Genomic DNA, 117803 nt, shown 5'->3' with positions numbered 1-117803 from the left:
AAAAAAATAAGTAAATTGTTTAGTTATTTCATTATTTGCACACAAATCAGTTTTGCAATTTTATTAGGATATATCCAGCATTATAATACGTATTAGCGCCTAGCGGTGATTATTAAACAATTTATATGCTGTGATGGAAAATTTATAGTACTTTAAAAATGTGTGGTTTATACTGTAAAGCTCGGAAGTTGATTGACTAAAAAATTCAAGCATGACCTAAAATTGTTAAAAATATTCATATACAAGTTAATTAGTAAACATTACATTTTTACGTTTAAAAAGTACGAATATTTTTTAAATTTTAATCAGAATGATTTAAATTTAAATAAATTGTAAAATTCGACAAACATCATAAAATAATAAAAAATATTGTTATTTTTCAATCTTTTAACAGGTAGTGAAAATTGATTTAAAATGAACATAAATTATAAAAAAAATGATAACAATTAAAAATAGAATGGTGTGTTTTAATATGTAATATTATTTAATGTATATCTTAAACCAATGTTAGTATATATACTCGTACATGAATAGGAACTATTTTAATTTGGTTAATAATTGGTTTTTTTGTGATAAATTAGATATAAATGTGTTTAGTTATATAAAAACAAAATAAATTAATAAATTGATAATATATTATATCTTAGTATACTATTATAAAGAGTTCTGTCATTATGTATGATGGGTGGTAAATTAAATAGATGTATATGCTATGACTAATTTGAATTAGGTAATGTCGTATTAAATAATTTAATTAATCAGACCGCTCATATCCCTGTGTTTAAAACTTTTAAATACAATGATTTGGTAATTATTTATAAAACGTAAACTCAATAGATACCTACAGATATGTGTTGATTGTTCAATTTATCCTAATATAGTAAAATTTTAGTATTATGTATAGAATATATTATACATAATATTAATAGGTAATTCTTAAATTAGAGAAAATTGTATACGCTTGATTTCAAATCCAATTTATATTTAATAATAACCAGTTGTAAAGACTTAGTATAATCAGCATTTAAACTAATGTTTTTCTTATGTTAATATAAATAATTGATAATTACTACTGTTCCTAAAATAACATGTTCTATTCGTGTTTATGAGAGTACGTCAGTACCTCTACCTGTATAATATGGTTGTATGTATAATTTTTCTGACATTCCGGTTCCGTGCGTAGAATAAAAAATATAATACGATTTTTTCTTTTTCTTACATGATGGATGTTTTTTTCTTCTGATTTTACGAAGAAACTATTATAATATTAGTTATTTATATCATACATAATATGTATATAAATATTTACATTTACATAACATAAATAATATTTGACTCGATATGGACTGCTATACACAAAATAGAAATTATAAATATTTTAATTTTAAGCCTATACAAATTACACTATAGGCAATTTGTTATTCAAAAGTCATACGCGCATGAAAAATAACGATAATTGATCATTGATAAACCAAATGCAGTTATAGTCGTTGTCGCTAAAATTAACACGAACTACATGCACTTGAGCCGGATACGGTTGAAGTAAAGTCAAGACGTCAGAAATATGAATTTTTTATTAGTAACGTGTCTCAACTACACATTAATCACTTGACCAACATATTTCTATGTCATTGTTTGATAAAATGGTCCTAGATATTAGCTTTGACACTAATTGGTATTAATGTTGTAAGGGTTAAACTTATAAACATAATTTAGTTCGGTATTAACTATTAATGATGAATTGTTGTCTAATATAGTATTATAAATAATAAATTATAATAGGTAACCTTCCCATTGAAATTTCTTAAGAATCGCTATCAAATTTATAGGTACACGAGTGTATAATAGTGTATAATTGTTGTAGCGATTAAATTTACATTACCAAACCTAAGCCGTATCTATACGCTAATTAATTTAATAATTATTATATTATATGTATATTGTAAAATGTATAATTTGTAACTACAACTGTGCGGTAAATGGTAATGGGTATATTGGTGATAGATTTAATTGATTAGGTAAGTATATTATATTTATTATAATAAGATATAAATATTCTATACTGAAATTAATTTAATGCAATATGAATTTAAAAAAGTAAAAATAAAGTAAAATCAAATGTTTCAATTTTAAATTAATAATATATTTATGAAAAAAATGTGTATTTGTCAGCCAACATTTCAGACTGACTGCCAATTCAAAAAATATAACCGTATATTAAAGACGGAAAACCGATATTATTGAATTATATTACTTATAATAGGTATTTGTAAACTGTTACATAGTAGTTATTAGATACATATACGTTATTAATATGTTCAAATAATAAAATATGTCGTAACTATGTTATGTGTTAATTCATAGTTCAGAATCTCGTAGCGGCTGTGAACGATCTTAATGGTTTTATACTACTCAATTTTTTAATAACAATATTCCTCAAAAACTGATGTAAATCTAAAACTATTGAGTATTAAAGACATTTATTACTTAACTTTTTTTCATAACCCTGATGTGTGCATAAAATATAAACAGTATATGTACGTAATAAGTAATAAAATAAAATTATGATGAGAGCAGAGAGGCTAACGGTGTTTTTAAATACTTTTTATGTAAAATGTATTTTCTGTATATTAGACAATACATTTTGAAATGTTTTGGAATCTCTTAAACAAATAATTATATCAAACATGACAAACTGACTGTATCTATTCTTTCAAGGCCCTTGGGCTCTTTATGCGTCTTAATTGTGCATTATATTCACTATAGGTTAGGTAATATACATTAAAATTAATAAATAATGATACGTATACCAACTTTCGCTTTATAAATATTTTAAAACTCAAAGTTAATAAATAAATTGTCACTATTTACCATTATGTTAAAACAACATCATGCATTTGATGGTAACTATACTTATAAGTTATATCTGTTATAATATATGTAATATTATAATAACTAATAATATATATAGTAGGTACATTGTACCTACATACATTGTAATAACTCTGAAACTACTCGTTAAAATTTCGATGTTGTTAAAATAATAATATTCACGTACATCAATATTTTAGAAAAATCTTCTGTTTAAAATGTACTACAATAAAAGTTGATAAATAAAAATGAAGTTTGTATTGCTAAAGGAAACTTTGAATGGTACAAAATATAAGAATTTGAAACAGGGTCCTTTAAAATCTTCAAAAATCAGTATTTGAATAAATGCATTGTAGATTAAAAGTGGAGCGTGTTTGCGACGAATAACCCTGTATATTTATTATTATTGCCTACGACGTTCAATATTAATATTGTATATATAATATATTTTAAAAAGACAATGTACTGTGGTCAAGTCATTGTATTTTTTTATATACATAATTAAATAGTTTGTCTTTTGACGGACATGATGTATAAATGTCTTATGTTAAGAAAGGTATATTAATTTTTTGCAAAATTTCAAAAGAAAATATCGAAAATGTATGTGAATAGGCCGGTTCTTTTAGAGCGGACGAACTCTGGTCAATTTTTAAAGATTCGTGTTATAAATTTATTATATAATATAATATTAAAATTGATATAATGATAAAATTGATGATATAAACGATTTTATTTGCTGCTAACATATTTGGTGGTGGGACATATAAATACATATATATATACATAAAATTTATATAAGATTTGTTTTGATAATAGATAATTTAAGCATAATAATATATTATGTTTGTTGGCTGAAAAGAAATCTACAATTATTTTGTTATTGAATTAAGAATAAACAATATATTATTATAATAGATTTGCATAAAACAGAAAATATATTTAGTAGCGCATTAAAACAAATTGCATATCAAAATGGCACGTTGTCGATCTTTGACCATTAACTATATGTCAACTGATATAGAGATGGTTGAAGTAGTTGATTCACCATCTCGTGACAAAAAAGACAAACACAAATACGTCTGGAACAATAAGGTAGTACGTGAGGCATACAACAGCTTTATGATGGCTAATAGTTAAGACCTCTTAACCTACGATTAAAATATAATATGCAATAAAATATTATAAACTTATAATTTTTAAATTATTATTATTATTACACTCTAAATTATTGAAATTCGTAATTATATTATAAGGTGGATCCCGTTGATCGTTTGATGGTGAAGTTTAGTGTAATGTCGTTAAGCAACAAGAGAAAAATTAAAGAGACTTCAAAAGAGCATTTTGTGAGTATTAATACATTCAATTATTATAATTATTAATATTGTGAATTTGTATAGAAAACTACATTATTTTTACCTTACTTAATACTATAAAACATAGTTTTATTAGCACAAAGTAGAATTAGATAATAATGAATTCATTTTTGAAACATTAATTTTGCAATTTTGCAATTTTGCAATTTTTTTTTATTGATTTTTTTTTAATTTAGGCTTATAATTATTTTACATGTTCTGTAAACACGTCAAATTAAGTTCTTTATTCCACGTATTTTTTAATTTAAAATATTTAACGGTTTTGGAATTTTTATATTTTTTAAATTATTATTCTTTAATACACTATTGTAATTTATTTTATACTGACTATTTTACAATTTGAATGTATTTAAAAGGGGTGCATTTTTCAAAATTTCAAGTGTACTTTAAGGTTTTTTTAATACAATTAATTATTTAATTCAGAGCATTTATATTATATAAATATTATACGTGTTAATGTTTGCCATTAAAATCAGCATACCACGATTAATGGTCATACCTTGAGTATTATACAAACGCATAGGCCTTTGATTTAAATATAAACAATGCACATGAATGTTATAGTGTGTAATGTATATTATATTATAATGTACTTTCTATTATAGTTTATATAGAAACATATTACACGTATAATAGCGATTAATGTAAATTGTAATCGATATTAATGATATTATATTTTTGTTGTTATTAGGAGACTTTCCATAAAGATCGTCCATACGCACGGATCTATTGGAAAAGAATGAAAGCTTAGGTTAGATTAATATTTTTTTTTTTCAAGTTTTTTTGTATTAAATTATACCCTGTATATTTATTATTTATTCAATTATGTATGTTAACATTTATTTATAAATCATTAAAATACGTTGAAGAATCTTTTGTTGAAGGTAATATTTCATTTGCAAATTTGGACTATTTAAACTATTTAGTTTTGTCACAACTGTGATTTATAATATATGACAATAGTCAATAATTAATACAGATTAGGTATATAAAGAGATCGATTCTCCGTCAATGATTCACGCAGTGATGAAACATTCATGCGAATTGCAATGATGTCATGTTACGATTAAAGAATTTTGAAATGTATCTATACTATTTGTAAGTTCATTAATTGAAGTAAAGATTGTATTTTTGTATAAGGAATTTAGTGATTTGATTATCTCGAAAAAATTATAGTTTATATGAATATCTACCCGTGGGTTTAAATTATAAAAATTGTAAGAAAAGATATAAACAACGTGCGATAAAATAGAACGATAACTATCTGTATAATTTGATAATAAGTTAATTGATACTGCATTATTGTATTTATTTAAATTCATGCTATTGCCAATTGTTTTAAGCTGAACTTTGTGTATCTTTCGTTCACTATTATATACCGACATACATATGTATACTAAATAAATACATAATATATATAAATTATACATCTATATTTATATGTATAATATACAAATTATACATATAAGCTGTATAATGTTGAGCGAAGTCTGCAAGTTACAACGATTATACGGTTTTTTTTTGCATCAAATAAATCATGGGTTTGCATTCGTTATTTTAGAATTACTAATCTTTGGAGATACAATGTTACATCATGTCGTTATATGGAAACAAATAAAATGCCGACAACTAGACAGGTATTGTATTCAGTTATTCATTGTAAAACTCCTGTGCAGGTTATATATGTGTCTTGGATCTCTTGTGTGCCATTTGACTTGGCAAAACGCAAACTGATATAATTGATGCATAACAATGTTTCCTCTGATATTTTTGCAAACAATATAAACGATATAATTCTGCAAAGTATACATTAAAATACTCGTATTAGCCGTATGCATTATATTATAAAATCTGGGCAGTTTGCTTTCTCAACATTTGTACGTTTTTATATTGACAAGTTGTATTAACTTATACGAATATAGCAGATACGTAGAATAAACAATGTTTTGTACATTTCACATATATTCATATACAATATAAATATACCTATGTGTATATGTATAGGTAATACCTATTAGGTATTATAGGTATCTAATAGAAGTACTATTTTTTAAGTTGCCAATCATAAACAGTTGTATTAAAAAAGTTGTATAGTTGATCACTTTACTTTGTTTTAGCATATTATACAGTTTACACATACAAGGCAATTGAATGAAGACAAATAGTTATTAAATTATCTTAATTATGGTTTTAGGCTATCTTTTAATAAATCGGGTACGCATTTTTGAAGGATACTAAAAAATAAAAATAAAATAATAAACAACAGAACGCGGATTGTACCAAACAGCATTGTAATACGTAACAATAATAATAATAATAATAGAATATGTAAATAATAGTTATTGTATACATATTTTATTATAAAAATATGATGTAGACAAGTCAGTGCTAAATCGGCATTATTCGTTTTCGTGGTTCAATTGTGATTTTTTTTTTTAATTATAACAATAAAACATCAAAGAGTAGTTTCTAAAATAAATATTTTTGTTTTTTTTTTAATTGACTGACAGCTGGCACAATCAATGAAATAATTAACAAAAAAAAAAAAAAAAATTATTTATGTGTAAAAACGAATTCAATATTTGTTTTCCCATCATGCGGTGAATTTAAAACGTCAATAGCGTACGGTTGTATAATAATACATATATATATTGTGCATATTGTTATCGGCTGATGAAAAACAATCGGATACTGATATCGGGGGCACCTGGTTTCACACAATGGGCGTGTGGCAATAAGGGAACTCTTCTTCTTCGTCGTCGTCGTCTTCACCTGCAGACAATGGCCGTACGATATGACCAATATAAATAATAAATTACTATATCAATATCGTATACCTCTACCTATTCATGCATGGCATATGGATTTATTAATTCCATAAACGTCCGTGCGTGCGTGTGTACAAACATATACGACCAAATAAAACGCGGCGGACTTTCAAGTTTCAGGTGAAAACAGATGTGTACACCGCGATTGAGAGATTTAATCGAAATGTCGTATAATCCCGCACCCGCGCCACGATATACATATACTGTTGTACACGCATGATACGTGACACTATTACATACATAGAGGTATGTCCGCATATTATAAAAACTTTTATATTATATGGTTTTCATACTTTTGAATAAAATAAATTCCCAAGTCTCCGGGTAGGTCCTCCACATAGCCACATATGGACGGCGCGACCTCTATAAATGACTCATAGAAAACTAGCCATTTAATTGTCTATGGGCGTATAATAAACGTACGTATAGGTATACCTAGATATTCTGTTTTACGATTTTTCACACGCGCGCAACCATATATTATATCCAATAATGCCAATCTGAACTCCGACGGCACTTCGGGCGATCAATCATTTTTAGTGGTTTTCTCGTAAACCACGTTCATTTATACAGCAATAATAATAATAATAACAATAATACTATTACTGTTTCTACATTACTAATAATATTATAAGCGCTTTTCCGCTGGCTCGTCTGTCGCCCCTGCTATAGTAACATGCGGCGCTTTGCAGACACGATTATAATTTATGTTCCAGTATAACGACATTATGTCAAGATGACAAATCATATATCATAATTCAACGATTTCAAATTTTCAGAAAAGTTCCATTTACGAGACATCCTGTTGTAATAAGTTCATCCAATCAATGCTGGTGTTGTGTTATAATAATATACTATGTACAGGATGATTCACCAAGTATGCTCATCTTTATTTTTTAATTAAATAATTAACTTATTCAAATTATGGTTTGAAAAATAATACAAATTTATAGAATCGAAGTCGAGCTTACATATACAACTCTAACTATTATACGTTAAATCTTTATTATATTTATATTATTATTAAAATGGCGAGTACGACATAATACTTATATTAATTAGTGAGTATATAAGTATTGTTTCCGCACCGTCGCGGAGCTATTGAACATATATCGCTAGCTGGCCGCACGATACTCGCGGACGTGAAGAAAACGTAATATTGTAAGTATGTGATATGGGGGCACGGGTACTTACAATTACGATAAGAAGAGTAACACCGTATTAGGCGTATTATGAGTGTGCGCTTGGGCACGAAGCAAATTATTATTATATAAAATAAAATATTATACACCAAAATATAAATAGGGGGATATGATCATATCTTAACAATTAATCTACTCGGTTTGGGAATAATAATAGTAATAATATATATAATATGAGACGCAGGCGGCCGAATAGGGTTACGCCGTGCGTATAAAATACAATATTATGAATATAAACAAATAAAATATCTTATCTGGATGGTGACAAAAGCCGATGATCCCTGGATGCCGGTGGCTATGTTACGGCACTGGTACCAACCCGCAGACGGCAACGGACGGCGGACGTAACTCCGGACGGCGAGCGTCAGGTACGTAGTTGGCAGCTTTGGAATTGACGCGGCACTCACAAGTCACGGCGCACCAACGCACCGCAGGGCCACGGATAGGGGGGTCACATGACACACACAAAATTGACGAACGAAAACCACGGCGGGTGGACGAACGGGAAAAACGCAGTCCAAGTCGCGCCGACACGGGACTTCTAAACTACACAGGAGAGCGCGTTAATAACGTACGTGTACGGGTCGGCCGACTCGGGACACAGGGTCCGAGGACGGGCGCTGACGGCTGAGAGTTGAGACCTCGAAATCGACAGTAAACAAGTTAGGGAAACACTGATCGAAGTTGACGACGACGACGACGACAATAATAGTATAATAAAACGCACCGACACGCGCGAAGTCGGACCGTCCGAAATAACGCAGCTACGATGACGAATAACACGTATAGCGTCGTACGGAGCGAAGTAAGGCGGTCGAACAAAAACGAATCCGTACACCGGAAGGGAAAACGAACTCCAGACGAGAGCGCAAGCGTTTTCGACCAGCAAAAACGGCCGTGCGTAGGGAACTGGTTGACGTTGATGACGCGCTCGACGCGGGGGTGGCAACGATGGACCGTGGCGGAAAAACGCTTCACCGGAGCTAACAGTGATGGGAGGAGAGGGGACGGGGTTAAACGTCGCAAATGTTCGACGCCCGTTGCGATGTACGTCGGAGTAACGGCGATGACGCACAAACAAGTATGATTCAAAATTTTTTTAGCTTAATGAAGATACTCGTACAAACAAAATGCTCTTATTATTTTAGTTTTTAAAAACCTATATAAAATAAATACTTCATGAATATTTCAAAATTATGATATATTATATAGGTGATCTTACCAAAATATGTTGATTTCTAAACCAATAATTATAGTCTCGTGTTACAAAAAAAAAAAAAAAAAATTAAGCACATTAGTTCTAAAATGATAATATATATTTTACAATAGGTTTGTAAAATTTGTTTTATTTATACTTAGTTAAATTTAATATTGATAAACTTTATGCCCTTAATAGTTTATTTCCATTAAATTACTTAGTGTGCATAGAAAAAAATGTACATCAAACAAATTGTAAGTTTAATATTATTAATTATATTTATTTTATAAGTAATAACATTAGGTACATTTAATTTATAATGTACTCACTTTACATGGGTTTTTTTCTGTATATGTACAAATAATTGTTATTTTATTATATTCTACCAATGTTTTTAGTTTAAATATTCCAAGTACACATATTATGTGTACCATACAGCATACCAGTAACGGATCTGATGTTTCATTATGAGGATGTCAGCAGCCAGTGGGTTTTTCTTTTTTAGGACTACGAGTATCATAGAGAAGATGCTTTAAGCAAAATTATAAGTTTTGCATGTTATATGTATTACATGTTTTTGTGTAATAAGATTACTCAAAAATCATAAAAAAAGATTTTACATGAATGCGTTTTATCTTTGATTTCAAAACAGAGCTCGAAAATTGACGGGAGAATAGTATGCTAAATATTCGAAAAAAAAAGATGTAAAATGTTGCAAATGTTGCATTTGCTTTTTTTCATTTTATATTGTCATTGTAAAATGTTTAATATTGTTTTCTTATTTTTAAAATATATATTTAAAAAATGTTTTTCAAGTATTACTTTATTTAAATAATAAATATAAATTTAAGTTCTAGTAAATGATAAAAATTATAATAACATTTAACGTAATTTATTTTTGAGTGCATTAAATTAATTCATGTCACTAAAAGGTACTTATGATTATGTAAAAATATAAAAGTTTTACTGAGAATCATCTATGGCTGTATGATGTAGTAATATGTTCTTAATATTATATATACCATATTTTATAAATTTGACGTTAAGCGGATAATAACGTAATAATAATTTAAGTTAACCGATTGTTGGTTAATTTATTATCAAATAAATAATACTTTGGTGGAGATAAAAAAGTTCTGCATTTTATTTTTTCTATTTAAATTTAAATACTTTGTGTCTTATTGATACATCAATATTTATACAGTAGAACTCTAATTATCCGGACTAATTAAATTTCCTTTTAAAAGAGCGGCTGAAGTAAAAAGTCAAAGCACTATTACTACTTCAAAATGTGATGACAGACACAAAAATAAAATAAAAACACACACCATTGTAAAATCAACAAATTTATCACTCTGTTCAGGATCTAAAAGGAATGGCCGACTTGGCACATTATTTATTTTATTTTGAAAAATGATGATATTTTAGTTTGCTTCACATAGTTCTTTTTTCTCGTCCGGTTAATTGGACGTCCGGTTGATATGCGTTCGGATAATCGGAGTTCTAGTGTTCTACTGTATATAATGAAAAATAATTTAGTTGAGAACATTATGTGCACGATCTCGGATATATGTATCCGTTGTACTGTCTAGGAGGATTTTTAGAATTTGTAAAAAAAAAATAAATAATTGAAAAATATTGGCTTATATGGCTTATAAAATATAAGTTATTGGTTGTGACTTGTGAAGTATACAGTCACGGTCGATGCGTTATTCCATGCAGCCGCAAGCGTAGGAATCGGTATATTATATTATGTTCGCAACTGTAAAGACTTGTTATTATAATTATTTTTTTTTGTAGGGGAATATAATTTTATGGGTCAAACAGGCCTGCTGCCTGCGTGGGAATCGCCCCCGATGGTCCAATACACCCACTTCGTCAAAGTTTTTTTCAAAGAACAAACGAAAAGATTAGGATTTATATTTGTCCATCATGTTATTATAATGTTTTTAAATGTTTAATAATATTGTCTATTATAAATATTAAAATATACGTCATGTATATTTAAAATGTACGTTTATCGTTTTATTTTAGTTTTATTAGAATAAAATATGCAGCGGACCGTAATAATTTTTAAAGACCTTTAAATTAAATAGAAAATCACGGGTATATTATTATACATATTATATTATTTGCATATATTATAGTGAATATGCGTATTAGATATAATATACAAATAGTGGTCGAGTGGCGATGACACGATAAACGAGAAACTACAGCTTTTCGAAGTATAGGTAAACTGTTTATTTTAAAATAGATAGGAAAATACTTTTATTAATTGGATTTAACTGTATAATATGTATACTTGCATAGTTTTATAATGTATTTTACTTAAAAATGTAGGATCAAAGTGATTGTAAATATATTGAATGTTCTTGTGATTTAGAACTTGGCTATTATATAATTTTAAAAGTAATACTTAATCGAAATAGTGAACTGCTATGTTTATAGTATTATAATCTATTGTATTACTGACTTACTGTAATGTTGTAATATTTACTGTATTAGTGCGGATAAACCGAGCGTGTCTGAAGTTTTTAATAATGTTTGGCGTAATATACTGTTAAATCATAAAACCGTTCAAGGTAGATATTCAATAACGATAAAAATATTACTTTCTGGGACGTGTAGGTGTCTCTATAATTATTAAAATAATATTACATTTGTTTATATCAACTTATAAAACTCATTTCAAGAAAATTGATTAAACATTTAATAGACAACAATGAGAACGAGAAGAGGTCATAAAAGTACATCTGAGGATATATATATCTATCCTATAAGTTTCCGTTCAAGTGATTAGGAAGTTGAGATCCACTTTAAGAAGAATACATATATGGGTACTGATACGAAGGAACAACATTATATCATCGGTAAACATGATTTGTTTCTAATTTACAGTGTTTTAAGATATTTTTAACACTGTTTACAAAAAAGAGAAGTGGACCGGAGACAAATGTCTGCCTTGTGGGACACCTGACGTTATATTAATATTTTAAAAGGACTTTCAATGTATTTGTATTTATATATACATAAACATTATAATACACATGAGGTTAAAGTGAATTTATTTTACATTTAGCACGTAGTCGTTAGTAAAGTTCTTTGAAAAGAACATACTGGTAGTTAGCGGTTTCCACATGTAGTAGACTTGTAGTTGGTCTTTATAAATAAAAAATTAGTTTGGCAAATTCAATTGAAAAGATTGCGCAAGTACCTACCTTCATTTTTTTCTTATTCTTATTATATCAATGGATTTGATCGATTTTGCCGCCAACTGCAATGGGGTGACGGAATTGCGTCGAGGAATTTGCAACGAGTTGTCAAATAAATTAAGTACAATGTGTGGTACGACGAGACCGGAATTTTGAACAAAACAACAATGGCGGGTTTTGGTGGACATCATACATTGGTGTAACTAAATTGTACATTACAAGATTGTTAGGGATTACATTAAATCCGTATACCTAATGCTGCGGTCACTTTGTTTTTTGCAAAACAAAAAACATATTTTACGTAAAATATACCTACTGCAAATGCTGATGAAAATCGATATTTTTTAAAACAATACAATATGGTATGTAATTGAGTTGTATATTTGTAATAATTATAGGAAAATAATAAAATAAACATAATTAAAAAAAAAAAATATTCATTTATTATATTATATTACCTAAGTATATAATATTATACGTATATGCATAATATATTTTACATATTAGGTATAATGAATTGACATTCAGAATACAAAATAAAAAAGGCGTAAAACGTATTATGTTAGTTCAGTCTGATACACGATAATTTGAGCGTAACATATAATATATAAATGTAGATGTATTATATTATAATATGTATAATTAAAAGAGATATAAAATACTGTTAATATACGCTATGTATGTACAAAATGTATAGTGATGTTTGATTGGATATAAAATAAATAAGTACTTATTATAACATATGTATACTAAACTACGTCACGAGTCGCAATATTTACAAAATACAACATTCTGGCAAAATTATATACGTAACATAAAAAAGAATACAAGTTAATTTTATTGAAACGGTCCAGTATAACTTGTTGAACACTTGTTACGGCCGTGTGCGCACTCCAACTCCTGTATTTAAAAAAACACACACGAGGGTTAGTGGAAAAATATGTTTATTGTATTTCGGTCAATGACTTAAAAAAAAGCACTATAAGCTATATAAACACATTATACTGATTCTTACTACATCGCGACTGCGGCGAATAAACGTATACCAAACATAAAATTAAATCATACCATTTTCATATCGTGTATATTGTGTATACCATATTAATATATTAATACATAAAATATATATAAATAGAATGCAACACCGAAACACTTATTCATGTTGTATTTAGATTTAATGGATAACACGAACCAATAATTTTTCAAAGTGCTTTCGTTTTAATAAACCGTGAGCACCGAATGCACACCTACTCGTATTTTTGCGACCTGCAAACATAGTTAAAAATGTATCTATTGAAATGTATATAATTTGTAATGTCTGACACATTGTCTACACACGCCGAGAGAAAACTTGTGAAACATGCGATGAACAGAGAAACAACTTAATACTATGGCTGCGTACATAATGTATTTATACATAATATTATTAACGTGTAAAAATCGTATTGATACGACGACGTGCAAGCAAAACTACGAACGCTAGAAAAAAGTATCGTTTTTTGGTTACGGGCATTACAGACAAGAAATTTGTTTTTTTTTTGTCCACGCGCATGCTGAATTTTTTTGACCGATACACAAAGTATCTATTTCAAATTTACCCGTTTAAATATTTGTGTGCGAAAGACGTCAAAAAACGGTCAACGACGACGACGCGTGCAAACAGTATTCCTACACATGTACACCATACACGAATACGGAATTATGTAATATCATATACTTATATACATGCATATATGCTATTACCACAATTGTACAGAATACGATGTTTTTTCCTTAATTCTCAATTTTTCAAACCGGTAAATACACCGATGTACCGTTAGCGCACTAGGCGTGAAATATCAGTATACATCATTATAAAGTTCACGGAATAGTGACCCTCTCGCAGCGACGATGGTTATGCATATATACATAATGCGTATATATGCGTATGAACCATGTATGTATATAGAATTTAGTGGACGAGAAATAATAATTGAACACCACGCCGGCGGCAGCGTTAGGACAATATAACATTATTCTTTTTTCAATCTTAATGCTTGCGTGTTTAAAAAAAAAAAAACAAAACATGATAAAATACTTTTATTTTTGGGAGTCTGTTTACTGCCTAAGAGAAAACTACACGCGCTTAAGATCCGTAACGATATGAATATCATTATTTTTTTTCCATTTAAAGGGCTTATGGTTCTATATATAATTACATCGCGTCCGGCACACGTCCATGTTAAACACGCACGATACCTACGTTGGAAGTGCGTCCGTCACAATCATAGGACTATAAATACAAGTATATTCCCATTTATAGTTGTTTAAAATGTGTCAGATATAATATATAATATTAAAATTGAGTGTGAATTTTAGTAACATTTTATAATAATTGATTTTGGGTTGTACACAGTATATTGTTGAAACACACAGCATAGCAGCCTCTTATAAGACGTTCAGTCGGGCGAAAATGAAAATTATTGTCATCTATCGCATAAAAAGATGATTTTAGTTTACTGCGAGCGCGAATAATTATCGAAACCATTGAATTTAATAGTAGGCAAACGATATAATATAATGTAGGTATGCGATATATCAATTTATGTGTATAGTGTTTCAGTTCAATATTGAAATATAGTTATTTCAAAATGTTTGTAGTATTTCGATTCAATACTGATATGTGTATACTTAAGTACTTTTTGTAAATCAATGATACTTGAAAGTTATATTATAGTTAGGTTTACCTTATATAGTAACAAGTGCATTCCAAACTTAAATTTTTTTTAAATTATGTATTCCTATAGTTATGTACTTTAAAATATTAGGTTTTTTAAAACAGTTATTTCTCAATAATAGGTTTTTTTAGAGTTGTAGTTTTGAACTGGGGTGACGATATTTTCTGAATGGCTTATTTCATTGGTGCTGGTTTTAATTTTTTGCCACTTTTTATATAGTAATAGGGGTTTATTACTTTATTAGGACATCAAGAGCTTATTTGAGCTAATTTAACAGTATGATAAAAAATCTATACATATATCTCTGGATTTATGTATTATCATGTATATGGTATATTGTATACGTATATGTACGATATATCTGTCAAAATTAAACGCGTAAAAAACGGTGTCGTTAATATTATATTCTGTTTTTAGGGGATTAGATTCAGGATGCGTATCTACCAATAAAAAACTACATATTAATGTCAATTGTACCATCATTGGGAAAGTCAGTACAATTGATGTCGAATAATTTTTTTGAAAATAATATTAAACTAAAAAATTAATTAAAAAATGTAATAAAATCGATTTTAAATAAACTTCATGATAATTTCAATTAGGTTTTTATAAATGTTACCGGATAATTAGGTTATGGTTAATATAATTAGAAAAAGATTAATATTTAATGACAGAAAAATTATAATAATAATTAATATTCGTATAGCGCATTATTGTCATATTATCCGTATTGCATACACGTGCGGGAGTGCTTCGCTAATTTTTACATTACTGTTACACATCAAGTATCATTTACTATAATACATACATAGATATTAACAGGACGCGCCATTAGAAAATTGCCTATATTTAACTCCTTAAAAAAAGTTGGTATAAAACTCGTAGTGTACGAGAAATCATATAATATTATTACGCCGGCGCTCAGGTCGTTAACCGATTTCGACAGACAGAAATATACTTCCAATTATCCATTAAACATATAGCACGATGTATTTAAATAATAATATAACATATAAATTGCATTGAATAAAAAAACAACGAATACGATTAAACGCAGCTAACCGGTGCAAAACGAAACGTGTTCGTGTTGCTGAAATTCGCCCTCACATTGCACTAGGCATCTTAATTGCCACGCGCGATTCTTGAATAATCGCAAACTACCTATATATATTATTATTATTATTATTATTGAATAAATAATTGAATAATTGACTCGTAATAGACAGCTCGTAATTAACGTAGTTAAGTTTTTGGAGGAAAAATCTATACGTATATTACACTAGCTGGTCCAGCACGCCGTTGCCCACGACAAAATTAAAATATGCCCGTGGATTTATACTTTTTTAAACTCTGTTAAAAAATGTAAGCTGATTTTTAACACAGTTATTTCGGTTATTTTAATCGAATATAAAATATATTTCTAATACAATTATATCCAATCTTAATAACTATTTTAAATTTCGAAAACTAATGTCAACAATATTATATAGATGAAAAAACGATAATTTTTCACGAATCAAATATACTCAACATTTATGTGTTAAAAAGTAAAAAGTAGCCTATGATACTTAGGATTTTTTTGAATTTATTTTTGAAAATTGTATGGAAATCTAACGAAAATTATGGATTTGCATAAGGGTCGTCCGTTTTAGACCTTTGGTTTTATTTAAAAGATATATTTATTATAACTATTGTAGCCGATTCTGCGTTGTTTGTAAAAAATTAAATATTGCTAGTGGATTTATTTGTTAAATTTCATATAAGCTGCAGATATATTTACATATTAATTTGTATGGATTTGGCTAAATATAAGATACAGTTCTAAAATTATATTCAATTTATTTTAATAACTATTTTGTTTTGCGGATCAATAAGCAACCCAATACAAACAAAAACTATTTGTTTTTTATGAGCCAAAAAATCTTTTTGTGAACCTCAAAATTTTTAAAATTTCGCTCTAACCTCTGAGTTGTATATCTTTGGGTATACGACCTTATTTATGTATCATATTTCAAAATCACGAGTATGATAGACTTGGCTGTGGATCACTTATACAATTACAAAAATTGTTTTTTTATTAAATATAAATAATATTATATTATTATATAGTATAGGCAGTATAGTTAACATATTTATAACAGTATAATAATAATAATAATAATAATAATAATAACGATGAGTAATGATGTATAATGTATAAATAATGGTATGATCATTTTTCAAACGTACAGAAACGAAAATCGTTGGTATATTTACATAACCATGGTTTGACGCGGTCGAATGGTTTTCTTTTTAAATGTCATACAGTGTTATATGGAATATCGAAATAATATAACTGGCCAAAGACATAGGTATATATAGAGAAAAAATCAAGGCATAAATACCGACATTGCCGACGTGTCGCCTCTTCATATACGGTATGAATGGTATGATGGACTGCAGCAGAATACTTAACTCGCCGCCGACTAGCTAATACTTTCTGTACCTATACTATCATATATATATATATATATTATCACGTAAATAATTTATAATGCTGCGAAATTGTCATCGTATATCGCACACGATGTCGTCAAGACGTGTTAAACGTGTAAACGTAACGAATAGCGATTCGTCACTGCAATGTCGACGGGTCACTCTGTATATTTAATGTCATAATATTATATTATATTGCAGGTACAAAACGTTTAAACGTGTGGACTGTGGGTGGTGTATAATGCGTCGTGTAAGTACAGCGCGTCTTTAAAACACGCAGCTATACACCCACGTATGATAATTTATGGATTTTTTAATAGTGATGGTGAAAATGTTTTTTTTTTTTTTTGAAAATTGTGTCGTTCAGATGGAAATAAAATATCGTTATTATATTATACTAACATAGGTCACGATCTCGGTAAAAAACGCATAGAAATATTTAGTATGCTGTCGTTGGTAAAGCAGTAAGGTATACACAATACACACGATGATATTATTGGGAGTTGGTAGTTTGGGCGAATGTAATAATTTTGACCAAAATATTAATAGTCCGTTCGGGCGACTGAAAATTATTTTTGCTTGCATGAATGATTTGTTCTTCGATGCACATGTAATATCATTTTATTAATTTTTTACTCAAAATTAATATATTACAATATTACTATATCAATGAATTTTTAAATTAGAGTTTATTATTTATTATAAATTATGTATATGATTTTATTTAATCATTTGATTTGTTTTCAATTGACATTTCACATCACTATACAATACGTAGGTAAACCTACAATATTTTATAGATAACGATATCTATAAACCTATATTCATATTTATTTTATACTCATGTCCAAACAGTATTTTTGGTATAATTAATACTCGCCCGAACTGACCAAAATGTTTATAACTGTTCGCCAAAACAGAACACATTTTCGGTCCATTCGCCCAAACGGCCTATGCTACCCCTCATATATTATTACGGACAACGGTTTGCACAACTCACGCATAGCGATCGATGACTTAGGGGCGACGAGTGGTCGTCGAAAGTCGACTCTGCACGTATTAATCGTCGCCGCTACCGTAGTACGCCTTGATGATCTTGTGGTACTGCGGCACGACTGCGGCCGAGTTCTTGCTGCTTACCACGTAGAACCCGTTGGGCTTACCGTTGTTGACGAACGACTTTTTCACCGGTTTACCGGCCGCCCGAGGCTTGTAGTAGAGTGTGCGGCGCGGCAAGATTTTGGAACTGGCCGCTGACGGCAGTTCAAAGTCGCCGGCTTGGGCGTACTGCAGGTGATGCATTTGCTGTTGCATCTGTTGCTGCTGATGCTGCATCGGGACCAAGTCGTTGACGCCCTTGTAACGGCCGCCACCGCTTAGTGCGTGCTTGATAGTCGGCAAGTTCCAGTGGTACACTTTGGCCGGTTTGCCATTGGACACGAACCCCACAGGCACTGTGTTCATATTCTTGTACGGCGTCTGCTGATGCGGTTGGCCTAGCCTTTGACGGACGGCCGACCCGTCGTCGTAAAAGTGTGAATGCGGCGGCAACTTGACGATGAACATTTGTGAGTCCGAACCGCCTTTGCCGTCTGCTGCGTACTTGCTCCTCGATTGGCTGGCTAATCGTTTTCGATGATGGTTTGCAACGCCGTTATCACCTGCACTACCACTGGTCCGCACCCTCTTCATGCCCAGCTTGTTCAGAAGTTTGGCGTTGTGTAATTTGTTCGAAGGTTGCTTGGTCGACGTCTTGGACAACGCCGCTGCCGGCTCCGGTGTGCTCGCCGTGGACTCATCCGCTACGTACATCACCGGAAACCGTTGGCTATCGTATTCGTTGGCTGTCTCAGCACCGTGGCTGTCGACGTCGTTGCCGTTTTCATCTGTTGATTTTACGCCACCGCGGTCTTCTTTTTGTTTCTTAGCAGCCGTCGGTACGACACCGAAAGCAGCTACCATAGCTGCGGTCACCGCAAACAGCAAAATTATTTTACGCATCTCGCGGATTCCCTGTGCACTTCTGAAAAAAATATACACAAGTGTGTTAGTTATGGTATACACTTTTCATTATAACAATATATATATACTTAAATAGAGTATAGGCCCTTTATGAATACAATATTTTATTTTTCACATTTTTATATTGAACTACAATTAATTTATGCATTTATTACTAGCTTACAATATACATTATAATACTAAATCTATTTATATTCTAAGTGGTTAGTGATTACATTTATATCGTGGCATTAATAACATCGTGAATATACGATTTTTGATCCTAATTGCAGTGTTGACACTTGACAGTTTAATATACTATATAATATATATATAATCTTGATTTAAATTAAGTAATAGTAGGTTTCGTTGTTGTGCTACAAGATGCAGATGTGTTGATGAATCGCAGGAGAGGCTAAAATAGTGGGATGGCCTATCATAGGCCATAGGCGTATAGGACACAGGAAACAAATGCATATTGACAGAAAGACGAGGGCGATAGAAATAATTGGACGATACCAAGCCAAGTTTAATATTGAGTACGGCGGAAGTGTCAAAATTAATATGCGCCTTCCAAATTCATTAAATTATATTTTAATAATATAGAATACAGAATATTATACCGTATAAATATGTATGTATATTGTATACTTATAATGTTATTTTTATGATCAAGTTAAATAAACATGTTTACGTTCGATACATGGTGCAAGATTTTTGGCTATCAGTGTTCCAGAACGAAATGTTCCTATCGAAAGTTCGTCGTTAACCCTGACAATATCCGTTTTATTTTGTATTATATAATTATACCATATAGTATACACATAACTACATAAATACATAATACACATTTTAATCGTAAAGTTTAACTTTATTTGTGGAGAAAAATGCAACACGTAGGTACACCCGTATATAATTTTATTATATAATAACATTTACGCATTGTCACCGCGATCGAGGAGGATGCCTCTTAATTGTGTTGCTGGTGATGACCGGTCCACCGGGCCAACAAACTAATTATGATTATAATAATTTACGTACGTTTATTTTGTACTTTTTCATTCGTCGAACATTTTGCAGCCATATAATAATAACTGTTATACGTTATAAATTATAATGGAGCCCGCGTCAACGTTGTTAGCCAACCGCTCATAATTATAATAATAATAATAAAAATAATAATATATAGATCTACATGCGTTTCAAACGGGAAAAAAACGTTGTTATTTTTCAATTCCGTCGACGATTTGTGTACTGTAGCGAGTTTAAAGAAGGACGTAAAAGTCTGTTTTTACTACGCGCAACTACCCACGCCTTACACATATAATATGTGTGTGTAGGAGGGGGGAGGTTGTGCGATTGCTGTATGCAACAATTCAATTACAGCCGTTTTGTATATGCCACAAAAAATTCTCGCGCTCATATTTGTCTACATAATATTATGATTTATGACACATTGTGGAGTGCGGACAGTAGGTATATGTGTTCGTCATACGTCCGTGTTAGTTATATTCTTAAATTTATCTATCTACGCATACAAGTAAAAATGTAAAATATATAAATGTGAAAATAGAAATCTTTGTCACGTGTGTTCCTTGAAACTACTTATTCAATTATTTTGATTTTTTTTTTTTAATGAAAGAGTACATCGTGGAGCAGATTTTAAGCTTATTTCTGATTCTGTAAGTTAATGAATAATTGAGTTATTATTTTTTTAAATAATCGACAAGTACACACATAAAGATATTTTTTTTCATCCCTGTAATCAATTATTGGTTATTTTAGTAAATTGTTGATGTAGTTATACTACTTAGAGTACAAAACTTTTTTGTTGTCTTTATGTAAAGTTGATATGTCAGAAATATTATCTATACATAAAATCAGAAAATCAAAATATTTTTTTATCCACACGCGTTACACCAAATGCATTAGGTAATCAAATTTAATATAGATGCACTTTGTATGGGTAACGAAGTGAACGAGTATAGCTAATTATAGATAACCCTCCTCCTTCCTCTTAAATTCAATTCGCACCCGACAAAATTTCGATTTTGAACGTGTGCAACCAAAAAACAACAGTACGAATACTGAGTTACTCTGAGATACGCAGTATAACAATTTACAATACGCGTTTCTATTTTTTTTTTTAAATATATTGAGTTCGAATTCCGTTGAACTCATAGGTACACGTACAACACATGCCTATAGTATATCTATGTATGTGTCGTGTTTAGATATAAACTGAATAAATGTTTTCGTAATAACTGTTCGGCTCACTTCCTAATTTATAGATATTTACTATGTGAATACACAATACGTGTTGTCTCTCACCTAGGTCATAATGAAATAAATATGATCTGTCTTCTATGTATGGTAGTAATTCAACGTCTAAGTCAATATGAAAAAAAAATCATAAAGTTATTAATACACCATACACGCATATTTTAATTACGTTCACATAAACAGTTTTTACTTTAAAATAATTGTGTGAGTGTATGTTTGGAATGTTTATTATTAAAATGGCTTGTAGACTTTAATATTTAACTATGGTAACTATGTACAAAAACATAATATGCATAAATACGTATTATATTTAAATAAAATGTGTATGATAAAAATCATTTTTACACCTAAATAAAAATATTATTTCATTTCACAATATTATACGCTTCTATTCAATTTAACGATTGTATGGCGTATAGTATATACCTACACATTATGTAATTTTCAGCATATTAGTTCGTAGTAACTAAATTAATAGATTTTTATAACCTGCGCGTAAAAATCAATTATTTTATAGTTTAAACTGTATCCTGGCACTTGTAACATTTAGGTAGTAAAAAGATTATTAATTACTGATTTATCAATAAAAAAAAATATATTCTACTATCAATTATACTCTTTTTCTTTTAAATTCATAATTTCGATAGTATATAAAAATAGTGAATACAGTTTGATGATCTACTCGTTTATTGTGTACACAATAAAATTAGTCTTCGGGAGGTTTCCGGGAATAAATTATAAAAAAAAGCTTAGTTAATTTACCGTTATAATGAGCGTCACAATGTGTTTAGTATTGTGTTCATAATAATATTATTCCTTATTCCTATGATAGCATATTTTACCTATTCATATTAATTTTATACTCTGGTTATTATATCGTTGTACGTTAATGTAGGTATTTATTGTTAAAGTTATAGGTATATCTAATAGAAAAACATTATCATATTGTAAAAACTATAAAAGAATGACTTAACCGTAATAAGTAATAACTAATAACCGTATGGTTTTCGTGTATTTTTCAACACTTAAATAATATTATAAAGATATATTATATTGTACGTTTAAAAAAATATAAATATTGTAATATTTTACATATTACTCGATGTTGAGCTATGTTTCAGTACATAATTTTAACGAGCGGAAGAAGCAATGACCGGCGCCTGGTAAACATTACGTTATGAATCATGATATCGTTTAAGATATAAAATCACTTAGATTATGTTTTACATTCAACCAATATTGTACATAATCAGAGTTATTATTATCGTTTTATTATAATAATAATAGTAATACATTAGTCGTCAGGCCGGACTACTGTTTTAACAGAAAAATACACGTTGCTGCAATCAGCAGATATCCCTCGGGTGTTATACAAGCGAAACCATAATCAAGTACAATTAGGATCGATATAATATATTTATAATATTTTTATTTTTCAATACACATATAATTATAACGAATGGTTGGTATTTACTATTTTATAGTAAAGAAGAAGAAAAAACCGGTCTCGAGTGAATCAGTCGACCACCCAACTCCTACCAACAGTAATTTGGTATTTATCATCCTTATTATTATTATTATTTGATTTAAAACACAGTCACGCCTACCAGCCTACGTGGTTATGGTCGCAGAACATATTTTAATGAGGTATAAAGAATAATACGATATTATTATTTTTACTCTAAGTATAAATGTGCACCGTCATTCAGTGAAAAAAAACCATCATAACAACATTATTACACTTGCAGTGTCTTAACACGGTGAAGAATGCATGATATAAAAAAAGCGCTGGTACACGTAATAATAATAATAATAACAACAATCATAGCACATGGAGAATTGTAGTGTAAAGCGTAGGTATACCGGTAAAACTCGAATAACTCGGTCAAGATCGAAAACCCGAAGTCTAAAATAATATAAATTATAGAACAAATTATTATGTCACTATCATATTGTAATGATAAATTGTATGATATTGTTATGGTAGTGTTTTGTGTTTAATAATATAAACATTATCTATATCATATCTCGAAGTTAGGGCTTACATACTATAGTGTTTAATAAAATAACTTTTTGAGACTAGAATGATAAAATGTATAAAATAAATATTAAGTTTTAACGGAGGACATTTTTTTGATTCAACTTTGACTTAAGAGTTTCACTGAACTTTTTTTAAGAAAATATTAAATCATACTTCGTTAAAGCGTGGTTATAATTAAGGGGACTAAGTCTCCCCGTGACCAACTACTTTAATTCCTCCTCGCAATCGTACTAGATGTATGGTGTACGGTTCACAGTTCACAACGAAAATTATTTTTTGCATAATATGATAATATACATCATTCGGTCGAGAATCTATTATTTTTTTTTAGTTCTAATACATATAAAAATATAAACAATCTACTAAAAAAAAGTTTTTTTTAAAAAACGATTGAATAGTAAATTATTATTATTATCATCCAATTACTGGCCGTTATCATAGAAGCGTGCGCGTACGTGCAGGTGCATATAAATTGACATACAAAACCACCAATCAATTTGAAACGTTACACACGGTAAGTATTGATTAACACTTCGTTGATCTTTTTCACTTTACAGAATATATAAACAACGGTTGCCTGTATACATTTATAATGTATGAATTATAATTTCACACGTTTACTCATATAATAAACATATTGTATGAATATATAATATGTGAATATTGTGGTCGCTAATCGCTATAGTAAAACTTAACCTAACGCTTATAAAAGTTTATAATTTATACGTATACGAATGTAAGAGTCACTGTGTTGGCATTTCTAGCATAAAACTGTATAATATACAGCCATGGTGCCATTTCAGTTAGTTTAAAAAAATAAATATTTTTTTTTATCAATTTTATCAGTTACAGTTCTTAGTTTTTGGATGGTATAAAAAAAATTACTGATAGGTATGAGTAAAATGATTGTGTTGTGTATGAAAAAGTTTACTTCATGGAAGTCGACCTGTTATAATAAGGGTGACAAATTTTTAGGTTAATTTTACCATCACTGGGGTCACAGAAATGACAGAGAAGTAAATTCAAGAGTGTTGATTGATTTTTGTGTGATGGAACGCAAAATAAATATTTTACTACATTGAAGCTTTAATTAGAGACTTTCGCTTTGTTCGTGAACTTTTTCATATCAATTATGACAGTGGTCTTAACGTTACTTTTTCGTATTTATATATCATATGCTATGCAATTTTTGAACTACTGTCCCATTAATGAATACTTAATAGAATGTTTTTTATTTATTTTGTTATACAATATAATTGCTTTAATTTTGCTATATGGGACATGGGTGCAAGTATGTGACCAATTAAGCAGGGGTAAAATAGGAACGCCAATATATAGATGCTCTGTGGACCTTTAGTACCCAAAATTATAGTTATATTTGATATTAAATCGAATCCTACAATATTTTAATATCAAGCAGGTTATGATGGCAACTTTTCGGACACGTTGGCGATATTTAAGCCTGGAGGTCTACAGACTACAACTGCAATTTATAGTAAAATTTCAGTGCGATGACATGCTGACAAAACGAGTTATCGTCTTAATTAACAATAGTGATAAGTTTATTTTATAGTTAATTAATGCATTGAATACCTCCTACCCCCGGAGGCCGTTATAACTATCGTTTAATTTTTAAATACTTCGTTGTGCGTATTCAAATATTAAATAAATATTATATAAAGCGTGATGTTATTGTTGTTATCAGAGTGTGTTAAATTTTCAATCGTTGGTATACTGTAAAATAATAAACGCTTAGTTTTACTACTTTTGGATATTAATGTTGGTCTTCCACACAGTTCGACGTATGCTTGAATATATATATAAATAATATCGTATTTATCGCGTGCACGACGTCGAGGAGCCTATATATTATCGCGTGCATATGCAGACATCGCACGGGTATAATGATATTATTATATTAAGGACTATAATGCGTATTAGATGTATCGATGGTCTGAGTGAAAAAAAATGTGTTGTGCCCGCGAGGTGGTAATAAAACTGGCTCGCGCCTCATTCACACGGTGGAAAGCGTATATTATATACACGTATGTCTAATAATACGATTATTATTATTATTAATAATAATTGAAGAGTGAAAATGACAAGCGTCGAAAAAAAGAAAATAAAAACAGCGAGATCTCGACTGTACACGTATATAATGTATATAATATGATGTTACAAACCCATTTATGGATAATATACGCGGCGAAAAGAAAATTATTATTATACAATACACACACATGATGTACGTCGTACATAAATATATAATATTATATGTGTCATTATCACAATATCACCTGAAAGACGTGTGTCGATTGCCGACAATGACATCGGTGAAAAACGGCAGTATATTATATACGGAAGCGGGAGGGCCACGCCGTGGCAAGGCGTGTTTCACTTTTAACCGCGAGGAGAATGAAAGTCACGGTCATATTATCTCTAACTCGCGCGATTTTGAAGTTGCCCAAGGAATACAGACTACGCGTGGTAAAGTAATTTGTCGGTTACACACTTACGCGTACCTACTGAAAAACACGTATTTATACTTTGGATATAGGTGGATAAATTATCAAAAGGTTACCATAAGATTATACTTTCTACGCGCAAAATGCGTACTTTACGAGTGCGGAGTGACTGAAGTGAAACATATAGTATTATGTACATATAATAGCATATATTTAAGACGTTATGCGTTAATTCGGTGCTGAAAGTGTAATTTTTATATACGTACAATGGTTTGTTTTATTTTGATTATTTTATTAGTTTCTAATGTTTCTATAGTATTATACCTACGTAAATAATAACACGAAATACAACTTTGACATTAATATAAAGAAATGTAAAATAATAATGCCTAGTGAGATTATACATATTTATAATATGTATAATATGTATTATATTTACATATAATAATACAGATAACCGATTGCGTAGCTGTGGCAGTATGGATTATGATAAAAGCGCAGAGATGTACAAAATAATATTCAATATGGAATTTTAAGTTTTTGTAATACAATATGCAGCTGTAAGAAGAATTAAGAGAGGGTTAATTAGTGAAGTGAACACGGACAGAAATTTTTATAAATAAGTATCGTTAATAGCATTGTTATTGTATATAAGGTGGTTTGGACTGAGTAAATGAATCCATTGGAAGGAGACGAGGCTAATATACGATGATTGTTTTCGTCGTCGCGCACTCGCGCGTTTTGATAATTTGTTTCTCGTTACTCGTGTCATTTTTATTTTTACGTCTACGGTTTTTTAGCTCCTAACATGGATGATGTACTACTACTTGAATTGATAAATTGTACATTCAATTATAGAAATATATAAGTATAGAACACACGTGTAAATCTCGCATTGCACGTTTTACTGTCTCAAACTATGGACGCGTTAAGTATGCTGCACTTTTATTATACTATACGTAGTTTGTTGCTGCCCACAAATGTTTATGTATTTATATTTTTATATGTTTTGACGGAGAAGAGTGGGTTTTTTGTGTACGCACCACCACTACACATGTTTACATCTCATATGCTGGTGATGTTCGCGTGTCTACATAATAACAGTCGCATATTATATATAGGTACGCGATAATAAAAACGTAGGCATGCGAAGTGCTGCCACTCAGTCATTGTACCTATTTAATAGTATGACGACGAAAAAGGTTCTGCAGCTTCTTCGGTCGTTTTACATCTTACGGGGACTTCATATAATTTATTTTGTAATAATAAAACAACGTTCGTGATTATATTATTGACTTGGTACCTATATATAGTCTACAACTATATACGTTCACGGGCCATTTTTATGTCGGGAAATAGTTCGGTATATTGTTAATATTATCAATTAGTAATTAATTCAACAAGACGTATACATACGTTGTCGTCATCGCCGGGGCCATGATTTACCTATCGAATCACGACGAATGCAATATCATAGGTACGTATAATAGTTCAAACACTTCAAAGCCATTATTAAAATAATTGTGTAGTGGATAACATAATATCATGAAACGATGTCCTTTATATTTTATAGTATGCGTTTTAAATTGTAATATACATGCATTCTTTGATGCAGTTTATTTTTATTTTTTGATATCCGAAAGCGGTAGAGTTGAATTATATTATTAAGGTTAATAATAAAAGGAATTTGAATCAGATTAGAAAAATTCAAAATTATTATTTCCATCAAAAACATTATACCTACTAAACGTGGAACGATAATTATACGGTAGATTTAATATTCCAGACGGAATGGTGCAGTTTACACACACACACGACTTGTTGCCGATTACCATAATAAACGTTACCGGTGGTTGGTATATAATATATTATGTATTATGTATACACAATGTAATATTATAATCAATATACCTAATCATTAAATTGATGCATCACGATGCACGGAGCAGGTATAATAATGGAAATTATTTCGCAAGGTTAACTGACTTCGAGGAAATGGTGTACAATTGTAAATGGCGATTTCGTGTTATTTATTCGTGAGACTATACACTCGTACGTACGCCAGAGGACGACAAAATGTCAAATGACGTGTGTGCGCGGACGCACGGTTCGTTGCAGGTTAAACAGTTAAATATGGTCACGGGTGTGACGTGTCTAATGTTCATAAAAAAAAGGCAAACTGATCTAAAAGGGTCGTTAGCAGTGTGCTCGGAGCGTATAGAAGACGCCACTGCCGCCGTTCCCTTGCCGCACGTACCAAACTATTACACGATACCCGATCGGTGTAACGCCGTCGATGGATTTGTAGTAAGACCAACGTGCCTCTAACCTGCCTACCTCAACCTCCGCTGAGCGATGTGCTACGTGCGACAATTCCGCTCTTTCAACGACAATACAAAACGCGCATTACACGATATATATCGCATTATAATAATAGTGTACACCGGAGCGGTGGTATACCTACGGCCGCGCGCGCGCGCTCGCGTTACCGTTACCGGACAAAAACGGATTGTTTTGCGTTGACCTTGTAAGGGGAAACCAGGTGTTTGGTGCGTCTGCTTTACCAGATGAGAACTAGACGTACATATACAATAATAATAATAATAATAATAATAATAAATAATAATAATAACAATAATAGGAACACACGGCACAGGCATAGACGTCGCGGCGGCGGCGCAGGTACGACCCCCGTTAGACCGCCGCGTCTCCGACTCGCGCGCAATACGTCAACGTCGCGCGTCGCGTCGAGAATTCCGAAACGGTGCGCGGCCGATTGTCACGCGTCGTCGTCGTCTCTTGTGACCGGGACGTTTATGCGTATTACCGCGACCGTCCGCGACCGTCCGCCCGGAACGGTATACGCGGCCGCAATAATAATAATATATGCGACGTATACCATACGCACGCGCGTGTAATAAACTATGCCTATAGGTATGTGCCTAATGCGCGTTATGCGCTGCGCCGAGTCGCAGGTACGCGTATATAATGCGCACGATAAACAATAACGACGACGACGATGACGACGATAATAATATAATATAATGTATTATTACGGCGCGCACGCCACACCGTTTGCAGTGCACACACACACACACACACACACACACACACACTGACGGAGTTGCTGGCGCGCGCGGTCGTCAAACGGTCGTCGTCGCGATATACGCAAAATACCTACATAATATACGAGAGCAGCAATAATAATAATAATATAAAACGCGTGAAATAACTCGGCCGTCGACGTCGTCGGGATATTATCGTATCGGATTATTATATTGTCGTCGCACGCCGCCGCCGAGATGGAAAACGCATCACTCGCGATTATATCGGTCCGGTGCAGCGGCGGCGGCGGCATCGTTCGCGCGTCTCCGAACGCGCCGCGGTCGTCGTTTGCCGCATTTGTACAAAAACAGCTATGGAAATATAGCGATACGTTGGGGGCACGCCACTGCGGAGACGCGTAATATAATATAATATATTATTATATCGTACGGAGAACTCGTCGCCGAATCGATTGTTATTTCCCGGCCGACCGACATATCATTATTGTCGTCCGCCGCCGCCGCCGCAGTCGTGGGCATTTGTATTATACTATGTCGTGTGTGTGGAGGAAGATATACCCGAAGACCGAAATGTAAACGCGCGTCACGTCCCGCGCCGGCCGCCGGAAATGTATATTGCTTCGCCGCTGACATTACAATAATATTATCCTGCGCGCATTCGACGTATATTGTATTATAATATTTTGTATTCGGACGGGAAAAGTCGGAAGAATCGGCCGCTTGAAAAACGGTATTGTTTAAAATGGAAAATACCGACTACGCGCGCGAACTACTAACTTTACGTAACAACCCGCACTCTGCGCGCAGACGTTTTAGAATTCTAGAAAATGTCGGTTGGGTCGTCGTATAGTCGTACGCTGATGGATGGATATTGTTCGTAAAATCATGACTACAGTCAATGGCTTATTTTCATTCTTCAGACCATAACTACACGGTTATGTATATATATATATGTATATATATAGACTAGGGACATCATTCGCGGGGTGTAAGAATAGGCACTGCAGTGGCGCGTTTTGCAGGGTGTTGTATTGTGATCTCCGTCAGCCCTATTTATGCAAACATTAGAAGTATATGAATATGCCTTAGACATCTAGCAACTATGTTTCCATATGATTCTATTTCATATTTGATATAGTTATATCATGAAGATTGATTACTACAACGGACTGCGGAGTGTAGGTAAACCCTCCACTCCAAGAAAAGCCCAGGCTACGCGCCTGCGAATATGTGTGTATTTGCAATGATATATTGATTCTGTTTATAATACGCTATGGTAATATTTTAAAACTGTACATGGACCAATTTTAATATTTTCAAATTTCAATTCCCCGGCTATTATAAATACTTTAAAACACAACTCTAATAATATTCTTTAAACCGAGTTTAAACAACATTGATAATAATTATTCATATTTTAGTGTTGTTTAAAAGATATTCATTTTTAAACCAGAAAATATTTTTCGAGTGATCATATTATGCTTGACTATTGGTAAATTCCACCACACAAAATTCTAAATTTGCGCGTCGGGTGTTGTCATCAATAACGTGTCAATGTGTCATACACTCGTATGCGTTAGTTCACATATTTTGAAAAATATAAATTTTTATTTTTATTTATTTATTATTCTTTTTGGGTGAAAGAAAAAGCAAATTAAATCTTAACCTCCTTATAACTAATTTATTATTAAATTATTTTTTAACTTTACTACTTGTGTAAACAAGTTAATAGGTACACACATTCCGCGCTTTAACGAGGTAGAGTAACACTTGGACGTTTAATTTAAATTGTATATTTGTAGCCACTTACTGTGCCAAATATATGATGCGTACATTTGTTATAATATTCATGTATGGCATTTATGTATTTTATAATTGAAAAAAAACTTGTTAAAAATCATCGTAAATAATTTAGTATACATAGATGTTTGTAGATTAAAAATTATTTTTATTTAAAATATACAATTTATAAATACATATTTTTAATACTTAGATATTGTACATTTTGATGTATACATACAATAAATTTGAGCTAATTAAAAGTTATAATTAAAATCATTTATCAAGATTATTTTAATAACTAAATTATTTATATATGTTATGTCCATTATAAAAATGTTGTTAATAATTATGCATATTATGTTATAATTTGAAAGGCTTTTAAGTTAGTTCATTTTTAAAGATTTAATGCGACTGAAATTGACCTCATTAATACTTATTATTATTGATCACAACATTGAATACATGATATTGATTACCTGTTTGTAAGTTACACTATTAATTTAAAATTAATATATTAAGTATATAGTATACCTACCTACTAGCAACTCATATTTTTGAAATCATTTAAATTGATTTTTTTAAATTTATATAGAAATTCGATTTTACAATCTAAGATTAGTTTAAATAAGTAATACTTCTTTAGGTTAATTGTATTACTAAAATCTAATAGTAGTTTAATAGTTCAATAATTTTGCGTTATTATATAAATATATTATATAGTAATAAAATAATTTCCTTATTGTTAATTAATAATTGTAGCATTATTAGTATTTGGACAAATAACATACTCATGCCATCAGTAAATATGTAGATTTTCGGTATATAAAAATGATTTAATTTTTACATTAATGCACTAATATTATGACTGTGAAAATTGATTAGAGAATTAATTAGTATATCGAATATAATATTATAAATTAAATTATATTATTTTTTGGTATTTGAGAGTTTTTAGTAAATATATTATTGGTAGAAAAATACAAAACGAAACCTATAAATATAGCATATAAGTATTCGTATTATTATATTATTATTGATGACATGCATGAATTGGCGGGTAAACTATTCAAAGTGGACCGGATATTATAGGCTTGCGCCTTGCATGTCAAACATGCGTAGAACAATCTACTCGTATTTTATCTGGGACATGGTACAGGAGCTAGTAATTTAAAAAAAAACGTATATTATGTCTCCCCGGGCTATAATATTAAATAATAATTGCATATATAGTGTATTCGTCACCAGAATTCCCGTCGTAGCATAATCGACCAGAAGAGGTGTTTAAACCAGTTTTGTGCTTTTTTTTTCATAAGAAATCCAAATCTAAACAATTTATATTGCATCTGGATAAATAACGTATTGAGCATATTATTATTATTTATATTTTATTGTCACGATAAAAGATTAACATTATTTTAATTATATAGTACCTATTATAGATGTATTTGAAAATTTTTATAGCATAATCACTCTAAGTATGGCTAAAATATTTTAAAGTATATTATAACCCAGTTTAAAAATAAATACATCCAATAAAAATTATTTTTAAGGACGGTCAAAATTTAGTGTTTAAAATACGCATATTTATAGATTGGAAAAATGAATAGTCTTTATTGATATTTTTAATAAGTAATGATAAACATTAATACTTAAACTAAATATTTTTTTTTATTTGTAAAATTAATTTTATTATTACCATAAAATAAAAAACAATGTTAATATTAAAAAAAAAAAATAGTAAAATAATGCCAGGAAATTCTTAAGTAGGGATTACTGATGATAAATTATTATTCAAAATATAATGATTACTACTTAGAATTTTTTATGAGTTGGATTTTTTATATAAAAAAAAAAGCATCTGTTTTATTTTTATACCTACTATAATTTAAAAAAATCATATTATTTATATTGAGTAATAAAAAAAAATGATATTAATTAGGTACTAAAACATGATATATGTGGTCATGTAGGTAATTTGTGTATTTACTACAATACAAATAAAAAGAAGGATTACCTATAATTTTCTTAAGCGTAAAAGATATTTTTTAAGGTAGGATAATTCTTATTAATTGTTAGCTAGCAATATAAGTATATAACGTTAAATTGCCTTATTTTGTAAAGTCATACGGAATACGGATTAAAGTAATAAAAAAAAATTAACAACTGAGTTCTTGGCATATTATTCCTGACAGAGATATTTCTGTCATTTCAAATTAACTTTTAACGATGTTATTAGTCCGATCAAGTTATTGTATTTTACTTTTATCTTTACTTAAGATCGGCCATTTTCCGTTCCTTATTATGATAAGCTTGATCTCTGGGCCATTGATTGTCAATTGTTTACTTATTAATAATTATTTACTTTGCTGTTTATAATAGTATAGTTTCTTTTAATAATATATGAAAGAAATTACCGCATTTTCTTAAAAAGAAAAAAAAATATTTCAAACTACTTCAGTAAAATAATATGGAACTGCATATTTCACCCAACTATTTAAATTAGTGAATTTTTGTGTATTATATAATATATAAATATATAATATAATATATATTATGTATATTATATACCATATAATAAATAACATTTATCTTGTTATCTATAGATTTGATTGTTATTTAGGTGATATTATTTTGCCATGTACTTATTCTGTCAATCATTCCATCAATTTTGTTAACAAAAATGATATGGCTCATACTCAAAGTATTGAACACTTATGGAAAAACGTCAAAATGAAGAAAAATCGACAATGTGGTACTTACAGATAGATTTCTTCTTAAAAATTCCCGTTTCAATATAATTGGGTAGCATGTACACAACCAAACAGTACTAATAATATTAATATTTTTTCAACTAGTAGTTTGTAATCGGTAAACAGTTCTGATTATTAAATTAATAAATTTAAATTTGATTTTTTTATATATACAATATACTACATATTCAATAATAATTTATAATATTAATTTGACTATTATTTAAATAGCTATTTAAAATGACTAAGAATTAGAGATAAAATGAATAAATATTAGAAAGAAATCGAGTTTACGTATTTGTCATACATATTTACGTTTATAGTTTATATACGTTTTATACATATTTTAATGATTAGTAACGAAAACTATTACCAATAAATAATTTCTTTTAAATATTAAAACGTGGAGTGTTTAACCTTATGATGTTTGACCATGATCTTAGAATATGCATGATGTCATGGAAATATTTTTTGGATGTGTATATAAGCAATTTTAGGATACTATTATTGTTATTTTTTTTTAATCAGATAATGGTAATTTAATTACTAATAATTACTAGTTAGTATAATACTATAACAAAATTAGTATTTTGTTATTCATGACTAAACTGTAATTTATAATTTAAACGAATGGCTAGCTCAATAAAAAACTATATATGAATTAAAAATTAAAAATTATGGTTTTTACTCGTACGAGTACGTGGAAAATTACTAACTAAAATCTAATAATAAGCAACTTAATAATTTTATAGATTAAAACAATACGACAGAGTATATATTATTCTTATGTATTCGTAAAATACAAAATAATATATTTGTATATCAGAAAATACTAAATATTTTAGAATTAATAAGTTCGAAATAAAATGTAAAATAGTACGTCATTGTCTATTATTAAATATAAACATATTATATTCTTGCTATATAAATAATATGATATTAATAAAAATCTGAATGTATAAATTGAATATAGCACGTGGTAATCGATAGATCGTTTATATTTTTACCAATAAAATAGTCTGTAATATTGTTATTAAAATTCTGAATGGCTAAGTTTTTTTTGATCGAGCACGTATCGTATATTTTAAAATAAACGTACAGACGTGTTTACAACTGGTCAACTTAAACGTTGTTACTTGTCACCCGTTGACCTAATAAACTAGCCATACTAGCCACCAAAATAAATGCGTCATGTATTGGAATTTATCGTTGTATGCTGCCCCTGCAGTATTCAATAATAATGTAGAATATGAATATTTAAAAACAAAATAATATTATTCTTCCCTATTACGTATAATATGTATGTGCCGTTAAATTATGCTCGAAGACAAAAATTACAAGAAAAAAGGTTCAATATGGGCATGTAAACAAGAAAGGACAAGAAAGGAAATATTATTTATTCATAAGTTAAATAGAAACAAGTAAAATAATATGATAATAATGATGATGTAATGCCTATAGCGGCATAGTGCATCTACTTCCGATACACTGAGAAATGTGTATAGACTCCGGCCACTACAGTGGCGGCGAATGTATTATTTGCAGAGGTCGTGAAGAAAAACGTACGTTTAACCTAAACAAAATGACCTCGGGTCAGGATTTTATTAAAATTATTTTGTTTCATTTTTGCACAACACCGATAATTTTCAATTGATAATTTTTTTTAAATTTATTATTACGTGTCTTATTTAATACCGTCTCGCATATAGTGAACAAAAAAAATATATATTGTTTTATGTTTTTAATTACGGAAGTGCTTTCGGTTTTTATTCGTAAATGTTGCAGACACCCACTCTCAATAGCAGCTTTAGATATTATACACTCCGTAATCACGTTGGCCACAGCTCACAAGTACCACGATAGTTATGATATATTGATATCTAAATATTTTCAATATTAATTCATTCGCTGAACAATGGAAATTGAATCACGTTTATTTTATTTTCTCATATAATATGTACGTTGTACCTACTTTCATGTATAAATGTATACATATAAATATATTTATAATACAATGTATGTACGTATAGCTAGCAGACGAGTGGATTATTATATTATGCAGACAGCAAAAAGACGTATAACTTGTGGCCGAAGTAAGTCCTTGTAATACGCTCTGATCGCGAATATAACAATATTATAATATACCTATATATATTATATGCGTTTCTTCAGATACAACATTGCAAATGTAGCCCACACTCCATAGACGCCTCACGCGGTTGAGGTCTTCAAGTGCCATATTTTATTTTTTGTCACTGACATTTTTCCCAAGGAGTCACTAGAGTTTTTTTATGTTCAAGTTATACCGTATGGCGTATACCATACGTACTAAATTATTATAATACGAATGAATAAAATAATTTATATTAATGGATATTGGATGGTAATGTGGTAGGTACAAAAATAGGTTTACACGATAAAATATATACATACACAATTTATTACTATCCAGAAAGAATTTGAAATGATAATAAGTTAAAAATATCATAATTATTATTTAAATGCTTCCTGGGATACGATTGCGTTTAGTTCCGCTTCGTTTAAAATTTTGCTATGTCAGCGTTGGGATTTATTGTTATATTAATTATCATTTCAAAAAAACTAGTGGATTGTAATAATTAATAATTGCACGCGATTATTCTAAGATTTTTTTATTTTTCTTTCAATCCAGTAAATTTTCTTTTACGTACAGGTAAGTTCACGTTGACCGCGCCAACAATATTTAATCATGTATGATAAATGTACGTGATGCACGCGAGTTATCAAATATAATATATCTAATACTATAATTTATAATAATATTAATATATTATATATATTTATATGTTATACCATCGAGTAGACAACACTGTTGCAGTATTAGGAATACGTTCACCTTCGATTTATAAAGAATAAAAAATGTTCCGAATCTAATGTCATTTATAGTAATATTAATTCAAGTATCTATATAGATTATATATATATCTGTAATAGCTATGATATATAATTTTTTTTTGTAATAAATAAGTGACAGCTTTAAAAAAATATATAATATCTTAACAGATGATACTTTTTTTGTATCTACAGATAAAAAACTATATATTATTATTATTATAGGAAGTAGTTAAATAAAAAGATTAATTTTGAAAATTCAAATTGTTTTTTTTGTTATACACACGTATACTTTTAAAAGGTGTTTAATTAATTTTTTGAATTTGAGTAAATATAAAAATTAAATTTGAAAAGCGAACTTTTAGTAATGATTTTACATTTAAATACACATTGATTTTAAATATTATCAGTAAAACTATAGCTACGACAAAAAATGACTATATTTTAAGAAGGTACACACTAAATTTAAAAATTTTGTTAAACCTATTTTAATATATTCAACTTTTTAATTTCCTATTTTTGTTACAACTTTAGTTCTATTATTCATACTCAGTATACAATAAAAAGTATATCCAAAGATAAAACTTTAACTTTAAAAATGCGATATAAATATAAAAGTGTTATTACTCACTACTTTAATTTGAATATTTATTATATATCTTAAGACAATTACTTGACTAATAATTAATTAAAAAATGATAACTAATAATACCTAACACAACATATTTATTATTTTTAGTTGCATACACGGAGAAGTTGTACAATGAATAATCATAACATCTTGAAATTTTTGAGTTATAATAACCAATTAAAAATATTCTGCTATTTTAAACATTATACGTATTAATAATTTTGGAAGATATGAATAGTTTTAACTATTAAAATAAAGTGAATAAAAATACTAACCTTATTATTTGTCCAAATAAGCTTTGTAAATAAATATATGAATCGGAAAAGTGCAATTGAATTTTCAATTGGTTGTTTCAGTGTTTTACGTAGTGTTTTTCTAAGACAATTTGTGAAACGAAATCTACTGAGACTTCACCATGCCAAACTTCGCAAAGTGGAAGCCGAAGATCAACTGACGACGCGACTGAGGTTAGGAAACGCGGCAAGCGAGGCACTCATCTCTCCATGCCGGTAGGTACATCTTCGTTCGAGTAGGAAATAAAGAGGGCGGGCAATATTGTTAAACACACACATACTCGTACACACATATACACACATACATGCGCGCACGCACCCATACTCGCGCCACACAAATAATGTATATTGCTATTAAAAATCTATTTTAAAAAAATGTGAAAGCATTTTTTCACTATTGCCACTCGATTTTTTTCCTATATATTTGAATGGTATTTAATATGTTGTTTTAAAACTAATTAAACGTACATTAGTGGCGTTAGTAGACCGAAAATAAACGATGACCAAACTCAATTATATCAGAGACATTTTTTTTTTACTTTCCACAATACAGTGCGTAGTTTATACAATTTAGCACCTATACCATATTCAATGTGCATTCGAAAATATAAAATTCTACTATATATTTTATGAGTAAGGTATAAATATATATTAAGTAAAATTGATTAAAAAAAAAACAACGTACCGTATGTCTTAATACTTTGAATGTGTGAAATTTACGTATGCGTACCTTTAACCATTGAACTGAACGGTTTCGTATAGTTGATATACTCTTTACGTTATTTAACGAAAGTGATAAATGTTTGTATAACTATCGTATACATTTTAAAAACATCAACGAATAAAGTAAAAGCTGCGAATGTCCGAGTTTTTGTACAAAGACTATAATAATAATAATAATAATGTGTTCTATCCGCGAATCGATAGTCTGACAAACGAGTGTCGCACGAACACAATCAAATGTATGATTTTTCTTTCAACCGCGCAGTTATGATACTTGTTATTGTTGTTTGCGTGTTTTTGGGGCGCGGCAGAAATGCATTATAGCCACCCCAATTGCGGAGGGTAGCGTACACTTTTCGTCGTAGCGTTCTATAATAAATGAACAAGAATGCACTCTTCCGATCGTTAAAGGTCGTTCGACTGTGCACGCCGTATCCTATATTATATTGTACAGACACGCGTACAACATATTTTATGACAAGAAGGATTATTGTCCCACGCCGGCCAAAAATAACACTTTATAGGATTTGCGATATGGCCGAATCGTCGAACGGGGTCGGACCAAAAATATTATTGATACACCTATGAAAATTGACAGGTATAATGTATAAATTCAGTACGTAGCTTGAAGTAAAACTATATTATATATCATATAAGTTTATCATAAACTAAAGTATACATATTACATATCCATATGATAAATTATGTTTTTCGTTTACAATTAAATTATTCTATATTTATTTTTTTTGGTCGTACCATTATATTATTTTGCATGGAAGATAATAGAATTTTTGGTGGATTAAATATTTGAATACAAAGTAGCTTTCAACCAGTACAATGACACAAATTTGAGTCATATATGTATTGTGTGGGAAATACGCAAGTATTTTGTTTACTATAATTTATAGATGCGAGATTTATAAACGTATGTAATGTAGCAAAGAATAAATTATATACACTTGGCCCAATTTTCTATACAGTATTAAAATATTTACAAGACAATTTTTACTAGTTGGTATTTCCTTAGTACGTATTCGTTGATTGACCAATATGTTTATGCTACATAAATGCATTGATCTTATTATTTTTAACGTGCCCAAGGTGCTTAAAAGTGATTTAATGTCAGACTTTTTAGAAATCTTGAGCCAAAAATAATTTCTCTTTAATTTATTTAAGACTCTGTCAAGCATACACATTTAACATTCAAAAAGTAACTGAAAGTGAAATAAATGTTAATGCTGTAGCAGAGTACATTAAATGGCACTCAACATTTTAAAAAAAGTAGTTACTTAAAAGGTATAGGTAATCATTAAAAATTATTCACAGTCCAATGTTTAAAATATACTATATACTATAGAAGTATAGAGTATAGATGATAGAAATAAAAACTTATTAAGAACTTATAGTTATTTTTTTATTTATCTTTAACATAGATACATTAAAAATAATTTTGAGCTGTCTGTGAACGAAAGCATATCTTAATAGGTACGACTTTGCAGCTTAACAGGCGTGTGAAAGGTGTATGCAATTAATTCGATAAACAAATTAATATTTGCTTACAGTAGTGTATATTGACGGATTTAATTATAATCATGTAATGAATACAATGTATACAGCTATTATACCAATATCAGAGCCAATATTATTTTGTAACGGGTCATGAGACTATGAATAAATATTTAATAACTATACAATATAATATGTAGAGTAATAATATGTATGCAATTAATTTACAAGACAATATATTATACTTACAAGGTGGAAATAATATTATTGTTGTTTGAGTGGGTCATCTCGTCAAATAAACCACATTGGCGCTGTTATATTTGTTGTTAGTGTGTATGTTTTTTTTTTTTTAGTACAAAAGTATAAAGAATTCGCAAGTGCCTTTATAGGTAACTGGTTTCTAACGGTTCCGACCAATACTAATAAACGGCTTAATAAATTTAAAAATATAAAAAAACCTGTTTTTCGAATGCATTCGATGCCCCTTACAATCATCGTACAAAATATAACAAGCATTGAAGCATCTGTATGGATTATGCATGGATCATAAAAATAAGAGTGTCCACTAATTATTAAATAGAAGAATTGGAAATCAACTTATATCATTCAATCATGTTTATCTTAATTCTTAACAGGTATGAACATGGACGTTGAACATGGTTTTTTCAATTAAAATTTTTCTCATTTAAAACTTGTTCACATTTTTTATATTACTGGTATTGTTTATTAATTAATTATTTATTTATGTATCAAAAAAATTTTATATGAGATTTTGTACATTGAGTAGTAGAATGATGGAAAATAAGTTAATGTATTGTCCCTACATAATATATGGGTTATTCTGAGATCTGCAAAACCTTCCACCGGTGATGTAGTATAAGAGCTAAGAAGGATACTATGTCATAAAATATACGATTTATGTTACACCATGCAAACTTTGATTAGCCATAAATTTAAAAACGTTATTATTATATATTTTTCCTTTGGAGTGTATGTACGGGTTGAGGTTATATGTTTGTATATATATCTTCTTAGGTAGTCAGATCTCGGATAATTATATAGTTTCATGTATAGCCACATAGGTAGGAAATCACAATAATTTACATTCTCAATTAAATTAATTATTATTTTAATAGCCGTTAGCTTTAAGCTTAATTATCTTACGAATAATAACAGATTTTATGTTATTTAGAGGGATAACAATAACGAATGACTATGCCAATATATTATTTTTTAACTATAAAAGGTTATTTTTTATTCACATTTAATGATAATGATAATTTATATGTATGTATATAGTATTGTTTGTAGAATCTAGTAAATTATTGTTTCAATATTTTGTATAAAATGTGCTTTATATTTCTTATTTATTTTTTTTTTTAATCTAGACTTTTTCATAATAAAACGTAAGAATTTAAAATCATATGACAAATTATGCATAAAAAAGGGTGCAGGCCAGAAATGTATTGATTATTTCGGACCAACTTATTTCAATTGTATACATAATAATAATTTAAAAAAATATTTAAGAGCAAATAATAATAATAATATTAATAATACTTTAAGCAATTCTTATTTATTTGAAATATGACGAAACACAATTATCTCATCATTGTATTAGTATTATATTATATGTATATTTTATTTTATTTCGTATTTATAATGTATAAGTAAAAATTAACTATATTATGCTTTCAATAGAAGCTTTGTTTAAAACGTATAGAATGTAGATAAATAAATTGTTTATTATTTTGCATATATTTTATATATTTGTATATTGTTTAGTAAATGGTTAATTATTTGGAAAAAAATAATAATTTTATACACTGTTTTCACATTTTTGAAAAATTCAAGAAACATATAATGGTAAACTTTCATTATTGTTAACTGTATGTATTTCGATATTTGATATCCAAACATTGACATTTAAGCATTTAAATTTATCAAATTTATGTGTACAAAATGGAGGTTTCATAGAAGATAAATTATGAGTTATATATTCTATGAAATAAATAATTTAATAATGTAGGTATAGGTATATAAATATGTATAGTCTGCAAATTGTATGAAACTGTGAATGGGTTATCGTCTTGGTGGATAATAAATATTAAAGAAGACATAGTAATACTATTTACATATTATAACATAAGTAATGTAGCAATATAATATTATTTATACCTATATAATATAGGTACTATACAGTAAACCTATTATACATTATAGTTCAGGATGAACAGTAAAAATGTAAATATGTCATATAGTTTACCCCTTGTACCTATATATATTTGTATAAAGGATTAATGGTTTCACGTCGTTACTTAAATCGGCAATAAATTAAACAATTGAAATATAATTAGTCTTTGTAGAATTATACGCATTTGAAATGATATATGTTATTTATGTTTAAAAAAAAAATAACAACAAAATAAAACGTACATTGTTCACCGGCGGAGGAATGTGCACAGAACGCGGGCAACTCACTGCGAGTGGTTTATAATAATATGTAGAAATGTATTGTTTCCGTCCAATACACTCGGATCGATTGAAAAATATAAAATATAATATATTTTTAACTAAACCGCCGCGGCGCGTAGAGAATAAGGATTAATGTCGTTTCGTCGGGTATATAAATTAAATTCTGTTACGTTTATAAGGATCTTTAATTAATTACACATTTCTATTTCCTATAATATATTGCAGACAGAAAATATATAATAATATGTGAGTCGAACGCGTACGTACGTGTGTACACAAATGTATAAAATAAAATGTATTTGAAAGGGTTTTAGTTTAACAATGCCGATAACCGAATGAAAAGTTTAATTAATAATACACGTATATACTTCTCATGTGTGCATCGTGTGGAAAGTATACTGCAACACACATTATAACGCCGTCGCCGTGCATTAACTATAAAGTATATATAATTTATAATATCCGTAAAATACCAGGTAACGGCGGTATAGGTGATCTGTTTAACATGTTAAAGTAATTACGTTATTTTTATTTTTGCTCTGTTTATAATAATTATAACAATTATAACAACGATAAATGTAAAAAGATTTAATTTTATATATTTTTTTTAAGTTGTACTTTTTAACGGTAATCATTGATATATTTAAACTTGACAATCTGATGCAGATTATTTTTCTGAACATTGCGATATTATTTTATAAATTTGAAGACGTGTAAACCACGACAATATCGAGCACAATACCGCATTAAAATAGATAATTGTCGAGTATTATAATCTTTTGAGGGCAAACAGAAGGGAAACAAACGAAATTATTAGCTACTATATAATATATAATATGTACAATATATTATAAAATCGTTACAACAATATAATTTTAAATATAATTCTCGTACAAAATAAAATAATAAATTACAAAAACAAAAATTCGAATAAATATATAATAACAATACAAATGTAAGAAAATAATAATAAATTAATAATTAATTATACGCGCGATGTCATTGGAGTGTGATGCGCATATTATTTGCATCAGCTGTCGCGTTCGTATCTCTTATTATTTTATGTATATATGTTTTTGATTCGTAAGATCACGTGAACGGATAGTCTTTTTAGGCGATCACGACGACGGTCGGCGTCGCGATTAATAATTAATAATAATCGTAATAATAATAATAATAATAATAAAAATAATAAATTACAAAATATTATATAATATAATACGTCTTATATTGTCTACAATAAATCGCGTGACGGCCGTTTACGGGTAAATGTTTTGCAACACTTCGGAGTACAAGTTGTCGTACGCGCTCTGCAACAGGAACACGTCGGTCGGACGGCCGTTGAACACGTACGGGCCTTTGTCCAGATTGTAGATCGGCGAATCCGGTTGGTGTTGCTGTTGGTGCGTCGGCGGCGGTGGCGGAGGCGGCGGCGTGGTCGACGGTTGTGGACGTCTGTTGGGTTTCGGCGGCCTGACCGACAATTGCTGCTGCTGCTGCTGCTGTTGGTGTTGCTGGCTGTGGTGCTGTTGCGGCAGCGTATAGATTCCCACGGGCTTGGCGTTGGACACGTAGCTCAGCGGCAGGTTCAAGAACGGCGAGTGTGGCCGCTGCGTGAACGGCGGCGGTTCCAACCGGGTCGGTTGACTGACGTAACCGTAACCGGGCACGTACATGTACGGTTGCGGCGGTAACCGGATAAAGTACATGGGCGAGTCGGGCTTGGCGGGTCGCGCCCGACTAGACAGCCGCATCATGTCCTGACCGACGGCGTTGTCGTCGCCGTCGCCGTCGATGGTCCTCAGGTCGTCCTCGCCGGTGGGTTCCTGCAAGAATTGTTGCTGCTGCTGGTGCTGTTGGTGTTGCAAGTAATACGGCAAGTCGTTCATCACGTCGTCGTACAGATCGACCGCCCCGCCGGCGTGGAGATGGTACTGATGCGGAGCCTGCGGCGGCGGCGACTGGAACAGCGACCTGGACCTTTTGTCATTGCGGCCGGCCGGTTCGGCGGCGGCGACCTGCAGCGACGGCGGTGACGGGGTAGGCGTAGGAGCAGCGGCGGCAGCGGCGGCGACGGCTGCAGCAGGCAGCGAACTGCACGGCCGCAAGACGCACATTCCGAATACGGCGACGACCAAGTATGTGAGATCCATAATAACCGCGCCGCGACCTGTACAAATATATACACACTCGATTAAAAATCACACATTATATATATATATGTGTGTGTGTAAGGTACCTATATAATATAATATGTATTATATGAGAAGTTCGTATTATAATATTATATATATATATATATATTGTCGCATATATACTCGTCTGTATATAGTTGTGTATACGGAGTGACCCGTTTAACGTGACACACTATATAGTTATTTCTGCAGGTAAAGTTTTTCAAAGTATTTCGATGACACGATTTCGAGTCGTTTTTGGCCTTTTGGGTGAAAATAATTATATTTTTACTATTATTTTTTTTAAGTTTTGAATTCTTCTTTTGAACGACAATATACGTTTTAATTTTCAAAAGCAGAATATCATTCATTTCGATTAATAAAAATCAAATTTTGGATAAGTAATTTATGTGTAGGTACTGGTTGCAATTTTATAAAGTTTAGATGAGTGTATAGTAGTAAACTAACATTCGATATACCACTTCACTCGTCTAAATTTTAAACACACTTGTAGCTCATAAACTTAAAGATTTGATTTGTATACATCAAAGTACTCCGATAAATATTTTGCTTTGGAATGAGAAATTGAAATGCTGTCATTAAAAAAAAAAAAAATAAAATAAAAATGATGTTTTTAACGTTAATAGATTTTGAAATAATGAGTGTGTTCCGTTAAATAGTTCACCCAGTATATATATATAGGTATATGGTATATGATATTATATATAGTATACGTAAGTACACTTTTACGTTTAATATACTCATACGCCGCGCATTACTATTAAATATATATATAACATTATTTATATACGCACATTACATCGTTATATATAATAATATGTCAATACTATGAAGACCACAGAGTTCACTTGAATTTACCGAAAGTCTAGTTTTTAGAGTTTATAAACTATATATGTGGCCTGGATTGTAATCGAATGATCTTCAAAAAGATTAGGTTGTGGGTCATCTGCAGCGTCCCAAACCTGCCATTATATTATATGACGTACGCTGCAGGTTAAGTCTAAATTCTAACCTTTGATGTAGGCATTCATCTAGTATTTAGGTGTCTAATACTGAATTCCCGCATGGACGCGGCGAAAGTAGGTTTTTTTTTATGACACGTGTCAAACGGGTAATTTAATGGAGTGTACATACAGTTCTATGATTCTATAATATAATAGTGATAACAGGTGGGCCGTGATGGGTGTTAAATGACGTCTTTGGTATTTTGTCATGATAATAATATGTGTTTGAGATCACTTCAGTATTGATGTTTATGTGAAAATATACTTGTATAAAATATTCAAAACTATAATTTTTTTCTTGACGTGTTTTCCTTCTATTAGTTTCCTCGTAATTCGTAAATCTAATATAGGTAATATCATTACTATTTAATTCCTACAGGTACACATAGTTATTTATTACTTATAAGTGTTTGAAAATATAATAGCAGATTTTTTTACGTTATCCGTAACGCGTATTGACACTATGACCCGTGGACGAACGCCCTAAAAACTAAATGCGTAAATATTATTTAGTACCCACTACCTATATATATAATATATATATAAACGATTCCTCACAGTGTTAATGTAACCTAACTTTTATATGGCACGTAAAACTATCAACGGGATTTTATTTAGCAATTAACCTTGCCTACCTTATTACCTATTGTGTATGTAACGAAATCAAGAATAACGTTAATAAAATTGTATAAACGCATATAAGAGGCAGTAAAAACTACTTGTTTCTCTTTTTTTTTTGGTCATCGGTGTACAGCTTACCGTGACAGCCCGCGATCAGAGTGATAATGGTAGTTAAATAAACATTTATTTCACGGTAAATATATATATTATGATCGCGAAAATTAGAATGCATATTATTCATAGAAAAGATCATAAAACACATAAATATTTTTAATAACTATATTATTTGCTGAAAACTAATTAAAAATAATGTTCTTGTAGTAGGTCAGTTTCATTATAGGTATTTCCGCTATAATATATACTTAAAAATTAGCAATTTTTAATAAAATTACTTTATTGACTTGAGACTTGCTTTACTACTCGTTATTAAATATGCTGTATACAATCATCACACTCTAATTAATACGTATCAAAACTGTATATTATGATAAAATGAAAAATTGATTAAACTTATAGTATTTAAAAATTATAATACGCAAGTAATAGTAAATAAATATTAAAACATGTGCGTGCGGTGCCTATATCGAACCAATATAATTACAATATTGTATTTTTTTGCATTTATAAATTATAATTCAGTTTATTTTTTTTTCATTCGCTGTTTGTTATCAGGAAATTTATGAAACATATATGTATATAATATTGCTGGGCAATATATTACTTGTGAGTAGTGATTACTGTTAAATGTAATTGTATAGGGATAAATGTATAGATATATGGGTTTTTTTATGTCATACTGCCGATAAAAAATATATATTCTCAGTCTTGTTTTTTTTTTATTTAGTCTTTACACTACTTGTAGATCTGTTTGATTTATTACGGACAAGTTTTATTAAAAAAAAAAGCTTGAAAAAATCTTACAACAAGTCTTATCCTATGCATACATCAATAATAAAATATGTTTTTTAGGATTCAAACAAATGTAAATCTATTTGGTTCACTGCAATAGTTCAGTCATTGTTACGATAGTCGATAGTGTTTATGCTACTGCATGTTATTTTATTATATATTATTATATTAGTGCTCTACTTTTAAGCTATTCTATCGCGTGAAACAGAGGTATAGAGTTCGTTAGAATTGGCAATAACAAACACATATATAAATTAGTACCTATTGGATTAACATCGTCGTGCTTTAGACGTCATGTGCTTTTAGAAAAACGTGTACTCGAACACCACCAGGTACCTAATTCAACGTTCGTAAAACGGTTTTAGTGCGGGACATCGGCGTATCACATAAATGTGGGAATATCCGTGTGTTTTTTTTTTTTTTGATGAATGTCAATACTACCCGCACACGATAGTCACGACGACGACGACCGAGTGATGGCCTGTATTACTGGGGCACGCCATATAAGTGTATTATTACGAGTGATAATGTTACGTGTGTCGAACGTTTATGTAGTACAACAGCAGTACAGGTATAATTGCAGCGTATATTATATTTTTATATACATACATGTATACGTATATCAATATACGAAATTGTCTCTGCGCGGTGAAGGTCCATCACGTGACCAAAGAGGAGAGGGTACAGCACTACGGGCTGGATCGATCACGATCGGAAAACAGACGACAAAATATAAAGAAAACCGTTTCATTATAATAAAATATAATGCTATTGCGAATAACATATTGTATATAATACAAATCGCGTGTAATAAAATATTAATAATCGTGTACAACCGCAACGGTTTATAGCATATCGTCTTTGGACAACGATCGAAGAGACCGCACGCGCGTATCGTGTTTCCTATGCACCTATATTCGTTGTATACTCGCAAACTTGGCCCGAAGGGGGTCCCCCAAATGGGTCATCTGTCTTCGTCGCCTTCAGACGTTTATATAAGAACCCGTTTTCCGCGAGTGTAGGTGCGCGCACAACACATATTCCGTCGTCTCACTCGTCGGTGTATAAAATAAACGGTTGCGGATGTTATTATAATATTATAATAATTTATGTGGACAGTCGTTTCGGATCAGCTGTCGTCACCGGTGCGGATGTCGTGGGCGTGTCACGTTTTTCGTCTAACCGGTCAGTATAAACTAACAAATTTGCGTCCAAATTTCGCGGTACCTGTATCATCCATTACCTATATGTATATAATAATAATATTATATTTCTCTCTTAATCCGGTGCAGAATAATGTAGAAAGACGAACGACTACCGCGTGCGGAAAAGATAAATTGCGTCCATGAAAAAAGGTCATATAGTTATATATTGCGTAAATTATGGTCCGGGTATTTTTAAACGCACCTACGTAAAATTGCGTCGTAATATTTTTAACCGTACAAATATAAATACAATTATTTTGCCAGTCCTAAGTTCGAAAAACGAAAGGAAAATATCGATTTCTTCAAAAATGTCCCTCGACCAAAAAGGATGTAATTATGAAGTATTTTCGGGCTGCGATTTACATAAAAACTTAAGATTGGGGCACAATTTACAGCGATCCGCCACTTTTGTGCCGTATAAACCTAATTATACCACACATAACGCTAGTGCTGCTGAACTTCTATTATAACACAGGGCGACTATCGTACACTATTATTACGGAGGATCGTTTATAATACAATAAAATAATAATATGCGTTTATTGCCGCGGACCGACTATACGCGGTGTCTAATTTTTACGCGATTTACTCTCGTATACGTCGCCGACGGGAGTGCGTGCATTCTTTTGGTGCATTTTTTTTTTTTTTCCGATGCTCGCATATTATACTCTATAATAATAATATTATTCAATATTATATAGTTGCATCGTTGGACAGACCGGCCGGTGCAACGTCGTGTGCACCGCGGTAGTCGCTCGCGGGCCGTTAATTCGTTGGGCGGCGGTGCAATTAACGGTCGTGCGCGCGGGGGCACATTCGACTGCTGCCGTCGAAGAGGTGGATCGGCCGTGTGCCCGGCGTGTTCAGACGGAGTGCGTGTTGTGAATACGCGTATTAGTGTTGTCAGGTATACCTGTACATATTGTATTGAATGTACGGTAGGTAGGCCGGGTCAAACGAGTGCACTGGCCCGGCGGCGGCCTTGCAAGGTCGAATTATTATTTTTTTCCGCTTTCCGAGGAAACTGTCGTCCACAATACATCATGCGAAAAATGATGTCACCGGTTTTTCATCAGTAAAAAACGTACTAATATATTTGTCGTTATTTCCCCGTCACAAAACGCGTATTATAACGTAAATGTATTAAGTGTTTACATTTCTTTTCAGATTTCAATTTGGACGAGTATAATACGTAGAATGGCATATAGAAACGCGAACTACGCCTACCAATCGGAACACCACACAGCTTTCTGCAGTTCGTTTTACAATCTATAGGAACGAAAAAACAATAGGAAAAGGGCATGGATGTAACCGATACGGTATACGGTGTTTGGTGTTTACACGCGGATTTATGATCGCGTCCGACACATCGCGTTGATCTCTCTAAACGGTTGGCTGCTCGTCGCGAATATCATTTATAACTGTCGTCATTGTACGTATACCATCAGCATCAGGTAGGTTCATGAAACCGAGGTGTGTTATTGTATTACGTGGTTGGTATGGGGTAGATGGCAACGAATAAATTAATTAATCCAATTCAAAATGTAAATATGCCTCTTATTAGTCTTATTATATAAACGTCCGAGGGACACAAGACAATGCGCCGTTAATAAAACTATTCAGAAAAAATAAACATATCATATACGTGCGTCCAGTGTATAGGTATAATATTATATATTTATACCTACGTGTCATGAATACATATTATGGTGACTATATATATATATTATATGTGTGTGTGTGTGTGTGTGTGTGTGTTTATTGTAAGGTACACCGCACGCAGCACAACTTGTATTGTTATACAGACGATAAAAAAGTTATTTGTTTTATATTTGTTGTTGTTTTTCTAATATATTTATATAAATTATTTATTTATTCTCAAATCCCAATCAATCTCTACAACGAATTCAAACGTAAATCCAATTTGAATTCACGATATAAAAAAAATATATATTCAAAAGCCCTTAAGTAAAAAATTAGACCGCGCGTCATTATATTATTATTTTAAATTATTTTGTTTTATTTCCGATGAAACGTCAAAATGATAAAATGAAATAAATAAAGTCATTATATTATGTACTCTTCATAATTTTTTTTTTTTTTTAGAACGTGAAAAGTACATTATGTTGTACACATATAGGCACTCGTTTTCTCTTATTTTCTCAACCACATATAGCATGACGCTTGGTCAAAATTTTAATTTTATTATTTGTAGTACGGTCAGTATACGTATACAGTATACCAATCTAACCTATCTACTCGTGTTAATGGTTTAGAAAACTATTACCGCCGCAATACAAAGGAAAATAACGACAGTGAAATATTGTTTAATTTTTGATATTAAATGAGTTTTGGCTGTTGATAATATTATGACTGTTATTTAATTGTAGGTACCTATAAATATGAAGTAGGAATACAACGATATTGTATTGGTTAAATTGTTACAATTAATGTTACAGTATATACCTATAGTATTATACGAGCAGACATAATTTTTATTTTTATTCCGTTTTAAATATAGTATAATATGTTCCATCGACACAACCGTATGAATATTGTTTCTTTTATTATTCGTATAATTTTCGTCTGTCCGTGAATACTAATAATCAAAATAATAGGTAATAAAAAATGTATATTTTTGTTTCGGCTAGCAATATTATTGCGATTTGTCGAATATAATTATATACGTTGCCATTGTTCGTGTAATAATGTAATTTTACCATTAGAATAATTTTTCTTTTTTGTTTTTGTTTAAGGTTCTCTGCCGTTTTTCCACTCGCACACCGTAAAAACGGCTAATGTCGTAATGATGGCGCGTTGTGCAAGCGGTATACACAGCAATATTACAATAACACGTATAAACGCATGGAATACATATTTTTATAATATTTTACACAATTAGGTTCGGTTTGCACGCGGTCACGACGACTGTTGTACACAAAGCTATATATATTAGATATGTACAAGGTGATTCCCCGAGCATGCTTAACCCCCTTTTTTCTTCAATAATGCAGTTATTCAAAATCTATTTTTTTGAATTTTTAAATGTATTTATACAAAGACAATATTATATTAAAATTCCTTAGATGTTTTTTACTACTTAATGAGTATTGAGCATGCAAACTTATTAAAACGAGGACCCTCCTTTTTATAGTAAATTATTAAGTGGATAATTTTTCTGAAAATGTTGACGTATATTAAAATCAAAATTCGAACGAAAACTGAGTTAGCTATTTAATTTTGTATACCAAGTTATATTAGGTCCACGATAATGAGTTGTGGTTTCGTGGAAGATGTGGAAGATATTATGCTGATTTAAGCATTTTAGTAATATTAATATTATGTACCTTTCAACGTTTATAATTTGTAAAAATGGACCAAAGTATAATAAATACTTGTTTCCATGTTACATATTATTATAATTTATATATTTTTTGTTAAATTATTTTTTATCATCTGTAATATAAACATTTTAAAAACTTAGAAACTACTTGTTCGAATTTTGAAGAGGGGCATACAAATGTTTAAAAAAAACCATTTAACATGGTTTTTAACTCACCGTAAAAAAAGGAGGTCCACATTTTAAAAACAAAAGTTTGTTTTACCACAGGACACTCAAGTAGTATAAAATATTTTAAGAATTTAAATTATAAATTTTAGTATATTTAAAAATTCTAAAAATCAGAATTGTATTAAACTCATTATTAAAGAATAATGGTGATGAGCATTCTTGATGAATCACCCTGTATGTATACATTTATTGTAACATTAAAATTCTGAGACGGCGGAAATGACGACGTTTAATGGAGATCACAGAGAGCGCAATTGTATCAAAGTGGGCAAAAATTACTTCTGTTACAGGTATGTTACGCCATGATACGTATAGGAGCATTGGGATGAGTTTCAGACAAAATGGGATACGTGATGCAGGCAAACCAGTAATTATGTTAGAATTCAATAATACGATCTCGGACATTTTTTACAGTATATTATGAGAGTGGTTTTCTCCGCGCGATCACGTGTTTGTGTATAATATGATATATATGTATATATATATATATATATATATATTTAAACATACACATTACAACGAGAATTATACAAGTAAGGTGTATAGAAAATCATAATATGGCATGTGTAAAATCATGTACACAAAATTTGCCGAAGGTAGCGTCTATCCGTTGGCGACGGATATAAATAGATATAAAAATAATATGCTCTCGATTATTTCTGCGTACAGAATTCTCGGGATTAATAAACTAAATACCCAGGAATTAATTTTCAAATTTTCTTTTTCTCACTTTAGATAAAAATTCTGTATTAAAATAAATTAGGTATTATATATATATTAGATTTGCCTATAGTGACGTTATAATTACGATTTGGTGTAAGAGGAGCGTTGTACCCTTGAAATGTATAATGATAGGGAAGTATAATTTCCCTCTAGGTATGTCAACAGTAGACATTTTTAAGTTCCTTAAGATAAAAAAGGAATGAAATACATATTTCACATACTTATTACATTATACATTTATAAAATAAAAATATTTTTTTTTTAAAATTTAATTAATAACTATTACATAATGTTATAAGAACATTATTTCACGTTTATAACTGTTGTACGATATGCTGACATATTGTCAACGTTATTGTACGATTTGAGCTTCAAAAAGAATCCAATAATATTAATATATTATATTATGAATTCTGATATTACAGGATTATTATTACATTATTTAGTATATTTTAAATTTAAGATTTTTTTATGTACTTTTATGTAAGTACTTAATGTTATAATTCAATAAATAATGGGTAGGGTACCCGCGAGTTGCTTCTAAGCAATACAATTAATTTTAAGACTTGTGTAAAAATAAATAAACTATGATTTGATTTTGGTGAATTAATTATTTTGTCCTTCTCCCCTTAGTTTTTTTTTACATTAAGCGCAACAGGACTTGTCTGTTGATAATATAGTTTTTCGAACGGAATACACTCTTTCTGTGTTGTACATTGTCACGCGGAGGGATTGCAACGTTAAAGCGTTTTTACGTAAAACATTATTATCCAGCGGTCGTTGTCCTATTACACACGTCCGTTTTACTGACGTCCCTCACATACAATATTATTATAATATTATGTACTTCAGGCTTGTATTGAAGTAGGTACCGCGTAAACAACGAAAACGGTAAATCGTGTTCGTCCTTTATATTGTGTGATATATATTATTATATTTGCCTTCGACGTTCCACATAATAATAAAATAATAAACTGGTGTAAAATTATAATGTACATATTATATTATACATCACACTCCGCGAAACGTGTATATTATATAATAGTTTGAAAGAATATCCATAACATTGCCTTGCGACATAGTGTGAGCCGATCAGCAAAATCGGATCATTTCACACGTCATATAAAACATTTATCATTTTGATCAATATTATGATTTTCCAATTAGAAATGTTGACGAGTAAACGTATTCATTGTATTTAGAAACGTTATTCATATATGTACAGAGATATGTTATACATTTGAAAATTGAAAATGTCTGTGATAATCAATCTTTAACAATAATGTTATTATAGGTACCCTACTCTGTAAGTTATGTGTATAGCTAGTTAACTATTATGCTAATTACGCTAGTATTTATAATTAATAGCATTATTAGCTTATAGAAACTTCTCATGGTGTAAACTAAAATCCAATTAAAACACAAATGTTTTAAATTTTATTTTTAAAATCACCTACTAATTTTGTCTAATTCTCTTAATTAGCATAAGTTTATGTTATTTAAGTTAATTTTTTAATATTGCATAAACATTAAGTATACGAGTATGAGCATAAGTTATTTAAATGTTTGAAATTAATTTGGAAAATAGTAGGTATTCAAAACATACTCAAAGAACTAAATGGTTATAATTTGCTATATCTTTCTTGAATGGACAATATTTTATAATTTTATTTTAGCACAGTTTTTTTTATCACCTATCATGAAACTGACAATGAGCACGGGCAACGAAGTGGAAAAAATAATATAAATTCATTGTTAAATAAAAATCGCAATGCAATTTTTTTATATTCGATCAATGAACTTATTATTATTTTTTACATTTGTATGATACATATAGCCATATAGGGTTGAAATACGAGAGTTGGAAATATATTTTTGAAAGATTTTTCATTTTTTTAAATGATTTATTTATTTTTTATTCACACTATTTATTATTCATAAAAGTTATATATTTTTTAACTATTGGTAATATGAGAACTACCGGTCTATTGAATAATGAATAACCCGGTTATACTATTATATTATTATATTATAAACTATTTACGTTTTACATCATTTTGGATTCTTGCCAAGAAAGAACAAAATAATTCAATTAAAAATATAAGTACACGTATAACAGTATTTTTAAAAATGAAAAATATACAATTCAAAACTTGGTTCAAGAGTATTATTAATTTAAACTTGTTTTCATTTTAGTTTTCGTCACATATGATTCTAGAGTCTACACACATTATTTCAGTGAAATCACTTTGATTGCCTACACTTAACTCCTTGTTTAATATCACTTTCCAGTGACCTTAATGTGAAATGAAGTAGGTATGTGTTAAAAAGTGTGGGTATATACAATTAATATGAACTCATTGTGATGGGAGAGAGAAATCAACGAAATTAAATTTTGTTGTCATTTAGAAAAATAAACACCAGACGTGATGTTCAGAATGTTAAGAAAATCTTTGGTAAAATATAAACATTTGAGTTAAAAAGATACTTGTATAAACACTATAAACTATTTTATATTGATAACAAACAACATTGAATATTACAAAATATTAATTTAATATTTTAGATTAAAAAAATTAAATAAATTACATAAATAGAATTAGAGTTTTTTCTACATTAAATTGATTATTTTGTCTTTTTTTTTTAATGTCTGTTTTAAATAAGCAGAATAGTTATTGTAATATATTTTTTTTTAATCTCATCATTGTATATTATTATGGTTTGCCAATATTTTTGATACCTATTGCTACTCTTCACATTTATATATTTATTGGTGTACCTAATTAAATTTATATTTAAATATTTTAAATACCTACACAGTCCGTAGATTTCTGAAAGTAATTAGAACAATGTAATAAATATTTAAAAAAAATATAAATATTTAAATAGACATAGGTACTAGAATTATCATTTATTGTGGCCTGACTGGTTTACCGTTTTAAATGTCAGATATAAAAATAATATCAAGTGTAACAGACTTAGGTAATAAACTATTGTGTCAGTATTAAATCTAATAATAGAAAACATTTTAATTTAGAAATCACAACTTGAATGGTTTGATTAAATTATCTCATCATTATTGTATCACAAGTTAAATATTGTTTTAGTTATTAGTAATCATTAATGATGGGTGGTAATATCATTATTAAATATTGTTTGATAAGTTATTCATACTTTTTAATAGGAATATATTTTTTTTTTTTTTTGGGGGGGAGGGTATTAAAAGGGGAGTTTGCTCCAGCTTAAATTTTAAATGCTTACTAAACTGATTTTTAGAATCTATGGAATTAGATGATCTAATTGCATTTTTGCAAAAGAAAAAAAGTTTTGATAAAATAGTGTTATGTATAAAAATATTCTATATTTATGACTAAATATAGTATTGATTATTTTACCTATGTATTATATTTTTACATTATGGTTCGTAAACATATTTATTTTATATTTTTTATTTCATAAACATTTAATTATATAGATTATGAGAAAAACCATATACTTGTGTCGACAATCGTTAGTATTAAAATTTACTATAGGTTAAAATTTAGCATTGGCCAATAAAAACCAAAAAATAACGTTACTGCAAAGAAAACTTATAGTTATCTCACAAAAAAATATTATATTTTAAATAAATCATTTTAATCCCATTTACTATTTAGAGTATTTAGACCAAAATATAAAATGTTTCGTTTGGTGGATAAATAAAAAAAAGTTCATAACTTATGAGTAGTGATAAAAATTCAGTTTTAAGTTAAACTAATTAAAATTTTCTTTTTTTTTTTGTGAGAGAAAAACGATTTTTCATAAAAAAAGACATTAAAATATATTATGAATACGCTTTAATTTAAGTGTATAATAAAATATTTAAAAATAAATTAATAAAAAAAAAACAGTGTTTGGGAAAAATAATCAGTCCATTATTGATAATTTTAGATTTATACATAAATATTGTATAGTATTTTCTATCGCGACAATTTATACTATCTTGACTATGTTATTTTATTTGAGAAAAAAATAGGAGCTCATGAACAAGTATCGGGTCTAAAATTAGTTTTTAACTTTTCTGAAAAATAGTGAACTTGAACATGAATCCTTCTTCAACACTATCTTATTCATCATACAATTTTTTTAATAATTAATATCTCGACATAAACACTTATTTGTGTGGGACATTGACGAATGATGATGAACTAATGAAAATGGTGCATATTATAATATTACATGAAAGCAATACCATTCAATAAATAAACCAACTACGCGCCGTATTTCAACATTATTATAGTATATACAACCGTGTAAGTAAAGTTGCAACACTTTTAGTTGAAGGCGCAAACCACATTTTTTTTTATAAATAATAACATTATCTTAGATTTAAAACATTTTAATCTATAACGTATTAATTGTAATAATTTGTTTGAAACACGATAACGATAATGTATCGATAGATAACGGTATCTCAATTTTTTGAAAGGAGGGACAACTAAAAAATTTATTTTTATGTATTTAATTATACTATTTTAAAATTATGTGTTTTTAGATGATTGCATGTTCATATTAATAAACTAACAGAAAACAATTAAAATTACTTTATATTCACTCGGTTCGTCTATTTCTCAATTTTATGCTTATGTCTAATTACTGTATAGAATTGTAATTTGTAATACTAACGAATAATTAACATACTTGTTAAAACTTGAAAAGTTAACAAATTAAATCATTAAGATGTGTTTATATTTATTAAATATGATTATCTATTACAAATTTACAAATATAATTTTCTTAATAAACTGTAAATTAATATTAAAATTATAAAAAATTCTTTAATGACTAATCAACTGTTTCGTTTTACGAGGTAGCATTTCAATATCGATTATTATTTCGTCAATCAGCTTAGGGCTTATGCAGTTTAGAATAATTCTTCTAATGAACAGATATTATATACATTTATACCATAAACCATTTAGTTGAATATCACCATTAGTATTTCTTGTCCACATTTTTACTTAACTAAGTGTACTAAAAGTTTTTCCTGTAAAACAAGTTACTGGAAGAGCTGAAGTAATAATTTAGTTTCATCTGGTATAATATTTATTTATCCAGTTTGACTGATGTTTCCAGAAACTACGACGATAAACTGTCACTATTCAACTTCTTCCTCCTTTCGGACACTATAATCGATTGATTAATATCTCTTATAATAACATGTTAAGTATAGATAGAATATTGAGACCGGAAATATACAATACCTTGTACTTAGACATTGTCTTTATTATTGCGATTCAAAAATAATAGTTGGTACCTATACTAGATAGTAGGTACAAATGGTTTTTCCACTTTAATCTATAAAGACAATTTTTGAAATATATTTTTTTTTGTTTCCGTAAAAATTATCATTTATATTGAAATGAAATTAGCTGGGTGCAATGAATATCATAATATTATTTAGTAACTACGAAAACAATCATTTGCAACGACCTTAACAAGCAGTAACCGACCAAGAAGTATTAAAATCACATTTAACAAAATCTCCTCGGGTTATGGTAATTTTGAGACTCAATATAACGTAAAAGCAGTATTTTAATCTTTAACGTTGATTGATTTATTTTAACGTAGGTATGTCACGTTACATTGAAAAACTATAGCTAAAAAGTGTTAATTTTAAAATTATACGATTATTTTAAGATTTGTGTAGAATTATTAACTATACTCATACATTTTTAAACAAATAATACTGCATATATAATTCGTTAATGCTTATTAACACGTTTTTCTTATTAAATAATACTTCAAATGTCTTCATTGACAAAATTCAAAATTGTTCGTTCTTTCATTAACCTTACATACATTTGCTTACCTTGATTTACATAATGTTTATAATATAATTTTAATACATTATGTTATTTCTTTCCTTCTCTTCGTACATTTACTCTATTGTTATATAATATGATTAACATTATTATCTATTGTTAACATTGATTATTAATATTAGGTAATTATTTCCGTACCTCGTGCACAAGCCCACAATTAATACACCTACATTTTATATTAATTAAATATTACATACCTACAACTACAATTTTCTCAAAGTGTTTTAGTTTATCATTCGTATCGTTACAGTTTTCCATATAAGGTACCATCATGGTGTGGTGTCGTATGATGGTGAGTGTTAGTAATATATTGTATGCATAATATTTTAAAATAACTATCGTAAGCGTGTGCGATCAAAAGTCCTTTAAACCAACTCGTTTCAATGACCCTATATAGATGGTACGCGTATATAAATTTATTTAAAAATATAATATTGTATACCTATAACCGTTTGAAACGATGTATTCGATAATGAATCAAAATTCTTTATACTAGCTGTTTGCTATCATGGGTTGGAACGCACGCGATGCGATCCAAATCATCAATGATTTATTTGCGTTCGGCTGTTTTAGTGCTAAGTAGCTATTAACGGTAGGTGTATTAATTTGAAATATGATGCCACAACACACATAAGTGATAGGAAAAAAATATCGTAAAAAACGGCCATAAAATAAATATTTAAAAAAGGATTTAAAAATAATGAAAAATAATTTTTTAATACTATATTATATACCTTTTGAACTCTACAGTTCAAATCGTTTTTATATTTAATATTAAATATCAAACATATAATTTTAAACAATATTGCTTTAGTGTTTTCTGTAATAGATTGTATCATACATACGTATTTGTAAATTATTGTGCATTTTAAAACAGTTTAAAATGTTGACATTATTTGTATATATTAAATAATATATACGTTTCGGTGTTGGTAGATTGTAGTAAATCGTGTATAAAATATTATAATATTAAATGTATAGAAGAATTAAATTAAAAACAAAATAATTTATAATTTTTAAAATAATCAAATAAAATTAAAAAATATTATAATATACTCGTGCAAAAACATATAGGTAGTATACATTAGGTACCTATACATTTGACGAGTAAAAACATATACCCAAACATCCTGGTTTCTATACGTAATTTATTCACAACTCTAAAATTAAATATGATCAGTAATTAATATTCCATGTTATAATATGTTGCCTAATCATAGTGTTTTAATGTCTATATATAGGAATACTGTAAGAACGGCAAACATACACATCCGAACGATACATGCTAAATACCGGTTAATTTATAATATCAGTAACGTACATCTTGATATTATAGTGTAAATATAAAAGTATGAAATAATCTTAAGAGGATGTCAGCGTAGTATTTATTATCTCTCTCTAACCCACGCGCAACATAGCAAATTTTACGTTCACAATAATGATTATAACCATATTAATTTCTCAAACTAGAGTGAAATGACCTTTTATACAATTTAAAGTTAAGAACATTATCTAGGGCATCTCTTAAGCGTTTTAGTATATTTTAATTTTAAAGCGAGTTATGAGTATTTTAAAATTGGAAATTGTTTATACATCTTAGTCATTATTGTGAACGTAAAATTTGCTAAGTTGCACGTGAGTCAGATAGAGAAAACAAATAGTACGCTGACATTCTTTTATAATATCATAGATTCATAGACGATTGAACTGGAGAATAATATTATAATCTATGTTATAATTATGATGAGTGTGTGAGTGTGTGTTTGTGTGGGGGGGAAGGGTGAAAATATATATTTTTGCCCGCTCCCAGATATGTTATTAGTAGAAATCTTATAATCTTGTATAAATATGCATAAATAATTTTTTTTTAATGAACTCTTATGTCGGTATTATTTAGCGATACAGACATCTATATTTGTTTCTAAGCCATAAAATATGTCTTTGGATTTTGTAAAAATTAACAATTTAATTTTGGCAAATAACTTATTTTACCTTTTCGAGTTTTTACTTATTTTTAATTGATAATTATTGGGTTAGTACTTGTAACTGCATTAGATTATAGGTATAATGTCTTTAATGTTGACTGTAATATGCTACCTACCAGAAAATATGACAAAAATATGACTTGTTATATTCTTCTGTAATATTTTTATTATATTTTATTATTGGTCATACAATACTATAAGATACTACAATAACATTATGCTAACTGGTAAATATCCACTAAGCCAACGATAACTTACTTTTTCTGAGATGTTGTCCACTTGAACATCAATTAACGATGTTATATTATCATCAGTGACGCGTGATATTTTTTATTATGGCCACAAAACAAAGTGATCAGTTTATTTATTAATATAATAAATAATAATGATTAAACATTCATCAAAAATATTGTAACAACAATTCACTTTAATAAGTACATATACCTATACAAATATAACACGGACATCTCACCGATCATCTTCCCTCAGTTTTTTTCTCTAAGTTTCCGTTAAATTACCATCATTCGGCACTTATGTTCAACACGTCACTGATTATTATGTATTATTATTGTATAGTGTGGTGTGGTAAGCGTCACGACGATGAAAGTCTCGCGACACACACCCACCAAGACGGGCCTAAGAAGTGACTGTATCCCCTGCGAGTAAACATGCCTATATGGTGTATATATACGTCGTTTAAATACCGTTCCGACTGACGGTAAAAAAAAATTCTATGTTTTTTCGATACGCGCGTATAAATGTATGTTTTTATTGATCGCCAGTAATTTATGACGACCGCGGAAATAGGTCGTGTTTATAATGTTTCATTAACTCTACACAGTACACACACAGTTTTACTATCTAAAACGATACTCATGTATAATACGTAAATTTATACATGTTATCTCAGTTGGAAATCTATAACGTGAGACTGTTATTTTTAATTGAACGTTTATGCGCCGCACCATACAGTCGATATATTATTATTGTGTATATCGGCGGCGATGTTTAATATTATTATGTATTTCGAGCGTGTCATCGGTCGACGCGTAAGGTAGGTAGGTAGGTACTCTTATAATACTATTGTACACGACTTACGAATAAGACTTATAAATAAAATCAAACGGTTTATAAGTTTATAACAGTCGAATTAAAAGCGCGCGCGTATCTCGGTTACACATCTCTGCCGCGTCGTATTATAATATTATCATACGACTGGTTTCTACTCGGACAAGAGCATATTACTACGCATGTAGTACTGACCTAACCATACGATCATCGGATGTTACACATTTTTTTTTTTTTTATACAATAAGACATTCCTAGCTTGCGCTGTCTATATCTATAGGGATGAAAAATATGTATATGTTTCGTCTTACTAACTGCAATAAATAAAATTAATTGATTGTAGTAATGGAGCAGTGACCAAGTGATTAGCATAACTATTAATATAATATATAGGTTAAATAGAGTTTAAATAGGTAATTAAGTCATGAGAGCGCCCTCGTTTTGTGCAGCGTTGGAGTGGTGGTTCTCATGTCGAGACGGTAGTGCGTTGAACCTGCTGACTTATTGTAAAATATGGATTTGAAGAAACTTTCATCCAAAATTTTAACGAGGTCTTAAAGTTTTGGATTAATCTTAGTGTATTTATGACAAAGTTTCTCACAAACCGCGGAGAATTTGTTGTTCCATATTCTTGAGTTTTCATTTGAAAATATTTGCAATATTTGTTCCAAATGATGTTACAACATAATATAGTATAATCGTATTAAGTTGTATAATTTATACACGCACAATATACCTCTGACTTCTGTAGTCTGCATTTATGTATAGTGTACACAGTGCCCATACTTAAAATATAATAAATAATAATATACATAAATACAATGTACATTATAGCTATTCCAACTTCAGCAGTCGTCCTACGGTTTCGTTTATTGCGCTGCATGCAGCGCTACCGGCCCCAAGCAGCGTGTCATTTGTCTGTTTTATTTATTTACTGTTTTTATTTCATTTCCCCGACCAGTTTCTACACTAATAATAATATTATGATCTACCTAATGGGACGCGTTAATCGCCCCGGCGTGACGTAACGCGTACCTTTATATTGAAACGGACAATAATGACAATTTACCTATGCGTACGTATGTTGTACACCAATAGGTACATAATAGTAATAATATATATCATTGAGTTTTGTCCGAGTCGCCACCGCGCCATGTCCTTAAACGGTCGGCTACACGTCGTTTTCGCCGATAAATGTTGCCTTTTTACGCTATCGCATTGTCGTCGTATGTAGGTACAATATAATGCGCGCGCACACTCATTTATACTCGTATTATAATAGGTATCGGCGTATAAATAGAGTTCGCGATGGAGACGTTATGTACCGTTAAACGTAAAACCGATTGTTCGCGGACCGGAGGAGAGTTAGTGGGCACGCAGACGATGCCTACTACATTATTACACGAATATTGACAGTTACTTCCGATTCGTTTATTTCGTATACAGTATAATATATACAGGTAATTGTTTTAGTACAGCCAACATTCATCATCTCGAAAAGTATTTTAAATTTTTTTTTTATACATAATTTCAAGTCCTAACATAACGACATATTTTGAAAAATAGAATTGAATTTTTTACAATTTTTTATCGTAGCGGTTTTTGTATAAATGTTCTATTTTTTTCAAAAACACAATTGAATTTTATATTCATAAGCAAAATATCTGTATCTATAAATATTGAATTTTGAGCGAGTACCTAGTTAATTATAGTTATAAAACTAAATATCTAAACTTTAAAGTTTAAATTATAGATGAACTGGTAAAGTGGTGATAAGTATCCCGCAAAATGTTAGTTCACTTATTCACTCATCATTAATTTTTTGAATAATTATATAAGTATAAATTAATTATTTGTTATTTCATTATTTGTAAATAAAAATTCTCAGAAAAATATTCAGCAATAACATCAAAATAGTGAAAAATAATGTAAAAGGAATATTTTTAAAAAAAAGTCAATATTTTTTGAGATAATGAGTGTTTACTATTAAAATAATTACCCTGTTTAATATCATATGTATGATCATTATACCTCGGAGGTAGGTAAAATATAAATAAAAAAAATGATCTGTAATGGATTTGTTTTATTATAATCATAAAATGTTATCAGTATTATGTTGAATTTTGTATCAATATAATTTTTTAATAAACATTATATATATACGCACAAAACAATAGGAAATAGCAGCTGATGCGTGATTGAAAAGGAGAATATTACTATGGCTATAAGTTTAAGAAAAAGAGGAGATATAATTACTTTGATAACAATAGATTTGTTCATGTTGGCATACATATTATTAGTTATGCTATATGAAAAAAAAATATAAAGTTAACAGTAAAAAAAAATGTGTTTTTGAATGTTTTTTGACCTCTCTCTCCTTTCAGAAATTCTGACTACGCTACTGCCGTATACGTTATGTTATATAGGTTTCATTCCAGACAAGTCGTATAATATAGGTATCATACACTCACAATCATGTTCGGACCGCGGTGATTAAATGATAATTATTATTCGGTCAACCGATATCGCGCGCCCGCTGTAGGTATAATATAATGTATAATATATGGAGCACACACGTACTACGACAAATGGAAAAGCGTACATCTTTTCTTATTCGTCGGCTCGTCGCACAATAACAATGATCTACGACACACACACACACAGAAGCACGTGTACACTCACATATTTTGTTTTGGAATTTAATAATAATGTGCGAAAAAAATAGCGTGTAATACATATAATATATATTATTATATACGTTCCTATTGAACCTATATATTATTAAGGCATATAATAATATACATATCAAACCCACAGGCGCCGTCACCGCCACCCAACCTAACCCTAAGTATTCAAACGGAAATATCATTCGTGTAAGCACCTATACATCTATATACCGCAAACCACAACTCGCAGCTAGTATCGATATTTGTAAGTATTAATATTATGCAAGAATATAGGGACAAATCAATGTATTGTTTTTTTGCTGTCTATAATGTCTATAATATTATTATATATAATATATGTTTAGTGCTCGTCGAAAGGTCTAATTATGTATACACGGATGGGTCCTATAATCGATCGAATTTGATTTTGACGGGTTTTCTTTATAGAAATGTATCCATAGGCTATAGTCACATGTTGCTTTAAGGACAATTTAAAGTAAATAATTTTTGTTTATCAACATTTCCTCAAGATATAATTGTTATATTATTTTTATTTTTTTCAGATATTTAAAAATAACTTTATTATATCGAATACTATGTATTATAATATATATATATAATCAAATTACACGGTTGGTATACACCTAAAGAGATGAAAATTGAGCTAATTATATATATATATATATGATTTAATAGTGCAGTCATTATGAGATTATAAAGTAGGATTAAACAGGCGTGGCAACGGGCGGATTTGTTCGAAGTGGTACAAGGTACAATGGGTTTGTTTATTTTTCCGAAGTAAAAGAAAACACGAAAAAAGGCAACGATTAAATTAGTCCAATCGACCAAAAATGATAATTTGTTTTATACTTATATTTTAAATCTACAGCTTTTACACGTAGTAAGTACCTACATTTAAAAGACAATAATTAAAAAATTAATTTAAAAGTATTCTTAAGCTACTGCTTTAAATATTTGGCACATTATAAATCTATTCTTGCGTGGAATTTTTTTCACATAGACATTTACAGAACAATCTATTAATCAATACTAAAGTTCTTTGAACATAACACTATTACTATTTAACATAAGTCATACGTATCAAGAGTAATGTATTTTAGTTTCGTTGTACATTAAAATTATGATGTATACTCGTGAACAAAAAGTTCTAATAATTTTTCTTTTCTTAAATAAACATGTTTATGAAAATAAATAAATAATAAAATTTAATGTTATCAAAATTCGTTAATTCAAACACTAACATTTTAATAATAATTCGTGAGAGTACAATTTTATCATATATAATTATATATACACATACGATTTAACGTAACTTACGGAAGGAGATGCATCATGCATCAATGGCGTTATATATATATTTAAAGTCACTCACTGTGTATAATTTTCTCACTTTTATTAATGGTGTAATAATAATGCCGAGGATTAACGTAATTACATGTGTTTTTCGAACACGCTCGATTGTCCGTCTGCTTTCTTACATTAAAATATTCACGGTGCGTACTCACGATTGCACATAAATCATAACATTCATAAGTCATAACAAACATAATGACAAATAATAGAAAACATACACTTTTATCAATAAAGTTATTATCCGCGGTCAGGTTCGATTTCTGTATACCTACGTGTATATTATATTGTAAAATCGAAAATTATATATTATAATATTGTATAGGTATAAATTCGATTTCAGGATGTGTGTCAGAGTCTTAAGAATCGTCGTTAAAAGGTTGTGTGCACCGGTGCTACCATCATATATCTAACGTTTTGCGGTGAATACGAAGCCTATATTATGCACACTGCACAGTGAAATGGGACCCGAACATTTACACATTTTGTTTACTGTAAACTATAATGCACCGAGTAGGCACAGAGGTCCATATTTTATTATATATGCACGTGTTAGGTATATAGTTTAATCGAATAAACTAGAAGAAAAAAGAAAAACCTATCGCCACACTCGAAAACGCGTCTGGTATTCAAGCGCGTCATATAGGTACGTATTTAGATTACTCGTAGATATATAGGAACATGTTTTGTCGAACATGGTATTACACGTGTGCAGTACAATATGAACGTATAAGTATAGGCATATACCTATGTATCATTATTGAATAGAGGCGTATATAGGGCGTATATATTGCACTGCAGTTCGACTCGACACATCCGACGAAAGTAAAGTGCACACGACGTATAGGTATTATTAAGACGTATAAATATGTACTATATTATAATGAGAGTATGATGTCGAGTCTGTGTGAATGCGTTACGCGTAAAAAAGAAGCGCCACCGGAATGAATATGAAAAGTGCGTTACAGAATTACACTCTCGGTTTTGCAGCGCACAATGATCGCTTACCTATACACGATAATGTTAAAAACCGACCGTTTATAATTTTAATTGGATACGCGTTTTAAAATAATAATTCTTCTCGTTATTCAAAAAAAAAAAAATAATAATAATAATGATAATAATAGCTGTTTGGACGACTATAAACTATATGTATATTTTATAATATATTAAAACCGTATCATTATTTAAAACGGTTCGTATCATAACAATCTGTTACAAAATATATACTTGTATACCTATTCATAGTAGGTATGTTAGGTACAAGTTTAATTTTTGATACATACTTATCACGAGCAGTGCCCATTGGGCACATATAAACTAAAATAATAAAAATAATATCTTCATTTATTTTTACGGTTAATAAAATATACCTAATGGTCACCCCTAGGGTATAAATGTGAACGTTTACAATTATTTGAATACATATTTTTCCAATTGCCAATATATATTATTATAATTAACTACGTTTAATGATGGCATAATATATCGTTAATCGCTTCGATAATAAATTGTTGGTACGTGTCACAAGTCGAACTTGACCAATGACCACGACGACGAATATCTACCGTCGAGTATAATAAACCTACCAAAGATAAATAAATTATTTAGTACGTTTTTTTTTATATAAGAGACACCACATTAGTGGTAATTATTTTTAAAATGAAATTATTTATGAATATACAAATATCGATTAAGTTTTTCATGCAAGTCTTTAAAAATAGATTATTTAATGAAGTATATTTTAAATATATAATTGGGCCGTATTATAAATGTAGATAATTTGATATTTCGATCGTTAACATAAAAATAAATAATATATTTTGATTTAATAGTTGTGAAAAATATACATAATATATGTGATCAATAATTAATCAATTATTCGATTATATATTAGTATATAAATATACAATATATTTATTTTAACTCGACAATAGTATTTAAAAAAAATATTGTTTATTTTTTAAGACATAATAATATACTATGTACCTAATATTATGATATATTAGTAAATATTACATCATCATAATAGTTAAATAGTATAATGTTTAAGTAAATTACTAAATGAAAAATTTAAATTAAACAAATCGTATATTTGTTGTGATCAAATATGAATGAAATTACGTCAGCAGGTCAATTTATGAGGGTGTTGGAAAAAATAATCGATAGACAAATTTTATTAAATCAAAAAAATAATATTTGTTAAGTATAATTACATAAAGAATATATTTTATTTTCAATTTAATTTTGGTTATTTTTCTTCCGGTTTCTTGTTTTCTCTGATATTTCACCTCGAAAATTTTTCCTAAAACCTACTGTAAATATAATTAAATCTCTGTAAATTAATATTATATGTTTTCATCATACCCCATTAGGTTAAATAGAACATTATATTTCAGCAGCTGAACGAAACATTATATTTTATTTTTTGCGATACTATATTTCCATAGTAATAAAACATTTATGTTAGCAATTTCATTTATTTCATTATGGTGTAAAACCTATCAACTATAAAAATTATTCTCAAAATATAAATAACCGATAAATTAATAATATTTAAGGTTTTTTTAGTCTCTCAATAATAACTATAGAAATAAAAACTATTTTTCTTATTGTTTCTCATTTTAAATTGATTTTTTTTTAAGATTGGTTATACAATATAATATTTATGAATATTATAAAGTAACTGGATCTGTTTTTATGACATATTCACCGTAGCCATTGTTGTCTCCAACAATTTGATTTTTAAAAAGTATATCATTTTTATACATTTTTTTTTTATACACCATCGCCACAACTTGATTTATGAGACATGGGACAATTGTTTTTATTTTTCATAACTGTTTTAAACGGAACTTTTATGTGTTTATGTGCTATGTGTATCATATATACATGTGTGTGTGTGTGTGTGACAATTGTTAATATAAAATATATAATATATAATATATATATAAATGTTTTTAATCACATTTTACATTTTAAATGTACGGGTTTAATAAATATTATTTATTAAATAATAATTTACTAATTTTATACATTTATTATAATATAGGTAGTAATATTCCAGAGTGTCTACTTAATAACAGAATATTAATTAATTTATGCAGTGTGTACAACTATATCCAACTGATGACCACGGATGATTTCACTTTCTCGACAGAATCCGAAACATTAATGTATTAAATTGAGCAAATGAGCGGTGGTCCACCGGTGAGTAACAAAATAATGATTCATAAACTATAAATAAAATAAATTATTAGCAAACGTATTGAGAATTTCATTAAAGCCGTAATGCGGTGAATCATATATCGATTTACGAAATTCCATATAATTATTAAATAAATTCGAGAGTTCGAGGATAAAACGTCTGTTGGGCGAAAATTATCATTAACATTTTTTGAAAATATCACGGAGTTACCGGCAAAGGAGAAAAAAACCATCTTCCCGGATGCTGATAATATGTACGTTCATCTGCACATACCTATATACATATTATAGATATTTCTCGTTGCAGAATATAATCGTATTACAGTCGCGGGTTACCTTGTTTCCGACGTGGTAGGATTTTATGACATGAATTCTTATAACTTGTCGTGTATATGTAATAACACATGTACATAATATATTATATCGTAGTTTAATATGTATCGTTAACGTCTAGATGGTCGCTGATTATCATTTATATTATACAAAAAGCGAAGGGTCCCTGCCGCCTGTGAAACAGTCCGCTGCAGTTGAACAGAAAGTGCGCGCGTTTCTAATTATCACGTGGAAAAATGTTCTACAGACCTGGCCGGACCTAAAAACGTATTATCCTTTGTTTATATTTTATTATTATTTTCATTTTTCCCCTTCGTTTCAGTACGCGTTTTATAGTGCATAATAATATACGCATAAATACAATAATAATAACAAAAATAATGCGCGTGCTTTCACTGCTGCAGTCTTATGCTATTCAATTAAGACGGCCGAGCCACCGCCACGCTATCGTACTTGTGGGAAACGCGACGGAAATGCTACCGTTGCGGCCTCCGAATATCTACAGTACACAAGACGTTTAAGTATACACTCATCGAGTAGCTCTGTTTTGTCGGGAGCGCAGGAGCCAGTATAATAATATGTTATATCTACGTATAAATCACAATATTATAATGTTAGAACACTGAATATCGCGGTTTGGACAGAAAAAAACGCGTATGACATACGAAATTATACAATTACACATATGGTGGGAAATACTAATAATTATATACATTATATTATATGTGAGCATGCATGTGCTTAAAAACCATAAAATACATACTTAAATTTGTTTAAAAGATATAATTAATAAATAGCATTTAAAATAAGAAATTACAATTACCTAATTTAAATATATTTCATACTATTCCCAAATATCTAGTGAAATTAAAAAAAAATTTTATTTGAATGAAACTAACTTTTTATTTTTATTGATCAGGATATATTCAATTACATTGATTGATTTGAAAATGTATTTCTTATTTCTTCTTCTATACACGGTGTGCGGATGCCTTTAAATTATATAATAAAGGATTGTCGTTATTGTATTTTTAATAACATTATTAAAAAATATACAAAAAACGGCTAAAAATAAACTCAAATATGTCTCAAAAACGTGCAAAAATATGCAGGTATAAAATATATCTAGTTGGCCTTTTTACAATTACGCACAATAAATATGCAAATGCTAGAAGTCTTTTGCCCTACTAATAATTATACCACTTGTGCAGGTGATTATAATTCGAACCTCCCATCGTAGTTATTGTTAAGATATGAACCGATCGAGTAAAAAATATTATTAGGTATTTGCACGCGGCTGTCGTTCGTCCCGTGTGATCTTTTCTCTAGAAAGCAGCGAAATCCAACGGCTCGGAAAAACGCGCGTGTGTGTGTGTCATAACATGTATGCGTGCATGTATAACATTACTATGACATTATATGTATACTATTTAAAATGTGCACTTTCGATTGACAAAAATTATGTGTACCATTATAATATATTTTGCGCGCAGCACGGGGAATGAGTGTAAAGAAGAAAAATAAGCGAACCGACAACGACTATATATAGTGTATATTATACATACATATTATTATATATATTTTATGTATGAACAGCTGAATGGGTTTATTAAAAACCCCGTGGTGACTCTGGAAACGTGACTGGGAGTGTTTCGTATCGGTTGACCGACCATCAGGTTTATAATATCTCCTATTTATATGTGTATTATCGGCTTGGCGTAATGTTTTTGAAAGTGTATTTAAAATAAAGTACCTAATAATATACCGATCAAACGACGACGACGACGAGGAGGACGTCGTCCAGTTAGAGTGAACATATTTTATAGAGAAAAAAAATATAAATCGTATAGTACTCAAGACGGCGAAATAATATTATATTATATATATATATATATTAATAATATCTTTGTTATTGTTATTAAATTATTATTAATATAATCATAAGATCCTGTTCGGAATGCGACCGCTGTTGTTATATACCTACCCTCTTGCGTACTGCGTACTACCTATAATGTGTTATGAGCTATGGGTTCTGCAGGCCGGAGAACGATAAACATCTCATCGGAGCGCTGTCGCCCCGTCGCCGCCGTTATTTACGCGGATTTTTTTTTCTTTTTGTTTTGTTCCGTCTTTACTAGGTCATTGCGGTTGCACAGTGCAGTTGCGTGTGTAAGACGCGACGGACACGAATGCGGCAGAGCGGTGCGATCTGAAGATAGTAATAAATAAATAAATGAAAAAAAAAAAATAGATAATCGTTTAATTGTGTTTAATTGACTGAAAAGCTCTGCCGGATACTGGTTTTGCCGTGAAATCTCATAATTTTATTTTATACACTTATATATATATATACATGCGACCTCGACCTTTATAATTAAACGTTATATTTTATTGTGTGTATTTGCTGCATCGTCGCCGCTACCACTATATCACGCGGGATAGGATGCGAAACATAATTTAGTCGGACTATAGAAAGCGATGTGCAGGTACATACAATTATATAATAATGGATAACCGTTTTGGAAATCGTTCAAAGGGGCAAATAGTGCGAAGTCGTGTGAAAGGGACGTTTCGCGGATTTCTCTGCTTTTTGAGTAAACATGGTCGATAATAATTGTTATTGACATAGGTCGCGATACTTATAAATCGAAAGAAATTGACTTGAATTGTGGTAGGAACGGTGCCTACTCACATATTATGTACTATATACAGACAAATATATTCGTCATAATTAGCGCGTCATAGCTTGAAAAATAATAAAAATAATTTATGCGTGCGTACTAATCAATAACGTTAAACGGTATCCAATATATCGTTGTCGTTAATATGATATATCATCGTAGAGGCCACTAATTAAGACCAAATGTAACCAACACTCGTGTTGCAGTGTAGTGGACTGCGCGTGGGAGGTCGGCCGTGGCCGATTGTTTCAAAGCGACGAAACCCAACGCGATTAATCGTAACTATATACATATAAAAATATAGTGTTGTATTTTAACAGATAAAAAATGAAATTTCTTTTGTGAACTTATATAAATACTACCCGAGTCTAAAAAAATGTTTGAAAAATTGAATGTTAATTGGCTCAGTACTCAGTAGTTTTCAAGTCTATAAGTTTCATCTAAACGAAAATTAATTGTCATGTAATATATATTATTTTAAAATAAATATTAATTTTCGATATTTGTTCGAATATGCATATTATTGAGATATTAATAAAGCACACTGGCAGGAATATTATAAATTATTATAATTATGACAACAGCGTAAGATGAGTTAAATTCATATTATATAAGTCGACGCACTGGCTATATAATAATTATGAAGGTGGACAAAAAACGAAATGCTGTTTGAGTGGATCGTTTTTAATTCTGATCTTAAAAAGTTTGCATTGAAAAGCACTCAAAAATTAAATAATATGCCTTTAATGATAATTATCAATAATAATAATTTATCACGTGATCATTTTGATCACCCGTCAAACATTATTCTTCGTCATATTTGCATTGTATGTTTAGTATAATACCATGGTTGAGTGTCCACAATCATCATTTAATTACTACAATTCACAATTATTCTCAATATCATGTAAAAATCTACAGTCAATATATTATATTGTAGGTTATGGAAAATTAAGTGTTATTATTTACATATATATATTATTGAAAAAATACTTCCATGACGTAATAAATAATTATACATATTATTATATATTAGGTATATCAAATTTATAATAAAAATTTAAGATATACTACGTTATTCATTCAAATTTTCCACACTATCAATTTACCCAAATGTAATAAATGTAGGTATGCTACCTTTAACCTTTAGCTTAAAACATTATATAATATACATTTACTCGTCAAGGTTCAAATGTAACCAATGTTTCCCATTTGAGGGTTAACGTGCGGTCTGCATGCACTAAGTTTTAGTAATTAAATTAAACGTTCTACATAGAAGTCATATAAAGATTAAACATAAATAAATATAGTTCATTCACTTTTATATAGATAAATGGAAACACGTGTGCCTTTCAAAATATATTTTTAACTGATATAGGTATTAATATTTTTTTTTATTCGATACGGATAAACATATTTCTGCGAATAGCGCGAACAAACGTGTTACATATCTACGTGACATTAGTTTGTGAAATCGAACCAATGGTATTTTTTTATAATATTATATGTATTATCATTGTATCATATATTTTTGAAAGTTTCGAAAAAAAATATTGTTGGCGTCTACTCTCGCGAACCGTAGTAGATACGTTTATCAAATCGTTGTCAAAATTGGATACACACGCGTGTAAACCATATAACAACTTTAACCTCCTACACACACGGTAGAAAAAAACATGTATTAGAAAATCTACAGTCTGAAGTGTCAATTATGTCAGAAATTTTGCACTCAAATAGAATCAGTTATTCATTTAAAATTTAACACTTCGTGACATTATACTGTCAACGATGTCTCGTCCGTGTCGTTTTATTTATGTCTCTTGCAGTACAATGGTTCTCAACGCATCTTATAATGTAGTAGCTATAGCGCGTTATCCCCGTGTATATATGGTCGCGTAATTTTCAAATTGTCATACTTTGCCTGTATGGCGTACGCTGTTTATTAATGTTTTATTAATGAGATGACTGGTGAATAAAAATATTTTTCGAAGTTTGAATCATAATATTTATTTAGGTAAATTCAATCCTTAATATTTATACAATAATATGCAAGTAAACACAAATATTTTCTACAATTGTAATTTCTAAGATAATATTATGAATTTTTTTAATGTTCCCTTGTAAAAACGATCATTTATTAATATAATTTGATTTTTTGTTGCGTATATATATGTATATATATTTATGTATATAATAATGCGACATTAACGGTTAATTGGACCCGACGACGACGGTGCACTGCCGACTGTAATAACAGTTTATCCAAGTCCAAAAACTAACAAATTATATACCTCATCCGAGGAATATATCATCGCAGACCAACTTTTGTGGAAAAAAATGTGGTTTGTTTTTTTACATCTTATAATGTTAGCACCGTTACCTACGAAGATTCCGAGGTTAAGGAAATTATATGAAAAATATGACAATTTAACGGGAATCTAGTATAATATGATTTTTTCCGAACCTGTTCGCGTTTGGACATTTATACGTATCACAAATGCTTCTGTACTTATCACTTAAGATAGTCTAATAGTCGCCGATCGATCGTAATAGATCGTTTTGGGCGGGACGATGATCGATTATCGAGTGGATCGATCGCGAGAGGGAATAATAAACAAAACGATATCCGGGAAGTCTGCGGGGTGAGTCTGTTGGTTATTACCGGCCGTAATACAATAGGTATAACAATAATATACAGTGTTTACTGTTTATCATACACGTTCTGTATAAATAACTATACAATATTATAATATTATATTGCTATTGCTCGTGTGTACCATTGCGATAGACCGCGTATACGACTCGCATCCGACGGAGATAAAACGTCGTTAGTTATGTTGTATAATAACCGTTGACAAATATATCGCGCCTTCCACTGGATCGAGCCGCGCGTCAAGGGCGTCCTAACCACACATCAGTCAAATCGTTTACGCCGCCGACACGTCGGGTTGTCACACGCGTACCTATATATGTAGGTATATACCAGCATGGGTATATGCATATATATATATATATATTATATACTGCAGTGTGTGCACGCGGAGAGGGCGTGGTGTAAATATTTTCTATACACATATAATATTATTATTATTATTATTATGATATATATGTAATATGTATATTTACGCGCGTCATATTATTCAATTTTTATTATTATTATATTATTATTTTATACAGGGTGATCTATTTAACATAAGATAGTAACACTACTCATTATTTTTAAAATATATTTTAGTGTTTTTTACCGTTATTATTTTTAATTTTTTTTTATTAATTTAACTTGTTACTTTATCCTATATTATTTTGTATTTTTTATGTTGACTATTTTACTGTGCTAATGGTAAATAAATTACTTTTCAAATTGTGCAATTTTTCTAGTTTAAAACAATTTTTTATAGTGTCTTATAGTTATAATTAATAAGTATTTAAATTTTAGGCAATCAGTACAGTAGAGTAGTTACAATACTAGGGCTACTCCGCAAAAATGTTGTCTATTACTACGTTCGTATAAACTTTGAATACTTGTGTAAGTATATAACTAATGAACTGTTTTTTTTTCAAAATTTGATTTTGATCGATCGAAATACTTTGAATAATATATTCTGCTTGAAATTAAAAATGTATATTGGTCTTTAAAAGTGTCAATAGTTTAAAAATGAATAGCGATAAAAAGTAGAAACAATATATTGTTTTTCAAAAACGTGGTTTTCTAACTACTTATGTACCTACGTTCTACATAAAAGGAATATATTCAAAAACATTAGAGTTATCCGAATTAATGAGTGTCTCGCGTTAAACGGATCACCCCGTATATTTTCACATGTGGCCTTTTCACATTAATATACATGTAGTTATATATTTGGACGTATGTGCACGACTCGTCATTGATGGTCAACAACCCCGGTATACGAGCAGGACGAAGTGTCACCCAATGTCGCCGCCGCCCGCCGCCCGTTAGTTATAATATAAAATATATTCGCGTGTATGACGAAGTACAATACGCGACGTCACGTGGAAATCATATTATATCTTATACATAATATATTGCATGTAGTATGTTTGTAATGTGTATTAAGGATTCCTGCGGCGGATTTCGCACACATGCACACCGATATGATACGCATAAATTATCGTCTCGTTATTACTATTATTATTATTATTATTATCATCATCGCTATCGTTTTATGCGCGCGTACTATTAAATTATAATACACGCACAAGTATTATTACAGTATGTTGTAGATATATTATACTACGTAGGTAGGTATACCAAGTCATAATGTATATAATATGGCAGTCGATACTACTGCAGTGGCCACTCAGCGACGTTAACGAATGTCTATAACATATACCAGAATGCAACTTGTGTGTATACGGGAAATTCGGGTCGCTTCGATACAACCTCTGAGGTTCGATATTTTTTAATATGAAATCTAAATATACTAGATTATGAAAACGTTGGATTTAAATATTTTTATCTCATTTATACTATTTCATACTATTTTGTATGCAGGGAAAAACGGTTTTTATAATAGGTGTATTTTAATGAAACTGCTAGCGAACAAGTAGGAAGTATGTTCAAAAATAATTTATATTGTTATTGTTGAAATACATCTGTAAGTTATATAAAACGAACGCAATTATGTGACTCACTACGACAAAATATTTTTATAAATACTAATTGATCATGGGATACTGTTTCGAATCACCGACTTCGTCCGTCGTCGTCGTTTATTATATAGTATAATATAGTACGATGGCGTGAGGTGACGTAAAAAATAATTTAAACCTATTTTTGTGGAAAACGTATTGTTTGTATATACACCACCCACAGAATTCAGACATTAAAATATATTGGTTCAATAAATTCTACGAGTATATTTATATCATGACCGGAAAACGTAGACGACCGCATTGTAATACGGTATTCAAACCAATAATTTTTAAAGTAATATTTGTCTAACTATACAGTGTAAGTTCTATTTATTCATAATCCGGAAAAATGGGAGACCGCATTGGTCGTACGGTATATTTGAACCAACGTTCGCGTGTACCTATATGTATACGCGCTTCAGATACACGTCGTCCGATAAATCTTTATCGTTGTCGTCGTATATGTATATAATATATTGGCACTACCCTTTAAACTTCCTGCACATGTACATATATAGCTACTAACGAGCTGCAGTGTTACGGGAAAATCGTTAAACTCTTTCATCCGCGTGCTGTGGTAGACTTTAAAACGTACAATTATTATATTTTAAATGTTCAGCGTGTGCACTGCCTATATACTGTATAGAGTAGATCGTAATCGTTGCAAGATCGCGCAACGAGTACATTTCGCATGCATCTCCCTTTTGTGCGTCTGGTCGTCGATTTGGGTCAGAGGCTATTCGTTTTCCCACAACATATATATTATATATATATAAAGGAAACAAAACGTGAAAACCGGCGAAAAGGTTTATACAGAACACGATTACGATATAGACGGTTTCGTATATACACTGTGTACGTGTATGCGCGAGTGTGCAGGTATGCGCGTTGGGTGGCTCCAAATATAGGTATTATGCTGTTGCAATCTACTCGGTGACAAGGAGAACACCGACAAAAACTTTCCGACGGATGAAAATATGCCGTCATCGCCATACCGCGCAAGCCGAAAAAACAATTTACTTCCAGGTGCAAGCGTATATTAGGTATATACTTTATATACGTAAATACATAATATTATACTATTATACTTATATGGCGAGCGCATATATGTAGAAAGCGATCGCGTCTGCCAGTTAAGGGCAGGCGACCGGTTTAGTGAAAAGTGAAATTATTACGAGGGAAACAATATCAAATCTATATAGGTACGCGTACGCATACGCATACATACCGGCTATAGAGGTGATGTATACGAGCATACGTATGGAAAATTTGTTTGAGTTATAATGCAATTAGAGAGTGTAAATGGATATATTCATGGGTGTTCGGATACATGATACACAATTGTATACATACGGTTAATATAATAATGACAATATGCGTGCACGGGATAAGCAGCAGAATGCACTATTATACTTTCACTCGAAAATCGAGTGATTTGAAAAAAAAAATAAAACTAGATCTGACCGCATTATTATTATATTTTGTTGTGTCCATTTGTACAGATATAATTTTATATTTTTATTTCATTAGGTACATATAATAAATTATATATATATAATATGCATGTATATATACAGATAATATTATGCCTACTCGAATAGATGGAAACGATTGAAATCTCGGGAATAGGATAAAACGCCTGTGAACGCTAAACCTTAATTATTAAATAAATCGAGTAAGATTTTTTTGTTAGATTATAGTTTAGTCGAACCCTAACCTGTCCTCCGTGTTTAGACAGTGGAACGAGTCAAGAATAAGGTTACTATATAGCATATTGTGTGCGTAGGTATATAGGAGGTACCTATATTTCTTATATATGTGTATTATAGAAGCTGTTATCCACGGCGCGGCGCTGTGATTGGCGACTGTTACAGTGGCGTCTATAAGGACTTTACCGATAATCGATTTGTTATTCGATGACAGTCATTATAATAGACAGCAATAGTCGTCGCGTTACAATAAACTTTACTCGTATATTCACGTACGCACGTCGTTGACGATTAAGATTATCTAATTACGACGATCGCTGCACCGTGTCAATGTGTCGGAGACTATTCTAATTTTAAACTTATTATATTATCAAGTAGCCGAATTAATTCACTGCTTTATATTATTAGATAGTCTGCATTGTTCGATATTAATTAAATTTTTGCTACATTCGTGTTCAGTTATACATTGGAAAAAAAGAAAATTGTAATGGTGTTTAAACGGTAATGCGAGTGTAGGGTTTCAAAACGAAAATAAGTGTAATACTTTCACATTTGGGTAATTGATGCGAAAAGTCAAATTACTATTATATTGTTATAAGTGCTTCAGTGTTATGTGCATGTTATATTTGCATGCGACATCTGGGTGTCGTTTTACGGTTCACTTTTATTTTTACATTCGTGTATGGTAGGCGGTAGATGTAATATATACATTGTAATTTTTAAAATTAAACTAAATCAAATTAAATACTTTTAATATTATTTTGGATATAGTAGGTGCATGAAATGAAATTATTTGATCAGCGAATGACTTATCACTCGTGATACTCGACTGTACTGTTAAGCGAGTACATCAAAACTATGTAGGCGAAAACGCTCACGCGCGTTCAGTACTCGAATCAGACGAATAGTTTACATTTGGATCAATACATGATCACGAATATCACTGAAACAGAAGACACCTTAATGCAAATTATCTGAGTGGAATGATACATTGGACTATTAAACATATAGAATCAATATGAATAGACGTTTGGACACGCTGTAAAAACGTATTATAATAAAAAGAAAAAAAACATACATCGTCATAACAAATTGAGAATCATATATAAATAATATGCAACATGCATATATTATTACATATCATGTAGCAGTGGAAAAAAAATTAATGGTAGTAATGGTACGATTCATTTCAAAATTGACAGATACAAAAAAAAAACGGAATATAGAATTAAAATCTCTCTCGTTGACAGACAACCCAAAATAAGGCAATGTGTTTTTTTCTTCGATAATTTTATTTTAAAATTACAATTTATAATTTTCGTGTTGGATGAAGTTTGGATATTATAGAAAACAGTCATATTATGTTTATATATATTAATAATCAAATAGTAATAATATTTATTGTTTTAATCTAAAAAAAATAATTTTTGAACTCGATTTTTATTTTTATATAATTGACTACAATATTTTTAACAAACCTAATCAATGTAGAAAATATATTTATTGTTTTAATATTTATTAGTGGTTTAGAAGTAAAATTAACAATTTTATTTATGGACTTAAAGTTGTGTATATAATTTACCTATTACAGTTTTGTGGTGTATAAGAACTTGTTCTTGTTGAACTTAGTAACTCCTTAATATAATAATACATTACAATGTATTATACTCAATAAAGCAAATGACAAAAATCACGAAATTACGTAATATGATTTCAAAACAATAGATCGTTTGAGAAAATCATTTAGTAAAGCACAAAAATCGTTGTAAACAATTTTTCGTCAACTCAATCAGTGGTCATTAAATGTATTATTTGTGTACGATATATCTACAATCTACCTACGCGATACTAGCATAATATTATATTATCTACGAGAGTATAAAAAGAAGGACGATTGAGGAAGACTAATGACTGTTAAGATTTCAACGATTTCATGTATACCTAGTCATAAACTTACAGATAATGTATGTTTTTTCTATACACGACTCAAATATATATATAATAGATATTGACGCATGTGGATAAAACGCTTATAATAATACGTTTGTGCCTACATGACTTTTCCATTCGTCGGAAACAAACACTATACCACCATATCGGTTGAAGTCACTACGAGTAAATAAATTTTTTAAAACAATGAACTATAAAATGTACATATTTATTATCGGCGTGGGGTTTTATTTAATACTCACGATTACTCTTGAATTCTGTAATTGTTGAAATGTCGGCAAAATTAAGTACATATAGGTATATGTACGTTTCTATTCGTACATATAATAATTTTATCTATAATTCATTAAATTTTTCTATTTAACAAGTACCACGGCCGCTGCAGTACAGACGCGGCCCTCGATTTATTACACACTTCATAATATTATAATATCCACGCGTTAAGTAAGCACATAACGATATAACGTATTATTATAGCCCTGACCGAAATATTTCGATTTTGCTATTCGTCAGAAATTTTACCGCGCGGCCGTTTTGATTGTATATTTGTATACCTATTACTATCATCACTGCGTATTGATTGCTCGCGTCCATCCGAACCGGTGTAATACGCGTAAGTACGTCAATAATATAAATTAGTTGTGGGCTTGTGGCCTGTGAGAGATCGGTACACGGGTTTGTACGGATCATATTTACCCATGATGTAACAAGCCAAGGCTTACAGGAGTAGATATATTCATTATCTCTGTATTATATTTACATTTTTTTTTTATGTATTTGTAGTAAATTGAAAAGATATTTATCAAATAAAAAATAAATAAATAAAAAATATGTACGCATAGTTCCCGCGTAAACGGGATGGTTATTATAAGTATTGAACTCTGCGGGCACCGGTGGATTCGTATCGAGATATTTTTACGTATCGCTAACGAAAAGAGTTAAAAAAAAAAAGTAGAGAAAAACATCGGACCAGAGACGAAGTAATCGAAAATCGTATGCGTTTCAACGTAAACGTAATCTTTGTCTAATACCTATATAATATACCCAGATCATTACACGGTATTAGTTACGACGATTAAACATTATAATATTATATATTGTGATATTATAATTATACAAAATTTGTAAATGATAATACATATTATAGTCAGGCAGACTGTGCGTCTCGAGGTTGCACTTACCTGTTGCGGATGCGGATGCCGTAAGGGTTCCGGGGTCGTACCACAGCTACAGGTGGCGGTGAGACGTCAGTCGTCGGCGGTCGGTGTTCGGTCGCGGGTCATGCGCGATATCATTCAGACGTAAGGATTTTATTATTTTTTTTTAAAAAATGCGTAAATATCGTTCAGTTGATGAAAACGGTATATTATGTCGTATGATGTGCGAGGAATAACAGAAATTAATCGTATGATTATTGTACTAATATAGTAGGTATATGTGTTACAGAGGCGACGCGGATATTATTCGGCGTATTCGACGACCGTCGGTCGTTCGCGGACGAGTGATACCCGGCCGGGCGCGCCATCCTGGTTTTTACCCGTGTCCGCGAGACGGCCGCGCCTCCCACCCCGGCAGCGACAGGTAAACGGCGGCGGCAGGACGCGCGCGTACATTACAATATTATTATCATGCGTTCCGTCAGACTTGTGAACGCGCTTTTTTTCCTCTTCTTCTGCAACTATAACAATATGCCTACTATATGAGATATTATACCATTATTGTACCACCGCGATTTTCCCTTCCTTCCGGCCAGTTTTTTCCATACGGACTACACGTTACAAATATTATCACGATACATATTATCTCCGTTTCCCCGACACTTTCCCCTTCGTCGACGGCACGCGCGGCTTGTACGTATACCTACTACATATAATATGTACATACCTTGTATAATATTTTTTATCGTTCCAATTATATGAGACCGTCTACCGGTGGAAATTTTTCGTGTAATTTTTTTTTCCACCTAGTTCGGCGCCGCCACCGTGGTCGTGACTCGTGGGCGTGACGACCCGACGTCGTGGAGTCGAGTCCCTTCGAGAAATTCGTTCCGACCTTGAGCGGCCGGTTCATTCAAGCCGATTCTGTAGCGCACATACACTGCGTATCATTTAAATACCTATATAGGAATCGCGAAAGTCGTCATCCGATTTTTAATTTCCAGATAATTTAATTTAATGAAATATGTTATTAAAACCATAATAATATATTATATATGTATTACAAGAAGAGGTGTCTTATCGAGATGTGCGTTTAATCCTCTTCTCTCCGTATTTGGTACATCATTCGACTCCTATATCTGTACACACGTCAATGACTCGTTTTCGGTTAGGTTTTTTCCTTTATTGTACGTTACTTTCGCGAGTGTATTATGATGCGCTGTTCGTATTTTATGCCACGAATTCCTGCCGCAGAAGCGATAAATTTATTAAAACATATTTTTAAAAGTTTTTTTTTTAATAAAATTACTATTGTTGCATATAAAAAACTGCTGCGGTAAAATATAAACAATTTTTAAGTTTGAACAGTCGTATATGTAAAAAAAAAAGGAAAATTATAAATTTTTTGAGATATTTTAATGTTGTTGCGTGCGTTTAAATGCAGCTTGAATATCTGTAATACAAAAATACCTACACTATACGCCGTTTTGGAAAACATTAATATTTTCACATCCGTGAGTGTATAAAAATATGTCTTTCACGACAAGAAGTATCTCATTGTGTGTAAATCCTATCAAGCATTTCATTTCTATAACATTAATGCATTAAGGACGCATCAGCACTCATCGTTTACGTTTTGTCCATAATTTTAGCTTTCTTAATTATCACTCATAAGTTGAGAATAATCTGAATAAAATTAAATGCATTCATATAAATTATTACTATTGTTAAAACATTTTTAATATTTTTTCATTGCAGTTGGTTATATAGAAATGCATAAATAATTATTAATCATTGTGCGAAAACTATAAGCGTGGAAAGTTATTTATCCAAAATGAACGAGATATTTTAACGATTGTCGATTGATAATTAATTTTACAACGAGACGTATATCTTTTCTTTTGCAGTAATGGCGAAGAATATAATATTACAAATTGAAATATTAATAGTATATTTAAATAAAATAACAATAATAAAATTACTCTATATTCTATTTCCTCTGTGTGGAACTTTAAATACCTAATCAATATATTCCAATTTTTCAGAAATCGAGATTGGATAAATTAATTTGAACATATCCATTAAGCTATAGTAAAAATACTTTATTATTTATTACTATAATTTAATAATAATATAATACGTAATACAATAATTGGAGTATGATTTTCTACACTGTATTAAACAACTTTGACTCTCAGTACGGGTCATTAAAATTCGACAAGTCTTAATGAGTTTTATAGTTTACAACTATGTTTACATAAAACTGGTATTTTTGTAACTATGTATGTTATTTTTATAGTGTAAATTAATTTAGAAAAGAGAAAACTAATTTGCTGTCATAGTTTACTTGATTTAAATTATTTAAAAACTGAAAATTTTCTCTCAATCGTCTTATAATTTTTTTTTATGAATTCCCACAATCCTTTTTCAAATCATAATTTTAGAAATTATAGTACCTAGTTTTACATTTTTAATAGTTTCAACAATTTTTCCAGTCTTGGACGTTAAATCAACAAGCTTTAGCTACATAATTTTAATACAATTAATAATGTCAACTTTTTGTTATTCTCGTAGTTTTAATAATAATACAAATTTAAGAAGTTAGTGTAAAAGGTGATTTAAATTGAAAATTTCATTGACATTTTAAGATATTATTAGCCACAAACCATATCTATGATATATTATTATATAGACCAAGGCTAATAACGTGAATAATTCTTTTTGTTATGACTCAATTATTATGATTTGGTTCGACATCTGATAAAATGATAACACCAAAGACAAAAATTTACTACGTAAAGTGATTTTTTAGTTAACCTAGATATTCTTCACATTAAGAGGAAACAATTATGCGAGAATAAAGTGACATTGTGTCAACTTGAATGTAGAGTGGATTAAACGCAACCGTGAGACGTCCTTAATGACTTTAGGAGACGTTGTAATTTACGAGTGAAGTATTACGGATTGGAATTACAAAATTAAGTTTTTAGAATAATAATTTTTTTTTTACTAACTGAAATAACCTTGTTATGATATATTCAGTAATAAGCATTGTTGTAAGGTTTTGTTTAATTTAGTTTAGTTAGTACATTTTTATCTGTTATTTTTTTGTTTAGAAAATATTTTTCATTATCTTTGATATTTTATGATACTTACTATTTTAATATTTAGTATTACACCAACGATTTTTTTTTTATTTCACATCGTCACTTATTTTTCAAATTTAAGGTGCTCGTCAAGGTATGAGTTTTCCGCGTCCAGTTAAAATGTATTAATTTATATCATACATAGATTGAAATAAAAATATTAAATCTAGAGGGGATTTTAAACTTATCATAAAGATTATTATAAATGAGGATTATTCTGAATAACTCTCAATTCATATGTATATTACTATAAATGTTGATATTTAAGAAATTATATCAATGCCTAGTACGTTATTATATTATCTAACGACAGCAATCAATGATGCACATTACATACATTGTAATATGTATGTGTCTATTTTTACTGAATTCATTGAATGTTGTAAATACCAAACATACTGCATTAAAAAGTAAACACTACTAAATTTACTGTGTTGGCGATACGGAATTGTTTTTTATTTATGTAAATTTTAAATTAAGAGTAGGAAAGCAATACGTGATAACATTGCACCTAATAAACTAAGGAAATGATGTCAATTCCTAGCGAATGATATCATTCCTTTACCATATTGGGAACTGTCATTATTTCCTAAACTGTCATTACTTCCGATAACATATATATTAATATATTATACTAGCTATATTTTATAATATTCTATTATAATAGATATTGCTTTTAAACAATTAAAACACCATATAAGGAATTTTGATCTAACTTTTCTTATTATTCTCAATAAAATATATACATAGATAATTATAAATTATAATATATTAAAGAATAAGAATTAAACGTAATAACTTAATTTGATTCTTCTTTTATTTTTTTCTAATATCATAAAAAATTTAAAAACAAATATTGTAATGAGAGTAAAGAGTAAAGACATCAAGTTAGATTTAAAAAATAAGATGAATACAGTGTACTCTCGATTATCTGCAGAATAGGGTGGCAGAGCATCCACGAATAAGCGAATTACACGGATAATCAAACAATTAAAATTACGAATCAATAATTACCAAAAAGTATTAATATGTATTAAACAAGCGTATATTGTATTATACGATGTTATCGAGTAATTGGCTATAACAACTCAATTAAACCGATAATTATGTACAATGTAAAGAAATATATATTTTTTGTATACATAAAGGTATGTAGACGATTCCGCGGATGACAATAGATAATCGAGATTACACTGTAGTTACAAACCACCGATTTTATTAGATAGGCCTGGGATTTTAATTCTTTAAATAATCACAAAAACCTTTTTAAAAATACTTAAAAATTTCTTTAAAAATTCTATTTAAAAGTGTATTTAATGAAAATGTTGTAAGATGATGAATTTATTTTAGAATGCAGTTTAATACATAAACACTAAAATATAACTATCTATAGTACTTAGTATATCTATTATTATCGCCTCTTTAATTATTTGTGGCTATATGAAAATGATGGTCAGCATAATATTGTATTGCTTATCTGCTACACATTCAACACTATCTAACCACAATATATCTCATCTTTACAATCATGCTGGTTTTATTAACAATAAATCTGTTACAAAAATTGACGTTTGCTAAAATAAAATATATAATTGTGGCTAGAGAATCTATCTGATTCTTTATCACCACAAAGTTTATCATTTAAATATTTTAAAAATAATGCACCACATCTTATTTAACAACTTATAATCTCAACAAATAATATTTGCCGCGTATGAAAAATGAGAATTAATTAAATATAAATTCAACATCTCAAATTATAATTTATTTGTTTCTAAATGAACACTGGAACACGTAAAAATTGTTTTTGCTGCAAATTTTGATCTTTAGAAACCATATAATAATGTTGTTGTTATCTATTTATAATAAATCATTCATTGCATTAACGTATATTCACTACATATGCAATATGCATTTACTTAATGCATTTACATTTAATGTTTAAGAACTAGTTTTATGAATTTATAGGTACACATTTATACCAAGAAATTTTAATTAACTGTAAGTCATTTTTGTTTAAAAGATTATCATTAACTATCAAAACGTTTATATGGTTTCAAAAACTGTTTATTTTAAACATAAAAAACATGTCCATTTTAAATAAATTTTATATTGTATAAAATTCTAGGAAAGTTATATTCAATTATTTAAACCGGAACTATATGTTGCGTACTCCAGCTATTACACGTTTCACTTATTCGCTCACTTGAGCATAAGGTTACGGGGTACATCTTAAATGTATGATAAATAATTTTGTAATCAAAAAATTATTTTAAGTGGAGACTCTGTGGAGTTTAGTATACGTCATTACAGCTCCTAGGATTTTTTAAATGTTCGTTAAAAATTTTAAAAATTATTTTTTTTAAATATGCGATTAGTTAGGTAGAACAAATACGTAATATAGTTTATAGAGACAAGAAACTTGTTTTTAATGTTTCTGGTGCTTGAAATTAAAATCAATAAGTTAAAAAGAAAAAGAAAGAAAGTTAATACTTGTTTCAATATTCTATGTAAATTGCATAGAATAAAGATGTTCAGTTATTATTTTATGATATAAGTAAATAATACGTTATTAATAAATAATTTTAAGTTTCTATGTAAATATTTATATATAAGAATTCCCTTCCAAAAATACAAAAACATTTAAAGTACTTAATCTAACAATAAGAAAAAAATTCATTATAGTATTTATACTTTATAAACAATCGATAAAATGAAAAAACAAAAAATATAAGACCAATAAATTATAGTACCACTGTCCACTATCCGTCTAAAACTATTTAAATTATTATTATCTATTATATCGTTACAATATTCATAAAATATATTAGTTCATAAAGACTATTTTACTGTGAATGTCTCTTTCAACACATTTTTATCTGATACATATTTTTAAAAATATTTTTTTTACTATTTAAGATATTTTTAAACACATTATTGGCATAGTAGTTACCTAAACTAAAAATAAAATGTTTGTTCTTGCTTTACGTATACAGATATAAAATGTCAATTGTCCAGAAATGTATGTAAATATTTAAAAAATGTTTTTATTAAATTTCCATTAAGTGTTGGCACAGGCGCACAACTATATAAGTTTTGAAGCTCAGATAAAAGCGATAGCATAAATATTGTATTATACAGCTATAAGTTAATAAACTATAGATTATAGTGTGTAGGATGATTGGTTGTGGGCGTTCATCATGAAGACAAACTTTATGAAACATTTTGCAGTGGAGTACTTACTCACTGAAATACGTAGGAGTTTTATAATCACGAGGGATAGATAACTAAGAATCCGAATAGTGTGATAATCTATTGCGCTCTATAATAATAATTTAGTACATTTTTCATATTGTCAGTTGTTAAATTCGTAGTATTTGGTTTTTTTTTGTGATTTTGATCATTTAAGAATTTTAATGAGTAATTATTTCCAGAAATAAGTTATTACTTATTTGTATATTATGTATATCACATAATGCTGTTTTAAATTCGTGTTTATCATTGTTGCAACTACAGATAAACTCGCTCTAATAACGTTTAAAAAGCGAAACGTGTGCTTGTCATATATGATCACGTAAAACAATATATTTATTGCATGTGAAATTTGAAATGTGTGCATTTTTTTCAATTGTTTGTATCTCAAACGCTAATATAAGTCTGGATTAATTTAATTTATACCTAATTTATATACAATATAATATACACCGCTAATTACAAACACGACCTACCATAAACGCATGCCTACTTGCGTATTTCTATTATTAATGTTTATGTTTTTATTGTTTACTGTCCGACGTACACAGATTATTTTCTAAACTTATAGGTTTACATATATGTATATTATATATACGTAAATAGGTCTTGGTAATTAAAATGGAAAAATGTAACGCTTTCGTGGAAAATTATTTATACAAAAATAAAAACTCTTAACCGCTTTGTTTGCGTATACAATAATATTATATTACTTTACTATTAGATCTTCGCAGAATAACGTCACTACGTCATCTGTGTAATGTATAATTTATTATTATTATTATTATATACCTATCAATATTATATAGTATGGCACCACAGTGTTTTGAATACTTCGGATGAATGATGCGCACCGGTTTGTGAATCTTTAGATATCTACATTACATGTAGAATGTTAGATGATACCTATGACTGACTGCGAAAAACGTAAAATCATTGCAAAAATCGTGTTTAATACTGTGAACTGTTTTGCATCAATGTAAATTTTAAGGGGAATGCCCCCGGATTAACCATAATGAGATTGGTCAACCATGTTAAACATCTGGAAATGAATAATATTAATTATTGTGTTGAACAAAACTAAGACAATAAGAAATGCCTATATATATAACACACACACACACACACACACTGCCGTAATGCACCACAATGGCTTGGCAGTGTATCCTGTGCAATGCTTATAATATTATTATGTTTTGTTCAGTCTGACGCGTTTCGACCGTAAATAGTTAAAATTTCCTGTGAAAACACATGAGTGAAATATTCAAAAGCAATAGCTGAATATTAAATGTTTCATTAAATGTTAAAATAATTATAATATCTTCTGCTGTCTTTATAATATCATTTATACTATATTATATTACGTGAGGCTTGTGATTAAGTTTATATGCTTCCAAAACGAAATACATGACTGGTGGTGTATATACTTCTTTAAATTTATTATTATTTCGGAATATTTATCATTTGTATATTATTGTGTATACTTTTCAAATATTACTCTTTGTCTAGTTATTAATATATATACCTAGTATTACACACCAAACTAATTTTATTATTTTTGAAAATATCAACAAGTGTAGATGATAATAATATTTACTGGGTTTGAGTAGAAATAGAAACACTTAAAAGTTGGACATTTGAAATGAGCGTTCTCTCAAATTCTAAATGATTACAGTTAATAAGCCATCCGTATTATAGATTGGCAATCACTTATCTAATATACTACAAATATAAATCGTATATTATATTTTACCTTACCTGATCGGTAATCATATGTTAATATTTATCATGATGCATTGATATTGCAGTAAACAATATCTATGATAATATGTTTTTACGTTTTCATTGTTTTTTTATTGAGAATATACTTTCTTTCTATAATCTTATTATATGTTGACTATCGTTTTATCATACGCTTCGTTAAAGTCACTGCCAAAGTTGAGGGTGAAAAAAAGAAAGATCATGAAAGAAAAAATAAATCATACAACATTGCCAATTAACATCGTGCGAAAGATACGGAAGACCTGACAAGCGAAAGGAAAGGTAACTTGCGTTTCTTTACGGGTACCATTTTTTTTATTATTATTATTTTAATTTAACGAAGTTAAGAGAAGGGAATATGAATGTGTTTTATTTGTTGGATTTTAATCTAATGTAGAAATGGTCGAATAGAAAACAGGTTTCGATAACATAAAATATGTTATGTTTGATAATAATTAAAAGTGTATCGAAATTGTACATATATTTTAATCTATTAACAATATAGATACGTCAGATAAATGCTTAACCGCTGAAAAATTACTGCTTGAGTCGAAGTGATTTAAAAAAAAATTGTATTAAATCACATTAAAGAAAACATTTTTATCGTGTAAACTACCTAGCTTGTTTTGAATTTAAACTAGTTTTACTTTGACTTGTATAAAATATTAAGATGTAAGTACATGTTTTTACTCTTACTATAGCAGTATTTAAAAATAAATTCCTAAAAATTAGTACTCTTTATCTAAAAAATTCAAAAAAATTATTATATTGTTGATTATTTTGAAAATAATACAAAAAAATAATAAAACGAAAAAACATTTTGTTTGAACGATAGGAATATGAATAACATCTGCATAAGAAATAGGCTATAACCTTACGCGTATGTAAAAACAAATCTTATATATCTAGTAAATAATAGCTAAACGCTTGTAAGATGACTGCAGTGCATCACTAAGACTTAGTGACTAAGTAGTTTATAGGTACACAGTATACACTACACGTTAGCTTAGAAAAATATAATACGTGGTTAGAAAAATGTTCATGTATTACTTAACCTTAATCCGTCAATGGTCACGTAGGGTAAATAATCTCCCTATAATGTGTTTATAAACAACGGTTTTTACGTGGTTATCGGTATAACAGGTTCGTGATTGTCAATAGTTATCAAAAAAAAAAAAAAAAAATAACTATTTTAGTTTGTGTTGTAAAAGCACAAGAAAAAATACCAAACGAGGAAAATATTTACCCTTCGTAACTGTATAATATTATTTAAAATATGTATATTATAAATATGTATAATTTTATTTCTTAAGTATATATTGTGCAATAATAAAAAAAACTATAAATGTGTATATATTATATATTACTAAATTATTTTTAAATTTAAATCAGAAAAATTTAATACAGATAAATTAAATTAAAATTAAAAATTATGATTTTGATTTCAAGCTCTTAATAAAACATAAATTAAATATGTAATATTTAAATAATTAATATAATAAAAATTTAATATTTTTTTTATTAAAAAATCACAGTATATCATGCACAAATACTTATTTACATAAATAAAAAGTATTGGTTTATTACTTTGAAGAAGTATTATTTATATTTATTATTCATAGCTACTTTGTATCAGATTTATTTCATCAATAATCCATCATCACTTATTTTTCAAAAAATCATATCCAAGCCAAGCCACTGCATGTGAAGAGTATATTATATTTTATATGATATTATTACTATTCGACCCATGACACTGCAGTATAATATTAAATACATTAGCTATACATCTCGCAAGAGAGATTTTATTCCAATAATAACTGAATTTTAAAAACATAATACCGACAATAATGTTAATAATAATAATTAGTATTCTTTTTTAAAAAGTTTACAGTAAATGTGCTTATTTTTTTGCCGTTTGCCATTCCTCATGACCAATGTTATTATATTATTACATCACGGGTATATATTATTATTTTATTTAACAATAAAGTTATTCAAATTATGATTTTTGGCATTTTTAAATATAATACTTAAAAATCTTGTTTTAAATTTTCAAGATTCTTTTGTATGAGTGGCCTGCGGTGACCAAAACTTCTGTTTCTCAAATAAGAACCCTCCTGTTTCTATTGTAATAATTATTTAGTTTTTGTTTTTTTTTTTTGAAAATTTCAATTTAAACTTTGAATTAGTAGTTTCTCAGTTACTAAAATGTTTATACTAAGAATAATAGTCCTTAAAAATAGTTTTACAAAAATGTAAAATACTTATATATGTATTATTGAATCTAGTATTTATTATTTATAATTTTTATAAATTATAAATATTTATAGATTAATAATGATTACTTCAATTTTCAAATCACTATAGCCCCCATTAATTTACACCCATTATAATGGACCTATAATAATAAATTTTCCTTGTTAGTACATAAAATTAAATAACATTAAAAATACTCGTCTGAATTTTGATTTTGATACGTTAACGTTTTCAAAAAATCCTCCTCGCTAAATTATTTACAGTAAAAATGGGATGTGTTACAAAACTTTGTATAAGGAGACTTCTAGTACAAAAAAATCTCAACGATTTGAAAAATATGGTCTTTTAAAATTAAAAATGGTTTTTTTGGATAACCGCATTATTAAATGAAAAATGGGGGTGAACATACCTGTCGTACCACTCGTCTGTATACTTCCATAGTTGTACGTTTACTATGTATATAGTACGGTGTCGTCTCGGTTTACTTAAAGTCACCGCGATGTTATAAAGCATATAATATATCTATATGTATATAATATTATGTATTTATGCTTTCGGTGTGTGCGCGCGTATATGCACTACACAAAAGCAGCAGTATATTATATATATATATACGATTCTATTATGAACACCAGGATCGGCGTCAGTGTTGCGTGCGATGGTGGTTCTAGGTATGTACGCGATACAATTTTCTACGGCCTACAGTGAGCGGATTTACATTCAAATGATTAATGCGCGTGTATATTATTATTTACCTATATTTTCCGTCGAGAAATCCTGCAGGCTGCCTAATATAAATGTGACGTACCTATAATACCTCTACCTATGACAGGTCAAACCGAAATAATCCGTTTCGTGATTAATAATAATAACCGATTGTGTTTATAATAATAATATTGTTTTGTCCGTATAACGTCATTTTATAGTAAAGCGAATGATTAATATTTTCGAATCAAATAACTGCCGCAGAGTATGATACGGTACTCGAGTAGATATTTTATACGATTACGTTACACGATAATTTAATATAATACATATTCGTATGATATTGTGACCATTATAATACACGTCTTATTATAACTATATAATGCACTATGACCAAATACGTTTGGCCTTTGCATTACCATTGTATACATCGAAATAAATATATATTTTATGATGTCTACTATAATAATACTATAATAGTTTTAATTATTATTAAGAAAAGAAAGTGAGAAATTAATAGTCGACTATGCTGTCAATCATTGGAATTCATTGAAAACTTTCCTGACGATCTATATTTGCGCTCTTCACACTTAAATTACACATATACATATATATATATATTATATATTATATTTATATGTCTACAATATTATGCTATAATTATGAATTTTTCTTGGATTTCATCTATCATACAACCCAATGCACGCAATATTTTTTTTCTATTTTTTTTTCATACATTTCTTCGTCTTCACTATTATTATAAAATACTATAAATACACATGATATACATCTTCATATCACATTTTTCTGATAAAAACCTAACTGGTTTTTTTATACTTCCATCTTGGCTTTTTATTTTTTTATTTATACTTTTTCATTTTCTGTATTTTGTGACTAATTCCTGAAGACATCATACAAGTGTGTTATAATATGTAGGTCTTGCATTCCTACACATTATGCACAATTTGTTTTTAGATAACAATTTAACATTATTTTCTCTGTTCATACATTTATCATAATACATACTTTAAAAATAATAATTCAGTAACCACTATCATTATACCTAATATTATAATATATTTTATTTGTAGGAGTTTAGTTTTACGGTGGTTAATGTTATTTTGTATACAACTATCTAAATTTTTTTCTTTTTTGGTTTTGTTACCCAACCAATATATAAATAAATAACAAAAAAAATAAATATTATTTAAGCATATCATAAGATAACTTTAATTTAAATAACCTCACGTCTTTATTATAACTGTAAAATTTAAACCTTTTTATTACTTGAATATATGTATAGTATATATCATAATATAGTCCAAATAAAAAAGAAAGACCTATGTGTGCATGCGGAGGGTAAGCCCTATAGATTATTATATTTATTCAAGTTAACTATTGTTGTAAGTTGTAACTTATAGGTATATCTATATGACTATAAGAGACTTATATTTTTACGAAATATATACTATACCGGTTTCTTTTATTATACAATATTATTATAATGTATTTATGATGAGTTATCTATATTATCTTATATTTAAATAAATATATTATACTTTTGTTAATAAAATTAAGAAATGGGTGAGACCGATTTACTTTTTTCATTTACATATTTATTTATTTATTTTAAAACTATTTTAAGTAGTATTTATATTTTCTATGATTAAGCAATAGGTACCTTAGATAATGTTACCAAAATAACAATATTATTTTGGTTCTTCTAATTCTAGATTTTGGCATTTTTATCATCTAGTCCTTAAGTCATAAGCTTTAGCATTCAATAATATTTATTCTTACAATTTATACATTGTTTTTATTTTGTATGCACTTAAAATAACATTTTATAACACACAAAGTTAATGGTTTCGTAGATATATACATTAGTGTATATAATTAGCAAATAATAAAAACTTTATTACATTATGGTAATCATGTATTAATAATATATTTAAATAGTAGTATATAAAAATAATAGATTATGCATTTTATAAATAATAAATAATATTTTAAATATTGCAGCATTTATTTTTATACTTGATAATATAATATTAATATCAATTTAAAATAAACTAATAAGCAAGTAAAATAAAAATAAAAATATATTATATATATGGCTATATTAAAATAAACAATATACTTAATATAATAGATATTTAAGTAAATGATGTTTAAAATTCCGAACTTTTGAAAGATCTCAAATTTGAATAGTTGCTTACATTGATATTTAATGTTTGACATAATTTCAAATTTTTTTATAAAACACTTTTATAGTCAAAAACTTCGTTACTTTATATGTTAATCGTGTATTAATATAAGATTTAAATTTTAAATCTTGTGTCATGTTTATGCCTATAAAGTTCAAATAAAGTAGATAAATAAAAAATCATTTTAAAATCATTTACCCTAAGTTCCTTATAAATCAAATCGGTGTTGTTTTGCATATTATATCAATAAGTATTTAATAATGCAGTTTATAGTAACTATTAATTTATATAAATTATTAAATATTTTGATGAATACGTTATACTACCTGATAAAAATGATGTATTTAAAAATGCCAACACTACAATGATTTCTTGTTATTTTTAATATATTGTTTATATAGGTACCTTAGTTGTTCGCCATCAATTTTTAGTGATCCAGTAGTCGGATTTATTTTTCCCAACTCCTTTGAAGAATCGCATTAATAGTACACAATTGTAAAGTATGACCTTTTAGATATTCTTATTTCATATAATGTTATCATCTATAACTATTCGCCATTCGATATTTGTGGCTAATATTATACCAATTATATAATTGAGGATTATTACAAATCCATAACTATTTAAATATTAAATGATAAGTATTTTTGCAGGACAATATATACACATGACTTGAGTAAGCTGATTAAACGTATTCTGAGTATTATGAGTAACTATTTATTTTATCAAATATTAATTACTATTATTTTAAATTGTAATTCATGGTCGATACATTTACATATTATATACTCGTGTATAACAATTTAATTAAGTAATTTTGTTTAAAACATATTAAATTATTAATAATAATTAACAATAGATTAAAAATTCTAACATTGTTTATTTATATTTTTTAAACAATTCAAATCTTGATTTTTACATAAATCAAGTATCCAAACAACTTTTAACACTGCCGTTTTTTTATTCTAACTATAATTGATTGTATTTTCATATTGTCATGATGTTTTAAATTAATAATTATATTTACATATTAAACAATAAGAGATGTAAACAATTTTTAACAATGCTTGTTTTTTTATAATTATATGTACACATTATTTTTGGGGGGTATCACAAGTTTAAGGTAGGGATATATTTATATATACATATTATATAATAAGAGATGTATTTCAATTAATAAATAATTATGTTTTACATTCATTTGATAATTTAATTTCAAAAATATATACTTACGAGTACATTATAATTAATTATCACATAATAAATTACATATAAATATATAAATATAAGTATAACATATTATATGTAATATGTATGTAATATTTAATTGAGACATTAATTTTCATACTACTCGAGTAGCAATTAGTATATTAAAATGAATATATTAAAGTCAATACTAATTAATTTATTTGTATTTGCTACCATAGTAATATTGTGAAGTGAAAGTGTTTATATATTTTACCTTGGTCCTTTGATTTATTTTTAAAAGGTCACGAATATAATAGGGTTTTTTTACGGTCAATAACAACAATAAATATTATTATTGCAAGTTTAATAAAGAATAACAATAGTTAAAGTATTATTTTTTTTCATTTTTCTTTTACATTGAAAATGTTAATGTAGGTAGAGACAGAGGTACAATAATGATGTTAAACGGGGAAATATTAAATAACAAAATGCATAGTAAATAGAATAAACAGAAGTCTATATCATGTTTTTAACATAAGCGCTTTAATCATTATAAATATTACTTTATACACAATTTTCTATTAATTTATCAGTTTATCACTCAAGAATTAAAATAAATATCTATATTAATTATGATTTCACTTTTTGGACATAATCAAATATTGTGTGTGTAACTTTTTTAATACAATTTTGATTTATTTATTTATGTATGTGTTATGAGTTTATGACTTTATCAGTAATAATATTGGATAAGAAGTCTCACTGACGGTTACTGTATTGTATATTTTCTTCGGATACCATTGATAACGGATCTCGTAGGTGTGACTGCGTTTATTATAAGTTAACATAATATGCATATTATGTTAATCAAGTACGGACGTTTGTTATTTTAGAAATGTATTAACTATGTTTATTCATACTTTTTACATATCATGCTTATTTTATGTTAAATTAAATACAAATATTTTATTTACTAACGACTTATAACTTTAAATTTATAACTATTTTACAGGTGTGTATGACGTTTACACATAATCTATTTTGTATGCGTTGATCTTGCGTAGTGTTATACGAAGCATAAACTATTTTAATAAAGTAATACGAATCAGAATAATTATAATATTTGTCATTTAATAATACATTTTTTTAATTCTGGTTTATAGTTTTTAAAATTCTGAAAGTCTATGTTTTTTAATACACTGACTTTTTTTTAAGGTATATACTTGGATTGTATAAACTTTTGTTTTACGAATAAAAACCCTATTTCTATTGTAAATTGTTAAGTAGATAACTTTTTTGAAAAGGTTTACTGAAATTTAAACAAATAGATTTTGAGTTATTAATCTTTAGAGCTGTACTCGGGATAATAGTCTTGATTGTTGTTTCACATAAAATATTCAAGTAAACAATAAAAAGTTTCAATTCTTGTCGAATAATATTTTTCAATTAATGCTAAAAACTTCAATGATTAATATAATAAAACATCTGAAATCGTAAAAATTTGAACCTAAATCATTCATAAAATATTTCTGTTGCTTTATACTAAATACTTTTTTAAATTGAAATTAAAAAGATTTTGAAAAATATTATCTTATTACTTTTCTAAGACTTGAGAGTTAAAATTAAAAATATAAAGAATTTTGTAAAATTACTAACTTTAAACCCTCATTGAAAAACTGTGACTATAAATTTTTGATATTTTAAAATATTGCGTAAGAACGGTTTATTAAAATATTTGAATAAAATATTTAAATTTTAAATGCGGTAAAAAATGTCATATTTCTTAAAAAAAAAAAATTAAAAAATATTAATATTATGCTGTTGATTTTTATTATTATTAAAATATTGTTTACCATTTTCAATAAAATAAAAGTGTAGAAACAGCATTTTTGGTAAGTTAAAATATTATAATTATTATTAAATCATAACATTAGTAATTATTTATTACTATTGCAGAAATTTATAATGCTAAATCGAAAATATCAAATACCTATCATTAAATAGCTTATACAGAACACAAAATATTTTGAAAATTTAATGATTTTGATTTTATGTCTAGAAAATACTATATTAATATTTAATGAAATTTCAAGACTCTACAGTTATTCATTTTTGAATTAAAATAAAAAATCTAAATTGATTTTGTAAAAACTAGTTTTTTGAGCAACCAATACAATCAAACTTACTTTCATCAACTAATATCTCCAGAGTTAAAGATTGAAACCATTTTTTCGTCTGTAAAAAGTTTCTTCAGGTACAAAAAAAATCATTTTTTAAAACATTACAAAACTAATTTATTGTTCCCAGAATTTAAAATAGGGGTGAACGTTCATAATACATTTTCTGTAAATTTTTGATTGTTTAATAATGCATAGTAATTAAGAAAGCAAAAATGTTTCACTTAAAATTTAAAATATAAATTTTGTTACATTATTATCATATGCTTCTGATGAATGCTAAAACAATTTATTAAATGCAAATTTCTTACAATATATTAGTAAATAGTAACACGTATAACTTACTAATTATAATATATAATCAATAAAATGTAGTATAAAACTTAAAAAGCTTTTAAAGTCTGCTTTTTAACAAAGTCATATTAAGTCTTGAAATATTTATTTTAAACAAAATAGTTCTTAGTTGTGTTTATAAGTTGTTTATTAGTAATAAATAAATAAATACTTATATCATATATATCATAGGAAAAATAATAATTTATTAATGTTTTCTGTATTCTCAACAGGAAGTTAAATTAAAAACTGTATTTAATTGCTACTAAAGTCCCCTGTTAAACATATTTTATTGAATGGCACTAAATTGCCTACTTCTTGCGCCGTTATAACATCATTTTTACGTCACTATAAAAATATAAACACAAGGATAAAACAGAAAATCTAATTTTTAAAAAATCCAGTAAAATGTTTTTCTTTTAAACTCTGCCTTAGCAGGTAACATGAATGGAATTACTAAAAACTTCTATCGTGGAATGAAATTTATTATACTTTTCTTTGATATTTTTCGTTTTGATTTTGTTGAAAATAATACATCATCAGTAGACGGTCATTCGGTTGTCGCTGCTTAATTCCGATTCTATATGATTCCATATAAATATATAATACACTTAAACTTTCCCATGCAGATAATGGCCTTACCGGCTTACCCAAATTGACAGTGGCTTTTGAAAGATCAACTGACATTTTCATTAATACGTTTTCTTAACTTATTATTATTTTTTTTTACTTACATATTGTAGGCCCAAACTTTTGTAAAGTGTATTATTTTTCATAGTTCTCATTATTACATTATTTTGGTAATTTTATTTTTAAAAAAAATTTGCAAATCTCTTTTTTCAAGAATTGTGTTAAAATATAACATATGAAAAACTAACAGTTTTTAAATATTATATTACATAAAATAGAAAAGTGAAGGCTTGTAAAATTGTTTGGTGTAAAACTAATTTCATCGTTGTTAACATTAAAATGCATGGTTAATATATTTGAGGTATGTCTTAATTTGAAAAAATTTGCATTTAATTTAAAAATATGTAAAACTATTTTTTACCGTAAAATTGTTATAATTAGTTTTCACTACTAAATTACGGCTAAAACTTTAAAATATCTAAGGTTACCAATTTTCAAAAATAATTTATATGAATATTTAAATTATTAACCTCTATATTAAGTAATTTATTCATAAATACTTAAATACATTTTAAGTTTAGGTAGTTAGGTAAGATAATAAGTATAGTGGAATATATAATATATTCTATATATTTAGTAACTAGGTGGATATGTACAAGGACAAAGCTTTAACCTAATGAGTTATTGATTTAAAGTAAATGTATTTTCAATAGTTAATATTATTTAACTGTATTTTTCTTTCTTATATATTTATATCATATCATAAAGTTATTAAACATTCATGTAGTATAATAATTTTAGGCTTTTAATATATTTTTACAAAAAGTTATAAAAAGTGTTGAACGTTTTGAGCGTCACGAACTATAATTCAAAAACTTGAAAATCGTCGAATACAACCATGTTATAATTTAATTTACCTTTTCGAGACAATTAATTGGGGTTTTAAATTGAACATATAAATATGTAGTTGATATGTCATTTTTTCCAATTTCTCACTAATTATATACTGCCGTATTCGGAGAATACTAATGCACTGTGACTAAAGAAATATACTATAATTTTTTATTTGTTTTGTGACTGAACACCAAGGCATATTATTCGCAACAACACGCGCATCTATGTGTATCTAGTTATCGTTATATTTTTAACATAAACATAATATTATATTAAAGTTACACTTTTTATCTGTATCAGTAGGGTAAAATAAAAAACATATTTCACACACGTGTATAAGCACGAATCACTGAATTCAATGAATGTTTAATACAATTATAAATCCAAAAAAACAATCATCGCGATCTTGAATTAAAATTAACAATACAACAATACGCATATAAAAAGAAAGTATTGAGTTTAAGTTTTTTTTTTTTTGGAAGTAGATACTTGTAACAAGTATGTACAATTATATATTATAAATATCGAAAAACCCATAAACGTAACAGGTCCGGTAGTCACTGTACGTGACATAAAGAAATAACGATGCATATATACTGTATTTAATAAAGTGTGACTAGTGAAATGAGTGAGAATGGAAAAAAAATAAATAACCGACGTACTAGAGTGGTACGTACATCCATTACGGAGCTAACGCATAGCGTAGTGAAAAAGTGGTGGTGGTGTTAGATTTCTATGGTTAGTGGTCCGTGACACCCTCTGTGGGAGCGATGGTTAAACGCAAATCAAAGTGATTTTTAAAATTAAGTTAAGCAATAATCGTTCGAAGTCCGGCAAATGTGTATTGTGTCGAGCCATATAGATCTCCAATAGTCGTCACGTCAACATGGCGCGTCTCGAGATCGTGCAATTTTTGGCCGTTGTAAGTTTACGTATGGGATCTATTTTCCAAAAATTCTTTATTAGTTTTAATTCTGTCACGATTTATGTAACGATCATGTTTATTTCATACGTACAACAGCATAAAATACGTTGAATTACCTGCATATGTTATTATGACTATGTTTTTTATGTTGGCAGATTGTGATCATCGTACAACATTTGACACATTTGGTCGAATGTGAAGACAAAAGGTAAGCTATTTTTTTCTGATAATTCGATGTGTAATTTATAAAACAATAATATGACATTTATAACCGTGATCTCGAGTTTTTGATAATATTATTCATCTAAAACGTAGATATCTACTGAATACTTAATTAATATTTCTTATTTAGTTGGAAAACATACGTAGGAATCATAATTAAAAATAATAACAATAATTAATAATGTAATATTTTATACTATAGAAGTTTAAAATTAAATGTATATTAACACATGTTCAAATTTAAAAGCGTAATAATTGTTTTAGTTTATTTTTACACAAAATATTGATGTTTTATCAATAATGTTCTTAAATGATAAGAATATAGATATACCTATCATATTCTTAATGTATACAAGAAATGTGATTATTGTATAAAAAATTTTTCATTGTAAATTCCCTATGTTCATACAGAATACGAAACTTAAATAATAGTTGGTTAAAAATCTTAAATAATTTATTAATAATTATTAAACCTACTTGATTGATAGATACCGGTAGATCGGGATTTAATTGTATATATTTAACGCCAATTCTTCATATAATATTTTTTCTTATTAAAGTTATAAATTAAAATATAAAAATACTAATTTTTAATTGTATATTTCATTCCTTATAAATTCATATTCAAAATTTAAATATTTTTCATTATACTATATTAATGATAAGATAAAATTAATATAGCCAATATAGGTAATATTGTTTAGTACAATTTTATTTCGTTTGGTAATTTGGTATTTTTCAACCGCATGGTTGTAATGTTAATACAATATCATATTACATGACATACATAATTTAGTCAGTATGATTAATGATGTTTTAATGAAATAAATCTATTTATTTAATTCATAAACGTATCATTATTAAATATTAAGTATTATAAATTCTAAATAATATTATTAAAAAAAAGATTATATTATTATGTTACGGTTTCAACAATAATAATTATTAGTCGATTCCAAAAATAATAATAAAATTAATTTAAATTGAATTATACAAATTGTTTTTTTTTTTAAATAAATATACTAAACCAATCTATTTAAGGGTTGTTAAATAATAATTTTAATTTTTTTATTTATTCGCATTTATGTGTCTTTGATGGTAAGATAAAAAAAATAAATAAATATGCAATTGTTCAAATTATAAATAATATTTTTAACATTATTTAAAAACTTATTATAACTAAGACTGTGACCATTAACTCATTCATTTTTTTTTTCAATTCGTGGAAAGTACTAAATTCGGTTAACTTAACTTCTAGTGCATTAAAATATAAATAGATATGCAAAATAAATTTTGCTTATTTTAATGTTTTGAGCATATTACTGGATAATATGTTTTTTTTTTTTAAATATTTGAACATATTTTTATAATTTATTATTATAATATTATTTAGAATAACCTGGAAATCGTATACACTTTTATGCACTTTTTTTAGAAACTGATGATTCCAATAATAAGAAAAAATAACTTTTAAATTGTTATGTTGTAAATAAATACAAATATTATGTGTGTACCTACTTGATTTTATTTATTATCTTTAAAAGCTCAACTGTAGAATATTTTTAATTTACGAGAAGGCGAATGACAATAAACGTATACGTAATATAAACAAGATTTATTTAAATAATTTCATTTATTTTACATGGATTTTTTCTACCTGTCGTCAACTTTTGAGACAAAAAATGCTTCTGAGACTATGTAGTCTTAGTATTTTTAAAAAATAATTAAGAAAACAAAAATAGTTTAAGAAAAAATGAAAAATGTTACGCTAAACCAATTTTCAAAGAAATTAATTTCTTTATTTTATTATAATTTAAAGATAAATAGTCGTAAAAAACATAAAATAAATACCAAGTACTTATATTATAATTTTGTATACATAGTAAAATTTTCAAAATATTTGAAGTATTTTTTCACAATTGTAATTTTTAAATTTTTTTACCGTCAATTCAAATTTAACACATTCATTATAGCAACCCACTCGAAATTACTACCGTAGAGTAATAATCACTTACTTTACTATTACTTTTATTTATACCTAATTAATATTTTTTAATTTAATTTATATACTTTTATTGCATTTAAAACATATTTGTTTATAATAAGAGATTATTTCTTTTAAACAAATAATTAACATATTAATTCAATAATATTGACCATTTATTTGGATCATATTATATAATATATAAACGTAATTCTATATGCGAACAATGTTATAATTTTTTGATGTTTGCATAGTATTTTATATTCCATGTTTTTTGAAAATCTAATAAATATTGTATAATATTTTGCGGAAACTAATTACAATAAATAAAAACTTAAAAAATATTTTTATATTAATGTTTCTATATCGCATCAACAGTTTTAAAGTGTGATTTGTTATGCTGTTTTATGTAACGGCCTGTTTATACAAATCTTAACGCTAGTTAAATAATAACACTATTTTAGAAATTAAAGACTAATAATTATACGAATCAGTATACTAATAGAATAATGGACATTATTATGTAAATTCGAAAATAATATGATATAGGTATCGATGTTGTAATCAGTAACTTATAATATACGGAAAGGAGTCACTCCCGCAAGACCAACAAACTTGTTACTTTTATAAGTTTATTTATTATACACGTTATGTTTAAATTAAATATTTTTGTTTTTAATTTTACGATTAAAAAATAAAATATTCCATTTAAGTAGTTAAAAGTTAACAATGTAGTAATATAAATGAAGTTATTACATTACTTAACTCATTTTCAGTTAGAAGTTTCAATTTTATGAATAATGAAGTAGTTTTACTAAAAATATCTTTTGAAAGCCTTCTACATTGGAGAAAAATATTAAAAATTTTCCGAGTTTAAAATATTTAAAATTAAATATCATTTAGCTTAATTTTTTTGTGTGACACAAAATTGTAATTTTTATTAATTATTTATTTATTTTTATAATTTATATCTATATTTTCTTGAATAATCGTATAATAATGTAGCTAAAGAATTTAAAATCATACAATAAATTTACATGAAAAATACTTTATAAATTATTCTTTACTTAACAACCTAATGGGTACTACTGTCTACTATTATAATTTATTGCATTCAAATCATTTAAGCAAATATTTAAGTTAATTATATGAATATTTAATTCAAATTTTGAAATAATACAGGTTTTGAAATCTTCTAAACACAACTTACAACTAAGTATACTTTTTACTTTTAGTAATTCTTGTTAAAACTTAATATAATTCTATTAAACATAAATAAATTTAGAAATTGGTAAGACTTATAATTTTTTTTATGGCTATTATACTTATTATAGTTAAATAGTATGCGATATTAGTGTCTAATATACAAATTGTCAGTATTACGAAAGAACGTTTAGGTGAATAATTTTGGTTAGCATGTTTATTATTATTATTATTATTGTTTTTTTTTTATCCATTAATATCTGTTATATATTCAAGAATCCGACATAAGTCTTGAAATAAAAACGAATTATTTACTCTAGTGTGACGGGTTCTGGTGTAGTAGACAATCAATCGAGAACGCTTGATTGCATTTCAATGACACGTGACCACGTTACGTTAGAAGTTTAATAAACATTATGTTATATAAGACTTAGTCGACCAGCTGTGCCAAATATCTGAAAATAAGTTCTCTATTAATACTTATAATTAATTTAATGTAAATCGTAAATGACGAAAAACTAGTTGTGAATTTAAACTTAAATTAAAAAACTATATTGTTAGTGTATACCTAATAACTGTACTGAAGTTAAAAATGATAGTTTTAAGTAAATATTAAATTTACTATTTAATTCTAAAATATTAGGAGTATACAATATCTATGATTGTCAATCGTAATTAGTATATTATGCTTATGTAGCGAGTACAAGAGTACAAATTAGGCCAAAGATGATATTATGATAATAATATTGACATGACTATTGTTTTCTATGAAAGACAGTTTTATAAATATGATAATAATTTGTTAATACATTTTTATTTCACACAATGACTTCGTGTTTTAAAGATGTAGACAAGTGGGTATTGCTCTGATATACGGTAGGTATCGAGTGGATTACTACGATAAAGGTATTACATTTAAATCCCGTGATATAACATTGAAAAACAATTCTGAGTGGAGACAGTCTCTATCAGCCTATATTACGAAGTATATTATGTGTTTTTGATACTATTATAACTAAGTAAATTATTTTACCATTAGTAATACAGTAATTTGAATTAATTTTTGCCAAAAACATTAAATTTAAAAATATCATTGTGTGCATAAAATATAATGATATACATAACAATTTGATGTCTCTACAAATAATGCTTTTAAACTTACAAAATTAAAAATATCGTTATTCATAGTTTTAATAAATAATTTTGTCTAAATTTGAATCTAAAATAACCAAAAATAATTAAGTTTATGTAATATTTTTTATATTTTTTAGTTTCAGTATGAATTTTGAATTAAATTTTCTATACATTTTACCCGGTAAATAATTTTTTATCGACATTTACAAAAAAAAAAAATTTAATGTCTATAAATATAGTTTAAAAAAAGTCAAAATAACTTAAAGATTATATTATGTATAAAAATGATCATATAAATATTTGGTAAATATTGCAAGTATTTTATTTTATTAGTATTATTTCTTTATCGAGTTAAACCAAAAAAAAAAAAACAAAATTAATCCCATGAAAAACTGGATTTGCATGATTTGCAAAAATTCCCGTTTTTCTTTTTTTTCTTTTTCCAATAAGTTACTTCTAAAGAAAAATACTTTCAAATTTTAAATGTTGACTAAAGTACTACCTAGATCGACTTTTTTATTCGAAATCGTCCTCAAAGTTTAAAGTTGAAATAATTTTATTTACTATTAATCTTGTATATATTATACATAAAAAATAAAAATATAAAACACACATTGTTGTACAATTAATGCGTTAATCGCTTCTCTCAAAATCTAAAATAATTTACAGTAAAATACTGTTATAAAAATATATTAACAACTTAAAAATTGTATATCAAATAATATAATAATGTATTTAAAATCAATGCATTGATATATTTTGTTATGTAGATAGTAGGTATAAAAAAATCTCTTTAACTTATTATACTTAAGATAAATTATATATTAAATATGAACTAATGTGGTATTAGCTGTTATACGATTTATAAGATAAAAGACAAAGTATATTTATGTTTGATAACGATTTTCAAACTGATCCTTAAATATAAAGAATTGCAGATATGTACCTCTTATTTAGTTACTGTTAAACAATTTTAAATTCTGCAGTGAGCAGTAAAATAATATGCCAGACAACAAAAATTACTAAAAATCTAAATTCCGGAGATAGTCTATCTGCGATGTTCACTGGAGCATATCGCACTAAGTATGGGCACTTCACGAAATATTTTAGGCTAGTGTTAGGACAAGCACGACAATCATCCAATAATGTATAATATATAGGTACTATAATAAATAATGGTGATGTCACGCCTGGCTTCTTATTCTCAGGATCGTAATTTTTATGCCCCGGCGGATAAAAACAATACATCACCACCATCACCACGTGGTACTGATGGATCCAAAAATGAAAACTATGACGCACACAAAACCGTACTCGGATAGGTCATTGTCGTCATCTGTCTCGTCCTCGTCTGCCGAGGTAGACTATCAGCAGCAACGAGATCACCATCGTCACTATCAACGTCAACGACAGCAACAGCAGCAGCAGCAGCAGCAACAGCAGCAGCAATCCGAAGAAGCCGAAAGTCATCCGCTGTCGTACTTCCAACAGCGCACGACCATTAGAACCAGCGATCCAAACACGATGTATCCGATCTCACGACCGCAGCCGTTGCAGACGTACTCCACTTGGCCGGCCAGGCAGAAGAGGTCCAAAGTCATAGCTAGATTGGTGTACAACCATTAAACCCACTGTTTTTTTTAAATTTTATTTATTTTCCACTCTCGTTGTTCGTTTCATATACTTTTTTTAATATAAAATGTTTACAGTTGTACTTTATATTACAAAAATTCCTTTGGCGTACATAATATAAGAGTAGCCGTGTAGGATGAGGTTGCTGTTAGCGTCAAATCATACGGATATTACAATACTTATAATAAACAATTTCGTACCCAATACTTGACAATGATATATTTTTTAAATAGTTTCTTTGAAAAACTCGGTAATGTATTCACAAAATTAATTTTTAATATACGGCAACCAATCCAATGACCATTAACTTGGCGTGCATTTAGTACGAAGACCGATTTATAGTTCTATTAAATATCTGCAGTAGACTGAGTATGCTCAATAGCAAAGTTTTTAATTATTTTCAACTACTGCCATTTTGTTAGATAATATTACAATTTATAGAAAAAAACATTGAATTCGATCATCGTTCAAAGAGACAAAAAAATAAGGTTTTTATGCGGAGTGATACCATTGCATATTATAATTATTGGCGCCTATAGATATATAAATATAATATTAATAGGCAGTAGTAATAATAGCGTGTACTGTGTACTATAATATATAGTTAATATAGATAACAATTGTTTTATTTTTCATTTTATTTTAATAATCTGCAGTGTACATCATTTTTTTTACATTTATTAATTTTTATTAGTATGTATATATATTATATATTTTTATATACTATTTTACTGTACTAATAAATCATACATGATAAATGTAATAGTTAATATATAAGGAATTTAGAATTATTTTTTTAAAAATGTGATGTTAATAATAATATCATGTTCAATATTTTTATTTTGTTTTCAATTTTTTTGTTACGATATGAATTTATTATTTCAGACAAAATGTTTAGTTTAGTTTTTTATAAATCTACAAAAGAAGAAAAATCATAGAACAAATTAACAATTTTTTTCAAATTATTCAATTTATTGAATGTAAATGATTTATTTAAAAGTAAAGTAAAATAATAGTTATTTTTAGGACGGTTTTATCGTCAGTACAGGTTATAGTTATATATTATTCTATGATACAAATATTATGATTTTATAATGTTTATTTCTTATACATAGGTATTTTGTTATTATTTTTTTTTAATAGTATTGGTAATTAAATTTTAAATATAAATAGTTCAAAGAAATGAGAAATTTTCTGTCATCATCATTGTATAAAACTACACCAAATCGTATTATATGTTATTCAACATTTTGAATTTGGTAATAATTAATGGCCAATATAATGAGAGGTTGGATACCTATTAATATATATATATATATATATAAAACAATATTTTTAATACTAAAATGAAAAATGTATATTATTATAAACAAATAAATACTTGATTGTTCAATCAATAGTTTATTGTATGAATAATTTATTAGTAATACTTTGTTAGTTTAGAAAACTGTCCTCTGCCTGCGTCCACTTCTCAGTCTTTTCCTCTTGTACGAACTTTAAATACTTATATAAATAATTAATTTCATTGCATAATAAATTATGTAATTTTTCAAAACTTAATTTGTTATTTGTTTGTGATTACTATACAATGAAAAATCTAGACGGTCAGTCGGCTATCGTTGCTTGCACAGTGATCAATTGTCATTAGAAGTTCTCATTCGATTTTCTCCAATATCTCAATTGCAGAATTGTTTGTTCTAAGGTAAATTTAAATTAACCATAATCATATTTTTACTATATAATATACAATAGTAATTTATGATGTAAACGAATACTAATGAGTCGTGACTAACGAATTAATTAAATACATTAAAATGTTTTAATAAATTAATATCTACAAATATAATAATAAAACAATGCAATTTATTTGAAATGTTAAAATTTAGGAAATATTTAACCATAAAATAAATGAATTAACAATTTAAATCACGCAATCGATGTCATGCATGTGTAAAAAAACAATTTTCAAACTCTTCGAAGTAGACCATACTTGTGAGATCTGCTGGCTTTACTGGAACTGCATGTACTCGTAAAAACTCCGTGGTTACCACTGTCGCTTATTATTGAGAACATTTAATAAAAATATAATTTAAGCAAGATAAACACAATTTTATATACACCTACATTTATCTAGATAAAGATAAAATCATATCCTTATGATAAATAAATAATGAGATCCGTGTATCTTTGCGTTAATTAAAGTAATTAGGAAGTGTTTAGGAAGAATTGCGTTCATATTTTAATAGACTAAATTAAATGTGTAAGGTATATTATTGTAGAAGACAACATATTATATAAATGCATATTACAGGATTAATTAATTAAACACAAAATTCTAACTACTTGAAAAAAACGTAATTGCATATTGTGATTTAATAATATACTGTCTATAATTTCTTTTATTACCGACATTTGCCCTTGATATTGACTCTTATGCGATTGAGTGTTTAAGATCTATCTAGGTAAGTTGGTATAAGTAGGATATATTTTCTATCGAGAAAAACCATTAGATATACAACATCATATAAACCACACAATAATTATTTACATAACATATTATAAGATAAAATATAAGCAGTTATTTTCAGTGTTATAATATAGTTTTATTAATTGACCTCACCGGGCCTTACAATTTTAACTTAAATAAGTCTATCTCTCTTTCGTTTTCCATTTTGCTTTAATTAAAATATAATATGTTTAATAAAAACACAATTACAAGGATTAATTTTATGATTTTTTTATTTCTTAATATTTTGAAAATATTAAGAAATAAAAAAAATGATCAACCAATACTTAAAAGTCAACGGAAATCCAATATCGTAATGATTGCCGATTGATATTCGTCTTTATATATTTACAATTTACATCAAAAATATTTTCACGATATTAAAAAAAGCAAATCATGATTGAAAAACATAATAAAACTTATTTAATAATCATATTTAATCAGTAAATTTGTATCCATAAACATTTACGATTTTAAGATTTATTTTTGTTTAAATTGATCCATAAAAATTGTGTAGGCTACAATTCTTTACTATTTATTTTACAATAATAGGTAATATATTATAATCTACGATCGGAAATTATTTAAATGCCTAAAAATATTTTCGATATTTGTAAACCAAAACCAAGTTCGTGTGCTATGACCACTTTATGGAAACCTAACCTAATGTTAGAGGTCGAATAAATGAATGCTATGAACATCTACCGAATATCGATGGAATATCTGTTGTATAAATATGTGAAATTTTATGCAAATAATTTGTGTGATGTGATCCCTCTCACAAATGCGCATCCGTTTACAAAATATAGATAGATATAGTCAGTGGCGGCTATCCTTAAAAATATAGGTGTAGCGAAACATGGGAAGTAACCACCCACCCTCAATAATATTCATCAATATAACATTCCATCTACTGAATAGTTTATTCAACGTGTTAAAAAATAAAATAGTTACTATTACAATATTAAAATATTCCAAAGTATTATTCCGTATTATTCACATACGAAAAATTACATAGACAACCCATCTCACCCACGTCTAACTAACTGTGTAGCATTACCTCTACTCTATAGGACAGCCGCCACTGGATATAGTTTCACAGACAAGCGGCTGCTGCGGGCTGTCCGTCATCATGCGTTCGTCGGCGTCCGCGACGGCAGTGGACGTGACGCTGTTCAAGACCATCGGTCTGTACCAGCTGCTGTGCCCGGCCAACCGCGGCGGTTACAGCGCCCGTTCTAGGCACGCGCTGCTCACCGTGCTCGGCCTGTCGTTCGCGCTGCACGCGTTCCAGGTGCCCTGGCTGTACTACGCGCTCAACGACCTGCAGCGGTTCGCGTACATGGCCGCCGTCATCATATACGGCATGATGTGCGCGTTCAAGGGTTACGTGCTGGTGACCAACGCCGACCGGTTGTGGTCCGTGCTGGACGCGGCCGGTTACGCGTACACCGAGTGCGGGCGCCGCAACCCCCTCTGGCTGCGCCGGTGCGGGGTCACGCTGTCCGCGATGCTCCGTTCGTTCGTCGCGCTCAGCTACGCCACGCTGATCGTGTGGATCGCGCTGCCGTTTTTCGTCGACGAGTTCACGGGCATCATCAACCTGGACGGCACCGTCACCCGGTACCGCACCACCATCCACAACATGCAGTTCCCCGTCCCGTTGGCCCTGTACAACTCGCGTCCCGTCTGGATGCTCATCTACTTCACCGAGGTGGCCGTGTGCATCGTCAACGTGTTCATATGGTCCATGTTCGACTGCTACCTGGTAACCATGTGTTTCGTGCTCAACGCCCAGTTCCACACCATGTCGGCCGGTTACGTGACGCTTGGCCGTCGTCGCACCCAATCATCGCCACCGCAAACGCCCGACACGAGTACATATAACTATAGACGCTTGTTTAATGTTTATTATTATTATTATTTTATTATTATTATTATGTTTTTAAGTGGTACGATAAACCGCTTATTATTGATTCAGTGGCGCATCCAAAGCTCCACCAAACGGGTAGCGTGGAGGGAGTGGAGCTTTGAATAGCCCTCTTTTTAAAACTATAAATAATTAACTACACATATGGATGTTTCCATCTACACGACGAATATTTACGATGGAAAATTACTTTTATTTAATTTTCCCAATACGTTTTTTAGTATTGCCGTATCGCCATTTGGAACCCATACCTCAATTCATAATGCCAGTCAATTGAACGAATTCGTAAACGCTTCTTGAAAGCGAAATTCAACTGGTCTTCTCTGCCTTACTCACTCGTCGTAATTATATAATATGATATATGCGATCCTAATAGCTAATTAACTCACCGTATTTATTATATCATACCTAATTTGAAGTCCTTTTTAGTCGTCACATATTTTGTTTTTTAATCAGTGAGAAAAGTTGTTTTCATTGTGATAAAGGTATTTCAAAACGTGGTATCCTAATAATTGTAACAATAATTTCATTGCCAATTTTCACTCATTAGACATGTTCCCACTCTAAATGACATATTAATTAACTTCTTAAGTGATATATCAATTATTCTTGTTCATTTTTTATTCAATTTAATTAAAAATCACAGCACTTCCAAAAGGGACGGCATTAATATTATTATATTTTGTAAAATATAAGTAATCTATAGTGAACCTAATATTAATCAGTATTGATATTGGGTATCAACGTCTATAACCATTACATAATAATTTGTATATTACTAGTTCTATGTGACTTCAAATTAAAATCAAAACTGTTGTACAGGTGTTCGAATGAAATTAAATGATGTGGAATCGAATCATTACGATGATTTGATTGGTCACATACAGGACAATCAAAAATTAATCAAGTAAGCAATCGATTAAAAGCAAGTGCGTCAAATTCCAATTTAGTTTTAAAATTAGGCTGCCAAATTTTTAATCAGGCCAAAATTGTCCACCACCAGATCAAGTAACACAATTAAATGTATAACTGTTATAAAAGATAGGGCGATGTTCCTTTATACGTTCCAACCTATTTGAAGAGTCTCATAAACACTTTACACTCTTAAAAATACGTAAAATTAGTTTTTTTTATATAAAACCGTTAACCAGTGACCGCGGACCATATGAACAAAATTAATTTGACATTTTTTACGTATTTTTATGCATTTCGGCAACACACTTAATCGTGAATGTGAAATTTTGAAATTCAACACCTACTTATTTCCCAGATAATGTATAAAATGTAGTTTAAAAAAAAAAGAGCTCTTTAGTAGTTTAGTAGTAAATTTTATGAAAATTGCAATAATTATTATTGTTTTAAAAGGTAACGCGTAATTCCGTTCAACCTTCTAGTCTATTAATTGTAACTATCACATGATTACTTTTTATGCTTAAAAAGACGTAAAATTAGTTTTTTTTAGAAAAAGGTCAACAAGTGGCCATTGCTAATATTAGAAAAATAAAATTGACTTTTTTATCGTTTCTATGTACATATAATATTTTGGCAATCACCTAATTATGGACGTGAAGTTTCGAAGTTGAAAACTTACTCCTTTTGCCCAGATAATGCATACCATGAAGTTATAGGTACATTAACTTTTTTTTACATTACCTATACCTACTGCAATTATCTATAAATTCAATTTATATAGGTAATTTTAGTACCTTAATTTATAATGACATATACCATAAATTTAAATTAAATATTCAATTACACAAATAAAGCAGTATGCAATAAATTATTTTGAATTTGAAATTAAGAGTTACAAATATTTATAAGTTGTAATACAATAATATTAATTTTCCAAAGATCTTTGAAATTGTCAATAAAATTTTAACGTTTTAACTAAATAGAACGTAATACTTATAACAATGACGTTACGTGCATGTAAGTACTGCTTATATTTAAAAAAAAATAAGAAAAAGTTCATAATGTTAATATTATTATAATTCACATTAAATCGTTGACTATTTTTTTTAACTTTCAATAAAAAATAATAAATAAGAGGATAAGATAAACATATTGACGAACATGGTAATGCTGTGTTGTCTACTATCGCATCGGATTGTGGAAAATCTATTTTCTTTATATTAATAATAGGTATTTGCACATCATGCAATCCCTTAATATGTTTTTAAAATAAATACGTGAGGTTGATTTATTTTTATAAGCATTCCAAAGTTCAAATGTTGACGAAATTGTATAGTTGGTATAAATTTCTTGTAATTCAAAAAAAAAAATTTTCTTTACACAATTAAATTGTTATACTATTTAGACTAATTTTAAATCATTTAATACTTATTTCATAGATCTATGATACTTACACTGGTATTGATCTATATATTAAAAAAAAATAATATGCAGTAATAATATTTTATGTAAAATTATAATAATAATTATATAATATTTACAATTTTTGACAATAATTAGTTGAACTTTTCGTATTCATAATAGAAATATAAATTGCCAATATTGTTGATATATATACATCAGAGATACTCTCCTGCATTGTTTATTTAAATTAATCTACATATTTATATTTTTAGAGTGTATGACGTATTTTTTGATGTCGTACGACCCGTTGTCCTAGTCCAGATTGGAAACGGTTCATATTCAGTAATATCGTTGATATTCCTTATCTCCCTGGTAAGTATTTTGTTACAAAAAATAACGGATATCCTAATTTTATACTTGACTATTAATTACTATGCAATATATTTATTTTGAAGTTCTCTTTTGAAATACAGGTTATACGGTTATTATGATTATCCTTCAATATGACTAATAATAAAAAAAAAAGTTAAGAATGTAATTGGTTTTGTTTCGTTACAGGATCGGTTAGATTACTTTAATCAAATTATTATTGCACTTAGATTTAAATTAATATTTTAATTAGAACTTGTTAAATTATTATGATTAAAAAATTTCATAAATAATTGTATATAATAAAATATACTATTAATTATAATATTACTTATACGCTATACTTTATTCATTTAGTTATTGTGAGTTATCAACTAAAGATTTGGTTTAACTATTTTCTGTCTTTTTATTATTCAGATGTATCTTATGGGTATTCCAGTTTTATCAGCACCATTTTTAAAATTTATTTGCGGAGTAATATCGCTTACTATTGAGCTCTTTATTTTTTGTTATGGATTCAACCACATTGAAACTGCGGTAAAACAGTTTGATTTAATTCTATACTAATAATAATGATGTTTGTATTAAACTTATTAATAAAATTGTGTGATTCACACAGAAATCTGTAATAAATTTCGGATTATACAGTAGCAATTGGACTGAAATGGATTTGAAATTTAAAAAATCTTTACTATTGGCCATGAAGATGAATTCCTCCCATAAACGAGTGATGAAAATTTCACCTAATTCCGCTGTCGGTCTGGAAATGTTTGCTAGGGTTAGTATTTTAATTATATATAAATTTAATTAATTTAAAAAAAAAGTATGCACAATATACATATTAGTATATGTATATAATATATTATATATATATTATAATCTAATACCAAATGTTTGTGCTTTTTGAGATTTTAATATTTTAAATATAATATTATTATGGTAATTTTCAGGTGATGAACATGTCATACTCAATAGTTTCAGTACTACTAAACTCAAGATCTTAGAAACTTAGTGTAGAACACGAATTATCAAAGAATAGGTTGATTATTAGTTTATTTATATAAATAAATTATATGTTTTAATAATTTTTTTATAGTTTATGCTTGAACAAAATTTACGCAGTTAATAATAATCAAAATAGTTATGACATTTTTATAATTTTACTATATTTGCTATATTATTCAAAATTGTATTACTTTCAGAATATAATAATTGTATCGTTCTGTACAATATTAGTATTATTAGTGGATATTTAGGATTTGAAGATTTGTTATTGATTATACAATTTTTTTCGCTATTAATAATATATATATATATATATATATATTGTTTGATCTTAATCACAACTTTGAATGCTGTATATAGTAATGAGTTATATTTTTAACTATAAATAACATACAATTTTTTTCAAACAAAACTAATTTATTTTATAAAAATTATCATTTGATGTTGTTGAAGAGACTTGAAATCATTTGCAATTATTTATTTAAGCGATTTTTAAAGTTATTTATGCACATATTTTTACCCATTTTGGACTATTTAAAGGTATTCAATATTCTATTTTTACAATTATTGTATTGTTGAAATATACAATTATTAGCTATATATTATTATGATCATGAACAATCGTATTGTGTCGAATAAAAAATAAAAATGTAATAATCAAATTAAATACACATGATATAGTATTGCATTTCAATTGAATGTGGTAAAATATCGTATTTTATAAAATAAAGATTGCGTGTTGGGAAAACTATTAAATATTAAAATTGTTCCAGGGATCAAAAATAAAATTCGTATTCTCGGGTATATAATATTAATAACTATATCGCATACTACAATATTCTGGGATCCATAATAAAACGGTTTCGGATTAAATAAATAAATATTTACACACATCATAATATACAAGGTGATTCACTGAGCATACTCGCCCATATTTTAGATTCTGGGCGGAGCGATGAATGTATTTACTTTAAAATTATGATTTTACTATAAAACATAAAAAAAATGATTTTTCATAAAAGCGTTTTATCTATGTTATGTGCGTCAGTACCATATATTGGGTCTGAGAGAGAAAATCAAGAATGTGCTTAATTACTAATATCCTCTTAATATTAATTACAACAATTTTCAAATCAGCATAGACCCCTAAATATTTCAAACACATTAATATGGACAAATTTAAATAATTCATAAACTACTCTTTGATTTGAATACGTAATTTTTAGAAAAGTTGTCCGCTAAATAATTTACAGTAGAAAATGGAGTTTCTCATTTGAAAAATATAAGTTTGTATGTCCACAGAATACTCTATAATTATTACAAAAGTCTCAACAATTCAATTTGAGAATATAATGTTTAGGTAAATACGAGTATATTTAAAAATTCCAAAAATCAGATACTCAGATTTTTAATAACTCCGTTATTGAAGAAAAACAAAGAGATGGAACATGATTAGTAATTCACCCTGTATAATAACACGAAAATCATTTTATACGTTTATAGCATTAGACTATGTCTATATCTATTTTTTAAATGTGTACTACCTGCGTGTGTTATATTATGTATTTATGTACACCCTGCAGTACAATACAATAATTCCATAGGTGACACAAGGTAACATTAGGACAAAGAGGGTCATGTTTGCAGTCAATAGTTATTTGTTGTTTGACGTATTATGCAAACAATACACTTTATTTTCATTCTCCTAAAGTTCTTTCAACAGATAGATAGACACGTCGCTAAGATTTTAAGTTCAAGCAAGAAAGCAAGTATAATACAATACGCACAAAATGTAAGTCTTGTTTTTCACTTTGGCAGTCTAAATACACAATTTCAAATTCCATTTGAAAAAGATAAGTTAAAACAATAACTGTTTAGCAATATGTTAATACATCGTACGACAACTTGGGTATAAGTGATTTGTAACATCCACTCATCATATTTCCGTTTTATTCGGGATCAATTGCGCCAGGAATCACAAGTAAAAATACCGGGATTCAAATAAGTCACAAACATTAATTTCACTAAATAATATTAAGAATTGGTATATTTTTTTATCATTTAACTTTTCTCAACACTAAATTGATTGTTATAGATGCAATATTTTAGTACCTAAGACTAATTTTATAACTTTTATTAAAATATTCTATATTGGACAGTACTGGAAAAAATATATTTATTTTTTACATCAAATATCTTTTAATATAATATAATATTGTGAATTTTGAATATTTCCAGTATGCATTTATGTTATACAAAAAAAAATATGGAATTCAAATTAGGCGTAAAGGAAAAAGTAATGATTTATCGAATTAATTTTTTTTTTTTTTTATATAATAATCAAAAAATAGGTATCAACCGTAAAGATTTTAAACCCATCATCATAAC

General features: G+C 28.5%; 4 protein-coding genes across 4 annotated transcripts; 2 read left to right on the top strand and 2 right to left on the bottom strand.

Moving 5' to 3' along the window:
- Window positions 1-13107: 13107 nt before the first annotated feature.
- LOC132932297 (uncharacterized) lies at window positions 13108-38236 on the bottom strand. The gene is made up of 3 exons (XM_060998602.1): window positions 38044-38236; window positions 18880-19902; window positions 13108-13587 (listed from the first exon to the last, which is right to left on the bottom strand). The coding sequence occupies exon 2, from the start codon at window positions 19878-19880 to the stop codon at window positions 18939-18941; it is 942 nt and encodes a 313-aa protein (XP_060854585.1). The 5' UTR covers window positions 19881-19902; window positions 38044-38236; the 3' UTR covers window positions 13108-13587; window positions 18880-18938.
- A 5354-nt stretch (window positions 38237-43590) lies between these two features.
- Window positions 43591-81999, bottom strand: LOC132917803 (bromodomain-containing protein 4). Its single transcript, XM_060978726.1, has 2 exons — window positions 81662-81999; window positions 43591-44935 (listed from the first exon to the last, which is right to left on the bottom strand). The coding sequence occupies exon 2, from the start codon at window positions 44916-44918 to the stop codon at window positions 44025-44027; it is 894 nt and encodes a 297-aa protein (XP_060834709.1). The 5' UTR covers window positions 44919-44935; window positions 81662-81999; the 3' UTR covers window positions 43591-44024.
- A 19019-nt stretch (window positions 82000-101018) lies between these two features.
- Window positions 101019-108065, top strand: LOC132932043 (uncharacterized). The gene is made up of 3 exons (XM_060998230.1): window positions 101019-101111; window positions 101270-101322; window positions 106866-108065. Exons 1-3 carry the CDS (start codon window positions 101076-101078, stop codon window positions 107281-107283), a joined length of 507 nt encoding a protein of 168 aa, XP_060854213.1. The 5' UTR covers window positions 101019-101075; the 3' UTR covers window positions 107284-108065.
- A 663-nt stretch (window positions 108066-108728) lies between these two features.
- On the top strand, window positions 108729-115602 carry LOC132916932 (odorant receptor 46a-like). The gene is made up of 7 exons (XM_060977389.1): window positions 108729-108991; window positions 110869-111672; window positions 112548-112632; window positions 114314-114413; window positions 114828-114947; window positions 115030-115188; window positions 115361-115602. The coding sequence occupies exons 2-7, from the start codon at window positions 110928-110930 to the stop codon at window positions 115412-115414; spliced, it is 1263 nt and encodes a 420-aa protein (XP_060833372.1). The 5' UTR covers window positions 108729-108991; window positions 110869-110927; the 3' UTR covers window positions 115415-115602.
- Window positions 115603-117803: the final 2201 nt, after the last annotated feature.

Source organism: Rhopalosiphum padi, chromosome 1, assembly GCF_020882245.1.
Source record: "Rhopalosiphum padi isolate XX-2018 chromosome 1, ASM2088224v1, whole genome shotgun sequence".
Taxonomy (NCBI): domain Eukaryota; kingdom Metazoa; phylum Arthropoda; class Insecta; order Hemiptera; family Aphididae; genus Rhopalosiphum; species Rhopalosiphum padi.
This window is presented reverse-complemented; position numbering and strand designations above follow the sequence as displayed.

Excerpts from the sequence above, each read along its gene's own strand:
- LOC132917803 (XM_060978726.1), bottom strand. The coding sequence starts at position 44,918 with ATGGATCTCACATACTTGGTCGTCGCCGTATTCGGAATGTGCGTCTTG.
- LOC132932297 (XM_060998602.1), bottom strand. The coding sequence starts at position 19,880 with ATGCGTAAAATAATTTTGCTGTTTGCGGTGACCGCAGCTATGGTAGCT.
- LOC132932043 (XM_060998230.1), top strand. The coding sequence starts at position 101,076 with ATGGCGCGTCTCGAGATCGTGCAATTTTTGGCCGTT. Across the intron at positions 101,112-101,269 it reads TCGTGCAATTTTTGGCCGTT|ATTGTGATCATCGTACAACA; the intron begins GTAAGTTTACGT and ends TTATGTTGGCAG. Across the intron at positions 101,323-106,865 it reads GTCGAATGTGAAGACAAAAG|GATCGTAATTTTTATGCCCC; the intron begins GTAAGCTATTTT and ends TCTTATTCTCAG.
- LOC132916932 (XM_060977389.1), top strand. The coding sequence starts at position 110,928 with ATGCGTTCGTCGGCGTCCGCGACGGCAGTGGACGTGACGCTGTTCAAG. Across the intron at positions 111,673-112,547 it reads ACCGCAAACGCCCGACACGA|GTGTTCGAATGAAATTAAAT; the intron begins GTACATATAACT and ends ACTGTTGTACAG. Across the intron at positions 114,414-114,827 it reads TGATATTCCTTATCTCCCTG|ATGTATCTTATGGGTATTCC; the intron begins GTAAGTATTTTG and ends TTTATTATTCAG.